At 32.8% G+C, this 114878-nt stretch overlaps 14 protein-coding genes across 23 annotated transcripts; 7 read left to right on the forward strand and 7 right to left on the reverse strand.

Moving 5' to 3' along the window:
• Positions 1-6740: 6740 nt before the first annotated feature.
• On the forward strand, positions 6741-9480 carry LOC123675129 (mitochondrial-processing peptidase subunit beta). 2 transcript variants are annotated; one of them, XM_045610391.1, is made up of 7 exons: positions 6741-6901; positions 7023-7116; positions 7181-7311; positions 7370-7826; positions 8493-8779; positions 8840-9032; positions 9137-9480. In XM_045610391.1, exons 1-7 carry the CDS (start codon positions 6836-6838, stop codon positions 9337-9339), a joined length of 1431 nt encoding a protein of 476 aa, XP_045466347.1. In that variant the 5' UTR covers positions 6741-6835; the 3' UTR covers positions 9340-9480. The 2 variants fall into 2 exon arrangements, with proteins under 2 accessions (XP_045466347.1, XP_045466346.1); XM_045610390.1 differs by having other exon boundaries at positions 8493-9032.
• Positions 9481-9570: 90 nt separating this feature from the next.
• Positions 9571-11158, forward strand: LOC123675133 (delta-aminolevulinic acid dehydratase). Its single transcript, XM_045610395.1, has 6 exons — positions 9571-9797; positions 9848-9995; positions 10062-10281; positions 10335-10508; positions 10587-10862; positions 10915-11158. The coding sequence occupies exons 1-6, from the start codon at positions 9667-9669 to the stop codon at positions 10983-10985; spliced, it is 1020 nt and encodes a 339-aa protein (XP_045466351.1). The 5' UTR covers positions 9571-9666; the 3' UTR covers positions 10986-11158.
• Positions 11159-13002: 1844 nt separating this feature from the next.
• LOC123675131 (vacuolar protein sorting-associated protein 26B-like) lies at positions 13003-16836 on the reverse strand. Its single transcript, XM_045610393.1, has 9 exons — positions 16662-16836; positions 16434-16577; positions 15986-16199; positions 14694-14877; positions 14464-14639; positions 14240-14404; positions 13986-14152; positions 13247-13417; positions 13003-13189 (listed from the first exon to the last, which is right to left on the reverse strand). The coding sequence occupies exons 1-8, from the start codon at positions 16662-16664 to the stop codon at positions 13250-13252; spliced, it is 1221 nt and encodes a 406-aa protein (XP_045466349.1). The 5' UTR covers positions 16665-16836; the 3' UTR covers positions 13003-13189; positions 13247-13249.
• An 832-nt stretch (positions 16837-17668) lies between these two features.
• LOC123675136 lies at positions 17669-29651 on the reverse strand. 7 transcript variants are annotated; one of them, XM_045610403.1, is made up of 5 exons: positions 29304-29498; positions 29216-29255; positions 27762-27834; positions 27618-27704; positions 17669-18833 (listed from the first exon to the last, which is right to left on the reverse strand). In XM_045610403.1, the coding sequence occupies exons 3-5, from the start codon at positions 27829-27831 to the stop codon at positions 18496-18498; spliced, it is 495 nt and encodes a 164-aa protein (XP_045466359.1). In that variant the 5' UTR covers positions 27832-27834; positions 29216-29255; positions 29304-29498; the 3' UTR covers positions 17669-18495. The 7 variants fall into 7 exon arrangements, with proteins under 7 accessions (XP_045466359.1, XP_045466355.1, XP_045466357.1 ...); XM_045610399.1 differs by lacking the exons at positions 29216-29255; positions 29304-29498 and adding an exon at positions 29559-29651; XM_045610401.1 differs by lacking the exons at positions 29216-29255; positions 29304-29498 and adding an exon at positions 28725-29063.
• Positions 29652-30344: 693 nt separating this feature from the next.
• LOC123675130 (zinc finger protein 436-like) lies at positions 30345-32579 on the forward strand. Its single transcript, XM_045610392.1, has 2 exons — positions 30345-30953; positions 31074-32579. The coding sequence occupies exons 1-2, from the start codon at positions 30498-30500 to the stop codon at positions 32490-32492; spliced, it is 1875 nt and encodes a 624-aa protein (XP_045466348.1). The 5' UTR covers positions 30345-30497; the 3' UTR covers positions 32493-32579.
• A 408-nt stretch (positions 32580-32987) lies between these two features.
• On the reverse strand, positions 32988-45727 carry LOC123675249 (dynein axonemal heavy chain 7-like). Its single transcript, XM_045610596.1, has 6 exons — positions 44941-45727; positions 43483-44844; positions 40654-43367; positions 40248-40562; positions 37458-40191; positions 32988-36619 (listed from the first exon to the last, which is right to left on the reverse strand). The coding sequence occupies exons 1-6, from the start codon at positions 45725-45727 to the stop codon at positions 32988-32990; spliced, it is 11544 nt and encodes a 3847-aa protein (XP_045466552.1).
• A 186-nt stretch (positions 45728-45913) lies between these two features.
• On the reverse strand, positions 45914-48982 carry LOC123675132 (septin-1). Its single transcript, XM_045610394.1, has 6 exons — positions 48802-48982; positions 48412-48604; positions 48088-48346; positions 46838-47042; positions 46453-46715; positions 45914-46369 (listed from the first exon to the last, which is right to left on the reverse strand). Exons 1-6 carry the CDS (start codon positions 48829-48831, stop codon positions 46243-46245), a joined length of 1077 nt encoding a protein of 358 aa, XP_045466350.1. The 5' UTR covers positions 48832-48982; the 3' UTR covers positions 45914-46242.
• A 29-nt stretch (positions 48983-49011) lies between these two features.
• Positions 49012-51206, forward strand: LOC123675134 (N-acetylglucosaminyl-phosphatidylinositol de-N-acetylase). The gene is made up of 5 exons (XM_045610396.1): positions 49012-49202; positions 49241-49696; positions 49751-50041; positions 50098-50191; positions 50292-51206. Exons 2-5 carry the CDS (start codon positions 49354-49356, stop codon positions 50464-50466), a joined length of 903 nt encoding a protein of 300 aa, XP_045466352.1. The 5' UTR covers positions 49012-49202; positions 49241-49353; the 3' UTR covers positions 50467-51206.
• LOC123675135 (transmembrane emp24 domain-containing protein-like) lies at positions 51196-52519 on the reverse strand. Its single transcript, XM_045610398.1, has 3 exons — positions 52268-52519; positions 51911-52192; positions 51196-51801 (listed from the first exon to the last, which is right to left on the reverse strand). Exons 1-3 carry the CDS (start codon positions 52398-52400, stop codon positions 51611-51613), a joined length of 606 nt encoding a protein of 201 aa, XP_045466354.1. The 5' UTR covers positions 52401-52519; the 3' UTR covers positions 51196-51610.
• Positions 52520-54827: 2308 nt separating this feature from the next.
• Positions 54828-56583, forward strand: LOC123675139 (protein ABHD11). Its single transcript, XM_045610410.1, has 4 exons — positions 54828-55316; positions 55373-55605; positions 55660-55791; positions 56383-56583. Exons 1-4 carry the CDS (start codon positions 54885-54887, stop codon positions 56528-56530), a joined length of 945 nt encoding a protein of 314 aa, XP_045466366.1. The 5' UTR covers positions 54828-54884; the 3' UTR covers positions 56531-56583.
• Positions 56584-57346: 763 nt separating this feature from the next.
• Positions 57347-59250, reverse strand: LOC123675140 (protein unc-119 homolog). Of its 2 annotated transcripts, XM_045610411.1 has the most exons (4): positions 58818-59250; positions 58548-58720; positions 58368-58472; positions 57347-57427 (listed from the first exon to the last, which is right to left on the reverse strand). In XM_045610411.1, the coding sequence occupies exons 1-4, from the start codon at positions 59165-59167 to the stop codon at positions 57393-57395; spliced, it is 663 nt and encodes a 220-aa protein (XP_045466367.1). In that variant the 5' UTR covers positions 59168-59250; the 3' UTR covers positions 57347-57392. The 2 variants fall into 2 exon arrangements, with proteins under 2 accessions (XP_045466367.1, XP_045466368.1); XM_045610412.1 differs by having other exon boundaries at positions 57347-58472; positions 58818-59249.
• A 549-nt stretch (positions 59251-59799) lies between these two features.
• LOC123675138 lies at positions 59800-91479 on the forward strand. Of its 2 annotated transcripts, none has more exons than XM_045610408.1 (4): positions 59800-59831; positions 85558-85779; positions 87811-88136; positions 90797-91479. In XM_045610408.1, exons 1-4 carry the CDS (start codon positions 59815-59817, stop codon positions 91243-91245), a joined length of 1014 nt encoding a protein of 337 aa, XP_045466364.1. In that variant the 5' UTR covers positions 59800-59814; the 3' UTR covers positions 91246-91479. The 2 variants fall into 2 exon arrangements, with proteins under 2 accessions (XP_045466364.1, XP_045466365.1); XM_045610409.1 differs by lacking the exon at positions 59800-59831 and adding an exon at positions 60424-60648.
• Positions 91480-91809: 330 nt separating this feature from the next.
• On the reverse strand, positions 91810-92496 carry LOC123675250. The gene has a single exon (XM_045610597.1). The coding sequence runs from the start codon at positions 92494-92496 to the stop codon at positions 91810-91812; it is 687 nt and encodes a 228-aa protein (XP_045466553.1).
• A 5348-nt stretch (positions 92497-97844) lies between these two features.
• LOC123675137 (serine protease gd-like) lies at positions 97845-112963 on the forward strand. The gene is made up of 7 exons (XM_045610407.1): positions 97845-98415; positions 100221-100568; positions 104979-105156; positions 105430-105747; positions 109304-109603; positions 109804-110229; positions 112693-112963. The coding sequence occupies exons 2-7, from the start codon at positions 100266-100268 to the stop codon at positions 112887-112889; spliced, it is 1722 nt and encodes a 573-aa protein (XP_045466363.1). The 5' UTR covers positions 97845-98415; positions 100221-100265; the 3' UTR covers positions 112890-112963.
• Positions 112964-114878: the final 1915 nt, after the last annotated feature.

The raw sequence follows: 114878 nt of genomic DNA on the forward strand, positions 1-114878 counted from the left end.
AACTTAGACTAAAATTATGGCCTAAAAAAATATGAAAATTTGAAAGTTGTTCTGCTAGCTTAACGAGTGTAAGTTCAAGTAGGTATGTAATTATTCCACGGGCGTAGCTGGGTTCCAGTTTCGGGGGGGGGGGGGTTTTAAGACAAGGGCGTATACAGAAAGAATAATGGGAGAAGCAACGTGTATCGATCATTCCTAATGAATACAGTGTCTAAAATTTTTTCAGTTTTTATTTTTGGCCTACAGACTTTGAAATTTTTTTTCCAACTTAACCACTATATGGATGAGATAACTTGTTCATTCAGCTTCAATATCCTTTTCTCAAAATCTCGATACGAGTATTTTTCTCTGAAATATCGAACTTTGAATTGAAAAGGACCTTTTTGTCTTTAACCCCAGAGAATTTCAATTCAATCCATGGAGCGGTTTTTTTGTTTCATTCGATCGAATTTTCAAAAAATTAAAGAACCACGCATTCTAACCATGTTAGGAAATCAAAAAAAAATCAAATTTTGCAAATTCGTTTTGAGAATAAACTGCCTTTTTTCAGCGATGTAAAAGTTCTATAGATGAAAAGTTGAGATATGCAATTTCTGAAAAGCGAGTAGATCGATTTCGAAATTCCCTTGGATATATCAACTTCATTTCGAATTTAATTTGGTTTCGATCATCAAGAATGAAATTACGGAATCGCAAATTTTTTTTTCAAAAAATTTATTTCCTGAATTCTGTTATTGTTCTGTTCTATTATTGATGAAAATGCAGATTAAAAAACTTTAAAATTTAATCTCTTCATTTTGTTGGAGATTATGAACATTTGAATCGAAAATCGTGATGATCCTTTAATTTTTTGAAAATTCGATCGAATGAAACAAAAAACCGCTTCATAGATTGAATTGAAATTCTCTGGGATTTTTGTGGTGATATTGAACTGTAAAACGCACACTCAACATTGATGGTTTTTTTCGATATTTTCAATTCAGCACTTGATCCAAAAGCCCTTTTCTTATCAACTTTTCAAATCAATGTAGAGAACGAAGAAAGTTTTTCTCCGAAAATACCATAGCTACTTCTTGTAGAGAATTCATTCAAGATTTCAAAACATCCCCTAAATTTTCTGTGCAAAGATTGATTGGTGAGATATTGATGGTTAAAAACAAAAAGGTCCTTTTCAATTCAAATTTCGATATTTCAGCGAGAAATGCTCGTATCGAAATTTTGGAGAAAGGATATTGAAGCTGAATGAACAAGTTGTCTCATCCATATGGTGGTTAAGTTGGAAAAAAAATTTCCAAGTCTGTGGGCCAAACATAAAAACTGAAAAAATTTCGCAGAAATTTCAGACACTGTATTCATTAGGATTGAGCGGTACATGTTGCTTGAAAAATTTTTTCATCATGAGATCTCTAAACTATAAACTTCAAGCTTTAAGAGGCTTTTTTTCAAATTGAGATACGACCATTGTTACCGAAAATACAGCCATTTTAAAAACCGCTAAAAACTTCCAATTTTATTTTGATTCTTCAATTTATTCCACTAGTATATATTTAACCATATCAAAAAACAAAAAAGAAAATGTACATTTGATTTTATTTACATATTATAAAAAAAAGTCTTCTGTTTTTTTTTGAACATATCAACTTCATGAGAGCCAACCCATTCAGTCTATTTTCTTCTTCTTAAAAGTGAACGATCTGAAGTTACTACTTCAGATTCAGATAATTCAACATACTGAATTAGATCGAATAAAATTCGTTAAATTGTGGAGTCCACAATGCATGTTTAGAATTGATAGAAAATCTCATCACTATTCACTTACGAATATATACTCCTGTTAACGTGATGTTTCGTTAAATTTTGACATCTTAAACATTTCAGGGGGGCGTTTGAACCACCAAACTCCACCCCCCCCTGGCTACGCCCGTGAATTATTCACAAGCTTGATTTTCAAGTCAAGTAGTTGTTTAAAATATCAAGCTATACTTGGCTTGATGAATCCCTATGCACTACCCTCGCGACAAAAGCGACTTTTAGAATCTCAAGGTTATTATCTAAGAAATATTCAAGTAAGTACTCGCCTCTGACGTTAAGGCCGTAGCTTGAAAAAAAATCGTGGGGGATCTTGAGTAGAAAAATATTGCGGAGTTTGCGACCAATAACTCAGGGTTTTGGTGTCGACGTTTTTTGAGCAGATTCCATATCAATTTGATGCCTTGAATTCAAATAACGTATTCAATGTTACCTAGGAGCTCAAATTTTTGAGATATACAATTTTAGAGAAATATAAGTTACATTATTTCAACTCAAATCCGTAAGTGTAGTAAACAAAAGTAGATACGAATTTTTATTTTAGTTATACAAAATACAATAATATGTCGTACTTACCAACATAAAAAAACATTGAAGAAATCAAATAGTCACTCAATACCACGAAAGCTTCTTTTCCACGATATTCTTGAATATTTTTTTAAACAGTCCCTTTTTGAACTCTAGCAGTAATCTTCCATCATGTGCATGTCTCATCTTCTTTGGTAGCGGTCCTCCATAACTTCAATATCTTGGTGAAATTTTTCAGCTTGTTCCTCACTCATGTCTCCTAAATTTTCTGGAAAACGGTCTAAGTGGCTGCGTAAATAGTGCATTTCAATACTCATATTGCACCCTGAGGATTTTGAAACTATTAAGCATCTTGTTAGACATTTCAACATAGTTTTGAACTTTAGGTTTGCCTAGAAAATTTTCTACAACTGCAACAAATGATGTCCAAGCTTCTCGTTCAACTTGATTTTTCGAATTTATGAGGGCAGGATTAATTGTCTTATTTGTGGACCATCAAATATCCCTGCTTTGAGTTTTTCTATGCTCAACTGATACATGTTTACCCTTATATATCCAAAACATGACTCATTCTTATCAAGAGCCTTTACAAATTGTTTCATTAAACCCAACTTTATATGTAACAGAGGAAGTATGATTTTTTCTCTTTCAACCTAAGCCTAAACCTAAGCAATCTTTTCTGGTGGTGTGTTTTGTCTCTACTATCCCAGAGGCACTAGAAACACGGATATTTCGTGTAACCACTTTGCTGCCCAAGTCTACCAAAGCTATGACATTATATTCTTCTTTCAGTTTCGTTGAGTGAGCTAGTGATATTTAACCATATTTATTTCTATTATGTAGAAGGACGCATTTTAAACTTCGCTTTGAACTGTCAATAAATAGGCGCCAATCACTTGAGAATATATTCAGAAAGTCCCATTTTTTTCATGAGCCCCCTAATTTCGTGACAAAATACAAGATTGTCTCCTTGAGAAAAGTACGATAGCAGATATTTTTCTCTTGTACGGTAAAAGCTAATTTTGGTTCCTTGTTCCAATAATTTTTTGTCGTTCAATCTAGAAGCCAGTAGTTCAGAAGATTTTTTCGATAAATTGAGATCCCTGGTGAGATCATTTAATTCATTTCGATTGAAGCGTTGAGGAACTGATGACTTCCCCTCATAGTTACTGTCAGTTTCAATAGCATCAGAACTTTTGTAAGCATCACAAGAGCGATCAAAGGGAAAATATTCGTCATCAGAGATATCTGGTAGCTGATGAAATGTTGGAATCGGTATTTCATCTGAGCATTGCCGAGTCTACCATTGGGATAAGTCCACTTACCGCGGTTATTTCGATTGATTTCATTAGTATTTACTGAACAGAAATAACAATTAAGTGGTTTTTAATAATTTTAGAAGTCTCTTAAATGAATATACTGAATGAAATCCACATCCACTGGTTTAAAAGTTGTAGTGCTAAAACATCGAAATTTGCCCACCCTGTACATAGGCACCAAGTAATTGGAATCATAATAAATTTGATTTTTTCATTTATACCTAAAAAATTTTTGAACGAAAGTATCCACTGCATACCCATACATATTGCAACCTCGAGTTTTATGGGTCTCTTGTTATGTTTACTTGTAGTTTGAAAATGTAGCCTGCAATCTTTGTAAGAAAAAATTTTGTCTTCGAGATATTTAAATTTTGTACAGTACTGGTCATTCCGTTAAGCGCAATATGTGAATCAATATAATTCTGAATAATTTATTCTGTGGTTATGTTGATAATCGTTAGCTGTCATACACCTGACAAAAATAGTAATTTTTCGGCAACCGTCCGGGAAGTGCTCACTTCCCGGACGCTTTTTCTCTGAGAAAGTAGCATTTCCCGGCCTAGTCCGGAAAGTACGTACTTCCCGGACTAGGCCGGAAAAGAATCATAGAATCCATAGCAACCGAGATAACGGCTGACAGTTCATATGAAATTAGTTGTCAAAAATTTGCATGTTTTTTGATCGTAATCGCAATAAAATATGGAAAGCAGCAGCGATAGTGTTATTTTACATGGTGGCCGAAAAAATATTGTACGCAACACGCCCGAAAATGGTTTTTTTGGACTCACAGACTTCCAGGACCCGCTTACACTCGTCCTGGAATTTTGTCTATTCGTCCAAAAAAACCCTATTTTCCGGACTTGTTACGTAAATTACTATTACGTAACAAGTCCGGAAAATAGGGTTTTTTGGACGAATAGACAATAGACGGTTACCGAAAAAATAATTTTTGATTATTACTTTCATCAATAAAGGTATAAACAGACCAACGCAGACTGCGGTTGCGGGAACGAAACTTTTTTGGGATGGAAATCAACGGCGGGATATGATGGAGTGCATACCGGTACGAATAGGACCCATGCGAATTGCGGAATGTAAGCGAATTAATTTCGGTTCGCAGCGTGCAGTGTTTTCCCGCAGTTCGCACATTAGTTTTGTCTTATTATTGCATTGGTGTGCATGCTATGCAATCTGTCCACTGCCGCATCTAACGCTTCAGTTCCCGATCCCGCACCCGCAGTCTGCGTTGGTTTGTTTATGCCTACCTAAAATGGTTCATTTCTTGGCAGAAATACTTGTAATGATTTCTATATTTTTCAAAAATAACGAATGCGATCGCATTCGTTCTCGAAAATCGTACACCAAACTTATTTAATGAAGTGCACGGAGAAAAGCACGTCAACAGAAAGGACGTTTTAGAGCTTGTACAAATATTTCAACGTTCAATTTTTTTGTTGTCATCTAAAGAGAAAAATTCACGCTACGCAGATAATATCACTGGAGGAGTTGTGGCGATGAATTACATATATACAAGAATGTAGGAAAATAACGCCAATAATGCTACAAAACAAAAGGACTAGATTCGAGCAAATAGAAGGTAAATGAGGAATTGGCAAGAAGAGGTTATCATGGATGATGGTGATGCCGATGATTGGTTCATTCTTTGGATAGCACTTGGAATATAGATTAATGTTCTAAGGGATAGCACCACCTTAAGGAAAAAAGGGGGAAGGGACCCATGCCGAGCCCGATTCGCCAGAATTATTTTAAACAAAATCTAATCAGTGTACATACACCAGTATTTTAGACATCTTAGATATAAGAAGTCATTTTTTTAGAATTGTCTGGTTATAACAAAACAAGAAGAAAAGCTCATTTAGCGGTTTAATTTAATTGAAGAACTTACACTATCATCTACCCCATCTTCCCTATTCGGCATTTAGAGGTTGGGGTTGTAACACTAAGAGCTGAAACGTTATAGAAGTGAATTTGATATGAGTAGTGTTGATCTCCGTTAAGCTAGCAGAACCACCAAAATTTTTTATTTTTTTAGGCCATAATGTTAGGCTTATTTTAGACTAATTTATTACCCTATTGAAAAATTTTTTTGCTCCCTCATTATCGGAGAAACCACCGAGCTAATCATTTTCTTATGAACCATCCAATAAGACCATAATTTAAGGCTCAAGTTTGAAATCATTATCAAATTTCTTAAATTACGTTTTTAAAAACTCCCTCGGTTCTGCTAGCTTAACGGGGGGAAATAGTTTTCCTCTTCGAATTAAAAATTGACGTGTCCGAGCATTTTTTCGATATGAGTTCATTCCGCCTGTTATGTCGTCTTCAAATGCATACCGAGCAAGTTCCCTGTTCTTGGGATAGATCCTCAACCCTCCACCTCACCATGCTTCACCAGCAAAATCGGAGATCACAGTATGCTTCAAGAGTTCCTCATCTTTCTCTGCACCTTAGATTCAAATGGCATGAGACAAATATACGCCAGAATGGATCTTTTACTTTTTCTCCTCTTTGGAGTTTGATATCTTCAAACCTGATTTTGATATCATCAGACCGCTTGAAATGAAGTTGAAGTTATTTGATCCTCGAAAATGGGGAGGAATTTTTCTGTCTCTATCACTCTATCATAGAGAACACAGTAAAAAGGTGACGGGCTTTGGAATGTTATCTGCAGTTAATGTCACCAATTTTGATTCCTTCCCAAGATTTTATTTTCGGCGTTAACCAAGTCCAAAACGAAATTTGGTAATTGAAAATTAAAAGCCTAAAGTTTTATATATCACCTAGTCAAATTAGAGAATAGTATGACTTAAATTGGTACCTTATTAATAATTTAATATCTTTCACACAGTTTATTTGACTATGAAACGGTTTTCTCCTCAACTTATGAATGAGATGGGAGAGATTTCGATTGATCAATAGGATTGCAGAATTTACTAAAACACGTCACTGATTGAGGTGGTAATGACCTCAAATCCTTTATGTGAATCTGAATTTCTGTCAGGAATGGGAAGCCCACAAAACGTACTAAAAAATTCCTATCCTGGTCATCCCTACATCCTTATTACATACTTCTCTGTTCACTGTCAAATCGACTCGTTTGTCAAATTCTGACTGTGAGGGAAGCATAATTTCGACTCTGATCAACATAAATCACGAAAATGTCGTCCATTCTCAAATTGTCTAATTCTGTTGCTAAATTATCTAAAAATTCAGGTATATTGAAGGTAAATGTCGATTATTTCATTTGTATGATCATGTATGATCAATATCTCAAGTAGAAAACTCTTCAATCTTATTTAACCTCAAATTACGTAATTATAAAATGGAATTAATTTTTCATTTTAGGCCTCTAAAAGTTTGAGAAATGCATCTACCGTCTTGAAAAATGATATTCCTGTCTTGAATGTACCACCAACTACTTGTACAACTCTCACTTCTGGTAAGTGACATATTTTGCAATTTGATCACTTCTCATCACCAATGTATACATTTAATCAATGCAGGCGTTCGTGTGGCTACTGAAGATTGGGGTTCTCAGACAGCCACAGTTGGTATATGGATAGATGCTGGTAGTCGGTATGAAAACTCTAAAAATAATGGAGTTGCACATTTCATGGAGCATATGGCATTTAAGGTACATGTATTAAAAATTTGCGATATTCAATCTTTAAACCTATATTTTCCAAATGTAGGGGACTGGCAAAAGGACACAAGGTCAGTTAGAAATCGAAATAGAAGATATGGGTGCTCAGTTGAATGCCTATACAAGTAGAGAACAGACTGTTTACTATTCAAGATGTTTGGCCAAAGATGTTCCAAGAGCAATTGAGATATTAGCTGACATTGTACAAAATGCAAAACTAGGTGAACAAGAAATTGAACGAGAGAGGGGTGTAATCCTTAGGGAGATGCAAGAGGTGGAATCAAACTTACAGGAAGTTGTTTTTGACCACCTTCACACAACGGCTTACCAAGGTACTCCTCTAGCCAACACAATTTTGGGACCAACCGAAAATATCAAGAGAATCAATGCTACTGATTTGAGGAGCTACTTAAACAGTCATTATAGTCCTGGCAGGATGGTTGTTGCTGGAGCTGGAGGTGTGAACCATGATGAATTGTGCAAATTAGTTGAAACTCATATTACTGGTGAGTGCTTTGATTTTATGTGTTGCTTCTTCAGTGAAACTCATGTAAAAGGAGCTAATAACCATAGCAATCGATGCCTTCATTCAAAGTAAAAAAAAAAAAAAAGGAGATTGCTGTCTTTTTGGTTGAAATTACAATTTATACACACTATATGAAAAATTTTAAGTAATAAATCTTTGACAGTCATTTAAATTTTCTACTCTATCTAAAATTCATAGCTGTCACAAAAACTGTCATTTAGAAATTGTTAAAATTCTCAGTTTTAAATCATGGGTTTTTGCATACCTGGGGCTACTTCACCCGCATGTGGGGTGTGCTACTTTAAAAAGCGATGGATTAAGAGACCAATTTCAAGATCTCCATGTGAAATAGCTGCTTTTGACTCTTTTAGAAGTCATTTAAGATGTCATAGGCAAAATTACAGTTTCATTGCTCATAATATATGGGCAGTGTCGAAATCTCGAGTTGTACCTTTTGTACATCAAATAAGGCCATACTCTTGTTGTCGTTGATATATGAAAAATTGTTTTGTTTTATATTGAGATGATTGTAATAAATTTTTTATACTGAAATATTATTTATTTCCTTCAGAGTTCATAATTTATTCAATTATTGAATGTGAGAATTATTGTCTTGCTTTAGTACTTGAGAATCATGTAATTTCAGGAACTGGAGGACCTGTCTCTGAAATACCTTCCCTAGCCCCATGTCGATTCACAGGCTCAGAAATAAGAGTGAGAGATGATTCTCTACCTCTGGCCCACGTAGCCATCGCAGTTGAAGGGGTAGGTTGGACTGACCCAGACCTGTTAACTTTGATGGTGGCGTCCACCCTTTTAGGGGCTTGGGATAGGTCACAGGCTTCAGCAAAACAAAATGCAACCACTTTGGCTAGAGCTAGTGCAGAAGGTGATCTTTGTCATTCATACCAGAGTTTCAACACATGCTACAAGGTAAGAACAACTTTTTTAAACATATTAGACATATTCATTATTTTTGCTTTTAATTTTCAGGATACTGGTCTCTGGGGTGTCTATTTTGTTTCTGATCATTTGAAACTTGAAGATATGTTATTTAACATTCAACAAGAGTTTGTAAGGTTATGCACACATATTACCGAAGGAGAAGTTGAAAGAGCAAAGGCCTTATTGACTGCTAACACTCTGTTACAATTGGATACTTCGACTTCTGTCTGTGAAGATATTGGTAAGCTTTCATGATGTTTTCATTAGTTCAATATTTTATTTTTGATTTAAACTATCTCAAATAAAAATCCTTTGATAGAATAGTTGCTAAATATTTTTTTCTAGGTCGCCAATTCTTGTGTTATGGAAGAAGGATCCCACCTCATGAATTGACTCACAGAATCAACTCTATAACTGCACAAAATGTTCGGGATGTGTGCTTCAAATATATTTACGACAGGTGTCCTGCTGTGGCAGCTGTAGGACCTGTTGAAAATCTACCTGACTACAATAGGATTCGTAGCTCCATGTACTGGCTTCGTGTATAATTTCAATTTATTCCATCAGACTTTTTTTTTCAAGCAATATGAGTAAGAAGCTACCTTTTGTCAACCATGATTTGTAAATACTAGAAAAGAATGTATGTGTTTCATTGTACCACAGTTATTTAATAAAGATGTCCCTAAATGGGTTTGAATTTTTATTTCCAAAAATTCTTCAATACTTTCCATATTCTCTAGCTTTATAATCTGTGGTTCTAATAACTTGAATTTCTATGGTTGAAAAAGGTGACCTAGCAATAAGACGATTTAACCTCAATTTTCCAAATTGTATATTTATCACTTGTTACCCTAGTTTGATTATATCATTTAAACATGGAAAATACGGGATATCCAGCCAATAAGCATATTTTACATAGTAGCATCTTCAATAAGACTTTGAGAGGTTGGCAAGGAGGTAACTGCGATATAACACAAAAAAATCTCATGTATCCTATATTCATTGTGTAAGTGTATTCAACATATTTTTATCCTTTCCTGGAGTTATACGTTTTAGAGACGATGAAAATGCTGTGCAACCCATTCAAAGCATGCCAGGTATTTCAAGGTATGGTCTCAATAAACTAAGAGATCATTTAATACCCCTAATAGAGAAAGGTTTGCAATCTGTCCTCCTTTTCGGAGTTATAAATAATGTTCCGAAAGTGCGTAATATTATCCCATTCAAATAAATGTCAACTTGAACAAGAATTTTTAAAATTACATTTCAGGATGAGTGTGGTTCTCATGCCAGTACAGAAAAGAACCCTGTGATAAAAGCAGTTTCAAAATTGAAGACATGGTTTCCTTCTCTAACAATCGCTTGTGATGTGTGTTTATGTGCTTATACTTCACATGGTCATTGTGGAGTCCTTGACAAGAATGGTTTTATTAAAAATGATGACAGCATAAAGAGACTAGCTGAAGTAGCTTTAGCATATGCTGAAGCTGGTAAATTACTATCTCACATTTCTTTTGTGATCTAACTAAATTACTCTTCCTAGGAGCTGATATTGTGGCTCCATCTGATATGATGGATGGTAGAATTGGAGCCATAAAACAAGCCTTAAGAGATAAAAATTTAGTGAATAGAGTGTCTGTTTTATCGTACACAGCCAAATTTGCATCAAATCTTTATGGACCTTTTAGAGATGCTAGCAAATCAGCTCCAGCTTTTGGTATATATTCTGATAAACATTTTGTACTTGTTATAATCTCTCTGATCACTTAGCATTCAAACATTTGCTATTTTTTAGGTGATAGAAAATGTTACCAATTGCCTTCGGAAAGTACTGGTTTAGCGTTAAGAGCAGCTGCTCGAGATGTAGAAGAAGGTGCTGACATGTTAATGGTGAAACCTGTCTTGATATATATGGACATTGTGAAAGAGATTAAAAATAAATTTCCTGAATATCCAATGTTTGTTTATCAAGTATCTGGTGAGTTTGCTATGATACATCATGCAGCCAAGGCTGGAGCCATTGATTTGAGGCTTGCTTTAAGTGAGGTCTTGACTTCTTTGAGACGATCAGGTGAGTAGAATTTTCATTCTTCGAATTCTTTGAAAATTTTTATCATTGGCAGGTGCTGATGTTATAATAACTTATTTCACACCCCAAATACTGGATTGGATCCATGGGAGCAGTAAGATGTAATGAGTTAATTTAATCTGTGCTGTTGTAGGTGGTAGAAATTAATTTTAGATATTTTCTATATTGAATTTTATATGGATATTGAAAGAAATGTGTTGTGGGAAAAAGATCATTATTTAATTGAATTATATGTTATGTGAATGATGAAGAATTATAGTAACTTGTGATTTTGATTATTACATAGTTTGGTTTGAGTCCAACTACCCAAAAATTGAGAATGCTGAAATATGTGAAAATCCACTTTAAAACCCTGATTGACCAAGTAGTTATTATTATCATCAAATATTCAATATCGTTCAAAAATTCTTTCTGACCTAATTCACCATTTTGTAATGGGTTTATTTACATTTTCAAAACATTAATGAACCATTAACAGTATTTTTTGAATGGAGTCAAAATAAACCTGAGTTTTTAGTAATCCAATGTGATTGTCTTTCTACTTTACCTTCGATAGCCAAGGTTTAGCTCTATTTCAGTTTGATAGGATGGTTATCTTTTCAATGAGAAAACAGAATCTCACATAGGTGTAAGAAGTCATTAAACAGATTTTGCCCATTTAGAAGAATTTCAAATTTAGCACATACCCTTCGAGAGTAATCGTGTAGACAAGGCATACAAAGACATTTGATTTTTAGTTTGAATTCTTCATCAGAAAGTCACAACTAATAGATTGCTTAAGTAACCCTCCCTCTTTTTATACATGGAATTGACTGAAAGAATAAAAAAATAGGTTGTAATGTGAAAATCTTGAGTTTTGATGAATTTTTGAGTTGTCCAACTTCATGATCTTCTGATAAACACCCTGTACATTTTTTTTCCGAAGCACATAGAGTCTTAAAATAGTACGTATTTGCAGAATCGAAAATGAAAAAGGTTTCTTCGAAAAAAAAAATTTTCTGGAGAAAGATCCAAAAAAATGTGAGACCTCGTCACCACCATTTTTTTTTATAAGAATCCTATTAACTCATAAACCGTTGAATTGCTGAAATTGCTATAAAAAAAAGCTATCTAATGATGCAATGATATACTAGGTGTGCTATTTGAAATAGGGAAGTAGTAGTCCTTTTTCTGGTATAACTGGAAGTTGTAGAGATCTGAAAATATTTTAGGGAGAAAGGTGTCTCGAACCCCAACATGAAAGTTTTCAGCACAAAATTATAATTTATGATCTTATAAACATCCTGTACATTTTAGGTCCAAAACGCAAACATTTTTATAATGATATAAATATAATGTTTTTTTCGAAAAAAACTTTTTCTGCAGAAATACATATTCAAAAAAATTGAGTCCTCATCCCAACCATTTTTTTCTCATCAACCGTTGAATTTACACCCAAGTTATACAGAATGAAAATTTTCACACACCTATACGAGTGGATGCAGTCAGAAATATTTGTGGAATGGTTCAAACATTTTATAAAATATTCTAAACCTACAGCTGAAGAGCGGGTTTTCTTAATTCTCGGCGGACATGCTACGCACATCAATAATCTGGAATCAATAATGTTGATATATTATTACAACCCCCACACTTCACTCACAGCCTGCAGCCATTGGATGTGTCCCCACTCTCAGCTTAATATGAGTAGGCTGCAAGTGTACGGCTGAGAGAGCATCATGATAAATTCACGAAATTGGACCCATCGTTTGTGAAACACCTAAAGGCAGCCTTTATGTGGGCGGCAGAAATAACGAATTCCAATGTGATGAAAAAATGGAAAAAATAAAATCAGGAAGACCAAAAAAATTATTTGACTCAAATGCTGAGAGTGAAACGAGCCTCAAATTAGACGACAGTGATTCTGAGGAGAGCTTTTCAGATGAAGAATTTGAAAACGTAATAGTTACCAAACAGACCATCTTATCAGAAATGATTCATGAAGGATGTTGGGTTGTGGTTAAGATGCAGAGAAAAGTTGTGGTTTAGTAGGAGGGACAATTGTTCCCAGGGGTGTACGCAAACAAGAGTGACAGTTGTTTTTTTTTTCATCATATAAGTAAATAATGTTTCACCAATAGAATCAAGATATTCAGTAACTTTTACTATATGAGAAATATACAATAATAAAGTGTAAATTAATAAATTTCATAATATACATGACACAGTTTCAAACTGTTGATATAACAAATACATTATATACAAACACTTCTATATAATTCTTTCCAATAGCACTTTCCTTGATATTTCCTATTCAATTTTTGCTTTTCCTATAAAAAAAAAAAACCAAAAACATAAAAACTATACTGTGGCACGCCAGTCCTCACCTATCACTCTGCAATATTATTGCTGTTATCGTTTTCTCCATCGCCTGCTTCTCTGGTCATATTTTGAATCTGTTTTTCCTCAATTTCTTCTGGTGATGTCTTATCATCGAATGGATCTCTATTACTCAATTTATCATTCGATTCAGAATTCGGAGCTCTCATAAAATCTTCCTGTAAAGAGCAGTAGAAATTTTGATGAAATGGATTAAAAAATGATAACTAATGAAACGAATCATTCAACGAGATTATCAATATTTGGATAGGTGATGATATAGTTTTTGGGATTAATAAAAAAAAAACATGAGATACCCTGAATAGTAGAGATTGTTATCAAGCCAAATATTGTAGTTTTGATTTGTGATCAAGGGGAGATGAGAAGAGGTGGGTCGTGATGTTCTCAATTTTGCATGCAATTAAAGATTAGCCTATTTAAAAAAAATCTGAAGATATCAAAACCAGGCCTAAATTATGCTTTTGCTGAACAGAACCCAATTGATGAGTACTGCAAGATTGACTTCTCATTGATAGAAAAGACTCAATTCATATTATGTAGTTTAAATGAAATGAGCTGAAAAAAGTAACATACATAACATTTTTCCATTCAAACGAAGTACTAAATCACTGTTCATATCCAAGAAAACCCAAGGAAATAATAACAAATCTAAATCTGGTTTTTCAAAATCATTTCCACTGTTTTTGACCTAAATAGCTGAATAAATAAAATTTGTTGCCACCATACCTTCACTGCAGGCACAACATCTTCAGGAGATTCATCTTCATCGTTGATTATGTCATTATTTCCACTGTTTTCCAATGACTTCTGGTGTGCCATAGCTGTGTTCTGCAAGTTTTGAGTACCAGCCATGATGGATGGACTATGAGCATTGTTCTTACGTATTTTGTCACCTAGATAAAGATATTTACTACAATGTACACTTGTTACGACAATATTTCTATGTGAAAAAAATTTAATGCATAAAATAGTTTCCATACCTTTCCTCCACAAAGTGATTTCCTGTTGCTTAAAGTATCTTCTATCTTCAGTATCCATAAGAACAAGATTTAGGAAATATTTGACTGAAAATTTTTTATTTATGTCCCTCATGGTGGGGGTTAGATCATATCCAGCCAAGAAGACCCTGATAGGGATGCTTTCTCCTGTGATAGTCAGTTTTATTCTAAACATTATAGGTAAGTTTTCAGTGAAACTACTATACCTCTAACTGGTGCTCCATCCATAATCTCGTATTTAGCTATTGTCTCGTTTTCTGTGAAAGTGTTAGGCCCCTGTCCTGTAGTTTCTTTCTTGATTATAGCTATTTCCATGTGCTTAATTTTTATCCGAACTAAGAGGAAGTAGATTTTGCCTACAATGACGTCTTTCAGATGGTATCTGCAATGATTTAAACAGTTAACTAAAAACATGGTAGGACAGGTCTAAACTCACTTTGATTTATTATATTCAAATTCAATGTGCAGGCAATCTTCTATACCAACTTCCATCTTGATGGAGCTGTTCATTTCTGTATAACTGGACAAAGTATGAACAGCTATATCCAATTCCTTAACTAAGTCGGCAAGCCTACGAATTATGGTCACCTTGAGGAAATAGCGTAATCGGACATTAGCCCCTAAGAAGAGAAAATATGAGAAAAAACATTTTGAACTTCCTAAAACTCTATATAAACCAAGAAAAACTTTGGGAGTGTTAAGTATACAGGGTGTCCCAAGTTCGAATGCTTATTAGACGTTCGTGGAAAACTGTACCTATTTGAGTTCTGAAAATTATGATATTATTCAATGTACTTCACTGAAGCTTAAATATTTTTGCGACCTTGATTTATACAGTTATAAAGGAAATGAAAATAATTTTCCCAAAAATTTGGTTTTTCGAATGACCCTCTGTTTGAACTGTTGCAATAGTTTCCAAAATATCAATAAAAAAATATGCATGGTCAGTATTTTGTTCATTAGACTGTCTTGACATTTTTGAAGTGGAGGGATATGTAAATGCCATGTAACTTTTGAATTAAAGAAATATAATCACAGGGTGTTTCAAATAGTGGGTAGAAAAAGTGAAAAAAACGAGGAAAAAATAATATAGTATTCTAAAATGATTATGCCCTTTAATTCAGTAATTTCCAAGGTATTAAAGATTATTTTGATTTATGTGGTGTGTAAGCTAATTTTTTTTTCTTTAGATTCAAAATAGGGAACACTTATATTTCCTTCTCAAAAATTATTTAATTTGAAAAACAAAAGGTGTGGTCAAATTTTTTTTCACAATTTTTGACATAATATTTGAAACATCTTGTGATGATATTTCTTGAATTTAAAAAATACCCAACATGTTCACATTCTTCTATTTCAAAAATGTCAAAACAGTTCTAGTTAAATGAACCAAATACTAACTATCCATATTTCCATTTTTAACTTTTATTTATTGATATTTTGGAAACTATACGGAATAACACAAAAGAGAACCATTCATAATTGAATACTTCATCATATGAGAAGAAATAAAAACAAATTTTCAGGAAAATTATTTTCGTTCCCTGTATAACCGGAAATACCAAGATTGAATATTTAATATCACAGTAAAAAAAATTAAATTCAATAGAAAATATCAAAATCTCAATAACTAGATTTCAAATATGCCCAGTTCTTCATAAATGTGTAATAGGCACTAGAATTTGGGACACCATGTATATGAGGGGGAAATTTTAATAAGAAACTCACCTGTGTACACTTCGAAAGGCTTCTCTACACAGCTAAATTCAAAAGGATAGCTCGTGTTTGCAATCATTTCACCTGGTCGAGCCAATTCTTTCACCAGGGATATAAATTCATGATGGTTACCTCTATCATAAAACATTTCAATTTGACCTATAAATTCTATTTTAATACCCTGGTGCTCTAGCTTGCTACCAGGTTTTTTCAAGCTGATGTTCACCTATTGTAAAAACACATTCTAAAAACTCAATTGATTGCATATGAATATTGATCAATTTATATCTTACAAACAATCATAAACAAAGTTGACATTATTAATAAATTCATTAAGAACTTTGACCCACTTGGTTCTTGTGAAAACAATATATAAAACATTCCCATTAAGATATCCTCTTATTATTGTAACATGAAAAAACTCATTGCTTCTATAAAAAAAAAACTGAAGGCTTTATACCTTTCCTGAAACTGTCTCTCCATCATAATACAATAAAAGTCTTTCCTTTTTATTATCATCTGTTTTGACTTCAGCAGTCTTTCGAGTTTCTTGGCCATCTAAATATATTTCAATCTCCGCAGATTGCCCAAATCCAAAAAAACTCTGAAAACAAATTCAACGTATCCCAATTAAATTCCTGATGTCAAAATTAACCTCAGCTCAAACTTCGTAGTAGGCGTTACTCACCATTTCAATTTATGAATGATAACATAAATTTCTATAACAATCTAATATATTTCTAAACGAACAATAAGAGTCCAGTCCTTAATTTAAATTGACTTGGTGGTTTAAACAATTAACATCACCAAGAGGATGTAATCTTGACAGCCTTCTAGAGAAATGAGGGAAGATGGCGTTTCGGTTCATAGAAATGGTGATTATTGTTCGACAAGTGGTCAAACAGGTGCGTTCAAATTGTCATTAACGCATGCAAAGATTAATCCACAATTGGAAAACTGACTATAATTCATTCATTTTAGCAATAGCTAATGGTATGAGCTCAGCGATCGTTGCCAGTCCGTCAAAGCAATCCTTTTACTGCTTAAAAAACAAATTATGAGAACGTTTCAACATATACTGGAAGATAAGTTATGATTCATTAAAATTCTTAGGAAATCAATATTTTATATAAATCCTATATAAACATTAGTATATAGTAGATGAAAATTAAATCGACAACAACCAACACCAATTCTTATTACGAATGAAATAAATATGTATAATCAGAATATCAGATTGAGTATATCACAAATATAGCAAAGGGTTGATAACAAACTTTAGAAATTACCCGATTTTTTGTGTGCATTTTCAAGGTGCGTATGGTGGGTATCTTGGATTCGCCATCCGTGACGTCAAACCATTACTATAATAAATATACTGTATTCATTATAGTCTAAGGGCCAGTGGACGGCAGAAAACACATACATATTTTAGGAAAGCCCAAAATGGTACATTCCATAAAAAAATCAGGACACTTTTTTTTTCAGTAAAACCCGGTTGATTTCAGAAATGGAATAATTTTTCTTGAAAAATGACAGTGGTGTAGATTTTCAATAGGAAAAGGATCGTCGCACCCCTATATCTACGCCACTGGATAATTTTGGCCAAAGACACTCTTTGGAATGGATGAAGGGTTCTATTTCTGTAATCCATTGGAAAATTCATTCATCCAATGAATTAATTAAAACAAAATATGAAATATGTGATATAATTCAAAACATTAACATGTGTATATATAAAGTCAGTTTATAAAAATATATATAATATAAAAAAATTATTAGAAGTACATTCTGAATTATAAAAAAATACCCCTTATCTTGCTTCCAATTGTAACTAGATCAAAATTGATTAGCTATTCTGAAACTCTCCTTTATACGATTATAATATGAATTTGAACTTGCATAAGCTCATGAACTTCTGGAAGCCTATGAGAAACTGCTAAAATACAATTACAAAAATACTAAATATATTTTACAGTTTAGTATTGAGCAGTCAATTGAGATAATTTTGATCCTTTGCTTTGAATATTTAAATTACTATAATACATACAATTATGATAATATGAAATATTATTGAACAACAGAAGTATTATATGAATATTTCCCTCCTGTCAAAAATTATATGTATATGGAGAACAATTATCGAAAATTACAGCGATAATTGCATTGTAGGAAGCGAAACAGCACTGCGATAATTGTTCTGTTCATAGATGCATAGTTTCTATACATCTTACACAGTTCGAATCTATGGCAATTCCATTCTACATCAGTTTGACAAGTGATGTAACAGTTTATTCGGGAAATATTCCCCCGAATTACACTCGTGCATCAAAATGACCGGATAATTTTGCATTCCAGTGTGTTTTCCTTGAAAAAAAACTCGTGCAGTTTTTATGACAATACGCTGTCATGCAAAATTATTGGTAATTTTGATACACTTGTGCAATTACTTATGATAATTAAGCGCAAAAATAATAATATCTAAAGGAAAGGATAGGATAATATTGACCCTTCCTCCAAAATTAGAGAATCGTACAATCTCCACAATCACAATTTCCGCAATCACAATTTCCACAATCACAAGCTCCACAATCACAATCCCCACAATCACAGTCACCACACTCACAACAACCTTCAGGACTATCACCACAGATGTTACAATTACAACAGCCGACGTCATGGTTAGTGTTATGCCTGCAACAGCAGATTATACAATAGCAAATATCTGCTATATCCTCTCCATCGCACCACAAGCAGCAGACAGCACAGTCATTTGAAGAGGAAGGCGTACTAACTGGTTGTTCAAAGTTGTATGTTTGTAATTGTGGCTGTGGTTGAGAGGTGACCGGAGCTGGAAGAGCTGATTTGGGAAATATATTAATTGAAAATATATTACTTCATTATTGAACAAGTATATAGCTAGTAACATAAGAATTTTGACAGAATTCTTCAATTCTATTATTTTATACCAAAACTCTTTTTGAGACAAAATTGTGTATTCAATTGCTTCGACCATACAGAGATTTATTTCTAGTTAGGAAACGGATAAGAATCTATATTTTTGTTTTACCTTATTGCTCTAGATTGACATAATAAAATATTATCGGTCACACAAGGTTTTCAATTTATTTCTGAGCGGGGCCTTCCCCCAGGTTTTTGAGCGCCCATTACCCAAACAGGGCGCTAGATATTGATATAGCGCCCAGGCTCAAATGCAGACATTCAACTCTCTGATGACGACTTCGTGGTCAAGTCCAATTATAGCCAGATCCGGCTAGCCGTAAACACTCTTGAAAGAAAATTTAAAATTTCCTAGATGGGTTTGGTCTTGAATTCAGTGGTCAAGTTTATTAGTAGATAAGATGAGACGGGGGGGTTCCATAAATACAGCCATTCGAAATATTGTTTTCATAAACAAGGATAATGGAAAGGACAGCCAGTGAAACACAAATTTTTAACTGAGCGACGTTTCGTCTGTATTCTTCACAGCTAGAATACAATAATAGAATCTTTGAAAAAACTTTAGGTGGTGACTCACCCTTAGTTAATTGTTGTCGGCTAACGATGTGATACACAAAACATTGAACACATAGTGTATAAATAAAATTTTTGTCAAGTATTTACAGTTAAAATAATAAATTAGAACAGACATCACATTTAAAAATATAAAATGGAAAATTTACATGTCAAATGGCAATTTCAACTTATGAGCAGATGTATGATGACACAATAATAATACAGGTTGAATGCAGTACCTCCAAAATAGAATAAGACAACACATATGATTGTCAGACGAAGAATTGTAATAAAGTTGACAAAACGGCACTAGCTAGATATCATTTTGGGGAATTACACTCTTTTTATTCTCAAAATGTTCGGATATTAAATTATGAGGGTAGTTACCATAAAAGGTGGATCAGTGAGATGGTATCTAAGTATATATAAAACCGCTTGCACATATACGTCAAACTTTAAACGTAAAATCACAGCCCAAACGGGACCATCTAGAGCAAAAATGACAAGAATAAGACCCCCCTCAAAATCGTCTGGAGATCCCGGGAAAAATCCCAAACCTTCGATTCTCCCCGCGGTTTTCGAGTATACGGGGTGTTTCGGATCATTTTGACATTTCAAGTCCCATATTTCTGTGGTATCTGTGGACAATTTGGCTGTCAGTGTCATGTTAATAATAAATATTCCATTTCGATATATGAAAGTTCTTGAAAAAGTTTGCAGTTTCCAAAATTGTTATTCAATATTTAAATAAATGCCGACAGATAAAATGCAAAGTCTACGGCGAATCAAAAATTCGATAGATATTTGTCAAAATTTGGAAATGAACATTTATATCATCGAATGCATTTTCCTCAATTCAGGTTTGTTTGAAGGGTTTGTATTATTTGGAATTAATTGGATGAATGTTACTTTATTTCAGGAATTTTTCGTTTATTTTCCACAATCTATAAAACTACATTTCCTTTCGTGAGAATTTGAATTTATTGCGACAGAAGATGGAACTACCAAAGAGAACAGAAGCTTCATTCATCAATTCAGTCTTGGATTGGAGTAAAAGTTATGCTACTATGAAACAGTATTAAACAGATAGAAAGACTCCTTATAGATAATTCACAATTGGCTTTATTACTGGAAAAAAAAGAGCCAAGTTAGTCAGATAACAGTCAAAAGTTTCCATGAGTTTTTTGAATATCTAAAATATACACTTTTACGACAGAGGAGTGCAAAAATATAAGTGACCACTCCGTTTTTGAAGAATTTGAGTGCAGTGCTGTTGAATTTATAATGAATAAGTCAAATCTTTCATACTAATAATTTCAACTATATATACCCTGTTATATTATATTCCGCTCAACTGAAACATGTATTAATAAGCCTTGGAAATTAGAGACTCTCAAACTTATCACCTGATTTCTCAAAAAGGTTTCACCAAGATAAGATATTGTAGGTAATTGCTTATGAGGTAACATAGGCCATGGGTATTTGAAAGGCAAGTCTATTCATTATGTCTCTTTTTAGTTGGTTTATTATAGCTATACTGAATATTTCTAAAAATAACATTCACTTTAGATGTGAATTAATTAAATTTGGACTTATGCATCATATCATATATGACTATGAAATTGAGAAAGACATATTTTTCTAAATTCCATTATAAGTCTTTCGAATAGTACTTTGAAGATATTGATTTCAATGACGTATGGAATATATCAGTTGAAATACTAGTCAAAATGTTACGACAGAAATAAATTTTGAAGGATCATTCAGTATATGAAGAATTTAACATGGCAGTCACTTTCGAAATTGGTATCAATTTTCCAGCAATTCAATGAAGGTATAAAATACTTTAAAAAGCAACTATTTATTGAAAATTTCCATGTCATGAATGAATGATCAAATTTGTATAAAAATGTTGATACCTACCTATTTGTTCACTAAAGTTTCCAATCTTTTAATCGTTATAGGAATAGGTGCTATATGGCCATTTCAAAAATGCTATCCTACTGATTTATTCATTGCTTTTCATTTTGGTAAGAATTAAATTATTCATTGATTCAGATCCAAAGTTAACATTTGAAAAAATCAAGTCAATGTAGTTATTGACCCATATGGGTCAATAGTATTGGCCGATACAATTTTAGTACCGATTTCAAATACTCAGTTCCTTTTGACTGAAGTAAAAATTGAACAATTATCTTTGTATCTTGAAATGAGTTTTGCACTTTTCCAGTGTTCAACAATGAGATCATTATTAAATTGACTCAAGAAATTAACAGAGTATGCTATATCAGGACTAGTTAATACTGCTGAAGATATTAATAAACCTATTAATTTCTTATATGGTTCATCATTACAACTCTCTTTTGTTGAATCAAAATTCAATTTAGTTTTCACATGTTCACAATCAGACATGTTGAATTATTGCAATACATATTTGAAGAATATAATCGATAGCTTTACTACCTTTTCCATAATTTCTAGTAATATTCATCCCTAATCATTTTTTAGCTTCCCCTAATTTCTTTATCATAAAATTTTCTATCAGAAAATTCATTCAGAATTAACATTAGTTAAAACAAAAAAGTCATCCATGTACAATGCAACAATAGTAAGCCAGTTATTTTTTGATTTATGTAAATACTATGATCAATTGTTGATCTTTTGAAACTTTTATCTATCAAAATTTTATTTACTATATAGGACATAAATTGCCCTGTTTAATTCAATTCTGAGTAAAACCCAGAGCCACAAGTCTCCTTCTATAACATAGCATCAATACAATCTTCAGATACTAAAAAACTCCTTAGTTCGTCAGGAATTTCCAATAGGTCCTTCAAATTGTTCAATTATATTGTATTTCTTCACAAAATATGGAATAGAAGAATAATTTGCTGCTCAACTGAAAAATGTATTGATAAACCTTGGAAATGAGGGACTTCTTATAACCTGATTTCTCAGATATGGGTATCCGAAAGGTAGATCTATTATTCATTCTGCCTCTTTTCAGTTTGTTTATTACAGCTATACTGAATATTCCTAAAACAACATTTCACTGTAGGTCTTTTCATAGATCTTATCGAATGATTATGTAAATTCAATATTTGTCAAAACTGAAAATAAACATTGAATGCAGTTTCTTTATTTCAGGTAGTATTTCTATTGACTGATAATAACTCTCACATTTTGATTATGCATTTTTCCCAAATTTTTTAAATAAGAAAGAAATTGCCATTTCTAGAGAAATGAGAATTTCAGATTTCAAAATGTCTCATTTCTCCAAAAATGACTAATTACTACTTCAAATATATACACCCTATATAATAGTTGATCGAATATTGTGTATTTCTTTACAAATTAGTTAATAATTTGAAGCTTTAATCTCAATTTTCAGACTTGAATTGGTCCAACATCTCTAGATATTTCTAATTGATATTCCACAAATAAAAATCCTGTATAATTATCCATCCAAATCCTGTATAATAATCCATCTTCTGAAAAGAAAAACAGGTGAATGTTTACTATATAGAATTAATTTTGATAATGATTCAAAAGTGATGAAATTTTGCTTACTTACTAATTTTGGGTATTAGATCACGAATCCGGTGACATAAATTCCTCAATCCTGCTGTTTTTTTTTAAAAATTTGTAAAATTGGCTTGATGAAGGTAAGGTTATCCACATTAATAGCTAGTTTTCTTGTATTTTATCAACTGATTCTCGTTAGAAATGATTAATTAATCACATTTCAAGCTTTTCCCTAAAAAAAAAATGGCTTTTTCTCGTCAAAAACTACTATTTTATTCATTGTTTATATCCGGTGGCGGCAATTATGTTCAATACGTAACGTCTGTCAAATGCCAAATAATCTGCAACGTTGCCAGTATGCCCAGATCTTCTTGATGGGATCGGTCTTTACTTGGTAGAAATTCATATTAATAAATTGTTTGAGATTATGACGTATTATAAAACTGTATGGAAACTCATAACATGACAAGTCTACAGGGTGGCCACTTTTTTAATGGGATTGTATTGGTAACTTTTAAACCATAAGAGTTAGAAAGTCGGTCAAATGGAAAAAAAGTTGCATGCATAGAAGCATTATTATTGAGATATAAGAAAAGTAAATTATGTCATTTTGATTTTTCTTTTTTTCCCACTTTATTTCAAATATCATCAAAAAATGTCACAGGAATTTTTTATTCGACAGTAAATTATCCTCAATTTGACGTAATCAGATTTCGTTTCTAACGTTTCGTACTCTCTGGGACACCCTCAACCTCAATTTTTTCAATACGGACCTGCATATTTTATGACATTTTTCGAAATAACTTTTAACGCTGAATTCAACGATATATCATTCAAAGTAGATTTTCAGGTGATTTTGACCCTTATCCAATTTTCTTTGGGTCGGATCTGTATTACCTTTATTCAGTTTAATTGGCAACATGCAATATGCAATAAATTTCGATAAGAAAGTCAACTTACCCATCTTGAACTAAATGGAACATATTAGAATCAAAGCAAGAAACCAGTATACTGGTTTCTTGGTTCTTCTTTTATAATAATCATTTAAATATTTCAATTCATAATAATTAAACGAAAGTATCATTTAACGAAAAAAAAAATCAGATGATTATTCGAAAGTAAATGAAAATTAATGAAGTAAGTGTTTGAAATGTCCACCATTTTGTAAAATAGGTACACTTTACGGTTCTGGAACCCATACTTCTTATACATTTGCTTGTTTGGTCTCCTTGAATACCTTTCGAAACATTCTCAATTTTCTCGCGAGGTATCACTATTGTTGTATTTGTCATTTGTTCCGTTGAAACAAATTACAGAATCGAACTTTATTTTGAGATCATTACGATATAATTTGTGCAAGGCTTGGTATTCAAATTTGAAATCATTGTATTCGCGTCTGTTGACTATTTTATTAACAGCAGTTTTTGAAAAATTCCATTCACTGGCCACAGTTCTCAATTTTTTTCTGGGTTCGATTGAATTTGGGTCAGAACATTGATATCGTTAATAAACTTATTTTTTCTTACATACACACCATTAAATTTGGATGAGGGTCAAAATCATCTGAAAATCAACTTTGAATGACATTGTGTGATATATCGTTGAATTCAGCGTTAAAAGTTATTTCGAAAAATGTCATAAAATATGCAGGTCCGTATTGAAAAAAATGAGGTTGAGGGTGTCCCAGAGAGTTCGAAACGCTGGATACGAAATCTGAATACGTCAAATTGAGGATAATTTACTGTCGAATAAAAAATTCATGTAACATTTTTTGATAATATTTTAAATAAAGTGGGAAAAAAAGAAAAATCAAAATGACATAATTTACTTTTTTTATGATATCTCAATAACCGGCCCTGATAATCTCGATTTGTTTGAACTGCTTTATAATGCTTCTATGCATGCAATTTTTTCTCCATTTGACCGACCTTCTAACTCTTATGGCTTAAAAGCTACCAATACAAACCCATTAAAAAAGTGGCCACCCTGTAGACTTGTCTTGTTTGGTTTCCGAAATAGTTATTTAGTAATCTTCCATTCAACTCTTTCTTAGTACCTATCCTCTCAATTAATTTTTACTTTAATCTTTAATAACAGTAATTAATGATTTTTCAATACTTTCAATCGGTTTGTCAATCAGAAATGCTTGACTGTGTAGAAATAGAGTATAAAGTTCTAATAAAGAGTCAAAAAAAATCGGTTACAGCTTTTAAGGCCTTTTTTTCAGCTAAGAAATTTTTTTTCAATGGCACCCATAGCTTCAGCAAGCGTTCAATAGCTAGAACTAGTGAAAGCCATCGAATTCTAGAATAAGAAAGAACATTGCTGTAAGTTGTTTCTGCATACTCACGAAAACCTTTCATCGTTCGACCCTTACAAAAAATATCGAAAAATATTTGAAAATTTTAAGACCAATAGAATGCACAGAAATTAAAATCATATCAGCGGAAGTGGAAGCAGTATTGTGAAGTCTATGCGCTGGACAACCGATAGTTTCATTGTCGAATTAAAAAAAAACTCGCCTTTATTTTACTTCGAAGTAAGTACCGCACTGACAGCGAAAATATTTTATATGGAAATATTAAGGTACTCTAAGGATTCAATATAAAATAAAGTGATTGCATAAGACTATTTTTTTGAACAATTTTAATAATTTTATTTTCAATCCTTCGGTTTCTGAAAAATAATGTTTGAGCAACGGAAACAGCATTTCAGATTTATGATTACTGGAATCCGTTGAGATTCCATGAAAACAAATTTTGTCTCACCTACACTATATAAGGAAATATGAATCTCATAACGGTCAAATTACTGACCGGGACAATTGAATAACTAACCGGGACACGGGGACTCAATGGTCCAAACCGGGACATGTCCCGGCGTACCGGGACGTATGGCAGCTAATCGTGAATAACTTTATGATGCAGATACAAATCGACTAACATGTCGATGGCGTTATGTTCACAAATACCTAAACTTATTGTGTGACATCTACGTTATATTTATTTCTACTACCACTTACCGTTACAGCCATCTATTGCAAAACGGCGCGCCGTTGCCGCGGCGGAAGCAAAGTTGTACGCCTTATATAAATATTCATATGAATATCTAAATATAAATATTTTTGAGAGGTTAGGCTTGATATCGGTGTAATATGGGATTTGGTCCCATAGAAAAACTCGAAGCCCAAAATGGCGAACCCCCTCAAAATTTAAGGCTAGGACCGCCCTTGATTTGTCGTCATGAAAAGTTAGGATTTGCATCAAATATTTTCATGTGAGCAAGGGCGAAACGGTATATTCTAGGAAAAAAATCATATAGAATTCCAACCTAGAACCAGCATAGTATACCGAGTGAATCGTCTGAAATCAGCTAACGATACAAGGTTTCGGAAAAAAAGCTTTTATTTTCTAGCCGGATACCCAGTGAAGGATCTACCGGCATAGTGACGGGGTCCAAGGGGCGGAGCCCCTTCGGCGAGCAGAGCGAGTATATAAATATTAACCCCACTGTAAATGACAGAACTGATACCCAAAATTTGAGTTCTGTTTATTCCAATATTTTGAATTTGTACAGATTGAATAGAGGCCAGCCGAGAGAAAGAATAACATGAACATGTGTACCTTGTTTCGCATTACCTGTATTGTTATTGTTTCATCATACATCTGCTCATAAGTTGAAATTACCATTTGACATGTAAATTTTTCATTTTATATTTTTAAATGGGATGTCTGTTCTAATTTGTTATTTTAACTGTAAATACTTGACAGAAATTTTATTTATACACTGTGTGTTCAATGTTTTGTGTATCACATCGTTAGCCGACAACAATTAACTAAGGGTGAGTCACCACCTTAAGTTTTTTCAAAGATTCTGTAATGGTCTATTATTGTATTCTAGCAGTGAAGAAATCTGAATATACAGACGAAACGTTGCTCAGTTGAAAAGTTGTGTTCCACTAGCTGTCCTACTTCCCATTATCCTTGTTTATTATATACTTTGCGAAGGACGTGACATTGTTGATAATATTGTTTTCCTGATAATTGCAGATCTACGAATGCATTTGAGATGAGATGTTGCAATTATATGTAACATAAAAATATGAAGGTTCATGTTAAATTTCATGTTCATCACATCATCAGAACCAGAGAAAAATCAAGATGAATGTAGAAAAAATTAAAAACCAATATTTCTGTGGTAACAGATACAATAGTTTCCGAACAGTTTCAAGCTTGATGCAAAATTTCGTGTAGATTACATCGTCAGAACAATAGAAAAAAAGATATACCTGTATACATTCTTTTCTCCTTCAAGGTGTTTGGTCAAAATTTATATAGAGTTCAGTTCACTTTAGTCGAAGTTAAAAGCGCCCGGATTAATATGTTTGATAGTAATTGAATTGTCTATTTGATGCTTAATTAGAAATTTCTACAGATGTTTCAATATGCAAATGTTCATGTTTACTATGTGCATTTATACATTTCAATCAAGGTGTAGTTTCTTCTTCATGCATTTTTCTCTCTACAAATTATCTTTTTCAATTGTTTCATCCACTGCGTATCAAAATATGCATTCAGAAGATATTGTATTCTCATATATTCACCTTTTCTCTCTTTTTCCTCTTCTGCTTTGTCTGCATTCGGAATATAATTATCCTTTGGTCCAGGTGGTATGTTACCCACAGCTTCATCTGCAAATTTTTGTTTTTAGTTGTTTGAATAAATGTTTTAAAATCAAGAATTCTTACCATAGGTAGGAGGAGCAGATGATACACCGCCTCCTAGAGTGGGAGATGATGATTCAAAATGTGGGTTCATTATCTAAGAAAAGAGATTGAAGGATAACAAAAAATCTTATATGAATTATTTTAACCTAATCATGTAATAGAATTCAATTAAAACTTACACACATGACTGAAAGAACTATACTTCAGTAAATAGATATGAAAGCGTTAATAGAAATATAACGATAGGGATCCACAAGGATCAGTGTTGGGGGCATAAGAATACTTATATGTTCAAAATGTAAAGATATTAACATTAAAACCTACTTCATGTTAGCTGTTAGCTGTCGTGGAGGAAAAACAATTCTTATCAATTAATCTTCAAATTAATTTGAATGAGATATGATTACTTCCATTATATTGTTCCACATTCTGATTTCAATTTATATCACAAATTTGATAATCAATTATTTTAAAACTAATATAAAACTAAGCCAAGTATAGATTATTACCACAAATATTTTATAAGATCAAGACAACATGTAAGAACAAGAACATGATCTTATAGAATGCTAAATTCTCGAAATAATTCACTGCTTAACAGTATATTGCTTCACACAAACAGGAAATTACAAATAATAAAAGGTTGTGTCATATTAGCTACAACTCTATTACGAAATGGTATATGAAATAATAATTAAACTGTATTTTATTGTAGTTTTTATTATTAATTCAAAGGCTCTGTAACCAGTACTAGATTTGAAGTCAGAAATAAAGCTTTATTAGCAAATTCTCCCGAAACCCCCTTTGATTTTCTATTACACTATAGGTACCGCCCTTGAATTTTTCATTATACCCTCAATCAACTTCTAGTTGTGTTTCTAGTTCTCTCTGAACGATGAGTAGAAATAATAGAATATAGCTAGCACGTCGTACGCCACTGGTAGTCGGGTTTCAACTATATCATAATAAAATTCTTTCAAATACCTGATTGGTTTACTTCTGTCTGAGGGAAGAAACTCTGTAGTCTGTGCAATTGTTCATTCATTCATTGTACTTTCAAGATAGTTTCAGATTGCTTACAATTCTACTAACTTACATTTTTTGATAGAATTTTCTGCGGAGACTTGAGGTTTATTTGATATGATATGCATTCAATGTCACAAACTAATTAATTTAATCTTCTAAAGTGGGCGATAACAAAAAAGTAACTTTTATCTATAAAAATTTTCAAGCTTTTCTAAGCTGTCTGCGATGAGCAGACTGAGCTTTTCGCAGAATCTGAAGTGACAGCGAAAACGGCGCGATCCCCAGAAGTGTTCGGTAAGTCGTCCATAGATCCGTGTTGTAGATGATTGTTTAGTTAGATTAGAAGTGACTTTTCATTACAAGATATACCTATGCGATGATTTAATATCATTATTATTATAGTAGAAATTGAATTAGTCATCATATGCATAAAGTTTAGGATGACTCACTATGTTAGTTGTTGTCTAATCTTTCCTTCACAAGAGAGATCTAAAAATAAATAAAATAATGATTACTGAATATTCGACTTTTGTTAACCTTGAAAATAATTCGGCAGGTATTCTAGTGTAACTGTGGTACCCAATACATATCTCAATTTAAATAGGACTCATCTTAAATTGTTATACAATAAGCAATAACGTGTCCTAAAGAAATATGCTTATGTATGTATGCAGAAAAGTGATTCAAAAAATAAACTGTAAAATGTTTATTAATTATGAGAAACAACTACTTTGCAATTTATTTCTTAAAAATAATGTCGTCAAAAGGTCAAAATACTCGAAATGTTTATACCCTCTTTTTAAATTCACGACAACCCATTCAACTAACACTATAAAATTTCATGGCGAATATTTTGTTTTAACTGGCCAAGTTTCCACACAGGTAAAAAGTCCATATAGGCGTGAAATCAGGACTACTAGAGGCGAATGAATGTCACCTGGAGATGAATTTGCGTCTGATGGCATATTGGAGTTTAAATTCTTTAAATTGCAGCTTTAGATCTTTGTGCAAAATACGATGTGGCGATGATATATGCATTTTGAGAACACTTGCACGCTTTCGAATGCATCAGAGAGGCCAGAATCATCATAAACACCCCGTTAACCCGTTCTCATGTTCTCAATAACCTTCGGTGCCCGGCTTTTGCTTTATCAAGTTTTGAACTGGTGTCCTTCAACTATTTTTACTTTGCGAACGAGAGGAATGGCACATCATGACGAAAACCTCGAATATTGAAATTTCTTCATGAAGATTACCATTTTTATAAAATTATCGTTCGCACAACATGCAATCCGTTCCCAAGAAACGCTCCACCTCTAGTCATATATAGTGCCCATATTGAGGAATTTAACTGCGGAATTCATAATCTGAAGATACCCTGAAAATTTAAAGTTTCTGCGTTTTTCAATTTGCGGAAAATTCGAAAATTACATTAATTATAGCCATTCTGACTTCTCCAAATGGCAGTAAATCCAACGAAATTATGTGTCCAAATACATAAAGCAAAATTTGTACTCGTCTGTTTTGATTCTCTATCAAAACAATATTATTTCAGAAATCAGCTGATTTTGATAGAATTCTGTCAAGTTCTGTCAGTTTTATGTCAAACAAAACCTTGAGAAGTGCAGGAAAATTTTTGCCTCGAACTGAACTTTATTGAACAGCAGCTACAAATTTTTATTTATTCTTAATGGTGTTCAATATAATTTCTATTCCTCAGAGAATATTAGAATGACTCGTAAGGATCATTTAATTCTGCTTTGCCGTTTATGTTTGGAAAAAGATAATGTTGATATTCCAATTTATTGTGAGACTGATGAGGAAATGAAGCAAGTTCATAAGAAAATCAGCACCTGTTTGGCAGTAACTATATCGAAAAAGGATAATCTACCAAAGAAAATATGTGTCAATTGTGCTAAAAAACTGGATTCATTTTACCAATTTTGGAAAGATAGCATTGAAGTTGAAAAGCAATTAACTGCATGGGTTAATAATGAAAAACCTGATGTAATTTCAATAAATAATAAAAAGCCCAAGCAGAGAAACATGGATGAATCTTCTATCAATAATTATAAGACGTTGGATGTTTCGATTGTTAAAGAAGAGAGTGTTGATACTGATGATGAAACATTATTTAGTAGATTGAAGAATTCAGGATGTGATATTTCTTACTCAGCAGATAATTTGGTGAGTAAGTTCATTTCATTGTTTCTTATTTTCTAAAGCAATTATGTGAAGAATTTTTTTTTGTCCTTCAGTTTTCTCATTAGCTTTGGGGAAATATCCAAGTTAAATCATTTTCTTTAGGGAGTCAACAAAACAAAATTGTGTTCACCCGAGCCTAACAGAAATAGACATGGAGCAATGAAGCAAATAATTCAAAATATGAAGCAATTTGATGATGATTCCATAACGGACAAAGAATCTGATGAAAGTGATGCAGATGACAACATAATTTCAACAGAGCATTACAGCCCAAGTGAAGAAGGCAAACCGACTACTTCAACAACAGAAGGCTTTCCAACCTCTTTCACCATGCCTACCACGAGTTCTGATCACTTAGTTCCCATCGTTCAGTTGTCTGAAGGTACTTGGTTGCACAACGAAGATATAACAAGTCCTTTTGCAGCACAGATACACGATACTTTAAAAAAATTAGGTTACAAAAATCCTTTTGTCTATCCTAAACTTAAACACAAAAAAAAGCAATTCAAACAGTTGGAATCTATTAATAATTCAAAGTGGCAATGTATGATTTGCTCGGAAGTCAAGAAAAACAAAGCGGAACTAATTGAACACTATGAAGTACACAAAAGTGAAACTGAAACTATTAAGGGCAATAAAATAATAGGGGATTACTTTATGTGCCCTGTATGCTTAACTGATTTCACCTCTCTGATTAGTTATGAGAAGCATGTAGAGCTGAACCATGGTGAAAAACAATACAACTGTGAAAGTTGTCATAGAGCCTTTAAAAATCTGTTCTCTTTGAGTGTGCACAATAATAAGAGACATAGTTTGGATAAGGTTTACAGATGTGCAGCTTGTGATTTTGAAGATGATGAACTTAAGGAGTTGAGGATTCACGTACGGTCTTCACATGAAGACAATGTTAAGTACAGATGTGAAATTTGTAGCAAAGGTTTCAGCTCTTTCTCTTGGTACCAAGAGCATAAAAATTTTCACACTGGTGCCATGCCTTTTGAGTGTGAGGTGTGCTCAAAGAGCTTTCCATACACAAGGTATTTGATTGCCCACAAGAAAAACATGCATCCTGAGATGTTTTCCAGTGTACCAATTAACCATGAATGCGAGATATGCCAAAAGAAATTTGCTCATAAAAAAAGTTTGGTGCTACACCTTAGAGGCCATACTGGAGAAAGTGCAGTTCTTTGTGACATGTGTGGGAAATCTCTTTCAAGTTCTGAACATCTTAAACAACACTTAAGGATCCATACCGGTTACAAGCCTCATTGTTGTTCAGTTTGTGGTAAGGGTTTTGCTAAAAAGTGTAATTTAACTTTACATGAGAGGGTGCATAGTGGGGAGAAGCCACACATCTGCAATATTTGTAATAAAGGGTTTTCACAGCGGTCTACACTTGTGATACATGGACGGTACCATTCTGGTGAGAGGCCATATCGTTGTCAGCTCTGTCAAAAGGGTTTTGTTGCTAAGGGTCTCTTAGGGGTTCATATGAAGACATGTGGTGGTATTCCTGAATAGATTTTTGTTGCCTTTGTTTAAGATGTTTATTTGAAAGTTGTTGTTATTATTATTAATAATAAATACAGAGAGAATTTATATATTGAATTGAGATATTTTATTGTGAAAATAGTCGAAGCTGGTGAAATGTGATCCGTCTAGAAGGGTAGTGAAATTGTGTCTCATTGTTTTATTTTTAGAAGTGAATTCCAATTTTTGTGATAGACAGTATTCTTTTTTATATCCTATCTTCAATTTTTTTTTAAATGCTTATTCAGGTGTGTAGTACTATACACCTCTTTCATCGACCTTGAAGATAGATTGACAACACTTGATTCATGTTTGAAAATCTTTGGAGCTGTTATTCAGCTGGGAAAGTATGTAGCATGATACAACCATAACAAAAATAATGTATCTTCTTAACAAACTTGTCTTTAAAGTAAGTCGAGTATTTTTAAGATGCAAGTCAACAAAAATGAAAACCTTCAACTAAATTTATTTGTGAATATGTTTTAATTATAAATATTCTTTGGGTTTTTCACATACTGAAGCAACACCTAATTTAACTAGCATATTTTTTGGAACATTGGACTCAAATTCAAGCATAAAAATAAAATTTCTGAGATATTTAGCTCCCGTTATATGACTTCGTCTATCAGTTCTATAGACAGGACAGTTGTAAGATAATTCCTTATTTTCAGACAATGGAATTATTGAAATGGGAGACATTTCATCAGAATAAATATTTCTGGGTAACAGTTCTATATGCTTATTGACATAATTCAACTTAGCATTAATTAAATATAAACCATAAATTTTGAATCCATTATTTTCTGATGAATCCTCTATTTGATAAATGTTTGAAAATTCTTCCAAGTTTTTATGAAACTTCTGTGTATATAAGATTTTTTGAGTTGTTAAAAGTGCATTAGGATGAAAGAAGGCAGATATCCAAAAACTATCTGGTATCATAGACTCCCATCCTTTCACAAAAAGTAAACGTTCCCTCAAATTCAAAATGAAAGAGGAATAATTCAAATTGCTCACAAAAGAATATTTCAAAAATTTTTTGGGAATTTTATTCTTGAGCATGTCATTGACAATTTCTTGCAGTGTTGAAGAAAGCAATAAATTATTCGTTAAAGTTGTTTCAAGAATTTTCAAATATTTCAATAGTTGATTTCTTAGTTTAGTATAACATTCAATTTCCTGTTTCAAGACAAATTCTAACATTTTCTGGTCTGTGTTTAGTCTAGTTTTACATCCAATTTTAACATCTATTAATTCATATGATGTTTTAATCATTTCTTTCAGTTGTTCATATTGGATATTATCATTCCATAATTGATTTCTTGAAGAAATGTATGAATTGAAGAGTGAACTCTCTGAAATGTTTTTTCTACGTAAGGACACCTCATTAAAACCAAAAAGTTCAGGTACCTCTTCTGATGGAAGTTTGTCTTTTATATGAGCAATATAATCATGAATATCATTTTTCGTGGGAATGGAAAATAAGGAAACTTCGTCCAAATTTATGAATTCTTGAAATAATGTTTTTGAAACTTCATAATCAAGCTCATCCAAGAATTGACCGCAATAAAAAGTCTCTCCGATCAGATACTTATAAGCATCTTTAGGTACAAATGTGTCAATAATTGTAGGTAACAACTTCAAAGCAACTCTCAAGTCATAGTCCCCAAATTCAAAGGGATTGTTCCATGCACTGCTTTTGAACATTGAACGCCACTTGATGACTGTATGGAAACATACCATCCTGTATATAAGTCTCACAGTTAGATTTGAATAATTTTGATATTCTTGTAAAGTCACATCATCAACAAATTCTTTGTAGGAAACAAGAAGATTGCTTTTGAAGGAATCTGTGTCTCCATATACTATTCTGACACATTTTTCCTGTAGATCATTGGTTAAATCGAAAGAAACATCAGAAACCAGCCATAATCTAAAGTTCTCATGGGTGTTTTCGAAAGACATAACTTCGCATATTTTTTCTAGATTATACTTCCAAGTTTTAGACAGATGACAATTGAGGATGCATACCCACAAGCCCTCAGTCTGACCATTTATTATAAGAGTTTCAGCTAGTGTGTTGTCACCCTCTGAAATACAGATAGATCGAAATTTGTTGTAGAATTTCTTACGCATAGCAAAATTCTTGATTTTGTTCAGAGGTGAACTATTGTTTGTTGTTAAAAAAAGAATTGGAGAGAGACAGAATGATTCAGCATATAGTTCTTCTAAATTAATTTCATAAGGACAAATATATTGCTCTCCTAGGATATTGGATATAAATTTTCTCATACATTCTTTGGTTCTATCAGGTCTTAAAGTTTGAAGTAATATGAACTTTTGGAGCTCATTCAATTTGTTTTGCCAAGGATGTGGTAATTGATGGTCTTCAGGGTTTTTCTGATCTAAAAATATGTTCCAAGCCATTTGATTGTCAATCTCAAATTTCATGATATCTTTAAATTCTTCCACCTGCTGAAGATACTGCATTTTTTTAGCTATGTCTTCTTGATTATCCTGTAGTTGACCTTTTAGTTGGTTACATATTTGGGTAGGAATTAATATCCTTTTTGCGTCACTTATTTTACATAGTAACTGAATTTCTTCTTTAGAAGTCATTCCTTTAAACAATAAGATTGTACAAGAAATATGAAAGAGAAAATTTAAGGCTTTTCCAGGAGAAACTATCCTTCCTATATATCTTGAAATAGTGAATGTGAAGCAAAGGTTAATGTTATGTATCCTTTTGACAATGTCACTTGATAAAGGTGCTTCCAAAATTGATTTCCTAAAAATACTCAAGAACTGTTTGTAGGAAAATTTTATGTTTTTGTTGATTCTGCAAAATTCCTCTATACAGAGGAAAATGTTGCAAGCATAATGAGAAAATTCAGTGTAGTTTTTCTCAAGTCCTTCAAAAGTTGGAACAACTTTATCTGGTAGATATATTTCTTTATTGATTGATTTGTATAAAGTTTTGGTATCATCAAGAATTTTCAATGCTTTGTTATCTTCTAGAAGATCAGCTTCTGCATTAGACAAAGTTTTCAGAATGTTTTCTTGATATTGCTTCATTAGATTCTCATTTTTCACCTGCTTCTTTTTATATATACTGATTTGCTTACTCACTAAAGAATTTTCAGTTTTTATCACGAGACCCAACAATTTTTTTTGTAGAACATGATTTGTTGTTGTAAAATCTAATATTTTTATTTTGTCTGAAATTTCACTTTTATAATTTGGAGATCTTAGTTTAGTTAAAATTATTAATTGGAAGCTTTTGTTAAATTTCAAATGTTCGCCTTCGAAGTCTAGAAAATATCCATCTTCTTCAGGAGTTGATTCTTTGTTGAATATGGTATTAAGACTACTGGAAATATCTTTGCCAACATTTTGAACAAGAAGTAATTTTCCTGAAGTTAGACAGAACTTAACGTCTTCAATAAAATTGGAGCTACTGTATTTTGTGATGTGTAGACGATTGGTATCGATATTTTTTTGGATCCATCTTAGGGCAAGATCATGAGGATCTATGATTAAACTGTATTTGTGGGAATACTGATAGATTATGCTGTTCTCGTAGAAATATTTTTCCTTTGGTAATCCCCGAAAATCCACATTGTTTGAAATTAAAGTTGTGGTTAAGTCCCAATTTTCTGATATTGGAATACTATTATCTCTCAAATAATTATACCATTTATTGATGGTACCTTTTCTAAATTCTAACGGAACAGCTGATAGGTAGGAGATTAAAGCACTAGTTAGAAGTACATCTCCGCTAAGACATTTATGTTTCAGCTCTAAATTAGCTACTTCATTGGACCACTGCACTTTTTCATCTTCAAATCCCGTGAGCAACATTACAGACCGTTCTAGTTTTCTGTTGCATGCGTCTGCTGTCTTTTGAAGACGACTCTGTTTTTTATTAGCTTCTTGAAGCTTGGCATTCAGTTGTGCAAGCTGTTTCTCCAACCGAACAACTTCTAACTTCTTCTCTTCAAGTATGGCGACCGTTTGAGCGTATTCTTTTTCCGCTTTCTCCAGTTTCTCTTTTTTTGGGGCTACTTCCTTAGCTACCTTATCGTACATATCCATCGCTATGATCCATTTGCACAGTCCTGAAATGGAAAAGAATAATATGTAATAAGTTCAAAATGAGAATAAAATACTTTGTAGTCAGCCTTTGCTTGTCCGAGAGATGGCGTCGTGGGCTGCGCATCTATCGGAATACCAGCTATTATTTTACCTTCACCATTTTAAGATTAGTAGGAAGAATAGTTTGTCCAGAGTAAATATTAAATGCGTTCATATACTTGAAACGTTTCAGTTTGAATCGGGCAGTGAACAAAGTAAGGTTTGGAAATAATCATAGGTACTACTTTGGTCCTTCTCCTTCGAGGCCTATGTGTTATTGCTAGAGACCACATTATATGCAACATAAAAAGCTTGAAATATTTATTTGAAAGAAATGTAGAATTCTTTTTTTAATTAACATTAATGTGTATACGGGATAATTCACATTGGTTAAAATATTTCAAAGAGAGACTCGAGATGAACACTTAAAAGTAAAGTTGAGCTTCGACGGGAGAGATGAATTCTTGGAAATAACTTCAGATTCGTTCGAAAAGATACCAAATTTCGTTTTTCAAATGTAACACCCAATTATTCATTGGGTGTTACATTGCTTTGATATATTATTTGCATATTTTTGTCCGAATTCTGAAAGAAAAATTCTCAAATAGGGCTTCATTCCCATGAAAATTTCTTATTTTCTAGTTTTTATCAGAAGACATAATCAAGACTCATGAGAACCTGGCCAATTGACCTCAAATGAGGATAAAGAGGTCTTTTCATTGAAAGAGTTACACGCTAAATTGGGTGTATTGAAGCCCTTTGTTAACTAATTAGCTTATAGAGTACAATGTATTTGGATTACTAATAAAATTAGAGAATTACCTTCAGCTGCACTTGATGCTTTGGCCACCACATGTGGTTTGAAGTCTTTGTGAGACAGATAGTCCTTCCTAACCTTAACCATTATCTCAGGTTTTATATGGTCTTTGTCAAAATCCTTCAGGCTTTGCAGGAAGTTCATATCTCCTAAAATCCTCTTGCTAGGACCCCAATAATCGATCAATTTTCTACCTGTTGACGGATCTGGAATCCTATCTGGTTTAACATCTTTTATTACACAAACTGCAGCCATCACCAACTTGATGGCATCTGGAGGATTCTTCATGGATTTAACCAAAGTAATATCAGGTGGTTTTAGTGTGTTCAAAGCTTGAATGGCATCTTCTAAGATGGGTATAGCTTGTGCAAGGTCTATCTCACAGTCAGCCTTAAGGATGGCGGCGGCTTCTGCTTGCTTATTAGCAATCTGTTCATCTTTTTTTACGAGGTCTGAAGCCCTCTCTACATCTAGAGTCTCTCTGGCAATCTGTCTGGTCATGTCGCCAGCTTTCTTGGACATAATCCTCAATTGTAACTGGTAAGCGCAAAGATGTTCTTGCAACTTTTTGATTTGGTCATCTGCATATTTTAATTTTCTCAGCCCAATAAGGAATTTCTCTTTCTTCTCTTTCAGCGCTGTTTCTTCCTTGCTTATTATATCTACGTAGAGTTGTAAAAATTCCACAAAAGTCCTAGTGGTAATGTGAAACCTCTTACCGAGTTTATTGAAGAGTTTTTCACTTAACAGCCTACTGTCGTTGAAGAATTTAACAAAGAACTCGGGAACTTTTTTTTGTATCTTTTCTGGAATATTGCAATCTTCTATCCATCTATAAGAAATATCTATGAAAGCTGTTTTAGACCATTCCTCGAACCAAATAGGGGTACAATATTTGACCAAAGATTGGAACATGCAAGTTCTCATTTCTAAATCCGTTGGTGTACAGTTCAAACTTAGAAACAAGTGCAGTTTTGTTCTACATCTCTCAACAAAAAAGGCATAAACATCATGTGAACTAATGTTTACATTGGGGTTACCGCATTGCGCGTCCAATCTTACCATATTGAGAACCATAGGTTCTTCCTCTATCTCAAAAAGATCAATGATGTCTCCGTTTTTTAAAAAGAAGTTAATATCCTGCAGAATGAATGGGTAGGCCAAGTGTTCTTCATTTAAATACATTACAGCTGCTTTACCTTGACCTCCAGAATGGAGGAGGATGTCTTTAAAGGTTGCATGCCATTTTTTTTCATCGTACTTGTAGGATATTTTAGGATTGAATACATTACACTTATGCATTATAGAGGAAAGGTCAATTAATGTTTTTCTTCCTGTTCCAGATACTCCTAAAAGCATACCATGAGAGTTTTTAATCGCTAGTAATCGAGAAATTTTGATTATTTTTGGTAAAACCTCATTGAACAATACTAACTTCACGCCTGTTTTAATTTGGTATTTTTTTGAGAAATCTTCAAGACTATCTTTCAAGTTTTCATATTCCATCTCTTCGTATCTACTATCCGAGTTTGCGAAGGTTCCAAATATAATCTTATTATCGATTTCCTGAAATTTGATTTTGTTGAAAACTTCACCAAAGCATTCCTTGAATTGAAGTTCGAAGGTAATCATCAGTTCCTTATAAAGTTCATTTCTTGTTTCCACATCGACAAGTCTGTCTCCAAACACTCTAGCGCATTCGTTGACCCACAATTTGTAGAATATTTTCTTGTTGGAATCTGCCAATTCTTTTTTAAGTAGAAATAAGCCTCGAATTACCTTCAAGAAATCCCAAACATTATAAGAATAACTGAATTTTAATGGGCTGGTTTTGAAGTTTTCCACACAGAATTCATAGATGCTCAAAGTGGCATTCATAAGTGAATTTGTAACCAGCGCTATGTCTGCAGCAAACCCATTCTTTCTCCATTCCACTTGTATTATGTTTGAAAAGATTCTCACAATGTTCTCATCCGATATATCATTTATCCGAAAGATATTGAAGTTTTTGAGTAACCTATTACATATATTTTTATTTAAATCTCCTAGTCCTATAGTCCCTACAAATCCTATATTTTCCATCATAACTTTCTCGAAATTATCATTACTGTACCAAAATTGATACTCCAAAGTTTGTCGCATTAATTCAACAACTCCAGATACTTTGTTCTCATTCAAGGAAAGAACATTCAAATCTTCTATAATAATTAAATTTTTTCTGGTTATGTTTGCGCCATTAAACGAAATTTGTTTCAGAAGATTTGATTGTATAGCACTTTGCAACCTTTTCGATGTTAATCGTGGAATAAATTTCAAAAAAATCGAGGTATATTTGGATTGATCCAATACATGGTTTACATAATGATTTATACAAAGGGTTTTGGCTGTTCCAGTTGGTCCAGTTAATATAACAGGAAAGTTATTCAATATGTGCATCTCTAAAATTGTTAAGGTTCTCAAAGTATCAGATGTTGGAATCATTAAATCATTTATGTAAGTTTTAAATATTACTTTTTCATTTTTCAAGGTGTCTGGGAGATATTTGAATGTTCCTCTTCCTTTGTATATGTAAAAATATTCGGAAAGTAGACCTTCTGTGGGCACATTAATATCAATTTTTTCGATAGATTCAGGAAGAGGATGTTCTGCCACTTGATTTCTGGATAATTGCTTGAAATATATATCAAACTTTATCAGAGAATTGTAATCGAATGTTGCAGTTAATCCATTGTAGATTCCCTAAAAATAAATTTCACCATATCAAGTTAAGTAAGTTTGAAGCTGGTCAAGTTTACCAGAAAAACGCTAGCCTGAAGCCATATCATAACATTTTTCAAATCTTCATCTCTTCTGGCAAATACTTCCATCAAAAGAATTTGAATATAATCAACAGTTCTCTTAACAAGATAAAATTCTCCCAAAGGATATACTTGGATGCAATGCTCATCAATGAACTCCAATAAAGCTGGAACTAACCAAAATATAAGATCTTCAAGAAGTTGTTGGACATTATCAGGCCAATTGATATAGTTTTTTTTAATCCATGGTTTCACCAACTCAAGCCAAGGTTCTGAAGATGTTTCAAAGTGTATAACACAGCAACGGGAGACCTGCAAAAAAATTATTTTCTGATAAGACTAACTTTTTGATTTTTTGCTTATTAAATGTGTAGCATTTACATTTATTTCATTATTGACTTACTAAAGAGGGAGAAGCTTTATTCAAGTCTGCAACTTCAAATATTATCGGATTTGAATTTTTCATCTCTAGGAAGTCACCTGAACCCAATGTAAAGATCCTTTTCTCTTCTAGAACAGAGTACAAAGTTTCTATCCAATAACTTTGTACTGGACTATCAATCACCAACCAACATCCATCTAGTGTTGAAAACTTCCTAAAGATTTTTGAGAGAATTCCATCTTGCCACAGGTCGTAATTGAAATCCATATAACCATAAAGTTCAGTTGTGTTGAATATAGAAGGATTTATAACTTCCATGGTTCTTTTGTCATCCGTTATCAAGTTATAAAGTGTTTTGATTGCGTTAGTTTTACCAGAAAATATGTTGCCTAAAAGGATCACATTTTGTTTCAAAGTAACTGCTTCCGCCATCTGTAGAATTCTGTCAACATATATTCTTGCAGGATATAGATGGTTGTTTTCTAAGTAAGAGATTATTTTCGTCCTCAATTCAGTGTTCTCAAACTCATAAAGTGGTGGACATAAATGAAAAATTTTTCCTATAATCATTCTGAAAATTAAAGTATCATCTTGAGCTAGCATAGGTTCGATAGTGTTGCATAGAGCTCTCACAAGAATTACTTTTTCTTCACCTGCAGATACTTCTGTTTCTTCACTGCAAGAATTTAGGACTTTCTTCAATAATTTCACTGAAAATCTGTAAGAATTTCTTGATAGGATATCGGGTAACGTTTTAAACAGACAGTCTACACATCTAGATAAGTGCTTAGCATTTTGATAACCTGAAGCTAATAAATGTAACTCGCTCAACCTACTGAAATCCATAGGAAGTATACCAATACATCTCAGTTGACTCTTGAAGGTCATTGGTAGATCAGTTACTTTAGGAAATGAAGCACTCATTGTCATACACACAAAACTCTGAATTTGGTTATTTCTTACCATAACATTAGAATTGTTTAACTTCTGAAGCAAGTCTGACAGTTGAGATAAAACGCTAAATTCAACTTTGTTTATTTCATCAAGACATAACCACATCCTTCCCTTGATACTACCAATCAATAACCTCTCAAGTATATCATAAGTAATACACTCTGAACAAGATATAACCTTATAATTAACACCAAGAGCCACAGCGACTTGTTTGAAGGTTTCAGTTTTTCCTGAACAAGCATCTCCATGTATAGCACTGTTACTGTTTAAACTGTAAGCATACAATAAATTCATATAACACCTTTCAGTGTAGGGAGTACAAATACCCAATGAAAAATCCTCATACAGTTCATATCCATAAGTTAAAGAAAAATTCAACACCCTTATGATGCAAATGTCATTGTCCAAATAATATTTTATTTTAGTCAACCAAATAAAATCTTCCTCTGTAATACTTTCCAATGTTATTTTCGCTATGAACTCTTCATATTGCATTAAAAATATAATGATATTCTTCAATATATTTTTTTTCAAATGTGAAAATTTTTTGTCTCTGAGCCATTTCACATAGTTTTCCAATTTTAATGTTATTTCTCCTGGCCTATTTTCATCACCGTTTATTATTTGATGCATCAAAAATGTACACCATATTTCCAATGCAATCAATAAAGCTTGAGATAAATGCTTTGAAAGCACTTCTTCTTCATTTAGGTTGCTTTTAGTTGCTGTAAGTACTTGTTGAATCATTTCTTTCTGAAGAACTTGTTCAGTTACAATGAAGATGTTGACTAATTTTCTATCAATATTGATGCAATTTGCAGTAAACATAATTTCTTCACAGAAACAATTTTCAATAGCAACGATATTTTTGTTTTGTATTTTCAATTTGGATATACCTGAAAAACATTTTGTGATGTATTTTTCAATTATTGTTTCGTCTAATGTTGTATTTGACAATATTTCAATGAGTTCTTCATTAGAAAAGAAGTAAAATCTAGGAAACTTCAAACGTAAGGAATCCAGATATTGTCTGACACCAAAATAAATACTTTTGAAAAAATTATAATTCTCCTGTATTTCTATTGAAATATCAACCTTTTTCAATAAATCAAAAATGTTTTCATTTTTCAGTGTTGAATATAAGTTCATCTTGAATTCTGTTATTCTATTAAATTCTTTTGTTTGTTCCAGTTTTTCTTTGTTTTCATTTATGAATGTGAAGAAGGGCAATAAATGATAAAATTTGTCCTGAAGTTTCTTGTAAATAGTAAGAATGTCTTTAAGTCTCACCAAATCATTTGAAAAATCCTCTATTATCTTTTTGTGAGGTCTTGCAAAAGCAGACCTACTCAAAATCAGTAGTTTTTCGATATTCTTCGCAATAAATTTGACCACATCAATCAAATTAGAAAAGATTATCAGATTTGTTTGTTTGTAAACATCGTCTTTCAATCTAACAGTCTGACAATTCTTCCTCATTCCTAAAATTATATCCAAAAGTTCCTGCTCATGGCTTGCACCTTGACTTATTATTTCTAAAGGATTCAAAAATGGTTTTAAATTGTATGTCAGTAGTTTTCTTAGTGTGCTACCGGCGTTTGGAGATAGATCTATTTTAGCTATTGATGACATCTCTTTCCAATGTCTGTTTCTGAGTGATTGATTGCAAACAATTTTCATCAGGGAAAGGCAAGGCTGGAAATCTTCAATTAATTTAATAGTTTTAGAGCAAATTTTCAAGGGAGCTGGCCAATTTAAAATGTCAGGATCATCTACAGTACCTAAAAATGAATACAAATATCAGTAATTTCCTTAATACCTATAATAAATGGAACCTAGTGTGACCAAAAGCTAATCTTTATGGAATAAAGAAGGTAAGAAAAACCAGGTTCCCACCTTTAAACCGCATCTGCAGATTATCGTCTTGAGCCTGTCTCAATTTTTTCCTATAGTCTTTGTATATCTCTGTCAGTTCCTTGTGATATCCTTCGATTTTTATTTTGGTTTCGTCATACGACTGTAAGTCAAACTGACCATCCAACCATACTGATATATTCCTCTGAACATCTAAAGACAATTTCATTAGATGGAAGAAAGGGTAGACATAATTCTTCAGTTCTTGAAATTCAGGATAGGCGGACTTCGGAAAGCTTAAAGACACTTCTTCTGTGTTTATCCAAACTATCTGTGTCTCAATGTGCTTAATTTTTAGCAGGTGTAAATTGATTTTACCTAGGTAATGTCGAATGTTTAGAATGTCGTCCATTTCATCTAAAAGACAAAGAATGGGATGTACTGCTTTAGTTATTTCATTCACATTTTCAATCTGTTTCTGTAGTTTTTCTTCAGCTTCAAATTTCAACTGTTCGTACATTGATAGATTCTCGAGCACCAGAGGTTCTATTTCGTCTAGTTCCTTGACTACTTTGATATTCAAACTCAAATGGTTATCATCTAGGACTCCAAGTTCGAGTAAAGTGGCTAGTTGTAATAAAGATTCAGCAGTTCTATTTGTGGCTTCTTGGATGAATTCAGATTTCACCCAAGTCATATACTTTCCGATTTCTATAGTTTGTTCTGTGGTTAGAGATTTAGTTTCTGCTCTTGTTTTTATAATAGCAAAACTTTCATAGATATCATTCATTTCCCATAGATTTTGAGATGTTAGAGCTTGAAAATACTTATATTTTTGTTTTAACAATCCTTTTTGTATTTTTGCAATAAACTTTGAAACATTGAGTACTCCAGTATCAAACTGTACATGCTTGGGTATCAAAGACACCTTGCTATAATAATTAGAATAGTACCTTATTTTATCGCACCCTACTATAAAATCTAAATCTGAGATAAATGAATCTCCGTTTATATCCTCGTATACTTCTTTGATTTTATTGTTCAAACGTTCAATATAGTCAAGTAATGGTTCATACATGGCAAATATATTGTTGTGAATAGTTTGTAAGCTGTTGTTTATGAATTCTTTAGTTAGGTAGATAGATATACGCTGGTTACTGTTTTTCTTGAATTTGTGATTGTGCAATACTTTCAATGGTTTAGTAAGAGCGAGGACATCCTTAATTAAGCATTGAAAAAGAATGGAAGTTTGTTCTGGAGTAGGAAAAATTTCCATTTTTCCATTGAAAGTTACATGAACATTCAACAAAGGCATTGCTCTTGAGTTAGTCAAATTGACGATGTAGTTCAACGTATTTTTTATTACTTGGCTAAGGTGGATGGAAACAACGCATGTACAAGAACCTGAAAATAAAAATATATAGTTATAGTTAACAAGTTCATTTGATATATTATAGTATGGATAGTTGACAAAATATACTCTTTCTCTTTGAAACTAACCAAAAAACTTATCCAACAGTGAAGGATGTAAGTCTGGCATTTCATTCTGCACTTTGATCTCGATTTTCCAATAGAAATCCTGTATTATCCGACTAATATCAATAATACTTTTTTGCATCTGATACTCCAAGTCTTCAAAATCTATGATCTCTCCATTCTTCCTATCAATATCTAGCAATATTTCAGGTAGGGTGCTGAATTCATCTATAATCGATTTTTGAAGTGGATGGTGCAGCATCCAGGTACTGTGCAGCTCTTTTCTCCTTTGAATAAATATTTTGTATTTCTTAGATCGACCAATGTGTTTGAAAGGCTGTATATTAAAGTAACCAGGTATTTCTATTGATTGTTTGATTTTCTGCTGAACTGCTACTGCATGGGTTACTTCAGAATATTCCTTTTGGACTTCTTGGAACATTTCCTCAATTTTATCTTCATATTTGGATTGTAGCTTGGGCACACCAATCAATTGATAAATCTCCCGTTTTTGAAATCTAGTCATCTTCATAATGGGGCATTTTTTAGCAGCTTCTTGGAGATCAAATAGTGGCCTATTTTTATAAAAGCCTTCCTGAGGTGTTGAACGTTGTTCTTTTCTTTTCTTTACCTTTTCTATTCTCTCTTGAAATACTTCAATTGTTGCAGATTTTTTTTTTTTACTAACATTGAAGGTTTCTAAGGTTTTTGATGATAATTCTGTTAGTTCTGGAAATTCCACATGTAGATGATGAAACAGTTTTTCATATTTTGATATAATTTTTGTGTTTCTGATATTTTTCTCTTCCATCTTTCGTGCAAATAAGGTTTGTAATTGTTTGATCAATAATGCCTGGCAAATAATGTTACCATGACATCTTTGTTTATAGAAGGGAAACAATCAAAATTGTGTGAAAAACAATCTGCTCACTCAATATCCACTAAACTGATTGAAAATCTATGAAATAAGTTGCACAGACTTAAATCAAACAAGATGTAAAGTATACTTCAAATATATTTATACTCAATTTCATGATCATATAAAAAATATTTCACCTATATATTCATAAAAAATATGGCTAGTTCAATTAATGCACTCAAAAAACATTTAGAACATTTCATGATATAAAGACATCAAAAAGTCATAGTATAAAGAATAATTCAAATAAACCTAAAATTAAAAATAATAAATGTAAACAGAGATTCGGTATCTTCAGATCTTCTTAATATGAATGTAATTCCTAAGTACATTGCGAATAAATCTATACCTTTAGGCTTTCTGGATAAGCATTGCTAAACTAATCACATTACCAAGTTGTAGCACTATCACTGTTGCATCTGCATTTTAGCTTGCATTGCTGCAATCATTTCTTGCATTCTTTTAAGTTCCGCTTCTTTTTCTTGTAGTATTTTATCTTTTTCTGTAATAGTGTTGGTTTTGTCTTCAATTAAGCTGAAAAAAAGAGAAATTGAACAAAATATAAGAACCAGAGGAGGCTAAGACTTGTACTATTTCATAACTAACAATAAACTTACGTGTTCCTTTTTGGAGGTGGTACTCCTTTGGCTAACCTCTCAGATCTATAGTTCTCATAATGCACCTGCTGAGTCAATTCTTGTAAATCTTGCATATGTGTAATCAACATAGATCTAAGTTTTATGAAATCACAATGTTCAGGGTTTTCTACCTCTACAACACCCCAAGGATAAAGTCTACCTCTTACTTTACGTCCCCTGACTTCTAGCAATGTGTTTGCCCCACAAACAGCAAATGGCACTGCTTCTTTCAATTGACGAACCTGTGAATGAATTAGGGTATTGAAGCTCTTTAAGAACAAAAAAATTGAGAACTTTCTTGAAGCAAACAACAAGAATGGTCTCTACAAACTGTAGTTTAATTTTTAATACCAAAAATACATACTTGTTCCTTGTATTCTTCATCTTCATCAGAATCACATTCAGGCAGAGTGTATATTCTAATACCGTGTTCTCTAATTTCATCTAATACTTTCTGCTTCAGTCTTGTCATCTCTTTCTTAGTTAAAACATCAGCTTTGGCAATAACAGGAACAATATTGACTTTGTTATGCAGTTGTTTCATAAATTCTATATCTAATGGTTTCAATCTAAAATATGTTGGTATAAGTAAATAGTAAAATCCTTTAGAAATTTAATATTTTCAAAAAGACTAGGAGGATTCAGTAAATTATTTTTGGTACCATTTGTGAAAAAAGTTTTATATGCACTCTCTTAAGTTCAGAAGCTTTTCTGGGAAACTGTGTTAGATATTTGCATTAAACTTTTTGAAAAAAATTTGTTGCTAACTTGCTTTTCGAAATTTCAAAGCTACAAATAAAAGGATCAAATAAAAAAAAAAAAGGTAATTTTGCCAAATCTAAAAATGGATTTGTGTACATAGAATGCGCATGGGTCATAATGTCATTTAATGGTTTTTCTTTCCAGATTTTGGCTGTATATTGGTGTATTGCAGGTTTCAAAATTGTTAAGCCTGCATTTCACTGAAGCTAGTTCAGCCTGGCTAGACAAAATGCATCGTCAACAGACGAGCGGGTAAAAGTTTATCAAACAGCCTGGTGCATGCATATTGCTTTGAAACAATGCATTTCATTTTCGGCTGGAATTTAGAGTTTTTAAATAGTTTCCTTTTCCATCCAAGGGAGTCACAAAACAAAAACTATGTAGAGTCAGTTTTTCTCCTCGAATTTCTTTGTCACTGAATCCATAATTAGGGTTGAACTAAACGGAGTTTGTCTTGTATCTCTCATTTTGAAGGATAGGATAAAGAGATTAAGTACAATTTCATCATATAAACCAAGTTAACTATCACATCAATTTTCACTACACCGAAATCTTTTGTTGTAGCAGTTGCATGTAAATGTAATATATCAACAAAGACTAGTAATCTGTGATTTTAAGGTAAGGTCAACCTGTTAGATTGTAATAACCGTTGGTCGTTGGCAAGAAATTTACTTTCTATCTTAATTCTATGACATTTTCAAAATACCAGATTAATTTTCGAATTGGTAACGAATTCCATTTAATATTCGATGATCTCTCCAGATTACAAATTAGGTAAAATTACCAAAAATAATTATTTATTAGAAATTATATATAGGATGTGAGACAATAAAAAAGTATATTTTTACTTACCCATGGCCAAATGGAGAAATGAAATAAAAACAACAGTGGACTCTATTATCAACAATATTCTTTCTATTTAAACCAGATTCATCACGAAGAAAACGTTCAAATTGCTCGTCAATATATCTGATAATTTCTGAGAAAGAATCTGTGTTATCAATCGCATCTCCATATCCAGGAGTATCAACAACAGTCAATCTTAATTTCACACCCCTTTCTTCAATTTCAACAGTAGATGGTTCCAGTTTAACAGTTTGAGTCATTTTTTCTAAAATACATATAGTTAATAGAAAGAAAAACTATCAAAAAAATATGAACATTAATTTAATTTACCTGTAGCATCTGAAATTATTCTTTCAGGATAGAGATCTGTTAAAAAGAGAGCATTGACTAAGGTAGATTTTCCTAAACCCGCTTCTCCTACTACCATGAGGGTGAATTCAAAACCCTTCTTTACTGATTTTCTGTGTACTTGGTTTGGTAGATTGGCAAAACCTACATAGCCAGGGGTTTCTAAGCTGGAGAACTACAAGAATATACGTTTTTAAGGTTTCTTGAAGGGCATTAAGGAGTAGAAAAATAATGAGATTCTATTCGAATGTATACTTCTGAGATATAAATGCTTGTAGAAAAGTACTGTACGTTCATTGAACCTCATACCCCTCAACTTGTTAAATTTTTGCTTATGTGATACAGTGGATATTTTTAATAGTACAAACTTACGCTTTTAACAGAATCACTTGAAGTCGACATATTAAAAATTTAATTGATATCAGATATAATTATAATGGGGTTAATGATTAATTATTGATATCTGATTTGATTTAAAAATCAACAAACTATCCTATCCTCTGTCTGCAAAATCATTTGTTTCCACTTTTGTCATTCATTTTGTCATTTGGTTTGTCATTTATTAGGACGTTTTAATTCATAGATAGTGGCAAATTTTAGTGTAAATATTGAATATTGATTAAGAAATAAACAAATAAGGTCCAGTGCCAATATTGAGTTAGAAGAGGAATAATCATTTCTCTTACATTAATTTATATTTGCCAGTTACATGAATTTCTCTTTTCGAAAATCATCAAAATATATCTGATCCAAAGATCATAGAGTTACAGTGTGTGTGGATCATAGACCTAATATGGATATTAGGTCTATGGTGTGGATATTTTACATTTACCATTTAACCTAAGTATTAAATACCATTATTTTGATTTGGATGTATATATCTATTTTTATTTTCGGATCAGAATAGCATTCTAAAATTATTTCATGTGTGAAGTAAGCCAAGCGTTTGCTTGGCATGATCCTTTCTTTTTTTTAACCTATGTTAATGATTCTGTCTCAAATTTTCAAATTGAGATAGTTAATTATACGAAGGACATCCTGGAGCATTTGATTATTGGTAGTTTTCTCTATATAGTAACATGCATTCTTTTATATTTCGCAATAATTCGATGGAAAATACTTAACTTCAATACAACAATAAAAAACCCCAAGAGGGTTCTTATTGTAACTGCTCATCCTGATGATGAGTGCATGTTTTTCGGACCAACTATACTGAATCTTACTAAGCAACCGGATTGCACCGTTTATGTTTTATGCTTATCTACAGGTATTAACCCTCTACTGGGATGGTACTTCATATTTATCATCTGCTTATTTTCAGGTAGTAATTATGGAATGGGTAAAAAGCGAAAACATGAACTGTATAAATCATGTAGGTGTCTTGGTATCAACAGTAATTGTATAACAGTTATGAGCCATGATGACCTTCCTGATGATATTAGTAGGCGTTGGCCAGAAGAGATAGTTGCAGAATTGATATTGAATCATATTGAAATTTACGATATTACCACCCTAATAACTTTTGACAAAAGTGGAATTAGTTCACATCCTAATCATTTCAGCATATATTATGCTGTAGCACATTTGAGCTTCTCGGGTGATATTCCTAAAAGTAGTAATCCTTTTTATTAATTAATAAATTAGTGATTTATACATTTTTATTTTTAGGTTGTAATGTTTATGTACTGGAGAGTATAAATGTAATGAGGAAATATTGGTTTATTTTAGATATTCCTATATCATTTTTATTTTCAAGAACTAGGTGAGTCACCCAAGAAAATTTGAAACCACAATTTACACAAATCAAATAAATGATGAGAATTTATTTTAATGTGAATTTTATATATTATAATTTTTTTCAGGTACATTGTTGGACCAAATGATAGATCAGTGATTCACAAAGCTATGTCAGAACACAAATCACAAATGCTGTGGTTCAGGCGGCTTTATTTGATATTTTCTCGTTATGTAGTTATCAACACATTGCAGGAAATGAACCCTTCAGATATAGAGTTGGATTTATCTGTAGACGACTGAACAACATAGGAATGTTTTTGTTTACCATTTTTATGTACAAATTTTATATGAACCTTTGCATTTTGTTAGGTTTTTATGCAACTACTCTGCTTAAAACAATTTTCCATGTAAAATTTTATACATCTTTTTAATATTTGAAGGTTTTAAGATTTCTAATCATTGAACTTGGAGGTAAATTTCATTTTTTTATATATGCCTACCAAAAAGAGCTTGTGATACAAAACATTGTGTTCTATATGGAAGAGGGCTTAAGGGTATCCTTAAGCCATTTTATACACAGCATCCCAATTGTTCAAAATATATGGAACCAGAAAATATCTTGCATATTCGAAGGATTCTTACTTGTAACATTTTGGTTATAAGCTGATGTGCCTAATTATCACACTACCATTTTGCATTGAAATAATCGTTTCAAGTGATTACTAGGCTGGATTTTTGAAATTCCGAGGACTTGAATGCATACTTCCAGTTTTACAAATGTTAGGTTGCTGCTATTCCATTTTTTAAAATCGGATATGTTTTAAGCTTGAGTTGTAAAAGGTCTAATTAATATTGATAATTCTTATAGAGATATAATATTGTTTTGAGCAACCATATCTGTTATGTTTGATTTTAATTTATATTTATTTATCGCCCATATTGATAATTATAGTAATAAAGCAGAAGTGCCAATGAATTTGTTCAATGATGCTACTTGAACCTCAATTTTTTTTAAGTAATAAAAACATGCAAATTTCACACATTTATTCTTAACTTATTCAATATATCGAAAACAAATTTCAGTGGTTGGTAGTAATATATCAAAGTAGTATGGAAGTTCCTTGATAGAAGGCATAGTATGTATTTGACTGATTTCATTTATCACCTTTAATAATTATTTCGAGATGTGTATTTACCTGAATGAGTTTTGAGTCTGGTGTGAAAGATGAATTTTTTGCCATATCTTATATAAATTGAAAACAATATAAATTATCAACAAATTTTCTAATTTTCTTTTCAATAGAGAATTTCACAAACTGAAATATAAAAGAATATCTCTTGATTTCTTTTTTTATCTGGTAAAACAAAATACATTTTCGAAAACCAAATGATTATTACAAACGTTTGTTTTGATAAGTTAGTCTATCAGTTCTGACATTTTTCATTAAACAACTCTTCTCACTTCGAAGAATCTCTTGAGGTAGTAAACTTGTCCGGCAGTCATTGCTACTAATATGAGGGCTTCAAAAAATGACCATAACACTACCCTTGAATTGGTACTTTCATTTATACTCCTATGAATCCTATCCCTCACAGCCATATATTCTTGCTCTTGCTTAACACCAGTCAATGAAGCTAAAAAAAAAAGATAAGGCATTGGCTTAATACATATTAAAATCAAATAGTTTTTATTAACTTCAGCAGATTTATGAAATCTCATTCTTTATTTAATGAATATACTCACAGCTTAGTTCTCTTATCATATCTTCAAGTTTATTGGTAGTTTCACCATCAGCTTTTGCTTGGCTTCTGGCTTCACCGATTGCCATATTGAACATAACAACTTTGGGAGTCAGAGTAGACATCTTATTTGAAAAACAATAGGTGTATACACCAGGTGTATTAGCTGTGAATGTATATTTTCCATGAGTTTCACCAACACCTTCATGGATAAGTTCACCATTTGGTCCCATAATTCTTACATTAATATCAAGAAATCCACCTTCTGCTATTTCGAATGTTAAACCTGAAAAAACATTAACCATATCCCACTTTAATCAATACTGATGGGATTCGAGTTTTGAAATATTTATTTTCTTACCCATTTTTGTTCCCTCTTCTACTTTATCGAAAAAACATTCTTCAGCATGAGCGTCAACTGTTACAAAATAGGCTGAACTTTGTGTGGTAAAATAAAAAACTAAGAGACAAATACAACCTATTTTTAGCAACATTTTGAGTAAATACTATGGATTCGAATTGAAAATAAAAACAGAGTATTCCTGTAAAATAGGGCCACGTATTTCATAAAAATCTGAGGTTAGACTAGACTGACGAAAACATTATTTTGACATTTTAAGAAACGTCGATAACGTGAATGACGTTTGCATTAGAATCAGAGACTGTCTCTGAGATAACTCATGATTTAAGGTGCATTCACACTAGGTTGGTTGGAGAATTTTGAATTTCAATGCTAAGAAGTCATACTATATAGGGTCTTCCTTGTCATTTTGAAGCTTTATAATATCATTATGCCTCTCTTATAGTAGTCCTCGTCCCTATTGGCAAAAATATGAGACAGTCGATTTTCACAAGCCTCTTTTGAAGCAAATTTCTCGCCAGCAAAATGTTTTGGCATGGATAGGAACAGATGGTTATCACTTGTTGCCAGGTTCCGACTAAAAGGTCAAAGGTGGAAGTATAAGAATTCCAAGTTATAAAGTAATCCAATTTTCATCACCAGTCATCAACCACTTCAAAATGGGTCGGTTTTGTTGCGATTCAGCAGCGACTCGCAGAAGGAAATTCGGTCCAAGAGGTTTTTTGCCTTAACTCGTGCGGTACCCATATATCGAGCTTCTTTTAGACCAGCCTTATGCAAATGGTTCCAAAAGGTTTTTGTGCAATCTTTATCTCTTGGGCAGTACGCTTGCATGACGGTCGGATTCGACAATGATAATGATTTTTTCGGCATTTTCGACAATTGACCTTCCAGTCCGTGGTGCATCTTTGCCATCAAAATTACCAGAACGGAATCGACGACACCAAAATAACGCGTGATTGGCTGTTACAGTATCAGGACCATAAACACTATTTACACTTGTAGTCACCTGGCTTGCATTTTCTCCTTTATCGAAGAAAAACTGTGGAATATAGCGTATTTTCTCTTTGTACTAGTGTCCATCTTTGGCACGCGCTAAAACTGAACTGAGTCAACTAATCACAAAACAGTCACAAAAGTTTTTGTAGTACGAAATGTCATCTTTCTAACGCCAGCTACTGGAATCCGATCGGATTTACACAACGCAAGATACAGATAACTAAAGTCATCTTGAAAAATAATGGATTTCTTTTTGCTACACCTAATATCAACCGCTGACACCTAACAACAAAATGAGTCAAAGAAACAATAATTTCATATATGAATTAATAATAATTACCTTTGGCGATTGGGCTGTTTAGTACCCATATTCGTTATTCTTATACAGGGTGTTTCCTAAACATGCGGCAAAAATTCAGGGGGTTGTTCCTTGGACTATTTTAAGCATGTTTTGTCCTTGGATGATTTTTGAAAAACCTCTTTGTTTCGAAGATACAGGGCGAACAACATTTTTCATATTTTTAAAATTAATAATAGTTTAAATAAAAATGCGTACCGCACTGTGTTTACTAAGTAGGTACAATTTATTTTTAAATTTGTTTAACAACATTCCAATTACTAAAAACGGCCAGTTTTTTGACTAAAAATTGATAAGTGCAGATGGTAAAGGAATACAGATTAAACACGGTTTTCATTTGAATTCGTTTTGTGATGTATTAGCAATTAACATTTTATCTTTGACTATTATGAATGCTTGTATGCTGGCTAGAGGTGGTTATTTTCAACAGTTTTTGTAGGTTGAGTTGAATTTTCATGTAATTTTTCATAATAAAATGTTATTATCTGAAATTTTGTTTCCCCTATATCTTCGAAACAAATAGGTTTTTCAAAAATCATCAAAGGACAAAATATTCTTAGAATAGTCCAAGGAGCAACCCCCTGAATTTTTGCCGCATGTTTAGGAAACACCCTGTATATTGGATTATTCCCACTTCAAACTCAAATATGGTATAAAAACAGAAATTCAGGTAAGAATATAATAATGTATTCTTATCATTGACTCAGAATAATAAAATACATAACTTGGTAATATGTGGCATTACTCTGAGAAATGGTATCCTACATTTCGTTACGAAACTATACGTAACTACAATGTATTAGCGATTCAAGTTCATCTCCAAGCCACCTATCGGAAGAAACTGTAATATCGGCTTAAGGTACGGTAGGAGTGCATTTCTGCAGGTTAAATTTTTATATTTTAGTGTTCGAGGAGTTATAAGAGTTGTGTTCTAGAGTTTCATCATTTATCTAATATTTATTTCAACATTATGGATAGTGATTACTGCCCTAAAATAACGAAATCAAAAGTGTTTTGTTGTGTTTATGGTTGCAACAGTAGAGCAAACAGAGAACCCGTTTCATTCCATAGCTTTCCCAAGAACTTATTATACGCCATACGCGACGCGATTGGCGATAGTCTAGATAAAGCATAAGATGTCTAAAATATCTTCTTAATCCGGCTTAACTTAATAGGTCTATAGTCTCTCCATAGACCTAATATTAGTTCTATGGGTCTCTCATTAACTAACTTAACCTAAGAAAAATTTCAACTAAAACCATGAAATTGCTACTCAATTTGAAAGCACAATCCTTTTTAAAATTTTGGAAGATTAGCAATAGATATTTAAGTGTAAGAAGTAGACACGATGGATGTCTGGAACCCGTTAAATTGGCATACGCAACATATGAAGGTACAATGCCAGAGCAGGAAACTCATCAGAATCCTTTTTTGATAATGCATGGATTGTTAGGCTCCAAATCGAACTGGAATACTTTGTGTAAAGTTTTTCAACAAAAAACTGAGCCTTCTAGGAAAGTTATAGCTATTGATGCAAGGAATCACGGAGATAGTCCTCATGATCCTCATTTTTCCTATGAACTTTTGGCACTTGATTTGAAAAATTTTTTTGAAAATGCAGGTATAGAAAAAGCTTGTATTATGGGACATTCCATGGGAGGAAGAACTGCCATGTTGTTTGCTTTGAAATATGTATGTAAGTTTATTCTTTAAGTGTTGTTTGGACATTTAAAATATGCTTTTTGTAGCCAGAATTGGTAGAGAAACTGATTGTAGTTGATATATCTCCTGTATCAACCAGCTCTGATATCAGTGTGATGCCAGGTTATTTACATGCTATGAATAATATAAATATACCAAGTAATATTCCTTTATCTAGAGCAAGACTAGCAGCTGACCTCCAACTGGCAGAGAGTGGCATAACTGATAAGGGTTTGAGAGCTTTTTTGCTAACAAATTTAATTCAAAACCAGAATGGAAGGTAATGTATTTCAAAATTCTTTTTCCTTGTATGTTCTCACATCATAAATACTAGTTTTGTTTGGAGGGTGAATATACCAGATATGTTGATGAATTTTGATAATATCAAGAGATTCCCTTATGAGATGGGAACTGTCTTCAATGGACCTACATTATTTATTGGAGGATCTTCATCTGATTATATTATGTAAATATTAAATATTTGTTTTCTTTTCCAGTTAGTTTTTTCTGCAATTTCAATATTTAGTCATTCAAATACAGTAGACTCTCCATTATCTGAAACTAGGATAATCCAAAAGTCTGGATTATTTGAACATTAAAAGAAATCTTTCAACAAAACTTCTCTTGCTGGTACTTATTGTTTTGAAGAATTTGTCCTCCAATTACCAACAATTCTTATATAAATCGGTCAAAAGCTGCAATCCTATATATCCTTTTAGTTGCTATGTATATGTACAAACTAATAATATCAAAATTAGCTTATGTTACAAACTAGTGTTGGCCATTTTACATAAAAAAAGTTTCAATAGGTAGGAAGTTATTATTTTAATTAGAGCTACACATCAAAATCTATGTTTCTCCTCTTTTCATTAAAGTACTCCCTAATTTATACATCTAGGTAACTGGCATTCAATGTTTTCATTTTCACCTCTGCATCATTAGAAACCTTGAATATTCCATATAGGTCTGGTTATGAATGTTTCGGATATTTGAGTATACTGCATTTCTATGAAGAATTTTAATGACATTTAAAAATAATAACTGTTTTTATTTGTAGGAAAAAAGACATTCCTGAAATAAAAAAAATATTCCCTAATTCTGAAGTAAAATACATAGAGGGTGCAGGTCATTGGCTCCATAGTGAAAAACCAAGTGAATTTTTACAAATTACTTTAGAATTTTTAAATGGTTCAAATACGAGTTAGTCGTACAATGAGTTGTTATTTATGTTACTAATAATATATTTCGTTTACTGTTATGTGTTTGTATATGTATTGTTTTGGAAAAGTGATTTATTTGTTGTTTTAGTATTGTGCTGTAGAAGTAAGGTTGGTTCTTCAGAATTTTGCTTTATTCTGGGAAAATAGAGCTTAACATTTATGTAGTTCATTATTTTACTAGCTATTGATCACTTTGGAGAAAATGGATGTTTCATTAATAATAAACAAACATTACTAAATGCATTTATTTAATAATTGTCACACTTGAGAGAACACATATATCACAATTCCTAAAACTATTCCAAACTTTAAAAATATAAAAAATCAGTGCAAAAAAAAAAAGACTAGAAATGCAATTTGCATACTCTGAATCTAGAGAAAAAAAACATTAGAATTCTCAGCAGGTCCAAAAGATGTATATCGATGATTCAATTCGATATGAATCCCAATTTTTCCGAATGAAAAGACCAGAGTAGCAATTTCAAATGAAAATATAAATCAAATTACTTGCTATATATTTTATAATAAATATTTTTAACTCATGGTGTATATCAGTCGAACAAAGGCAATTCGTTTAAAATGCCTGAGTTAGCTCAAGACTGGCAATCACATTAAGAAACTTTTGCAAAATTAGATTCGACCAAATGTCTTTGCATTAATGTGTGTGTGTAACAGATAGGAATGAATTCACTGTTTCTCTATTTTGCATTATTCATATCTATATTTCAATATTAATATCAATAAATATTAAATAATTCTCTTCAAATTACCTTTCAACAATAAGAACTTCGAAGTGAACAATATAGTTTCATACATATATTTTTAGTACAATAAATCTATAAATAGTTTATTCTTTGTAAAAAATTAATCCATAGAAAACACCTGAAAAAAACAGACAACATTCAATATTGATCATCATGCACAAAAGATTGGCCACAAAAATCCTGAAATAACAATATGCAGTATAGGTTTTCCTCTATGAAAAGGATTTGCATTCAATTAGTTGATCAATATGAAATTTGGAGACATCTAATTTAAATTATGAAAGAATGTATTTTCTATCTTGATCAATTTGAAAAGTATTGTTTCCAATGTAACCCACAATATTCAAAACATTGATAAATCTTTGGGGAAACATTTCTGGGAGATGTCTCGAATTTCAAATTGACCTTGTAATATGGAGTATATTTACTTTCAGTAGGAATGTAAATTAGAAGTATTTGGCGAGTATGTTAACTCTAAATATTTATTGGAATTAACTATAGGCTAATTTTAAAAATTTGTCTAAATCTTTGATCACAAACATAAATTTTTGATTAGATAGTTCAAAAACTTATTTCAACAAAATAGAGGAACCTAACTATATAAATTCCTTTCTATATTCTATATGAATGTGTTTATATATTAGAAGATATACTTTGACAAGTTTTTTGTAAAGCAAATTACAGTGATAATATTGTGCTTTATATGCGAGTTGAAGCTTGTGAGACAGCTAAGAAAGCCCCTTAGACCAATTACTTTCAACAGGCATCTCGAAAAAAAAATTATTTTATAGCAAAATATATAAAATAAATGTAGCAAATATAAATAGCATTAAGTTAATATTCTTGCAACTGAACAGCCAGTACTTTAAAGGTTCCAGAAAAGCCTAACATCCAACATTATAACAAACAAATATCAAAATTTATAGGATTGTTTGATTTGATGCCTGCAAGTAGAAGAAAAAACCTTTCCTTTTAGGTGTATGAAAATTCAGATAATTATTGTTCAGTTGATAAAAAAGACCCTGTAAAAACGACAACTTAAGTCTGAGATGACATACCACCATTGTATGCGTAATCTGCTTTGTTGTGCATAATAAGGCGATCATCAACAAAATAGAAGCTATCAGATCTTGTTTCAAATGGTGCTGCAATCATTTCCTTCACTGTAAAATAAAAATTTGATTTTAGAGTAGTAGCAGACAACTGCATTCAACTAATTTTGCTGTTGAATTACTAACCTAAGTCGGGAGAAAGTGTTGGAAATTCATAAATATGTTCGCAAGTGTTGGTAGAGTAAGGAATGCAGAATCCAAATTCAAAATCAAAAGTCTTGAGCAACTTATCTCTGAAGAAATGCCTTTCAATCATCCTGAATCTATTGACAGGCCTACTTCCAACCGTGAATTCAACTCTAAAATTGAAGAAAATTGAAAGTAAATATATCCACAGGCATATTAATGGATGGTAATGGTATTCTTTAAATGAAAACAGGAGCCTACGAAACTTACGTGGCCCCCACAGTTTTCAGTTTCAAGAACTGCGGCGTGAATTGGTATCTCACAAATCTACCAGAATTTGGATCCAGAGGCTCTTCGTTTTCCGTATTTTTATCAGAATTTTCGTCCACGTTTTCCGGCAAGGGTTTTGCTATTTCGAACAGTACAGCTCCGCTTTCTAGATCTCTAATTTTGAACCTAGTAAAGTCTATATCGTAGATATTGGCGTCTGGATCGCACAAATAAGTATCGGTGATTTTTGTCAAATGCAAAACATCGTCCGGCGTGATGATCTTGTTGTTTTCAACTGGACCTAATATTTTGTTTGATTGTAGATCGTGTTTTTCTCTTACAACGCTCATTTTTGTTAAAAAATAACGATATCATACAAAAATTAATGAAAAAGGTTTGACATAAGGAACAACAAACTGTCAGTTGTCAAAATCAGGCAAAGAATAATATCAAAATCAGACAATGAATAATATGGTTGATTTTGTTTATCTTCATAAGTCAAGGCTTATTATTTTCGCAAATGTTCGCATGAATGTGTTTTTTTTCATTTGCAGATTACAAGTTACCTAATCATGGTTGATCTCCTGCCCGTAGTACAGAGTTGTGGTTATAACGTTTACTAAATTCACATAAAAACATGCATTAACATGTACATGTACATGTATCTTCGCTCAAGGAGGGGGGGGGCTAGAGCATTCCGTTCTCTAAGTGGTTAACGCACCATATGAAAAAATGGTTACTTAATTTTAGGAAAGAAAATTACGGTACACGAGAGATAAAGAGTGTCGTGAATACATTCCTAGGAAGAAAGGAGGAAAATTCTGCAAACGCATGTGTACAATAATTGTGCATAAGGTGGGTAAACCACTTGGTGAACCTAATGAATTAGTGCACCTGGTTGCGCTAGCTCTATAGAAAAAAATGCATTTTTCCGTTTCCTTTGGGGCTAGCGCAACCAGTTTCTCTAATCCATTAGGGAACGGAGGTTTTCAAGGAGATGCGCTTCTCTTTGAGGTATGTGTCCTTAAACTTTTCCACATATTGGATCGCTAGAATTATGTGAGTTTGTTAATTATTAATGAATCCTATATTCTAAGTGAATAAATGTTTGACTTCTTGTAAGAGTTTATTTATAAATAGCAAATGTTCGCTAACATTGAAAATTTGTTGATAATGAATTTATGTTATTTGCGGAGATAAATAAATAAATATAAATTATTTATAACCGAAATATATTAAATATTATCAAATACCTTGTAAACAAATATTTTATTCTCTATTAATAAAATTTTTTGAATGCATAATTTAACTATTAATGAATATATTAAATATAAATCTGCTCTAATAGTTTTGAATAAATAACCTCCAAATAAGTGCTTTATTAATAAAAAAATATGGATTTCTCTCAGTGTATCTACTGGACTAATAGGAGTCTACGTGTGTATGGTCCTACTATAACGAATAACGGATTATTCTACTTAGCGCGATTGAGATTAATCTAGGATAATGAATACTACCGACATAGACTACTTCTTATACCACCGAAAGTGGACCTACCTTCTTGCAACTCCCTCCAATTCACCCCATTGAAACGAAAATGAGTGGAACTGATTACCGACTCAGTTTGTTAACTTCTCTCGAATTTAGCACTCGTTAGTCAAGAGCCACTTTTCTAGGTCACTCAGTATTGGATGACTAAAAGTGGTTTTTCGCGGAATCAGGCAGGAAGTTATCAGTGATTCCGTATCTTTATTTTCGGTTTTAAGAACGTCTGACAAATGGAGAGGTACTGAATAATTGGACCTTAATTTACATGGATTTTAATTTTAAGGTAGGTCAGTTACGATATAAACGTAATGTAATTTGCAAAATTTCTACTAAATAGTAAATATGAATGTTTCGGATGTTTTTGCAGCAACTTTTAGATGAATCATTTTCAAATAACACTCCTTTATTGTTAGAACATTTTCAATTGGATCTGATATTGAATTCGATAAGATTTTAGTTCCTTTGAATATTATATACATATTTTTTAACTGCAATGAAACTTTTGTTGATATTAGCCGAAGACTACTGAATTCATTTATTATAAATAAAATAAGATATACAGATAATCTAACTTGGAGGTACAAATGAAAATGAAAGATTCCTTGGTTAATTTCAAGAATGGGGTCGAAAATGCTCTTATAGTCCTACTTTTTGTGACGGTTAAACGAGTTTATCAAATGTTTATGAATCATTGCTACATGTAGGAAAAACTACACTACACCAAAACAAATTGATTAATTTACATATTAATCTCAGCTTACTGATTGGATTTCTATGAAAATTAAAATTTTCCCGAGGATTTTGAGAAAATTGTTTAAAATTTTTTTCCAGAAATCGGAATCAGATACGACACAACTACAAGAAACCAAAAAGTTTAGTATATGATAACATTTATTTTTTACAATTTTTCAAACCACCAGTGTTCCATCAAAAAAAGAGTTCTGGAGCAAAAAAGCATGCACTGTTCCAAAAATATATTACTCTGTCGAGTATCAATCAATCAAAAATCAAATGATGTTATCTTCAAATTGGAAAAACTATGCCAAATTTCAGTTGAATATATTTTGTGTTTTGCAGATGCTATGAGAAAAAAACGCAAACCTTAATAACGTGATTCTCGAAAACGAAGCTTTTGAGGTCCTATGATCTTCGTCTTTTTAAAATTATCAGAGAAATCCGTTATTTTCGTTCTTACCTCTAATTTGGGAACACCCTGTATAGTACAAAATTCCATAATATGTGTATTTTTCTATGAGTTCTGTTGTTATTGACAACTTTTTCAATTCATGAAGGGGTGGAAAAAGCAATCCCTACAATATTTTGCATCAGAAAGTTTTTATGTTCCACATTGTTCAATTTGAATATTGTTTCAATGTGCAACTTTTCTGTATCTTGAATATTCTTTTTAAAATTGTTTAAAAAAATGAAATGTTGTTTAGACTCTTTCCATAGAAGTTCGAAAAGACGTTATAATTTGTAGTAGCTGGAAACTGTATAGTCGAAACGAATATAATTTGGATATAATTTGAAATTGGGGTTAAAGGAGTTTATAATAATAATAATAATAATATAATATTTGAAAAATTATAGGAAAGACCCCCCCTCACTCTTCATCAAATAGGTATTACCTCTTAAAATCTATTGCATCAATTCAAATACATCCTGTATATTACGAACACGAGAATTACTAAATTGCATTCAGGTGTTTTTTTTTATCATACTGTACAATAAATGTCTCATCAAGATATACTTTCACATTGAATATTATTACGAGTGATAATTGCACCAATCGTAATAATATTTAAAGGGAAAGTATATCTTGATGATCCATTGAAGACATCTATTACAAAGAACATAACAACTAAATATGTAGTGTCTTATGGAAAATTAATTATCCGATATTATTCAGTCTCTTATATCAGAATCATTAAAATTACGAGCAGAATATAGAAAAAATTGAAGTTAGCACTCACGTGAAGTGGAGCTTTTGAGTGCTCTTCATTCATGTGCTATAGTTGCACTCTCGTATACAGGGTGGCCACTTTTTCAATGGGATTGTATTGGTAACTTTTAAACCATAAGAGTTAGAAGGCCGGTCAAAAGGAAAAAAAGTTGCATGCATAGAAGCATTATCAAGCAGTTCAAACAAATCGAGATTATCAGGGCCGGTTATTGAGATATCATAAAAAAAGTAAATTCTGTCATTTTGATTTTTCTTTTTTTCCCACTTTATTTCAAATATTATCGAAAAATGTTACAGGAATTTTTTATTCGACAGTAAATTGTTCTCAATTTGACGTAATCAGGTTTCGTATTCAACGTTTCGTGCTCTCTGGGCCACCCTCAACCTCATTTTTTTCAATACGGACCTGTATATTTTATGACACTTTCCGAAATAACTTTTAACGCTGAATTCAACGATATATCATACAATGTCATTTAAAGTTGATTTTCAGATGATTTTGACCCTTATCCAAATTTCTTTGGGCCGGATCTGTATTACATTTCGGTACCTTTAGTTTAATTAACAACAAGCAATACATTTCGATGAGAAAATCAACTTACTCATCTTGAACTGAATGGAATATATCAGAATCAAATCAAGAAACAAGTAATAATTATTTACATATTTCAATTCATAATAATTAAACGAATTATCATTCAATGAAAGAAAAATGATGATTCGAAAGTAGGTAAATGAAAATGAATGAAGTAAGTGTTCGAAATGTCCACCATTTTGTAAAATGCACTTCTGGAACCCATACTTCTTATACATTTGCTCATTTCGTCTTCTTGAATACCTTCCAATACATTCTCAATCATCTCGCGAGAAATCACTATTGTTGGATTTGTCATTTGTTCCAGAATCGAACTTTATTTTGATATCATTACGATATAAGTTTTGCAAGGCTTGGTATTCAAATTTGAAATCATTGTATTCGCGTCTCTTGACTATTTTATTAACAGCAGTTTTTGATAGATTGCATTCACTACAGATTCGACCCAAAGAAATTTGGATAAGGGTCAAAATCACCTGAAAATCAACTTTGAATGACATTGTATGATATATCGTTGAATTCAGCGTTAAAAGTTATTTCGAAAAGTGTCATAAAATATAGAGGTCCGTATTGAAAAAAAATGAGGTTGAGGGTGTCCCAGAGAGCACGAAACGTTGGATACGAAATCTGATTACGTCAAATTGAGAACAATTTAATGTCGAATAAAAAATTCCTGTAACATTTTTTGATAATATTTGAAATAAAGTGGGAAAAAAAGAAAAATCAAAATGACAGAATTTACTTTTTTTATGATATCTCAATAACCGGCCCTGATAATCTCGATTTGTTTGAACTGCTTTATAATGCTTCTATGCATGCAACTTTTTCTCCATTTGACCGACCTTCTAACTCTTATGGTGTGAAAGTTATCAATACAATCCCATTGAAAAAGTGGCCACCCTGTATACCTGTTTGCAGTTCTATGGTATTAAATAGTGAAAGTGGTAGATGGATGAACTAGCGCTCAAAAGATTCTTCCTAATATAATAAATAAAAAAAATAACGAATAAATAATAAAATTTATTGATCCTGTATATGTTTAGGACAAGTCAATCTATGTAAATACATTCACAAAAGAGAATTATCATCCAAGTATTCTCTTACACTATTGTATGCTCTACAAAGCATTACTGACTTTATTTTCTTTTTAAATTTCAATTCATCCAAAATTTTGATAGAATCTGGCAGATGATTGTAAAGTTTCATAATTTCATGACTCAAATTTTGTAGTTTTATGAATATGGATATAGGTCTAAGGTCTGCAGTGATCACGATAACCTAGCCTATCCTCTTTTGCGATATAAAAACTCTGTTAAATTCAACAGAATTACCCCATACCAAAATATTATAGTAATATGGCTGTAACATAAACTATTATATACATTCAAAATTGCATCAAAGAAAGTGAGTCTCTAATGCTTCTAATTGCAGATATCTTCGTTTCCAAATGAACATTCAGGAATATTCTGATTTTGTGTTTTTTAATTTTAGTATATAGTAAATATCACAATTAATGGTATCAAGGTGAGTCTCATTTGTTGTCATAACTTTTGCCAGAATTGTGACTGGTAGACCCACCAAATTTTTTCACGGAATTTTTGTGTAGAGACTATAGAGAGAAATCTTTATATTGATCTAGAAACACTCATTTTAATAGAGTATTCTCTTGAATTAAATAATTTCCAAATGCTTTTCATATGTTAAAATGATAGGAAATGCTCCCTTACAACCTTATACAGGGTGTCCCGGGAAGAATGCGACAAACGAATACCACGAATTAAGGTCATCATGGAGGACCCTTATCAAAATGTTTCAATTGCCTGAGTGCCTTCGTTGGAGATATACAGGGTGATGACCATCTTATGAGTGAAATTTTACAGTTCAATAACTCTTTAACTAATCGACCGAATAATTTCAAATTTTGAAGTTTTGTCACTCTTTCCTATCGCCTTCTTTCAATATTTCTGAATTCGAGTAAATCAGATCCGGACTAGGAAAATTTCAGACTTTTCCTATTTTCGTGAATATTGGATCACCCTGTACGTGAACATCATGATTTTTTCCCATTTTCGGAACCACAAAGAATCAATTCATTATAAAAATTCTAAATCTCGGCTTGGCACGGTCATACAGGGTGATCAATAAACATTCCCTTATGAGTGAATTTTTTTTATTTCAATAACTCTTCAACAAATCCACCGAATAATTTCAATTTTTGAAGTTTTATCGCCCTTTACTATCGCCTTCCTTCAATATTTTTGAAATCGAATAAATCAGATCCGGACTAACAAAATTTTAGACTTTTTCTATTTTCTTGAATATTGGATCACTCTGTACGTCAGTATCATAATTTTTTTCGTTTTCGTAACCACAACGAATTAATTCATAATCAACATTCCAAAACTCAGCTTGCCACCGTCATACAGGGTGACCATTAAACATTCCCTCATGAAAGAAGTGCAACCGATTCAACCGAAGAAAAAGAAGAATCTGTGAAACAACTATATCATATCAACGTGCTCAAAAATGCATTAAAATGGAGGAATATCATTTTGAACAATATCTGCTGAAATGAAAATATTTTATTTTTGATTAATTGTTTTCAAGATCAAATATTTTCAATTTATTTGCCGTTTCTGTTCTATTCTTTATCCAGCTTGTTGATTGAAAGTTTTCCTAAATAATTTGAGGAAAATTTAGGTGAGATTTTCGTGAAGGGTGGAACAACTTCAATTTTCGAGATAATTCTACCGATAAATTCAAGATATCTTGAACTACGGAATTTCTATCATGAAAAAATGTTTATTGATCACCCTGAATAATGACGCCAAGCAGAGATTTGAAATTTTTATTATGAATTAATTCTTTGTGATTACGAAAACGAAAAAAATCATGATATCAACTTACAGGGTGATTCAATATTCAAGAAAATAGAAAAGGTCTTAAATTTTCCTAGTCCGTATCTGATTTACTCGATTTCAGAAATATTGAAGGAAGGCGATAGTAAAGGGCGACAAAACTTCAAAAATTGAAATTATTCGGTGGATTTCTTGAAGAGTTATTGAAATAAAAAAATGTCACTCATAAGGGAATGTTTATTGATCACCCTGTATGACCGTGCCAAGCCGAGATTTAGAATTTTTATAATGAATTGATTCTTTGTGGTTCCGAAAACGGAAAAAAATCATAATGTTCACGTACAGGGTGATCCATTATTCACGAAAATAGGAAAAGTCTGAAATTTTCCTAGTCCGGATCTGATTTAGGTACTCGAATTCAGAAATATTGAAGGAAGGCGATAGGAAAGGGTGATAAAACTTCAAAATTTGAAATTATTCGGTCGATTAGTTAAAGAGTTATTCAACAGTGAAATTTCACTCATAAGATGAACATCGCGTCATCGCCCTGTATATCCCAAACGAAGGCACTTAGGCGATTGAAACCTCTTGATACGGGTCCTCCTTGATGACTTTAATTCATGGTATTCGTTTGTCGCATTCTTCCCGGGACACCCTGTATACGATAAAATATTTATTATCATATTGAACATAGGTACCAAATGTAGAATCCAGATAAGTGTAGGCAATATAGGCATTAACCCACTTCCCTAACTTGTACCAGAATGGAGAGAAAGTCGATCAGCCTGCCTCGACCGTTACTACTTCGGAACTGTAAAAATTATGATAATGAACAAAGTGATATTGTTGTGGGAAGTCAACTGTGAAGGTCAATCAAGTAAAATGATATCGAGAACCTGTACATTTATTGAGTGGAAAGAGAATCAAGATCACCCTAAGAACCACAAAAACAACGAAGCGTGCAGAAGTAGTATACTATATAATAGTATAGTAACTACGAAAAGTTGTTATATTGTTGGAATTGCTTCGAATCGTATACAGAGTGTTCTATAAGCTCCATGATAAGCTTAAAGTCAGAAATATGTTTCGATTTATAACCTCGTAGGTATCATCCTTTCTAAACGATAAAAAATGTACGAGAAGTACACTTGCGGCTTGAACGCAAGTCTCACATCTTAAAACTGAACATTCCGTTACTTGGAGGATCATATTTGGGTCGTTTCTTATTTGTTTTGCTGGATCTGGAATTCCATCAAGTTATTGTGATGAGATACGATTTCAACATAATAGAGAAGCTGCTTCTTATATCCCCATAAATATTGGATTGAGATCCAGTGTACTAGGTGGCCATAGCATAAATTCCCTTGGACCTATCCATTTATTCGGGAAATATCCATTTAACCTACTTTTTACCTCCTGTGTTGGGTGCTTCATCGTGCTGATACTACATATTTCTAACAATATTGAGCTCAAGATTATCATTGAACTCAAAAAGGTTTTACTCCAACAAATTGTCATACAAAGCTGCATTTAAACGATCATTTATAATATCTATTGGTATCAAATCATTGATGAAAATTTCAAACCAAACGTTGCTGAAATCGTCTTGGGATAATGAATTATCATTTTCGAATATATTATGTTCATTATAATAATTGTTGTTGATATCATCCCTAGTGAAACAAACCTCGTCAGATCACATGAAAAGCAATAAGTATATATCTTTTTTTTTTGTGTATGTTGTTGAAGTAACCTTCGACAAAATTCTAGTTGAATCAAATCAAATCAAATATATTTTCAACCAATAGTCTGTACAAAATTTTATAATTATAATAAACTAAATTAGATTAAAATTTCCATGGACAGGCGAGAATCACCTAGGCAATGCCTGTTTTGTGTCCTTCTCACCCGTCTGTAATGGAGTGAAAATAATAGTACAGACCTGTGCAAAAAACAAATAGTACTCCTTAGTGCACCCAAAAACATATTATAGTAAACAGGATCATGAACAGCCATGAGGAGGAGACGAACAACAATAACAACATAAAAAAAAAAAAACAAAAATTCAAATGGGAAGATGAAAATAACATGTTCAACGGCAAATGCATACACACCACGACTTCATCTAGTAGATATCAACTGGCATTCTCGCTAGTCGGCGTTCATTTATTTAAAACATGAACATTATTTCAAATTCTTGTAACTTCTAAACCAAAATGAATCAGACCCATTGGTCGTATTTAAATTTAAATTCAAATGTTAAGAATGAGCACAACTATCATCAGATAAAGTTTGTCATAGATCTTGTAGAACACTCTGTAGAATATAATAAGTCCTTCGAATTTAATTGATTAAACTATTGAAATTACCTGCTTAGGAAATAGATTTTTGTATAATAATAAAAAATAAAAAGGTGAGCTTAATCCACCTGCAATGAAATTAGTCTAGTAGTTTCAAAAATTAGCGTGGATATCAGGATATTCAAACAATTGAAAATTTTTTTTTTCATAAATTGCTATCAATTATTTCGAAATTACCTAATTGAGTTGGAGAAGATGTTATTATACCTAGTGTGTCGGAATATTTGGGTGATGAAATTTAGGGATAACTTTCCTTCTTCTTTTGTTATTTTGGAATTTTTAGTATGTTCATTTGATGTAATTCAATCTGACTAACACTATGCATATTTAAATGTCTCTCAGGATTAGGGGATCTAATCCCGCACCAAAATATCAATCCCGCGGATCCGTAAGAATGCGGGATTGTTAACAATATGCTATTTGTACTCAACCCATTAAACATGCTCATAAAAAGGTCTTATGCTATTAAAAACATTCTATAGTGTAAAAGTGCTTATTTAATGGCAACAGCTTTGAAGTTTTGCCGCAGGTAAACTCGAAAAATCTGCCGGCAAGTGCTGTTTCACTGTTTTTCCATCTAGAGACCATTTGTTATTCAAAATTGAGCGTTTGAGATTGGTGGAAATTGAGTCGAGGGTCAGAGTTGTAAACAGCTTCCGAGTATGTACCCATACCCCTATTCTGTTTTCAAAAATGGTCATTTCATGTTTTAATAACAGCTCAAGTGTTGCTCGTACTCGTGCACGTACATCCATAGAAGAAAGTCATTGATTCTGGCACCCACGCAGTACGAATGCTACGATTTGATTCCTCTTCTAAATTCAAAGGCGATGGTTCACGTCTCGTTGCTAGGTACTTTATCCTCTTCATCCTCAACATCATCATTGAAATGGTCTTCGGTTTGGGATCGTTTTTGTCTTCTAAAGACGTCTCTATTTGCAGCTTGTCAGTCAAACTTTTAATTTCATTTCGTAATGTTGATTTGCTTTGAAGTACAAATGTATCTTCTTGGCCATTTGTAGACATTGACTGTTATCCCAGAAATTCCAGATAGTTGCCTGGGTTTTCCAAATACGGTACCATACATGTCATTAATGATCGGCGGTTTTTTCATCCTAAAAAATAAAGATTTAACCATTTCTTCACTCTATGTCGCTGATCATGAATCGTAGTGAAGTTTCAGCAGTAACTAGTGTTACATCTTCGTCCGTAACTTATGAATGGTTTATTGCTTTCTGGGACGTTTGCGCTTTTATTGCCTAATACGCAATTTTAATATTGATTCTGAAGATCCTGCATGGAAAATCCAGCAATTTTGATCCCGCAGAATTTCAGAGGGAACCCGAATTTGAGGGATACAGCACAGAATCACAGAATTTATTCTAATCGGTGTCTGATTAGTCCTATGAAATGGACTAATGAGAGAAAAATGTAGGTATACAATACGTACGCGTGCAAGTAGATGTAGATTGTAGATGCACCTCTATTCCTCTGGAGCGTTTCCAAATGACGTTTCAGTGAAAATAAGGAAACGGAACTCAATAGAAACCAGTCGTGTTTAATTAATACTATGGCAGATATGCTTCCTTCTCGGGCGTGATAGTTGTGATAAACGTAAATGAAGCCAAAGTTCCGTAACAACAATTTTATTAATCTCTTTAACAATTGTTGAGTAGGTAGCTATTGAAAGTTCTGCAAATTTTACACAAATGTTTAATATCTCCATTTCTGATAAAATAGCTTTAATATAAACTATCATACCTACTGGCAGATCAAGAGAGTTCATCAGGGAGGAAAGGTCATGATTTATTGGAAATTTTAACCGAGTTTTTTTTTGTTCGGTAATTGCCTATCAGCTCTTTTTTTTTAAATTGAAACTCAAAATATAAAATACATTACACTGAGAAATGGTGCATTTATATTTACATATAAATGCACCATGGCTCGTCATGGTGACACAACGCAGATTGATATGATCAAGTCCTATTTAGCAAAGCAACTGGATTTCTTGTTCTTTTGGCGTTCCCCAAGGGTCAGTACTGGGTTCCCTCTTTTATTTATTGTATGTGCAGATCTAAAACTGTATTTACATTGGATTTGGTGCAATAATTTGAGAATAATATTGATAGAACTAAGGATATGGTATTCAAGCGAAAAAATAAAAATTTCCAAGTCTGAATTTGACCATTAATAATGTTCAGCTACAGGAAGTCTGCGAGGCGAGATATCTGATGGGTCTGATGTTCTAGACGTTAATTTGAGCTGGAGGAGCCACGTTTATTTCTTGATCAAGAAGATAGTACCGATAGTTTCAGCTATGATCTATAGTTTCTGCATAAGATGCTTTGATCCTTCTTATAGTAAAAAGTTAATTTGAGGTGTATAATGCGTTTTTGATGTCAAATATAAGGTTCTTAATACCAATTTGGGAACCTTTGAAAAAATTTAAAATATATAAATGCTACATAATAAAGTCACAAAAGACTTGTACAATTACAATCCAACATATCACATGTAGATGTCACGTGTTTACAGGCAGCTCATACAGGGTGATTCACCGAGATGGCCTATTAGACGTTTATGGAGAACTAAACATAAATTTATGCTGAAATTTTGCATGATGAGGTTTGAGAAAATGATCTTTCTCTCTAAAATATTTTCAGATCTCCACTTCCGGTTATACTGGAAACAGACTACTACTTCCTTATTTCAAATGGCACACCCAGTATATTATTGCTTCATTATATAGCTTTTTTGATGACAATATCAGCAATATGCCAAACCTTGGGTATAAACTCAACGGTTCATGAGTTGATGGGATTCTTATGAAAAAAAAAATGGTAGCGACGAGGACTCACATTTTTTGGATCTTCCAATCTTCTTTTTTTCGAAGAAACCTTTTTCATTTTCTATTCTGCAAAAACGTACTATTTTAAGACTGTTTGCACTTTGAATCGAAAATGTCCAGGGTGTTTATAAGAATATCATGAACTAGGACTACTCAAATTCATCAAAACTCAAGATTTTCAATTCATAACCTATATTTTTTAATAATTCAGTCGATTCTACGTATAAAAAGAGTTGAGGGTACTCAAACAAACCCTATACTTAAAATGAATATTTTAAGAATTATCGGAGAAGAACTTTAAATGAGGAAAAACCGCAATTTCTGTGTGGAGTAATTTGTAACTTCCGGAAACACAGAAGGAAACTAAAATTGGATATTTCGATAACTAAATTCGACATTTCAAGAATTGTATTTAATTATTCGTAATTGAAAATGGTATTGGTTTATGGACTTCTCAACAATCTCAACGAAAAATTAGTTATAATTCGTGAAATGTAAAATTTAGTTATCCAAATAAGTATGGACCGGAAACCGTTTCTTTCCTTTTCAAGAGTTAGGTATACATGTAGGCAATTATATGGAAATTGACGTGAAAAGAACTTTTAGTTTATTTGAGGCTTGTTTACATCTATTTGAGAGATATTCGAATAAAAGAGAAACACAGCCCTACAGCTACAATGACGGTCTAAAAAGAAAATTGACCATTTACAATTCTTGTTCTGCAGACTGTAACGGAAACAGTCCATCAAAACCGATTGACGGAATTAGACATGCAAATTTCACCTTGAATTTAATCGATTCAATATGCTCGAAAATCGATTCCAAATCGAATCTATCAGTGGGAATAATATTCAAGCTTACTTTCACGTTTCGCAAAAGCGATTTTACAAAAACAACGGGTGCAATAAGTTATGTAATACATGCACTGATAAAAGAAAAATATTGTTATCGAAAGGGGAACTTTGAAGGTTTACTATGTGTATGGAGTGCAAGAACATTAATATTATATTCATATATCTTTGTTGATGAGGAAATTCTACCCACAACAGTTGCAGTGAATTGTTGACCTTTGTGAACGTTGATATTAGCTAATTTTAACGAGCATGCATTGAATTTCTACTGCAATTGAGAATTATGCGATGAACTGTTGATTCATCTTTTCAAATATTCTTTCAACTGACATGTATGTGAAGTATGAAAAAAGATGTTTTGCACACTTTTTTGAACATCAAAATTGCATTCGCAATTTTCGCATCATTTGTGAATTGTAATCATTCACAGAATTCTGGGAATAAAGTGTATTACTTCAAGCCACATCTTTATTTAATTTATTGATTAGTGATAAATCGGAAATTTATGAAAATATTCAAAAAATCTCAAAGTTGGAGTTGGTGCCCTTGAATAGATTGTTTCTCAGAAGATCTGACCGACACATTTGAGAGCAGAGACTATAAAATAGAACAGTGAGAAAAAACTTACGAATGATCAAATCATGATTGGGATTCTGGTCAATTTTTGAGTGGACTTGAGTTAAGCCAACGTCTGAATTGACGTTTTTGAAGAGAACGGAAAAGGAATTCAGTAGCTCAGGGACTCATATTGAGAGGGTTAAGAACTTAGAGCATTTGAGACTTAGGGTAGAACCTATTTATTTTGATTATTTGTGTATCAGAAATGAGGTCAAGTCGATTAAAAACGAAGAATTAAAAGAAAATAATCTTAGACTTATCTTTTTTCAACATTTTTATTTTTGATTCACTTTATTATCTTTCTTATTACTCGAGAAACATTTTATGGCATTACATGATTTTATGGAGAATGAAGATCCGAATTTAACAACGAAAATACGAAACTCATTAAAAAGAAACAAGTTGAACGAAATTGTCAGTAGTGAGTATTTCCATCTCTGGCATGAATAACTTCTTGGCAACGAAGGTCCATACTTAAAATAAGAGACTTTATGCCATTTTGGTCTAGGTCTCACCAAATTGCAACCTTTTTGTGATCTTGTTCCATGAATATCTCGAAGATTGTCTATGGGATTTAAATCTGGGCTCTAAGCTGGCCATACCCTGGTAACGATACCACTACGACTTCCTCTAGCTAGTTTCTTACAACAGAGGGCGTGAGGCCTGGCATAATCTTGCGAAACAAAAATCCTTGCCCTATATATGGCACAAATGGCATTACATATGGTTCTGAAATATCCCATATGTACTTTTCAGTTGTAGGGTTTCCATTAATGAGTAATTAAGTTTCGTGCGATCAGTCAAAGAAATGAAACTGTTTTGTAACTAACATATTCATTAATAAAAGAATTTGTAAAAAACACTTCACTGACACTAAGCATTTGCATTTGAAATTTACTGGTTCTCTTGGTTTTTCCACAGCCTGCTCTTAAGTCTAGATGCCTAGATACACCCTGCTACTTCCGTTGTGATAATGCAAATTGAATACAATAAAATCATGTCATCCTATAAAATGATGTTTCTCGAGTACCTAATAAGAATGATAATGAAGAGAATCGAAAAAGAAATTGTTGAAAAACAATCAGGCTATAGAGTAAGTTTAATTCCAACTTGATAATGTAACTGTTACACTCTACAGAGTGTTACAAATTCTAAGAAAAAAACAGGCTATAATTGCGATACCCAGTATTTGTGAAATAGAGGTTTTTGTGCGCATACGGTTAACACGTTTAGAAGAAAATAACCTGTCATTCAGAAAAAAAAGTCGGACGAGTAGTTTCGACAAAAATGTATCTTAAACTTCTGCCTAATTTTTAATGGTGTGTTAATTTATTGACGAAGTATACATGCAATATTTTATTTAGAGCAGTTAATCATTCAATCAATCATTTATTTAACAAAGCATCTCAAAACAGAAGGCAATACTTAAAAGTCAACTTTACATGTTAAAATTTCTATGACGAAAATAAAAACTAAAAATACAAAACAAAAACTAAACTAAATTTAAAAAAATGAAGAAAGATCGAATGTGTAGTTCTGAAAATATCTGGAAAACAAAATTCTAAACGGTTATATTTACGGAAACTGCAGTCGTATTTTGTACATTAACAAATTTAACCGGATCTGTTTTGAAAATACAAGTTTCTAGATCTTTTCGTTCGAGAGTTGTGATTTTTTATAGGCGGCTGGCCAGACAGAATAGAATTTGATTAGGGATTCATCATCAGTGAGTCAAATCCCTTCTATTCGTTTGAGACCAAAATTCGAAAATTAGAGGCATCATGATGATGTTTTCCACGGGCGTAGCCAGGTTTCAGTTTTGGGGGGGGTTTTACATATTATAAAAAAAATCTTATGTTTTTCTCTTTAAATATATCAACTTTAAAAGAGCCAACCCATTCAGTCTATTTTCACTAGTTTTATTTTTCAAGTATGTTTTGAGAAAAAAAAACATTTTCAAAATCACTTTTTGACATTTAGTTTATTTCTTTATATCGATAAATATATTTAGGAAAAAAATACCGTCGTAGTATTTATACAACAGAGTACTCAAATTCAAATTTATGAGTAGAAAGTTTATATGCAAAAAACCGGTAAAAAATGATAGTAATCACATTTTTGCATTTTTTTCAATGTTTTATCATGAAATTTTGGTGGCAAACTTCAGATTCGAATTCTGTACCCCAGAAACAGAGATAATAAATCTAAGAAATTAAAACTACCCCATCAACTGAGTTTTAGCAGAGATAGATATAATACGCCAATTTTGAACTATCGTTTGAGCCAGGTTTTTCGGACAAAAAACTTTATGGAAGAAAACGTCAGAAGATTAAATTTTTTTTGTATTTTCTTTTAATGTTCCGTCACAGAATTTTGGTGCTAAACCTCAGATTCGTATTCAGAACTCAAAAAAATAAAGGGTGTTTTTTTTAGAGCTATAGAACTTTAAATTGCAATAAAACAACGATAGATTATTCGATTGATATGAATTTTATTTATCCGCAAGATAATCTTGTGGCATTACATTTTGAATATGATTTCTGGCATATGACTGACAAGGCTGGCTCGGATGTAGTCCAATCTGGACGTCCAATTTTCGATGACTTTTCCAACATTTGTGGCCGTATATCGGCAATAACACGGCGAATGTTGTCTTCCAAATGGTCAAAGGTTTGTGGCTTATCCGCATAGACCAATGACTTTACATAGCCCTACAGAAAGTAGTCTAGCGGTGTTAAATCACAAGATCTTGGAGGCCAATTGGTCCAAAACGTGAAATTAGGCGGTCACCAAACGTGTCTTCCAATAAATCGATTGTGGCACGAGCTGTGTGACATGTTGCGCCGTCTTGTTGGAACCACAGCTCCTGGACATCATGGTTGTTCAATTCAGGAATGAAAAAATTAGTAATCATGGCTCTATACCGATCACCATTGACTGTAACGTTCTGGCCATCATCGTTTTTGAAGAAGTACGGACCAATGCTTCCACCAGCCCATAAAGCGCACCAAACAGTCAGTTTTTCTGGATGTAACGGTGTTTCGACATACACTTGTGGATTAGCTTCACTCCAAATGCGGCAGTTTTGTTTGTTGACGTAGCCATTCAACCAGAAGTGCGCTTCATCGCTAATGGACGTAGTGCGCGATACGTATTCCGCACAGAACCATTATTTTCGAAATAAAATTTTCAAGCGTTGTTCAGGCGTGAGTCTATTCACGATGAATTGCCAAACCGAACTGGGAATAAATCACTTTACAGCTGTTAAATCCGTCGCCATCTTGAACAGTAATGCTAACTTAAAGTTATATACCTCGAAAAAAAACACCCGTTACATACGATCGAAAAAATCAAACTAACCCATAACTTTCCTTTGAGGGGCACATGTGAGCTCAAATTGACTGGATTACGTAGAGGTAATTTAATTCAAATTTCACATTACAAAATAATTGAACTGAGAGTGATAATTTCATTCACTTTTTACAAATTCCATTAAAAAATATTTTCGAGAATTTGAAAAAAAAAAAGTTTTTTTGACATCTTCAACATTTCGGGGGGGGTTTGAACCCCCAAAACCCCCCCCTGGCTACGCCCGTGATGTTTTCATAAAGCGATCTGTTTGTGGTCCATTTTGACATTACTGTAAGATATGTTAGATCAGGAACAAAGTAAATTGTCACGATTTCCTCCTTTTACAACTCCTACACGTTCATAACATAACGTGCCAAAAGGAAAAAATTCGAGGTCAACAATCTCACAATCAATCCAGCCAGGTACAAAAGAATGAAGTACATGTTCTAGTTTCCCTCACACAACAATACAAGGCTGTTTCTGATTTAGACTATCGACCACTGCAGATAGAATAAATAATATTTTTTTTCATTGTGAAATCACAGAAGGTTTTAGATTTCGAGTTGCCTTCACAAATAATACGTGAGATTTTTATCATTTCCGATGGCTTTGCGAGATGGTTCCTCAACGTTGAAGATGAATTTTGAATTGAATGAGGATAATGAAAAATATGGTACATTTTTTCATTTTAATTTTGTGAAGAATTAATCTTATTCATGTCTCATGGGGGAGAATGCAATAAATTTTTCCCGAAAGTTTTGAAACCGAATAATATACCAAGTTACATAAGGAAGATCATCCAGTTATTATGAATTTGTTTCCTTGGTCCCTAGATTTCTTGATCTTTTACCCATTAAATATGTCTAGGACATCATGAAATTGTTTATTCCACACAGCTCATTTAACAGACCAAATTGAAAAGTCCCCGGTCTACCATAGTAAAACACATTTTTTTGGCAAAATTCGATTTTATTATTCAACATAGTTACCTTCGGGGGCGCTACAGCGATTTAAGCGATCTTTTAACTTTTCGATACCATTTTTGTAGTACGATTTGTCTTTCGCTTCTAAATAAGCTTCAGTTTCGGCGATTACTTCTTTATTGACGCTAAATTTCTTTCCAACGAGCATTCTTTCTATGTCTGAGAACAGAAAAAAGTTGCCGGGGGCCAGATCTGTTTTCATTGATTTGTGACACGGCGCATTGTCTTGATAAAACAGCACCTTTTTTTCCTCAAATGGGGCCGTTTTTTAACGATTTCATCCTTTAAACGACGCAATAACGCTATTACGTCAAATTGAGGATAATTTACTGTCGAATAAAAAATTCCTGTAACATTTTTTGATGATATTTGAAATGAAGTGGGAAAAAAGAAAAATCAAAATGACATAATTTACTTTTCTTATGATACCTCGAAAACCGGCCCTGATAATCTCGATTTGTTTGAACTGCTTGATAATGCTTCTATGCATGCAACTTTTTCTCCATTTGACCGATCTTCTAACTCTTTTGGTTTAAAAGTTACCAATACAATCCCATTAAAAAAGTGGCCACCCTGTATAATAATCGCTGTTGATGGTCTGGCCTTTTGGAGGTAATCACTGAATATTATACCTTAAGCATCCCAGAATACTGATGCCATAACCTTGCCAGCTGATTGTTGTGTTTTTCCTCGCTTTGGATTCGGTTCATCGTGTGCAGTCCACTCAGCTGACTCCGGAGCGAAATGAGGGTGTCATCCATTGTCACATATCGATGCAAAAATTCAGGTTTATTGCACTTAAACAGCTTCAAACACTGCACAGAATCATTAACACGTTGTTGCTTTCGATCGATTGTGAGCTCGCGCGGCACCCATTTTGCGCACAGCTTTCTCATATACAAATATTCGTGAATGATATTATGTACACGTTCAGATGATATCTTCACAATGTCTGTTTTCTCGATCAACTTCACTTTACGGTCATTCAAAATTATTTTGTGAACTTTTTTGATTTTTTCATCGGTGACAGCCTCTTTTGAGCGCCCACTGCGTTCGCCGTCTTCGGTTCTCATTTCACCACGTTTAAACTAAGCATACCAATCAATGATTGTTGATTATCCTGGTACGCTAATTTCTGATTCCAATTTTAATATGAAGCACAAATTGACGTATTCTTTGAAAATGTTTAACACTTATGTTTCTGATAAGTCAGAAACGGACACTTCTGTTAAAAAAGAGGCTTAAGTTTGGGTTGAAACAGCCTGAACATATTGGCAAAAAATATCAGGAATAGGTAATTGAAAATCCCGCTTGGAAAGATAGTTGTAGACGTAGTTTTTTCTTTTTTTGAGCGGAGGAGACTGGTCTCAAATGTTAAGGTCGGCCCACTGTTGACAAATTTGTGGCCAAACTAGTTAGATCGTTATTTAGCAAAATTCGACTAGGGGTTCCGTAAATAAGGTCGTTCGAAAATTTGTATTTCTGTTAATTTCAAAACTGCAGCATCTTTCTGGGTGAAAATTTGAATTTAACTTTCCCATCAGTTTTTCCTTCATTCTTAATTTTCACGATGGATATAAAATATAGAACGAAGAATCTGTATTATGTTTTACACTGCGAATGAAATTTGCTGTGAAAATATTACACAATTCCTAGACAAAAGCGTTGACATAGTATCTACTCATTATTCAAATTTTTCTGACCTAAACTTCGTCTCCAACTTGAGTGATCATTTTTTATTCTCTAAGAATAAGGTACTATTAGACTTTACAGTGAACTACTCGTTTATGAAAGAACATTAGATATCTCAATTGAAAATCAGATACTCATCCTCATCGTTATTTCATAATTTTTCATGGGAAAAATTTAGAATTGAGTACCTACCTACTTATTATTTCAAAATTCAGTTCACTTGCCACTTTGAATTGGTCTCAAAATAATGAGAAAACAAGATGATTATGCCTTGGGTAACAAATCCTTAATAGAAATAATTGTGATTGGTGATGGCCGTTGAGAATTATGTTGTAGAATTGAAGGATAATGAGTGTTTGAAATTGTATGTACTTTTCACTGGGTTAATGATAGGAATTTTTGCATAATAATGATCCAAAGAATAATGTTGTAGAGGAGAAAAAATCGATGAAAAATAGAAATATTGAATTTTAGTCACAATCTCTGTAACTTTCGAATTTTTGGCCGAGAATGATTTCAAACAATAAGTTTCCACTGACTGATTATGAATACGTCTTCAAATTCGAATGGAATAACCTAGAAACTTGAAATTTTCAGGCAAAATTCGACTTGGTGTTCCATGAATATGGCCATTCGAAATTTTATTTTATTGTTAATTTCGAAATTTCATATTCGATAGATGTGAATTCGCAATTAGATGTAAAACGACAATTTCAAGCCTCGTACTAAATTTCATTTTCATCGCTTTACCAGAATCACTGAAAATTCAAGAAATCATCGAAAAAATTTATCCAATATCTCCGTGATTCCGGCATTTGATGAAGTAACAATCTATAGGTACCTGCAGAATTTCAAGCTGATCACATCATGAGAACGGTAGAAAAAGCCAAGAAGAATATTGGAAAAAAAATTAACGCTGGAATATTCAGTGTTAAGATTTTGCGTATATCTGAAGAGTATTAATTTCATAAAAAATGCAATGAACTCTACACCACACGGACATTCCATCATTGTGGTATCTTCTTGGATTTTCTCTGACACTCTTCATTTTCTGATGTGAAAGTTCGTGAATAACTCACTTTATCGAGGAATTTAATGTACACATAAAATTTCTGCGAAATCTGATAAATCCCGAGATATCAAAATTAAAAAAAAAAATTTTCAATCTATATTTGTATCTGCATTTGTTTTCTGAAGTTCAATTGGTTCGGATGGGTATTTTTTCAATTATAGAGAAAATAAAATTTTATTTTATGGGCGAATATCAACATATGGTAATGTCTTTATACGATTCTTGAAAAATTGAGATTAAGGCAAAAACAGACTAAAATCTTTGCGAACAAACGCTTGCTAGACCCAATTGACGCGTCAATTAGCCTTGTGTGCATACTTGTAAAGCCCCACTTGACGCGTCAATTCACTTTTATGAGCACACTGAAAAACTGAACAATCTGAAAATATTATTTATATAGATTATTCAAATTATTAAAAGTACACAATAATCAAAATGTATCTAGTGTACCAAACTTCTTTATTATTGGTGCTATTAACATGAAACAAAAACAACCTATAAGCACTTTTTCAGTAGAATCCTTTGGTGTAACCATTTTTCTTATTGCCATTAGTTTTGGAGTTATAAAACAAACTTGAGTTTTTTTTTTAAATAAACCATATCAACTTCGATAACAAATAAAATGGCTTTTTTCCCATCCCAAAAAAATATAACATAATACAAAAATTTCTTATCAAACTATAAAAATATTAAAAATCAACAAAAGTTTCAGTTTCACACGGCAAATTAACCAAGTGTCTATCAATAATAATCTGTGAACTTCAGATGAATAAAATATTCGGAGCCACCAAGGTTCCCGGATTTAGCACCGATAGATTTTTTCATTTCATTTTCAAATTGATAAATGTTGTCCTTTAAATGTAGCCAAAACAAAAAATCTAACGATTTTAAATCCGGAGACCTTTTGTTGTTCACCGAATATTTTAATTATCTGAAGTTCACATTATTATAGATAGGCACTTGGTTGATTTACCGCATGAAACTGAAATTTTAGATGATTTTTGTAATTTGAAACGAAATTAAATTAATATATCATGTTAAATATTTTTTAAAAAGTGAAACAAGCGATACACAAGTTTATATTATAACTGCAAAACGAATGGTAATAAAGAAAAAATGTTTACACAAATGGTTTCTACTGAAAAAGTGTCTATTCTATAGACATTACAAATGTATGATTCAACTATTCTCGATATATATCATAAATATAAAGTATGAAGAGGAAACCATCACGGAAATGTTTATCTTGAATTGAACACGAAGAATTGTAAAACATAATAACAAGTTATTTCCCTATAAAAAATTGAAATAATTGGTTTGAGGTTCAGTTCAGATTTCATAGATGCAATACTAACGGATATGCATTCATCATAATATTGTCCTTGGCAAAATATCGATCTCATATATTTAACAAATTCTCATTCCAAATTGAAGCGAAGAGAATATTATTCATATTGATATAAAAGTATAGAATCATGTTGCTGTTAATTATAAATGTTGTAATGAAATGTGGGAACATTTTTGTATTGTTATTTATCCTCTTCACTTCAATTCTATTGTATAGAAAAAAATGTTCCGAACGCTTTCAAATAATAATAATAATCGTCTTTATTTCAAAAAAAGTATGTGCATACATAGATTTGAAAACAAATTTGTAGATCTTACAAGGACCAATCTGGAGCGAAGTTTAGTCGAGGACTATTCTTACACTTAACTCACAGAATGTACCCATTCATGTCGCATGTGGACTTACAAAAAAAAAAACGAATATCCGCTCCCTAATTATATAATACTTAACCTAAACAAAATAAAAATCAAAAATTGAGAATAACTAAGTACTTGAATGAATTAAAAAAAAAAAATAATAGGTATACAAAGGTTTCGATCGATTCATTGAAACTTAATAAAAAAAATATACATAGTAGGAACTATCAGATAAGAAAAGCGAAAAAATAAAAGTAAAACAAGTTTGAATAAAGCAACACTTAAAGAATTTGACTACAAAAAAAAATTTCCTCTGTTTGCTTTTACGACCCAACAAAACTTTCATTCAATTAAACGTTGAAGTTGATTTTATGGAGATACAACGCTTTCGTTTATTGAAAACAATCAAATTATCTGATTTAAAAGCCGTAAACCGACTGAGTATTCTTCCTATTAAACTCTACAAGTTCAATAGCACTCTACAAGTTCAATAGCAAAACCGAAGAAACCCAAATTGTCGGCAATATAACTTTCTTCTGAAGACAATTTATTAGATTTATTGAATTCCAGTAAAATTGGCAAAAAATAGAATTGTTTGAGATTGTCACGGCCGGCCAAAGGTGGGTACTAAATTAAAAAAATTTTTTCGTTGATTTTTTAGATCACAATCGGAATACAATTTCAGTTGACAGTTGCTTAACCTATTTCATTACCTAAATGGTCTTTCTTGATTCTTGTGACAGAATACCTTTTGTTACACCTTACCCACCACTTTCGCCGGCCGTGGAATAATCTCATTTGCAATAGTCCAGTGGCGGCTGGCGAAGACCCTTTAAAAAGACAATGCTTATTCTGACGATGTTAGATGTGTGCTACAAGCTTGAATTTATTTTATTTATTTTCTATGAGTATAATAACAATTCTTTTGATTGAAGATGCCTTAAGTTAGAAGTTACAAACTACCATTTAGAATTTTTTCAAACATGAAGGAATCTTTTAAAACCATGATGAATGGTTTACTCTTTCAAGTAACATCAGAAAATGGATTTTAGAGTTGATATGAGATTCCTTTATCTTTATGGGTACAAAATCTAAATTCTGACTTGTTACAAGTAGTACCAGAACTCTGGAACGATTAAGTTGAAAGTTGTAGCACCATCATAACATGCAGATGCAGATGAAAATATAATATAGTGTACCTAGTTATTAGAGTAAAGAGCAACACCAAAGTGATGAAGTAGAGGTAATCGAGGAAGACTCAACACGTAACACATAATAGGTTTTGAAATCTACAGACTTGTTATCACGATCTGTTTATAGCAATAAATATAGAAAATGATGATTTGAACAGATCAATGTCTACTTTATACAATGGAGTTGAGGCTGTTAACAATTTAAAGAAAAAACGAAAAGGGGGAAATTTTATTATATTGATTTGGTGGATTTATCGCATACACACTTTTAGATACACATTTGTGGTTTTTCTCTCTATTAAATTGAATTCAATAGAAGATTGAAGTTCCTCAATTCCTCTGAAATTATGCAATGGACTACAATATTTAACAGATAAAAAAAAACAACAATTGTTCTTTGGGAGATTCAGATGCTTTCTCTAAAATTAAAAGTAGATGGATGATTTTCTTCAAACATAAACCATTGTATTCAAAAAAGTTTACCGTAACCGAATCTTAGAATACCTCTGTATATAGTCTGTTCACCTTAGCATTGCCATGATTAAGTTATGAATTATTTTCTGGGATTGTTGCCAAACTAACCATTTTCAACATACTGGCTTGCGCCTCAGCGATTAATGTTTATACTGATTTTTCAGAATAAACTATTATTATTATTATTATTATATAGGTACCTATATCGTATACAATGTATACATGAATATACATAGTTAAGAACGAGCGAGGAAATGTGAGTTATTGGAAAAGAATTCGATTAATTCAGTATTAATGAATCACGAAACCAAGGCGGTTTGAACGCAAATGTGGTAATATACCACTGTAACCAAACGTTTTTCATGTATTTCGTGACAACAATGAGGTTTACGACTTCTCATAGCAATTATATGCAGAGTGAAGTGAAATCTTTAATTTCTTTTACGTGTATCGTTGTTAGGTATTCAGGAATCTTGCGAACTTTCTTGTCTTTTTGTTAATATATGAAAAACACTCCAAAATTTTCACTAGGCATGGTTCATCATTTTCGCTTTTATCTCAAATATCCCAACATAAATGAAAAATCATATTTTTCAATCAATGAAGACAATTAATATCTAGTAAATGAAAGGTTCTTTATGGGTTATTGTTCGAATAGACAATACGAAAATGACAATGACGAAAATCATTTTAAAAACTTGCGGACGTTTCTCATAAACTCTTTTAGAACTTTGAAATGAACATCTTTATCTTGGGAGTTGCATGATATTAATGAATTCCATATCATATCTTAGTTATTTCCTAAATTTTTGAATGGAAAATATGTAGATCAATAAACAAAAAGATGAAATTCAACGAATTATGAATGATTGTATAAATATATGAGAAAATACATGAATAAAAAAACCACGATTTCTAACTGTTTGGAGTAGTCTGTGACTTCCGGAAAACACAAAAAATAACTAAAATTCGATAACTAAATTTGACATTTAATGAATTGTTAGCACCTAATTGTTCGTTGGGATTGTTAAGAATTCCATAAACCAATACAATTTTCAATATAATTGATTACAATGCATGAAATGTAAAATTTAATTATCGAAACATCGAATTTTAGTTAGTTTCTGTGTTTTCCGGAAGTCACAGACTACTCCACACAGTTAGAAATTGCTTTTTCTCCTCATTTGAAGTTCTTCCTCAATTAATTTTAAAGTATTCATTTTAGGTATAGGGTTTGTTTAAGTTACCCTTCTTTTTATAAGTAGAATTGACTGAAAAAATGAAAAATATGGGTTCTAATTTGATATTCTTGAAGTGTGATAAATTTGAGTTGTCCAAGCTTATGATCTTTTGATAAACACCCTGTACATTTTTGATCGAAACCGCAAACAGTCTTATAATACTACGTTTTTGCAGAATCTAAAATGAAAAGGATTTAATCGGAAGAAACTTTTTCTGCTGAAATATTAAAAAAAAAATATGAATCCTCGTCGCCACCATTTTTTTCATAATAATCCTATTAACTCATGAACCGTTGAGTTTTTACCTAAGGTATGTTTATGTATGCGCTCAGGAGTGTCTCAAAATGAACCTCAAGGGGCGTATATCTTCATCACCACGGACAGTCAAACCACGCTGAGATCCCTGGAATCGTGTTGTCAGGGGTCTCTGCTGACTTGGGAGTGCTGTAACACCATAAAGCAACTGGCCAGAGGAAATAAGGTGACTCTACTATGGGTACCAGGGCACTGTGGGATTGAAGGAAATGAGAGAGCGGACGAGCTTGCAAAAAGTGCATCAAGGTTAAGACCTGCTGGACCTGAGCCTTTCTGTGGGATAGGAAAAGACCAATACAAAGCTGCGGTCCAGCTATGGGAGTTGAACAGTAGGACAATCCACTGGACTAACACTCCTAGACTTGTTCAGGCAAAGAAATTCGTGAAGATTTCACCTACCTACGCCAAAAAGCTCCTGAAGCTGTCGCGAGCCGAGCTTCGGGTGATGGTGGGACTGCTGACGAGGCACTGTCTGTACAAACATCATTTGTACCGTATGGGAAAGTCAGCAGACGAGATTTGCAGGCTCTGTGGATCGGAAGCAGAAACGGCTGAACACTTGGTATGCGAGTGTCCGGAGCTGGCTGGCCTAAGAACCATTCACATGGGTAAGCCGGTCCTGGATACCAAAGAGGTAACGGCCAAGGCCCCTAAGGAGGTTGTCAGTTTTATTAACGTCATTGACGACCTCCCTGGGTTTCTATGAATGAGTAGGGTGGAGAACAAAAGATCTGCATGGTCGCAGTTCCCGTAAGGCTTACCGAACCAAAACGACCCCAGTTCAAATAATAATAATACCCAAGGTATGACATATTTCTGAATATCTAATCTAAATAATCTAATGATGCGAATATATACTGGGTGTGCCATTTGAAATAAGGAAGTAGTAGTCTGTTTCTGGTATAACCGGGAGTTTTAGAGATCTGGAAACATTTTAGGTGGAAAGATCATTGTCTCAAACCCCAACATGCAAATTTTCAGAACAAAATTATTAAAAATAAAATATATAATCAATAAAATAAAAACGAAAAAAGAAATTATCACTGGGTGTTAATTAAATCATTTTTTTTTCAGGATGTTAGTTTCTTTAGTCATTTTACCCTTATGCAGTTTTCTTCCTTTGATAAGAGGACACGGCAGGCTAATAGATCCCCCAAGTAGAGCCTCTGCCTGGCGATATGGCTTCAACACTCCTCACAATTACAATGACCATGAGCTTTACTGTGGTGGTTTCACTAAACAGTGGATCACAAATGGTGGAAAATGTGGAATTTGTGGAGACGCATGGGATGCAAAGTAAGTTTATTGTCACAAAGTCCAAAAATACTCCAGTGACAACAGATACCAGTGAGTTGTAATTTCGCAAAAAAATATCTATAAAATATAAATTAAAATAAAAGTTTTATAAAAAAATTTTTGTTGATCTCGTCATCAGAATCATAGAAAAAAAATGAGAAATCTATTCACGTGAAGTCAGGAGCTATCAAACGCCCGTTCATTCATGCGCCAGTTGTGCCCTTTGAGATTACATTGATATGTACTTAATACTGTTATGTGTACTCCAAGGTTGTCATTGGCGTATGATAAACCATAATTCAAAAGCTCTTGAATTAACGTCAGTGGCTTTTCCATTTTCTTGAACAATATGTTATATTTCATCATGAGTAAAATATTCCAGATACAACGATGTGCAAAAAAATGGTGGATGCGAGAATTATTAATTTGTTTCTTAAATACATAGGTCTTCTTTGTGATCGCTTAAATTATAAAGAAGTCAATACTCTCTTTCAATGAATTAATCTTACAAATTACTCAATAAATAATAATAATATTTATTTATACAGGGTTAAGGTGAAGTATGGAACCAAGTAAATATCATTTGAAAGAAAAGGACAATATTTATGAAATTTTGCAGGAAAGTACAATGACGCAAAATGCATCTGATGTACAATTTTTTGTTGATTATATATTTATATTTATATACCTCAATTTTTTCAATTTTTATAGAACCTCCCGTATATTTTTGCAGATGTTGAAAGAGCTTGAGATTTCGAATGCGCATGAATGGGTTTTGTGTGAAAAATATAATAAACACAAGGAATTACTTACTCTTACTTCTAGAATAGCTAAATTTATTTTCTACAGATAAAACATGAGATTAATGTTTCAAACAAAATTAAATCAAATGTTCAAAATGCCTGCCGTTCACCTCCTGACAATGAGCCATCCTATCAACAAATTCTTGACTCACTCTTTCCAAGACCTCTCCAAGCATTAGTTCACATTCATCAATAATAGCCGATATGAATTATAAAAGTTGAAGGTATTTCCGTTTCAACCGGAAGTACCTATATATCATCAACAAAAAATTATACATCACATACATTTGCGCCATTGCACTTACCTTCTAAATTTCATGAATATTGTCCTTTTCGTTCAAAATATATTTACTTGGTTCTATACTTGATCCCTACCCTGTATATGTACTACATCACATTGTACACTATGAGTATTCACCGTCAATAATTTTCACGGTTTTTCATAAAAATTCAGTCAAAGTTGAACACAAATCTTAGGCCTAACTAGTAAAAACCAATTTAAAAAAAAAATGGATTTTCGTCGTCATTAGAGTTACTTTCAAGAGTGATACATATATTTCTTCTTCTTATTTTTGAATACCTTTTCTGTGAAAATATTCGTCTTTGCTCGGAAATCTGCACTTTATCATTAGTGCCAAATTTAATTTCCTGGAGCATTTTTTTGTGATCTATAAATTTTGAAAAGGGAAAAATCTAGTAATTTTATGTGTTACAGAACTTTGTATGATTTAGATACATTGAAAACACAAGTTTGTATTATAACTTCAAAACTAATTGCAATAAAACACAAATGATTACACCATTGGTTTCCTTTCCACTGAAAAAGGGTCTATAGAATGTTCTTTTACCATAATCATAGCACCTGCTGTACCAAAGAATTGATGAGAACTTCTCATTCGACGCCAATTACAATTCTTTCTTATATCGAAAAAAAAGTTGAGGTCATGAGGTTGCGGTTTCCCCAAATTAATTCTCTCAAAAATCGAGACCGAAAATGTGCCATTCTTTTTTCCAGCTCAAAGAGATTCTGAGGTCCTCTCACTAGACAACAAATTTGGGTCATCTGATACACTATTTTTTTTTATTGAAAAATAGGATTTCAACAATACACGAAACTCGCTTCTATCTATTCATTTTTTAAATAACAACAAATGTAGCGTCACTTATTGTTGAGTGACGTGGTATACTTAAATATTTCTAAACTCACATTTCTTCATATATTTTTCAGGACTCCTAGACCCCACGAATTCGGTGGAACTTATGGAGAAGGGGTAATAGTCAGGAAATACGGTGTTGGTGCTATCATGAATATAAGAGTAGAACTCACTGCGAACCACAATGGTTTCTTCGAATTTTCTATTTGTCCAGATTATAAGACCGCTTCTCAGGACTGCCTAGACAAGAATATATTGAAGCTGCTGAAACCTCAGGAAGGAGTGGATCACCAAAACTCCAGATACTTCCCTAAGGAAGGTAACAAAGTGTACGAGATTAAATACAGACTCCCAAAGAAGAAATGTGATCATTGCCTGCTACAATGGAGGTATATAGCAGGTGAGTTTTAAACCTTTTTATACACATTATTATACCTACTTGATCAATTACCCCAAGAGATAGTTTAATATTCATCACATTTGGGAATCAACTTTTTTTACCAAATATAAAAGTTACCTACATATTTTTTGCCGACTAGCAGCATTAAAGGTAATACCCGACGGATCTGATAACATTTGACCAGCATTGACCAGGAATGAGAAATCCTTTGGAGGAAGAGGAAGATTTTTGCGAAAGCAAATCGATACTCGGTAATTTTTTTCTTCAGTATTGATTGGATTTGTTCAAATTCTCTGTGCCGCATTATATGCCATAATTAGCTGTTTTTTCTCATCTTTATAATGGTGGTGAGATGTGGACAAGTTTTTATCTTACTCAAGATTGTTTCGTTCGTTGTTATACTTGTCCAGCTTATTCTTAGTATTCTCCTGTACAACCACATTTTGAACGCATTCATTTTCTTGATATCCTCCTGTTTCTGCGTCCATGTTTCGCACCCATAAAGGAGTAACAGCCCTTCAACATCCGTAGTCTTGTGGTAGAGACAGTTGTTAGTTGCATAAGAAGCTCTTCATTTTGGTGAAATCGGATTTAGTGATTTCTACTCTACGTTTTATGTCTATTGAATAGTCTAAATGTTCGTTTACCTCTCCACCTAGGTATATGTAGCTTCTCATGTTTTCAAGCTTCTCTTCATTTATAAAGATTGATGGATCCTGCTGGTTCTCTCTACGGCTGAAAGCGAGAGTTTTGTTTTTAAGGCTTTCACCTCTTGTCAAATCTACTTTATTCTCCTAGGAGATTCATCAAGGCCTGTAGTTGTTCAATTGTCTCTATTATAACCATAGTATCATCCGAAGTGTTAGATTAGTTGTATATTGTTAGATTTATCAACATCTCTTTGATAATAATTAGTAGAAAACGAAAGAAAAACCTCGTCGCAGTTGGTCAAATCGACCCGTACATGTAATCAATTCTCATTAAACTATACTAACTGACAAAGAAACTGCAATACCCATTAGGGGCTGTTTAAATTTTGGCATTGCTATGACCATTTTTTGAGATGCACAGGAGACAGGGTAATATATACTAATCGACATAGAAACTGCATCACCCAAAAGGGGCTGTTTAAATTTTAATTTTTTTTTAAATGATTGAATTTGGAGAAAAAAATAGTGAAGGTTTTTTTATGTAAATAATTTTTGTTACTTAAATTTTGCTATCGTTTTTTGCAAGTTTTTTAAATTTTACAACATACCAGCTGTTCGGGGAGATCCAAAGTTGATGTTTAGTTATTGTTGAAATACCTAGAGCATGTGTACGTGGAATTTATCGCCAGCTTAGTAAGTTTGAAAGAGGTCGAATTATTGATCTACGAGAGGAGGGGTTGTCATTTCGAGAAATCGACAGCCGTACGAACAGAAATCCAACTACTGTTATGAGATGTTTTCAAGTGTGGTTTGATAATGCCCAAAATTGAAGTAGAGTAGGCACCGGACGTTGAAGGGGCACAAATGAAGTTCAAGATCCACGTCTAAGACTTATTGCCATTAGAGACCGATTTGCGATAACTCGATCTTTGGCTGATGATTGGTTAAGAGAACAAGGCCATCCTGTAACTGTCAGAACGGTTTACCGCTAGATAAGATCTTTTGGACTGCAGCATTATCGACCCCATCTTGAGTTACCTCTGACGGTTGAACATCGCCGGCAACGATTACAGTGATGCAGAACGCGTCAAAATTGGAACGTGAAATGGCATCAGGTCGTCTTTTCTGATGAATCTCGATTCTCCTTGGGTGCACATGATGGCCGAAGCAGGGTTAGACGACGTCGGGCAGAAAGACATGAACCTCAGTTTGATGTTGAGCGTCATGTACACCGGACAATAGGCTTTATGGTATAGGGTGTTATTGCACATGCAAGTAGATTACCTTTAGTCTTTATTGGATGTAATATGACAGGGCTGCGTTACCTTCAAGAAATAGTGGAGCCATATGTTCTCCCTTATCTAAACTGGCTCGAGAATCCAATATTTCAGCAAGATAATGTCCGACCTCATGTTGCCAGAGTTAGTTTGAACTTCTTCGACGCAATCCATGTGAATCTTTTGCCATGGCCGCCCAGATCCCCCGATCTTTCTCCCATAGAGCATGTTTGGGACATCATGGATAGAAGGCAAGGAAATTCACCCTAGCCCCCACGGACTTTGGCGATTCTGAGATATAAAGTCCAGGTAGCTTGTGATAGTACTCCTCAAGAAGAAATAGACCATCTTATTGCATCAATGCCGAGACGTGTTGGGGAGTTTATAGATAATCCCGGTGGACAAACATATTATTATCAAATTCATCGAAAAAAATTGTAAACCCATCGTTTTTTTCTCCAAATTCCAATCATTTACTCCTTGCTATAGGATCTATGTTTTACCAAAAAAATTTTTAAATTTAAGCATCTCTTTCTGAGTGTTGTAGTTTCTTTGTTAGTTAGTATATAATTGAGCAAATGAAAAGAGTCCAGAAACTTCTGACTGTCTGTTATTTTCTTATTTCTTAAACTTCGTTTTAGTTTTCGGTCATATTTTCGAATGAAGCAAGTTGAATGCTCTACAAAGTTTGAAATCCTATATTTCATCTTTCATTAAAATTTCCATTTTTCAGGAAATAACTGGGGCAATTGTCCCAACGGTACTGGAGCAGTTGGATGTGGACCTCAAGAGGAATTCAGAGCATGTGCTGACATAACTATCTCCGGCAAAGCCGAACCAATGGTTCCCGACCGTCCAACAACTACAGCAACCTCCAAACCAATCCCAACAACTCCAGAAACCATTCCACCAACACAAGAAGAAACATACAGTCCTATTTCTGCTCTTATTGTCACTCTTGTTTCTTTTTTAATAGTCTGTTTGATATTTTCCCTACTCTACTTTCACTTTTACCAGGTTGGTAAACAGTTTAAAACTTGGCTTAAAGGAACTCCGAAAAAGGGTGAAAATGTTAGTCAGAATATGACGTTGCCACCTCTGCCACCTTTAGCTCCACCGAGAGTCAGAAAACCGAGAGAGAGAGGAGAGGAGATAAGAGTTTGGCACGTGGAAAACGTATGATGTACCTGCGTATTTAGTGGTTCTATTTGAGACTGATGTTGGCTTCGGATTTCGAAAGTGATTTATCGATTCATTCGAGACTAAATGAATTATAGGTATTATATAAACACTGCCACAAGAATTGGTGATGTAATTGTAATTATTAAAAAATCCTATATTTATGAATTATTATGACATGTTTACATTGTATTATATTCAAGATAATTTGAATAGGTAGTAAATTATTGAAATTGTCATCGTTGTTTTATTATACATATGTCACTGTATACTTTATGGTGAAAATACAAACATATTAAATTATTAGAATTAGAAGAAATGATTTTCTCAATTTGATTTTTCCCAAAGAAATTACTATATTATGAAAATGTAAACAATTCACCTTTGAAAAGTTTCTGCGAAAATGATATTTTAATTAATAATTTTTGCGAAGAAACTTGTTCATGAAATCTGATTTTCTTCTTCTTCTTCTTCTTCTTGCTTATATGAGCTGGTAGTTCATATAGGTAGGCGTCTGCCTGTTAATAATTAATCAGCCTCTTCCGACGTAGACGTCCAGCATTCTTTTCAACGTTTCGGTGGTCTTCCCTGGGTTCTCTTCCCCGTGGGTTTGTTCTGCCTTGCTCCTTTCACCAGTCTGTTGTCCGACATTCTCTCTATGTGCTTATTCCAGTATTTTCTCCTCTGCCTCACAAACTTTCCCACGTCTTGAATCCCGCTTCGTTCCCTTAGTTCCTCGTTTCTCACCCTGTCCAGTAAAGTCTTTCCATGTATTCTCCTTATTATCCTCATCTCTGTCGTACTCATTATCTGTGTTGTCCTTGCCGTATCTGGTCTTGTCTCCGCAGCATAAGTAATGATGGGTCGGATGGCTGTCTTATATATTCTAACTTTGCTGTTTATGTTAAGATATTTATTGCGCCATACAATATCCTGAAGAAAACCTGATATCCTCGACGCTTTCATTGTCTGATTTCTCACTTCCCGCTTTAGATCTCCGTCGCTAGTGATGTCTGCTCCTAAGTATGTGAACTCTCTCACCTGTTCCACCATCTTTCCATCAATCTCCAGTTTACATCTTATGGGTTCTTTAGATGTTACCATACATTTTGTTTTGGTTGTGTTTATGAGCATATTCAATGATTTGGCTTCCTGGTTGAAAGCGTGAAGTATTCTCTGTAGATCATCTTCTGAGTCAGAAATCAACACGGCGTCATCGGCGTAGGAGACAACATGAAAATACATATTCCCCATCTTGTAAAATCTGATTTGTAGGACCTATATACAGGGTTAGAACTATTTAGAGGGGCACTACAGGGATATGGAAAACCGTTAAAAATACAGGGTGGCTTGAATTACAAAAAAGTTGCGTTATTGAGGTATTAGTGAGTTGGTATGAACAGATGTTTTCCATTGATTCAGAGACGAGATAGCCAATTTTTTTTCTTGTGGACGCCATATTGGTTCTCCTTATGAGGTGATGAAAAAAAATTACGATTTCAAGAATGTATCACATCTACAAAAATATCGAGTCTAGCTACGTAAATTTGAACTTCCTTTTTATTTTTCTGTTTAAGTAGTACTCTGGTGCCAGACAAGTCAAATCACTTGTTACTTTGTTCAGTTGTTATGAGAAATCATCACTCGAGTTTTGTTAAAACCTGAAACCTGTAACGTACTATTAATTGAATTACATAATCATGCTGATACCAACACCCTACATAGCGTTCAACTAGCAATGTCTGTAGAAATTGTTCTACATAATTTAAAAATCTCAAGTGATGGTTTCACATAACAAATGTCAACAAAGTTATTTAACAATTCTCTCTCTATCCAACTACTCCAACAAAAAAATAAAATTAGTTATGGTTTCACATAACAACTGAACGAAGTAACAAGTTATTTGAAAATACTGGCACCAGCCAACTACAACAAAAAAAAAATAAGGAAGTTCAAATTAGCATAGCTAGACTCGATATTTTTGCAGAGTGTGAATTCATAATTTATTCTTTATCACCTCATGAGGAAAACCCATACGGCATTCATAAGAAAAAAAATTAGGTACTATCGCGTCTCTGAAACAATGGAAAACAGAAGAAATCTGACGACACCATTAGAATCTCTATATTGGGGAATGGCTACAAACCGAAGTTATCTCCAGAAACAAATGAGTTATACAGAAAAAAAGAAAATCTCTATTTTTTGAGACAATGATTATTTTCCCTAAAATATTTTCAGATCTCTACAACTTCCGGTTATACCGGAAACATACTATTACTTCCTTATTTCAGGAAGCACACCCAATATATATTTACATCATTAGATAGCTTTTTTGATGATAGTTTCAACAGTATGCCATACCTTGGGTAAATACTCATTCTTATGAAAAAAATGGTGACGACGGGGTTTTTTTCGTAAAAACCTCTTTCATTTTCGATTTTGCAAAAACGTAGGTCCAAAAATAGAATTAAAAAACTGACAATTTGATACAATAGAAACTATTTCTTCCTTCCTCGAAGAATACTTCAACCAATAAAATTCAGTATTGTCTCTATTACCACTCGAATATGTCCTCATTAATAGATTTGAAATAACAAAACTTAGGATCTATGAGTAACTTTTGCTGTGGAAAATATTGTATTATGATTCAATATTGTTTAATTTTCAGGATCTGTTTTTTATTGCATTGCTTCAATTCTCACAATTAAAATAAACTATTTGCAATCTTTTTCACATCTGAGATACATTATAGGACCCCTAAAACTTGTTTGTGAAGTCGATTAATTATAATCAGATAAAAAGTTTTCGATTCTCCGCCTTCAATAGAATCGATTCGCTAATAGTCCACACAAAAAAGGTATCCTGATGAAGTCATTCTTGATGACTGTCCAGAAACGTTCATTATGGTTTATTAACATCACTCGGGATAGTTGAATAGGAACGGAACTGCCATTCCGATGATAATCTCAGAATTTTTCTTTTCAATATTTATATCACATGGAAAATAAAATCTCCAGGAACTGTGGGTTGTGTTGATTGTTCTAAAAATTAACGAGTGATCCGGTACACACAGATGATTAATAGATGTTGATCACACCTAGTTTCGGTGGAGAACGGGGAACAGTGGCGTACTCAAGGGGTTCTATCTTGGAAATCATCTGAGCATGAAAGACACAGTAAATTACCCAAAAGCTCAATATTTTGGTTCGACCTTATTTCTTGAATTATATTATTTCGAACATTCAACAGCTCATCGACAAACTGCAGTCAGGTTCGAGATACAAACATAAAAATCATAATTTTACAATAGCTGAGATTACTATGAACTATTTTATAGCAGCAAAATAGCTGCCCAGGAAATGACAATATTCCATGGCTGATAATGAAAAAACTGAGTGAATCAACTCATCCACACCACATAAAAATTTATGAACACTTCCTGTAAAACAGCCTATTTCCAGAAATATGGAAAATAGGTCATATAATGAATATACCAAAGCATATCACAAAACTACCAGTTTTAGGAAAACTGTATGAAAAAAAAATATAAGAAAAAACTTTCAAGGTACATAGAGCAATATATTCCCAAATTTCAATTTGGTTTTAATAACAAAAAACCAACATCACATCCACTTACAATTCTTATGTCAAACATAAAAAATGCAACATTAAAGAAATATAAATCTGAAACATTGAGCCTAGATATATAAAAAGCTTTCGACAACATATGACATAAAGGACAATTATACAAGTTATACAAAATAAAAGCTCCTCACCAACTCATCAAGTTATGCCAACAATTCCTTATTAACAGAAGACTAGCAGTTGAAATTGGATCGAGCATTTCAGGATATTTTAACCCTGAACAAGGTAGGTACCCCTCAAGGAAGCCCATTGTCAACTCTTCTCTTCAACTTCTTCTGCCACGATACAGTTCTTAAAATTATTGATACAACTTATACTTGTTGCAGTTTGCTGACGACAAAATAATAGTAGCACATGATAAATCACAACCGGATACTAATGGATAAGTTTTAGAGAAGGTTTCGAATGTTTCGATTATGGCGTATGGAACTAAATCCAGACAAATTAAAGTTTATGATTTCTCACCACTGACTAAATCTAACATCTCCGACAGTGTGTATAAACGAAGTCAACATCTATCCTTCTACTGCAATGAAATATTTAGGTGTATAAATCTATAAATTGATAATAAACTCAATTTCAACCTATGAACGAAATGAGTAAAAAAGAAAACTATTACTAGATTCGAATATTTTTCCAAATTGACATATAGAACCATCCAAAATGCCACAAAAATTCATAAAAGCATGTGTTGACCTTTAATGGACTAGTTTAGTGATGTTGATAATACTATATTTGACACGATAGAATTAAAAAATAGAGCAAAACTGATAAATCAGTGAAAAAAATTTGAAAATCCATCAATAAATGACTGAATAATAGATTATTTAAATTTACGTATTTTAGTATTTAGTCTTTGGTCTGTGACGTCACGGCACTTGCCTGTGATCGCTACACCATAAATAACGTTTAAATACTTAGCCGCGCCAAGGCTCTCGCGCCGTTTGTAGTTGTACAGTGTAGTTTTAACTCGAGTTTTGTTTTTATGTCACCATAATGGAAGAAGGCTTCGTGAAAGGACAAAGTGGCAATTTGCCTAAAATAGATATATTCGAGGTGATGGAGTTTTTTTCTTCAAATCCATCTTATGTCAGTGCTGAAATAAAAGGAGTTAAACTTTTCAAGTAAGTATCTACTTTTGAGTTTGCTTCATCATGGTTCAACTTATAACGATGATTTATTTAAAAAACGTTTCATAAACAGTTTGTAGTTGAGTACTGGTTGTTGAAGTCTATCCATTATCGATGGAAAAACATATTTATGTGAGGAGTAAAAAGTAAAAAGAGAAAAAAGTAATTTATATGTATGTATATAGTAAGTTATTTCAGCCATCGTGTAACGAACAAAACACAACACGAACGGCACAAGTGATTGTACACCAATGAATTCGTAAGCACTCTGCGAATACCAGTCGTCTAGTGTGTGACGTCACGCCACTTACACGTACTATGAAATTATTCTTCCAAGCGCAACTTCAAAGTCCCATAACTTTTTCATTTCTAGAGATATTTCAATGATTCTTCCACATTTTTGTTTAATTTTACTTAAATTTTTAGAATTAATCCTTAACAAAAAAATGAAAACTAGTCCATTGAATATACTCCAATATAAAATGTATATTAGGTGCACATATTCATAACATATGCTTTTATAAATTTTTGTGGAATTTTGGATGGTTTTAACTTGTTGTTGTTGATGGTTTTACCTTGTTCTTGTTGCTAGAGCTCTACGATTTAGATAATATGTATATTAACATAATAAGTAAATTGTAGAGCTCTAGCAACATGGTCGCCGCCGGGGCGCCAAATTCTAGGAGTGCAAAGTCAGATGAAATAAGATATACTTTTTGGCACAAAAATGTTTTTTTAGTAGTAACATAATAAAATTTTCAAGATTCAATTTTTTTAAATCAAATAGGCGCTCTCAACTATAGTTATGAAAATACAAATAGGCACTAAAATGCACCTTTAAGAACTACGTCGTCTGAAATCGACAAAACCTCCTCTGATAAAGTTGACAAAATGATTTTGAGTTGAAAAAGACGATTTCATATGAAATTGAAATTATGCCTGAGAGGAATGACCTCCAAAGAAAATTCAGATTAATACGGCAAAGCAGGGCAGCGAAATTTTATTTTGCCGAGGCGCCAAAATGTCTGGCGGTGGCCCTGCTAGCAATGAAAAATCTATAGGCCACAGAGACAACAGTTAGGATCATCACAAGAATCATACCTCCGAACAATATATTGCATAACCCGCCAAATCAAATGCTGTATTCAAGATCTTGGTTCAATCCAAGATCTTGAATACAGCATTTGATTCTAGATTTTGTATTCTTAACAGAAAGTTTTCCAACAACCTTGAAAATCTCGATGACATATCTGTCCTCTATCCCAGCGAAGAACATTATACAACTTCTAGAAAATACTCTACACAAACTTCATTTAAAGCACTAGAAAACATGTTATAATGTTTTTTTTTTTAAGTATTCATTTAGATGCATTGTAATTGGCTGAAGGATCTCAGGTACAGGACTACTGATGGTATCGTCAGTATGGAATTTCAGTGGTCCCTGCCTTATACACCATTCATTGCTATAGCGAGGCGTGGTAACTTTGCTGTAGAACGGTTGCAACATCATTCAAACTAGCAAAAAATCACCACAGTAAGATTTTTGATAATGTATTTATTTAAAAATCATAAGAATTAATTTATAGGATAAATAAAAATTGTATATTATTACATTCGAATTTCTGTAGAAGGCAGCTACTTTGGAAATAGGATAACCGTTATTCATATTGATTCAAATGAATTTCCAACATGAATATTAGACGTTACGAATTCTTTTTGAGAATTCAGTAACTGCTCAAAGGATAAAAACTATAACAATAAATTAATATCTGATTAGCTATACCTACCACAAATGTAAAGTATTCTTAACTATTCATCTCAGATCAGAGCCATATTATGATGAAAATAAAATATTCCAATTAGTACAAAAGCATGATACGCCACTGCTTCATCAATACCCGAAGGATTTCCCAAACACCCGGAATGAACCAACGATTCGTTTCAATAAAATAAAGCAAGCACATTTCACTCTTTACGTTTGTTTGATGCGATACATAAATAGAAACAAACATTCGGAGGAGACAATCAAATCAAAAAAAGTCAACACGAACTCAGACACAACAGAAGTAGGTAGACGACGGTTGAAGAAACTCGAGAAAATCCGGAAAAATCTGAAGTCGCGAAGTCAAGGTTTAAATAGACCAGAATGAACGTCATATTTTTTTTCGAGCTCTAAACTGCGTTCAAGATGAACCTGTAGAATACTCAATTATTAGAGTGTCAACAAATTGTTAATTGACAATTCAGTGCAACTATCGAGTGGCGTAAAGATAAATAATCTTGAGATGGGTACATTGTTTGGTGATTTATTTTAGTGCGGTTGGTTTAATTGTGTGAGAATATTGGAAATTGTGATTTCAAAAGAAGGAAACTTTTGCATCAATTAAAGAAAGCTAAGGTAAAGTATATATCAATTTCCTAGATACATTTCTGGAATATTAGATAACCTATTAGAAAACGTTCAGTTTATCAGCTCTGAAGCATTTCAAGCATTTTAGACAAACTTACAAGACGAATATCACAGAAAATTTAAATCTTATTCCCGCCTATCGCAGAATATCCTTTATTTCATTCTACAGAAAAATTATCATTTTTTACTTGATTTCTGTATATTTTAAGAATATTGAAATTCGAAATTTCCAGAATTTATGAAAAAAGAATTCCAAAAATTTTTATGCTAAAACTTCGATTTAAGAATTACCTAATTGCTATTCAATATGGAATTTAAGGATAAGAAAAGCATCAAAAATCAAAGATTAAATTATTTATATATAAATTACTGATAAGAGTGTAATACAATATTCTAACTTTTTGGGGATTGAGTTGATAATAACTACTCCAATAATAAATTTATTGTTAAAACAATAAAACATTTAAAATGTAAATGCTAACTAGTTATGATTGCATCTTTCAAATATAGTTTCCTAATGCAATTTGATAGAAACATTTTTGTTTCAATATTGTTGCCATCATTAATTAAACCACCCAGAATCATTCGAAATGAATGAATTTAAGGATAAACATTCTCTGGAACGTCAAAAACCTCATTGAAAAAATCTATGCTTTTAATCCTTATACAGTTAAAATGTAATAAAATTGATAATAATTCTTTTCATTTTCAATTTTGAATTCGAGGAAAAAATGAAAACGAATAATTTCTCGAAATGATAGGATAATGAAGTCGAATTAGTATGATTTCTCTCGATTCTAATTATTTAGCAATATTTCCAATGGAACAAAGCTAACCCTGGTATATAGTTGCATAGTTTTAAAAGATATTTTGAAAATTGGATTTCAAAGTTAAAAACTCCGGTATCATATTTATATTTCTATTTATAATGAAATAATAAGTTCCGAGAAAATTTAAATCTTTTACTGCGCTTGTAGACAATATTGAATCTATATTGAACCAATTTCAATTAACCGCTTGAGAGTTGAACAAGTGGTTCCGTGATTTTGCATACAGAACCACCAATTTAATGTTTATATAAAAAGAATATTTTATACTGATGAAGAAATAAATGTGAACAGTTTCTGTTAAAATTTTGTTTTAATTTGTTTTCATGACTCTAAGGATTTGATTTTTAAGTAACTATTTTTGATTAATATTTCATCTACCATTAATTCAATTTGTCTGGCTCCTTCTAGATCAAACAGGGCTATGGTATAGTTTTACATGAATTGAAGAATTCTGAGAAAATAGGCAGAATATTTCCTATGAATGAAAGAAAAGGTTAGAAATAATTAATTTGATGTCTAGTACTTGATACCATTCTGTGAGGTGGACTTTCAATCGAACTCTCATCTAATGCAAGGTTAAATGACACATTGCCACATATTTTATTGGATAACTTGAAAATAAAATAATAAAATATTTAAAATATTTGAAATTTCATCAAAAGTTGAACACGATCCTTTCAGATTTAGAACATCGTTTGGTCGGCCTATACCTATGAATTTCCAGGTACTCGATTATGAAAAAGAAAATAAGATTCGTACAAAGCACCTCTAACAGCCATTGTGGAAAATATTGATGGAATTTCTTTTAAACATCAATTGCTGTTTGTTTAGTTTTATTTATGTAAATTGAGGAAGGAAAAGATATTTAACAATCGCCTTTTGTGCTTCTTAATCCCTTGAATTCTTATTAATAACATTCTTCAGTTTTTTTACAAGATTTTCGTAATTTTACTCTTCTTACAGGTTTTCGGAAGTTCTTGAGCATCTTCAATTCATGTATTACGTTACATGATTTGCAAAATGTGCTTATGTGGAGTTCGAGAAAATTATATAATTTTCTGTACGTTTTTGTTTTCAACTCATTTACTGGACAGCGTCTGCAGTCTGAAATTGGGACAATTTGGTCATCGCCAATACTACAGACCTAGCTTCAATCCAGTGATAAATTCCAACCAAAGCCCTTGTCCAAGTATTTTCGAATATAGAAACGATGAGAATGGTATATTATTTGGATTTTTGCAAATACCTATACCGGATGTTAACGTCTTGGAGCTTCAAGTGGCATTCGTAGTTGGAAACCGTATAGGCAAGGTAAATTTTTATAATCAAATTAAACATTAAGTAGGTACATTATTCTAAACGGGGTCAATCTTTCTTAAATTCAACCAAAATTATATGGAAAACTATAGGTACCGGGGTTTTCACCATAATTTGACCCCCCCTTTAACTTTGTTACTAGAAGAGGTACAAAAAAATGTTTTCTACAAGAGTTTCACGATATCGACTAGTGTTTTTTTAAATGATTTCACAAAACGAAATATATACAGAGTGGGCAAAATATTCATAGCAACTTCATTTTTTCAAATGGAACACCCTCTATATTTCTCTATATTTGACTAACTCTTTTTTTCCTGATTTCGGATATATAATATATGTTTGGCCTATCTCTCTTATTCTGAGTACCAAGGAATTTCAAATTCTAAGAACCACCTGGCAAAAGTAATCAATTTTCAAGTGGAAGGCTGCGATAACTCAAAATGCCCTTTTTGAGTTAACTCGTTGGGAACAATATGAATATGTTGCCCACTCTGTATATATTTCGTTTTGTGAAATCATTTTAAAAAACACTAGTCAATTTCGTGAAACTTTTGTAGAAAATATTTTTTTGTACCTCTTCTAGTAACAAAGTTAAAGGGGGGGTCAAATTATGGTGAAAAACCCGGTACATATCGACATAATTAGGGGAATCAAATTTCAACGAAGTTTGTAGTTCATTTTCTCTTGATCCCTTTGGCCGATTTTAGCAATTGTAGGTATTTAATTATAGATTGAATCCTCGGGAATGCCGTCCTCAGTTCCTTTGTTTTTTGTTATACAAGGTTGGGATAAAGTGTGGAACCAAGTAAATATCTTTTGAACGAAAAGGACAATATTTATGAAATTTTGCAGTTAAGTACAATGGCGCGAAATGCATCTGATGTACAATTTTTTTTTTGGTAATATACTTCCGGTTGAACTGGAAATACCCTCAACTTTTTTAATTCATATGGGACTTCCTGTATATATTTGCAGATGTAGAAAGAGCTTAGGATTTGGAATGTGCACATACTGGGTTAAGTGTAAAAAATCTAATAAAAACGAGGAATAACTTACTGTTGCTTCTGGAATAGCTGAATTTATTTACTGCAGAAGAGTATGTACAAAATGCCCGCCGTTCACCTCCTAATAATGTGCCTTTCTATTAACAAATTCTCGAGTCTTTCCAATATAAATTGAAAAAGTTGAAGGTATTTTCGGTTCACCCGAAGTATATTATCAAAAAAAAATTTACATCAGATGCATTTTGCGCCTTTGCACTCACCTGCAAAATTTCATAAATATTGTCATTTACGTTCAAAAGATATTTACTTCGTTCCATATCCCAACTCTGTATACAGTGTTCGTAAACCTACTCGTCGGTCAACAATTCACTCCACAGGGTGTTTTTAAAAAGTCTTGCTTTTCATTATTTTGTTCACCCCTGTATATAACAAGGAAAAATGTAACTGAGGATGCTATTTGAACTGTTATGTTTCAGAAAAATCAAACTACAATTCAAAAAAATAATTGTTTAAATCGGCCAAAGGGTTCAAAAGAAAATGAACTACAAACTTTGTTGAGATTTTGTACTTTTCCCTTATTGTGCCAGTGTATACAGGGTGTACACTTTAAAAACGGCCAAACTTCAAGGGGAGATTATACAAGTGATTTGCAATAAAAAATGTCATATAACACATAGTCGAAATGTTGGTTGTTATTCTTTAATTTAACATTTTTTGATTTCACGGAATTTATTACTTTTTTTCATAAAACCAATTATATCTTATTCATTTCTGCGTGCTCATCGAATTTTATAATATATTCCGAAAGCGCATTAAATTTGCCTTGATATGAACAGTCATGAATGGAAAAAGATTTTTACTGACGAGTATGGTGAAGTGGTGAATACAAATATTCTGAAGAGAGCGAAGTAAGTCGTATCTTTCTAATCGTTTTATGAATGAAAAACTATAAATGAGAACATGTTTTCTTTGCAGTAAAAACTTCTCCATTTTGCAAGCTTTCGAATGACATATCAAGTTTTGTGCTAGCTACTTTCCTTCTGCTGTAATATCATGGCTAACGTGATGACAATGAAAAAAACGAAAACATGTTAAATTGAAGAATAACAACCAATATTTCGACCAAGTGTTATATGACATTTTTTGTTGCAAATTACTTGTATAATCTCCCCTTGAAGTTGGGACGTTTTAAAAGTGTACATCCTGTAAACTAAAGATATTTGAACGAAATTGGTTTTCGATTTGTTATCTGGGATGTAGAGAAAATCTAAAATATAGCTATCACACTTTTTCAAATGCCATGCATATACAATATTTGTTATCCTTCCCCAAGTAATTGAAGGGCATTAGATCGGGTGAACGATCAATATGGTGTTTGCCATATTGAACATATAAACTGATTTATGTTTAGAAGCACCATCTTAAACCATGAATTATCAACATTATTCTGCTTAATTCTTTATTCATAACTTTGAACATCTATCTCCTTGAAGTTTCATATTAGATAGCAATAAGTTAGGAACAATTTTAATGGAGATAGAGCCCCCCTGGAGATAAAAAAAACCCTCATATGTGGAAGGTATCCAATGGTAATTTGCTCGATCAAATCATTTCTGTATTCAACTTCAGTTTATTTTCGACATTACAATAGATATCGAACTACAATCAACAAGATCAATCAAAGATTTATGAAACCTGTCGTAAGATTACTAGATTCTGATTTAGGTACAGGGTGTTTTTCAAATTTGAGTTAAAATTGAATCCATTGTATCTCCTGAACGAAATCATCGATTTATCTCTAATTTGATTAATTTGAAATGGGGATAGCTACCATGTCCAAGAAAACTGCAGTTGAATGTCATTCGAACTGCAGGACTATATCCGTTTGAACAGTTTCAAGTTCGAGAAATCTCCCTGTATAACGATTTTCATGATTCCCTTAATATCTGAGTAAACTGCAGGATTCATTTATTCAAATAGTCAAATATTGACGCATTGCATCTCAATTTTTTAAAAAGACACGTTATAACCAAGAGAATTTTGAATCTTAATGAATTTCATCAATTGTATTACGATTTCATTTTTTATTTGATAGAATACATCAGGTTTCTGAGGAGTCAACCAAAGATAAGGTTTGATAATTAATTAATTTATGGGAATTTGAGGAGCAAGAATAAAATATAAAGTGACGAATAAGAAATAGTTAGAATGAAATAAAACTCCTCCGTAACTCTAATTTAGGGAACACCCAGTGGTAAGAACAACCAAATGGGTAATAAAATAATTATTTCGAGTAATTTGGTTCGAACTTCGTTATCAAACTTATTTTTCTCGAATACAGATATGAGTAAAAGTAATTAAAAATTTTTTTTCGATTACCCCCCTAAGAAAAAGGAAGATCTACGCCGAATCCAGTTTTCTTTGGAAAAACGGCCCATTTCATTTTAAAACCGCGAAAAGAATTGAATCGGATTTTACATCGTGACGTCTGAAGAATCCTTAATTTGATAAAATCGGGGATTTTTACATGAATCCTATTAAAATTCATTCTTATTCAATTCATTCATTATAATTACTCGGAACAATAGGAACGAAAAAAATGTGTTAATCCGTTTTTTTTTCGACCGTTCAAGAGAATAACTTTATTCAATGTCAGATGATAGGTATACGAGGTGAATTAGATGAGTGAGAATTGAAAGATGGGTAGGTATGGTTTGTTCATGATTCATTATTTTTGATCTGAATGTAAAAAATTACCCTCTAGAAATTGTTACATTCGGGAATTATATATATCGTCTATATATTTGAGCATGTATGGCAACAGTGTTAACAGTTAACATACATATTTGATTGACCATTTTTGTTTTCCTTAACAATTTAGGTACAAGTCTTCTTGCCAGGTCAAACTGAGAAATTGGAAGGTCCGGCATTTTCCACGGAATATTCTGAATGTCATAACTCTCATTATTCGTTGAAAATTGATAACTTCGAATAAACCTATATTCTCCCGAACGAGAAACTTTTTTGCTGGTTTCCATTTAAGTGATAAAATAGTGAAGATTCCTCACAAAAAAAATGTTACATTCAACAATTTTAGAGTTGATAGGAGGGGGTGAAGACTTTTCACGATGTTTGTACATATAACGCATATACATAATAATTACACATTGTTAAAAGTTGAAATCCATACTGCAATTTATTATAAGACCTTTCAGTTGATGATCAGTTAGATGGCGGATAATATCCATGGTTTATAATTTTCAGAACTGACGGACAGACAGTTATCTTATAGCTTTTAGAACGTAAATCTGAATTTCATTCCTTGAACTATTCCAAAGTTTCATTGCGAATAATTAATCAATTTTGATGGCTAAACATAAGTTGTAGAATTTTCTTGCAGGGAGAGGAAGGTACTATAACACTCCCTTACCCCAACAAAGATCAAATATTAGAGCATGTCCAAAAGAAAATTCCTTTAAACTACAGGGTGAACTTCCCAGCGTGGCAGGGGATACCTCCCAAGATCACCAAAATTGTATTCAACGGTGATATTATATGCTTTGGAGAACCATATTCACGTGAGTAAACGACTAGCTCCTAATTCCACTGAAACAATATTATTCACTTGAGTAACTTGAGTTACCTTTATGTTCATTGGAGAAGTTTATTTTCACCTCTGATTCACTAAATGGTACCTACTGACAACTAAAAAATAGCTGCCAGTTATCCGTCAGCGGGATCTCCGTAATATTTGACAAGGAATATAGCTGACAGCTAAGCTCACGTTCTCAGTTAAATCTTAAAACAGTAGTGAAAATGATGCACCTTAAAGAACTATTTTTTTTTTTCAGTAAGCACTGTACCAGTATTGACAACAATACATCTTCTGCACAAGCTTAATATAAATGTGACACCTCTAGTCTCTAGTCCAGCATTCGATCAAGCTAATCTTTTCAACACCGACAGCTCCAGTAAAGGGTTGAACGAGAGGAATGAAATGGTTAAATTTAATATAAACACCGACAACTTTGACAACCCGAGATATTTCAAACCAAAAGATGTGAGGAAGGTTCCCAAGATTATTTATAAACCCCTTACCGATGAAAACCCTTACTCTGACAACCCTTTCTTGAACAGACTTTCTTCGACCACAAGTAGACCTATTAAAGGTAAGAACGAACCAGAAGGTTTCGATTTTCAGTAATAAACATTTGAAATTTTAAAGTCCTCCAAAACTTTCACAGTACATTTTGGAATGTTAATAATTCAAAACGCTTCAAATTTTATATTATGGTTCATTATTTCCACTCTACACGTGACGAAAAAAAAAATAAAATTATTATTGTGAAAGAAAATTTATGAATGTCTAGTGGCGGAAAATTTGAAATCGGTAGCTACCGCATTGGTCCTTCTGGTTGGGAAGCACGATCCATTTTGAAAGTAAAAAATCAAGGAAACAAAATAAAAAAGTTGTTCTCGGAAACTATTGGAATATGGTTCGAATAAAATCCACTATTTTTAAATCAAACAATCAAGTCTACATAGTCTCTTCGGTTGTGACCTCAGTCATCTTTTTGTGCTCAACTCGAATAATCTCAGAGGACATAGATTCAAACTCTCACGTGAGAGATTCTTTACCACCACCAGGCAGTACTTCATCTCCAACAGAGTATTCGAGGTTTGGAACAGATTGCCGACCGAGATAGTTTGTGCGCCTAGTGTGAACAGTTTCAAGAACAAACTTGACTTGTGGGCCTCACAGAATGCACTGTGTTTGTGAAATTGAATTTTTTTTTTTTTTTTTGTGAACTTTTTTCATTCAATAGCACGAATTTTGTTTTCATCCCTTTCTTCCTATAATTTTTTTTTTCAATATTTTTGTAATCTTGTAATTTGTGACAACATTACTTATTTTAACATATTTTAGAGTTTACAGGCTAAGCCTCAACTCTGTATCACGTTATAATAATAATAATAATAATAATAATAAAGTATTTTAACTGAAATAATGATCATTCATCGAAAACTTGGCGACACATTATCAGGAACTTGAGAACATGATTTTTCAGATGTTTTCTGGGATACCAATATCAATTGAGATTGATGATGTTAACACCAAGATATATCAATCAGCAGAACGAATTTAGTTTGATGAGCAATACATACATAATAGATATGTCAGTTTAATTCAGGAGATGTTAACATCATCAATCGCAATTGATATTGATATCCCACAAAATATCTGAAAATGAATGAAAAATCCACCGCTCTGTTTCTTGAGAATCACCCAACAACTTGATATCTTTCGACTCCATATCTTTTGTGCCTGCAGGAATCATTTTTCTTTATAGTGGACTTCAATCAGCTTTATAAACATTCGATGTATACTCGATTTGGTTTATATACTTCCCTTTGATGCAGCCCGATGATTTAATTTTATCATTAAATTTCTGACATCATTGTGCCAAAACATTCATTATCTGAAATATGATTTTGATATTTACTTTTTTGTGTAGAAATAAAATTCCAAGTGACAAAATATTAGAACCAAACAAAAGAAAAATGAATTATTCAAAACTATACTAATTAAGTAAACGTTCAATAAATAGGTTAACTAAATTAATATTTAGACCGATGTAGGTTTCAGAATTTTTGTGTTTTTAATACAGTTTTTCTTAACTGTCTAATAGTTACAAAAACTTATCTAATTTACAAACTCCCAAATGTATATTCAGTTCTCTAACTTGCATTTGAGGATAACGAATAGGATAACTGAAAGAGCCTGTTTTATGGTAGGATATACAGAGATAGCAATCTCAACAAGTAGTCCTAGATATTCTATATTTTCCTCTTCTGTGAAATTGATGTACAAATCAACATTTATAATTAAAATTTAGCGAGCCTTTCTCGAGCCAAATTTGAAAGTGCGTTATTCTGAGATCACTGGTGGAATCTTCAGTGTGGCAACCCAGTGATCCTTCGGTAGCCACTATAAACCCGCAGAGAGCGTACTAGCGTGTGGGCAAAGCCTATTACGCCCTCTCTCGGGCAGACGAAGTCACTACAGAAATAAAATTTAATTTTATCTTTTGATTGATGCTGATTGTAGAGAATGAATTATTGCTTTGAATTAAGAAGGTCGAAAGAGTTCATTCGGTGAAGACAATGTAATATAAATATCAAAATTATGACGGAATATTAAAACGAACCAGAAAATAATAAATTTAAAATGAAAAATAATTTATTATAGTTTTTGGCACAATGATGTCACAATTCTAATATACATATACTAACCGACAAGGAAACTGCAACACCCAGAAAGAGCTATTTAGATTTTATTTTTGATAAAACATAGATACTATAGCAAGGAGTAAATGATTGAAATTTGGAGAAAAAAACGAAGGGTTTACAAATTTTTTCAATAAATTCGTTAAAAATGTAAAATGTGTATGTCTACCGCGATTATTTATACCCTTCCCAACACGTCTCGGCATTGATGCAAATAGATGTCAATTTCTTTTTGAGGGATGCTATACCTAGCTACCTGTACTTTATGTATCTGAGCCGCCAAAGTCCGTGGGGGCTGAGATAAATTTCAGAACCTTCTACTCATGGTGTCCCAAACATGCTCTATAGGCGAAAGATCGGGGGATATGGGCGGATATGGCGAAAGATTCACATGGGTCGCCTCGAAAAAGTTTAAACTAACTCTGGCAACATGAGGTCGGGATTATCTTGCTAAAATATTGGATTCTCGAGCCGGTTAAGGTGAGGGAGAACATATGGCTCCACTATTTCTTGAAAGTAAGGCAGCTCTGTCATGTTACCTCGAATAAAGACCGAAGGTGACTTAGTTGCATGTGTAATAGCACCCTATAATAACGTCTACTGTCTGGTGTACATGACGCTCAACATCAAACTGAGGTTCACGTCTTTCTCTCCAACCTCGGTAAACCCTTCTTCGGCCATCATGTGAAAAGACGACCTAATGCCATTCCAATGTTGACTGTAATCGTTGCTGGCGATGCTCAACCGTCAGAGGTATCACAAGATGGGGTCGATAATGCTGCAGTCCAAAAGACCTTATCTGGCGCTAAACCGTTCAGATAGTTACGGGATGGCCTTGTTCTCCTAACCACTATCAGCCAAAGATCGAGTTGTCGTAAATCGGTCTCTAATGGCCATAAGTCTTAGAAGTCGATCTTGAACTTCATTTGTGTCCCTGCGACATCCGGTGCCTACTCTTCTTCTATTTTGGGCATTATCAAACCACGCTTGACAACATCTCATGACAGTAGTTCGATTTCTGTTCGTACGGTTAGGGATTTTTCGAAAGGACAACCCTGCCCCTCGTAGACCAATAATTCGACCTCTTTCAAATTCACTTAGCTGGCGAAAAATCCGCGTACACGTGCTCTTGACATTTTAACAAAAACTAAACATCGACTTTGGATCTCCTCGAACAGCTGGTTTTTTCTAAAATTCAAAAAACTTGCAGAAAACGACTACAATATTTAAGCAACATTTACATGAAAAAACCTTCACGATTTTCTTCTCCAAATTCAAACATTTACTCCCTGCTATAATATCTATGTTTCACCAAACAAAATTTAAACATATCTTTCTGGGTGTTGCAGTTTCTTCGTCAGTTATTATATTAGATTGCTTTCATCAAGTAGACTCATTTGCCCTCTATAACTTCTTCACTTGATGACTATTCTACAGAAAATCCATTCTTCACCTTGGCTCCATCTACAGAACCAGTATTTGAGATAACTCCAAAAGCCATTACCACAGTGTCACCGAAAAGTCAGCCTGGCGCGGACCTGTCAAGTAGGGATAGTAGCTCGCAGCTCGTTTCCAAAGTATGTGGATTGCCTGTCATCACTAATTCATTGATACTTCACGGAAAGGCGGTTTCCAGAGGAGCATATCCTTGGCTTGTTGCAATATTCCATACATCCGATGTTGGTTTGTCTTACAAATGTACCGGTGTTTTGATATCCAAGAAGCATGTCGTGACAGGTGGGTTATATCTAGTTATTCGAAATATTTTCAAATACTCAAAAGAGAAAATTTTCCATCAGTTCACGCATCAGAGTAAACTGAAGGGATTTCCAATAACATATTTCATTTTGATATTAAAGAAATGAGTATATTCTGAGAGAAATCAATGGATATTCATTCATGGTATGCCATGAAGATTTCATTTTTAATTCTTTCAGCTGCCCATTGCGTGAGGAAAAATAGGCAAACATTGCCTTCCAACAAGATTGTCATGGTTTTGGGTAGGACCAATCTGCAACAGTGGGAGGTCTCTGACGGTGAAATGATCGCAGAAGCTGAAGACGTACATGTTCATCCTAACTATACCTTCCATTCAGCTGATTCAGACATCGCCGTTTTGGAACTTAGGAAGGACGTTGTGTTCTCTGTGATGATCCGTCCCATCTGCCTCTGGAACGGGGATAATGACTTGAACGAGGTAGTCGGGAAAACGGGTCTGGTGGTTGGGTGGGGCAAAGATGAAAATGGCCTTAAATTTTCTCCAGAACCGAAGCAGATAGAACTTCCCATCGTAAGTCAAGAACAGTGTCTTCGGTCCGATTATGCCTACAGGGATATAACTTCGGAGAGAACCTTTTGTGCAGGTAAGACCAAGAACTTATTATTCAACATAATGAGAAAAGGAAAAAATTAAACAATTGGATAATTGGGAATATTTGAGGTCTCATAGTTTTTATTTCTAATTCAATTTTGAAAATTATTTCAGCAAACTGTAGATGAAATTATAAATTTTAACTTGAATATTCAATCTTTTGTCAAATCTGGCTAACTAGTCATAAAACAGGGTTAATTAGAAGTTTGTTATTGAACCTCAATTTCAAAAGATGCTGTGGAATAATTTCGTGATCAAATTCTTTAAAATTACCAATTTTTAATAAAAACTATTCACTTCACCACATTCTATTTTGCACAAGTTCATTTTCCAATTAGAGACATAAACTTGTCATCAACGGTTTACTTTAAGAAATGTAATTCTTCAAAAGGGGACTTTGCCTTAATGTCAGTTTGACAGTAGGAAAACGAAAAAATTTCAACCATAGTTTTAAGTAAGATGTCTAAAAACATGGTGAATGCACTCGTCAAATTTTGAATGCAATGACATTCGACCAAATTGAAAATATTAGTTTGCGCCGCAATGTCATACTTGTCATTTCCGTTGATTTTGATTGGATACATCAATTAAAACCCGATACTGACCAATCAAAAGCGACGTGTAACCGAGTATGATCGTGCAAAGTCGTGAAACAAAACACGAAACGTTTACTGGAATGAATTCACATATTTGTAATAGAGAGAGTTTATTGGTATTTCAATTACAAGAATTACTTCCATAGATCATAACTATAATGAAAGATATACATATAGGTATATAATGGCACAAAACTCGTAAATAATAAATAACAAGAATCTTAATTTGTTGATAGCGCTACCTACAGTTGACATAACGAAGCTTAACTAATATTCTTAAAATTGGCAAAACAAAAGCTAATCAGTTCATACACCTGGTTTTCAGACATCTTAATTTTAAGTTTGGAGAATTGCGTCAAAGCTGTTGTTTCCTGAAAAAATTACTTTAAAATATTCCGTTATATCTAGGATCCGTTATGACATATCAACCATAAAAATTACTGAAAAAACATTGTGAAATATTTCGCTATATCTTAGTTTCCAAATCGTTTTTTCCGATAATTTTTATGGTTCATATAATACTCATAACGAATCATAGATATAGCCATATTTGAAAGAAAGGAAGCATGGGGAACACCCAGTACAATTTATCTCGAACACTAGTCATAAGTTTGTGTTAGAACTAGGGATTCAAGGCTTGGTTTCATTTTCAAGCTACTTGGCTGGAGCTTGACTTGATTTCAAGTGAAGTAATAGTTTTTCAATCTCAAGTCAAGTATTTATTTATCAAGTACTTGAATCATATCAGGCTACTTGATTTTTAGCAGTTTTATTGTGTAGTGCCACATCAATAAAAAAATTATGAAATGAGAAGCAACCTTGCAAAAACACATTTATTTATTTAACTTGTTGTATAAAAAAACCGAAAATATAAAACTTTTTTGAAATAGACACATAAACTAAATCACTATAAATCATAACAAAATAAAAAATATTAAAAAAATTAAGTTTCTTAATATTGAGAAACCTCCAGGCTTCGTTTGATTTCATAATTTTCCATCCAGGATCTAAGACACCTGAGGCATCTTATAGATTTGTCGTCTAACCTATTGCAGGTTTTTGTAACTGTGAGAGCAGATCTGGAAAAATTATCTTTCAACAGGAGCTGAAGATGCTGGAGTTGGTGAAAAATCCTTGGCCATTGTGGCCAAGTTTAGAAAGATATTTTTGAAACTATCAAAATCTACCAATAGATTCCATACAAATGTGAGATAACTACTAATAAAGTCACACTGGCGAATGCTTCAGCCTCTCGGCGCTCGAGGAATTCCCTTATGCCCGCCACTCACGAAGCGTTTCTTCGGGCGTTTGGTAGCAAGCGTCGAAGAGGTTCCAGTCGGGCAGTCAAGTTCATACTCTGATTTACACTCGTACGGCCGTGTCCCGAGCTGTCTGGCTGGAATCTCTTCGACGCTTGCTACCAAACGCTTGAAGAAACGCTTCGTGAGTGGCGGGCATTTTCCCTTATTTAGTCTAAGCGCGCACGATATTGCAGAAATATATACCTTGCGACTCGTGCATATCAAGCTCAAGTAATATCAAGTACCTTGATATCAAGTCGAGCAATAAATATCTTAAATCAAGTCAAGTCAAGCTCAAGTATGTAATTTTTCACGAGCTTGATTTTCAAGTCAAGTAGTTGTTTAGAACCATAGACTTTCTTGTTCAGGAGGTCTTATTCTACAGAATAGGAAAAATCCAGAAAAATTAACAGGTTAGGTTAGGTTAACGGGTTACAATTTTTCCATTATTCTGCTACCTGGTCCTTTTACCAAATACTAATTTGTTAGGTTTTTATGCATCTGAGTGTAATTGGCTTTATATTGTGTACCCTATCTCTGATTCAAATTCTTCTTTAGGGAACCGTGATGGCAAAGGACCCTGCAATGGAGACAGTGGAGGAGGTTTCGTGATGAAGAAGAACGGTCGGTGGTTTCTCAGAGGTGTGGTTTCGATGTCACTGTCAGACGTCCTTGTATCTTGTGACCTATTGAACTATGTCGTCTTCACTGATGCCAGTAAACATAAAGACTGGTTGCTCGGACTTGTTAGTTAATTTTAACATTATTTATAGATAGTATTTATTTTGTAATAAATTATATAAATGAAAGTGTTACATTTTCTTGTGAATTAGTCATTCATATCATTTTAATGGTTTTTCAATGATTACCTAGGAGTCCTTCTCGGTCAAGAAATCAGAATTGAACACGTTTCAATTCTATACGATCTATATATAATGGCTACAAACCAAATTTCGTGAAGTTATCTTCAGAAAAAAATGAGTTATACAGAAAAAAAGAAAATCTCGATTTTTAGTTTTTTTCGAGATATCTCGGGAACCATATTTCGGATCTGTTAACTTAACACCTACACACTAATCCCTAAATAACGCAACTTTCTTGTAATTTAAGCCATCCTGTATCTCTAACGGTTTTCGATATCCCTGTAGTGCCCCTCTAAATAGTCCTAATCCTAACCCTGTATATTATATAAAGGGTGAGTTTTTGACTTGTACGAATATTTAAACCAAACCTGAGGTTAAAAGATACACCCTGTATATTAGGTGTTTCATTATAAAGTGGATAAACATATACAGGGTTAGAACTATTCAGAAGGGCACCACAGGTGAATCGAAAACCTTTAAAGATATAGGGTGGCTTAAATTACAAAAAAGTTGTGTTATTTAGGAATGAGTGTGTTGTTGTGAACAGATCTGAAATATCTCCAATGGTTCCCGAGATATCTCGTAAAAACCAAAAATCTAGATTTTTTTTTCTGTTATCATTTGTTTCTGGAGATACTTTCATGGAATAATATGACAATATCCACGCTGTATGGCTTACTTTCAAGAATAAAATCGTATAAAGTGCAATACTTGTGTCAAAATTTCCAAGATTACCCTAGAAGTTTTACCTACCTTCGACAGTCATTTAGTTTATAGGTGTTTACTGCTGAACTAGACAGTAACCTAATATTCTGCAGACTGCAGAGAAGTATACTATCAACATTGCCAACACAATCACAAATGACTGAAGTGTCCAGACAGTATTATTCCATGATTTTATATATGCGAATGCAACCACAAAAATTTGTTCCAGGCAATGCAGATATTTCATTGATTTGATGATTTATTTCACATGATAATGAGTAGGTATAAACTAAAAGTTTCTGAATTGTTCCTTATTGTTTCATCATACTAGGGTTTGATCATGCTTTAATTTAATTCAGAAGTTGAACTTAAATGTGAATGGAAATCTTTAGTACTTTTTCAATTGGAGTTATTGATTATTCCGATATATAATTTTGATTGTTTCTGATATTGGAAAATTGCTGATTAACAATAAATCGAAGGCTCATTTGATTTTTTCACAATTGTGCTGTAATTAAAGTCTTTTATCACACCTTATTTTTGATAGCTATTCTATGTTCCCATAAAAACTGGACTTTTGACTATACACTTAACGTGTATAGTGTAAATTTCGAATTGACTTTTTTCCACATATACGTGGTGAGTTTTTGTGTATTCATTGAATGAATTGAATTGAACTACAATGAAAGGAAATAAAAAGGTCAAGGATTTATTGAAAATAGTAACTACTATAAGTGATAGCTTATTTCTTCAATATTGACGAAGCGACAAAAATACATTCATCTCTATTTGAAAAAACTGTGAAATGTTATTATTGTTTATTTCATTCTGATAGTGTACGTCTGAAAAATCATATAATAAATATCATTTCGTGAGGGATGAATGAAAAATTATCTAGAGTCGTTCCAGAATCTGAAAAAAAATTGTAGGTATCTATATGTATACTGTATAACTATATGGATGATATTTGCTAGGGCTTATAATGGTAAAACAATGTATTCAATCGTATGCACACATATTTTGAATAAATAAGATTTTGAATTTCATCTTTCCGGATTTCGAGTAGAGAGTTTTCTTTATCTTATGTTCATGTTTGCTTTTCAAGTTTTTGACGTGGCTAAATGTTCCACCCGAAACCCTTCTAGGTATTTCATGTTTGCGCATAAGCAAGGCTTA

This window comes from Harmonia axyridis, chromosome 3 (genome assembly GCF_914767665.1).
Source record: "Harmonia axyridis chromosome 3, icHarAxyr1.1, whole genome shotgun sequence".
NCBI classification, from domain to species: Eukaryota; Metazoa; Arthropoda; class Insecta; order Coleoptera; family Coccinellidae; genus Harmonia; species Harmonia axyridis.

Bases quoted from the DNA above. Each gene is read 5' to 3' on its own strand.
- LOC123675135 (XM_045610398.1), bottom strand. From the start codon at position 52,400: ATGTTGCTAAAAATAGGTTGTATTTGTCTCTTAGTTTTTTATTTTACC. The intron at 52,193-52,267 runs GTAAGAAAATAA...ATGTTTTTTCAG, and splicing joins AGAAGAGGGAACAAAAATGG to GTTTAACATTCGAAATAGCA. The intron at 51,802-51,910 runs GTGAGTATATTC...TTTTTTTTTTAG, and splicing joins TATGATAAGAGAACTAAGCT to CTTCATTGACTGGTGTTAAG.
- LOC123675137 (XM_045610407.1), top strand. From the start codon at position 100,266: ATGATTTGCAAAATGTGCTTATGTGGAGTTCGAGAAAATTATATAATT. The intron at 100,569-104,978 runs GTAAATTTTTAT...ATTTTCTTGCAG, and splicing joins TTGGAAACCGTATAGGCAAG to GGAGAGGAAGGTACTATAAC. The intron at 105,157-105,429 runs GTGAGTAAACGA...TTTTTTTTTCAG, and splicing joins CTTTGGAGAACCATATTCAC to TAAGCACTGTACCAGTATTG.
- LOC123675129 (XM_045610390.1), top strand. From the start codon at position 6,836: ATGTCGTCCATTCTCAAATTGTCTAATTCTGTTGCTAAATTATCTAAA. The intron at 6,902-7,022 runs GTAAATGTCGAT...TTTTCATTTTAG, and splicing joins AAAATTCAGGTATATTGAAG to GCCTCTAAAAGTTTGAGAAA. The intron at 9,033-9,136 runs GTAAGCTTTCAT...ATTTTTTTCTAG, and splicing joins TTCTGTCTGTGAAGATATTG to GTCGCCAATTCTTGTGTTAT.
- LOC123675140 (XM_045610411.1), bottom strand. From the start codon at position 59,167: ATGAGCGTTGTAAGAGAAAAACACGATCTACAATCAAACAAAATATTA. The intron at 58,721-58,817 runs GTAAGTTTCGTA...CTTCAATTTTAG, and splicing joins CTGAAAACTGTGGGGGCCAC to AGTTGAATTCACGGTTGGAA. The intron at 58,473-58,547 runs GTTAGTAATTCA...TTTATTTTACAG, and splicing joins AACACTTTCTCCCGACTTAG to TGAAGGAAATGATTGCAGCA.
- LOC123675139 (XM_045610410.1), top strand. From the start codon at position 54,885: ATGAAATTGCTACTCAATTTGAAAGCACAATCCTTTTTAAAATTTTGG. The intron at 55,317-55,372 runs GTATGTAAGTTT...TGCTTTTTGTAG, and splicing joins TGTTGTTTGCTTTGAAATAT to CCAGAATTGGTAGAGAAACT. The intron at 55,792-56,382 runs GTAAATATTAAA...TTTTATTTGTAG, and splicing joins TCTTCATCTGATTATATTAT to GAAAAAAGACATTCCTGAAA.
- LOC123675132 (XM_045610394.1), bottom strand. From the start codon at position 48,831: ATGTCGACTTCAAGTGATTCTGTTAAAAGC. The intron at 47,043-48,087 runs GTAAGTAAAAAT...AACATATTTTAG, and splicing joins ATTTCTCCATTTGGCCATGG to ATTGAAACCATTAGATATAG. The intron at 46,370-46,452 runs GTAAGTTTATTG...TCTTTTTTTCAG, and splicing joins CCACCTCCAAAAAGGAACAC to CTTAATTGAAGACAAAACCA.
- LOC123675249 (XM_045610596.1), bottom strand. From the start codon at position 45,727: ATGGAAGAGAAAAATATCAGAAACACAAAAATTATATCAAAATATGAA. The intron at 43,368-43,482 runs GTGGGAACCTGG...ATTCATTTTTAG, and splicing joins TCTGCAGATGCGGTTTAAAG to GTACTGTAGATGATCCTGAC. The intron at 40,563-40,653 runs GTAAGTCAATAA...ATTTTTTTGCAG, and splicing joins ATAAAGCTTCTCCCTCTTTA to GTCTCCCGTTGCTGTGTTAT.
- LOC123675136 (XM_045610399.1), bottom strand. From the start codon at position 29,585: ATGGGTTGTCGTGAATTTAAAAAGAGG. The intron at 27,835-29,558 runs GTATAAACATTT...CTCTTTTCTTAG, and splicing joins GTCGTGAATTTAAAAAGAGG to ATAATGAACCCACATTTTGA. The intron at 18,834-27,617 runs GTGAATATATGA...TTCCCAAATCAG, and splicing joins AGAGGAAAAAGAGAGAAAAG to CTCTTCCAGCTCCGGTCACC.
- LOC123675250 (XM_045610597.1), bottom strand. From the start codon at position 92,496: ATGGGGAATATGTATTTTCATGTTGTCTCCTACGCCGATGACGCCGTG.
- LOC123675138 (XM_045610408.1), top strand. The intron at 85,780-87,810 runs GTAAGTTTATTG...TATATTTTTCAG, and splicing joins GGAGACGCATGGGATGCAAA to GACTCCTAGACCCCACGAAT. The intron at 88,137-90,796 runs GTGAGTTTTAAA...TCCATTTTTCAG, and splicing joins ACAATGGAGGTATATAGCAG to GAAATAACTGGGGCAATTGT.
- LOC123675133 (XM_045610395.1), top strand. From the start codon at position 9,667: ATGGAAAATACGGGATATCCAGCCAATAAGCATATTTTACATAGTAGC. The intron at 9,996-10,061 runs GTGCGTAATATT...ATTACATTTCAG, and splicing joins TTATAAATAATGTTCCGAAA to GATGAGTGTGGTTCTCATGC. The intron at 10,282-10,334 runs GTAAATTACTAT...TACTCTTCCTAG, and splicing joins TTTAGCATATGCTGAAGCTG to GAGCTGATATTGTGGCTCCA.
- LOC123675131 (XM_045610393.1), bottom strand. The intron at 14,878-15,985 runs GTGAGTTTCTTA...TTCTCTTCTTAG, and splicing joins GCCTTTCGAAGTGTACACAG to GGGCTAATGTCCGATTACGC. The intron at 14,640-14,693 runs GTGAGTTTAGAC...AAATCATTGCAG, and splicing joins TTTGAATATAATAAATCAAA to ATACCATCTGAAAGACGTCA.
- LOC123675130 (XM_045610392.1), top strand. From the start codon at position 30,498: ATGACTCGTAAGGATCATTTAATTCTGCTTTGCCGTTTATGTTTGGAA. The intron at 30,954-31,073 runs GTGAGTAAGTTC...CATTTTCTTTAG, and splicing joins CTTACTCAGCAGATAATTTG to GGAGTCAACAAAACAAAATT.
- LOC123675134 (XM_045610396.1), top strand. From the start codon at position 49,354: ATGTGTGAAGTAAGCCAAGCGTTTGCTTGGCATGATCCTTTCTTTTTT. The intron at 49,697-49,750 runs GTATTAACCCTC...GCTTATTTTCAG, and splicing joins TGTTTTATGCTTATCTACAG to GTAGTAATTATGGAATGGGT. The intron at 50,192-50,291 runs GTGAGTCACCCA...AATTTTTTTCAG, and splicing joins TTTTTATTTTCAAGAACTAG to GTACATTGTTGGACCAAATG.